The sequence below is a fragment of the Lactuca virosa genome, chromosome 9, assembly GCF_052849685.1.
Source record: "Lactuca virosa cultivar CGN04683 chromosome 9, Lactuca_virosa_CGN04683_v6, whole genome shotgun sequence".
Lineage (NCBI taxonomy): Eukaryota > Viridiplantae > Streptophyta > Magnoliopsida > Asterales > Asteraceae > Lactuca > Lactuca virosa.
The window spans coordinates 102,061,420-102,205,598 of record NC_136434.1 but is presented as its reverse complement, the minus strand read 5'-3'; positions in this window follow the sequence as shown (position 1 = coordinate 102,205,598).

The window sequence follows — 144,179 nt, the reverse complement described above, 5'->3', positions numbered from 1 at the left end:
GAATATCTCCTTCCAGAACTCGCAGCTGGTGGTACCCAGATCTTAAATTGATCTTTGAGAAATAGCTTCTCCTTGTAGTTGGTCGAATAGATCGTCTATGCGCGGTAAGGGATATCGGTTCTTGATCGTGAGTTTGTTCAGCTCTCCGTAATCGATGCACATGCGAAAAGATCCATCCTTCTTCTTTACGAACAGGACTGGCGCTCCCCAAGGTGAGAAGCTTGGTCTGATGAATCCCTTGCTTAGAAGTTCGTTTAGCTGGCTGGATAACTCCTGCATTTCTGCCGGTACTAGACGGTATGGCGATTTTGCTACTGGGGTAGCTCCGGGGATCAAGTCGATCCTGAACTCGACTTGATGTTCTGGTGGGACTCCTGGAAGATCTTCTGGGAAAACATCTGGGAAATTGCAGACTTTCGGAATGTCTTTAATGTCTTTCACTTCTCGTTTCTTGTCCACCACGTGGGCTAGGAAGGCATGATATTCTTTGCGAAGGTATTTTTGGGCTTTGACGCAAGAGATGGTTTGTAAATTTGTACCAGGTTTGTCACCATAAATGATAAGATTTTTGCCGCTTGGCAGATTGAGGCGAACGGCCCTTTCGTGACAGAGTATATCGGCATGGTGAAGGCTTAACCAGTCCATACCGATGATGACATCAAAACTTCTTATAGTAATTGACATAAGATCGATTTGGAACAAGTGTTCATTTAAATCTAACGTACAACCTATGTACATATCGTTTGCGCTTTCCGTTTTACCATTTGCCATTTCTACTGTGAATATTTTATTGAGTGCTTGGGGTTTTTGATTAAGTAAGTGTTTGAATTTATGACTCACGAAACTTCTCTCCACACCACAGTCAAAGAGTATGCATGCATAACTGTTATTGATGAGAAACGTACCCGTAACCACTGTGGGATCGGCTATTGCCTCGTTCTGCCCTATTGCCAGCACTCTTCCTATACCGCCAGCATTCTTTGCCTTAGGGCAATCCCTCTTGTACTGCCCAGTTTCCCCACACCCATAACATGCCTGGCTCACACCAGCACCAGGAACTTGGGTGATTGGTCGCGCCGGTGCCCTAGAGAAACGGGCAGTGTTCCCTTTCCTGTCGCAGTTTTTACAGTGCATCTCCTTGCAATTCCCGTTGTGATGGTAATTACATTTGTTGCACTTTGGTAGGTTCCCAGCATATTGTTTTACCGGCGTAGGGGTAACAGGGACAACAGTAGGGGTAGTAGCAGCATGAACCGCCACTATTTGTTTCTTTGAAGGTTCTTGCGAATTCTGACTTTTCCTTTTGTTCCAAAAGTTCTTCTTGTTGTTGTTGTTGGCATTGTTGTTATTGTTGTTGATTCCTTTGGTTGGTTCCGGAACGATGGTCGTGACATTTTGGCAGACCCCATGATCGACGAGGGACTGTGCCAGTTGTTTGGCACTGTCGAATGTCGTGGGATTGGAAGCTAGCACACTTCCTCGAAGCTGGGGCGATAGCCCCCAGATATATCTTTCCACCTTCTTGCTTTCTAGGGCCATCATCCCTGGGCAAAGTATTGTCAAATCACTGAACCTATTCGTATAGGTTGTGATGTCCGAGCCCACCATAGTCAATTCCCAAAGTTCCTGTTCAAGTTTCTGGATCTCGCCCCTTGGGCAGTACTCTCGCAGTAGCATTTGCTTCAGGTTCTCCCAACCCATGGAGTTTGCCACCACCAGGGTTAGTGACTTGACGTGGCCATTCCACCACGTGAGGGCTCGTTCGGAGAAAGTACAGGCGGCAAATTTTACTTTGCTCTCCTCGGAGCATGAGCATATCTCAAACACGGCTTCCGTTTTCTCTATCCATTGGGATAAAGCCATCACTCCCCCGGTTCCATTAAAGGGGATGAGTTTGCTGTTGGAGAAGTCTTTGTAAGTACATTCCCCGGAACGACTCTGGTTTTGGCCATTCGTAGAGCTGTTTATTCCTCCTCCTGATTCGTTGTTACTCATTTGCGCCATTGCTGCGGTTACGGCAGCTATTACAGCAGCCTGAAAGGTAGCAGCATCCATCGACGGAGGGGGTGGTGGAGGTGGTGTTGGTGTTCATGCATTATTGAAGCATCGAGGATTTCTTCTTGGTGGCATGATTCTGCCACAAGTTAAGAGACGAATCCTTGATAAGTCATTAGCAATGATTATGGAAGGTTTTAGTATTATAAGTTTTGGTTCTGAACATTTCTGGTTTTTGCATGTTAATGGAAACCTTCAAAATAAGTGTATGATTCTTTTAATAATTTAAATGGAATACTCAAGGAAATAATAAATGCGTGTCAATTTCATTGATATTAGGATATGATACAACGATCAGGAAAATTTGACCTTTTATAGGTCTAGGGTACATCAATGAAAATGGGAAAATTTGACAGCATTCCTGCCTCTGAATCATGTACTCACAATCCGTCGGGTTTACATTTATAGAAGAAAAGGTAACACCAACACTTAGCCGATAGGTATAGATACAGCACCAGAAGCACGCGCTCTACTCCGAGCGGGTAGCACGTTGCAGACCATGGTATGTGGTTGTGGATGCCTTAGCTCGGGCTACTTGATGTTCAGCCTCGATGACGCGCCTTTCCAATGCGGCTTGGCTCCTTCGGAACTCCCTTACCTCGGCTCTAGTAGCATTGATGTCCTTTTGTAGGGAAAAGGTGTGTTATATTGTCCGCTCATGTTCTTCGTCTAGACGACGAAGACGTACTGCAGTGACAGCAGCGGTGGCCCCAATGTCCAAGAGTTGGCTGGCATTCACCCTTGCTTGCTCGCCTTGGTTGGCAATGCGTCGAACCATGACACGGAGTGCCCTGTCAGCCGAACCCCCGTTGCTGAGGTTATAAAAGCCTCGTGCCATGCCGTAGGGCAGGTGTTGCCCTTGTTCCCTGCTCCATCGCTTCAGATCCACAGCCCAGAGGGGCGCCGGGCCCTGAAAGTTCCTTTGGGTATTTGCTGCTCCTCGGGGAGGATTGTAGATCTCGGGTTCCGAGTCAGTGCTCCCACCATCTCCTTCCTCTTCTGACTCTTCATTTGGGTCTTCCTCGGGATCCTCTTCGGAATCCTCTTCTGGCACCTCCTCAGAAATCTCTTCGGGATCTTCCTCTGGGTCCTCTTCAATCCATCCTCCATTACCCTGGTTAGGGTAGTAGGGATCCCCGGGAATGTGAAATCCTGTCATTTTGTCTAGTCGAGAAATAGAGGCAAGATAATTTTATAAAAACTCGGGAGTAAAAAAAAAGTAATTTTTGATAAATAAAATTTCTTATTTATTTGATGATTTCCTAAACTTAACTAAATATCGAGGTTCGTACGATTACTATAGCTCTCATGGTTTTAAAATACTCCTATAGTATTTCAAATTTGTAAGTTTGATTCTAGTATTTTCTTTGGTAAGTTTCTGACTTGTTGCTTACTACGACCATTCCTCGACATACGTTGGTTACATCCAGGATAAATATAGTTGATCATGCTATATTTATTCTCGATTTGATTACATACCCCGAGGCCTAGTCGTAGTGTCGCAACTTGTCTTAATACTTTTATAAAGTTTTTGCTATGATGCGAGACCGATGCATGCGTGTATTTATACTTTTATATAAAAAAATATATATCATTTTAATTTATTAAAAGTATCGTTTATGAAAAACGTTTTGTCAGAGGATTTTCGGTCCCTTTGCATTTATAGTTTGTATATCTTATGTGATTCGATATACTTAGTTCACTATAAACAATGCTCTGATACCAATCTGTCACACCCCCAAACCAGAATGGCGGAAACATTCGGGGGTGGGTGACTTCAGGTAGTGTCATAACAGTTGAATATTGTAAAGAAAGTAAACACAACCATCATAAATATAATAAAAACTTACATTGTTGCGTGTAATACATGTTTCAAAAGAATATTACAAATATGATGATTTAAAATGTTTTGATAATAGATGCCTTACCGTTCCTTCTCCAAAAGCTGATGGTTACCTGTATTACTGATTCCCTGAGAAATACAAGTAGTTTTGAAAAAGTGTCAACAATTAAGTTTGTGAGTTCATAAGCGTTTTTGTACTGAAATTTGTATGTCCTTTAGTAAAAATAACTGAACATGTTTTCCAGAAAATCCAATATTTTCTACATATAGTTTGAAAAAGTTCCAAAGGCTGGAGTGCAATAGTATCTTTCGTGCTTAAAATGGTGAAAGTGTATTTATACTCGAATAATGTATTTGCTGAGTGCAATAGTTTGAAAAAGTTCCAAAGGCTGGAGTGCACTACTGTCAGATCTCACCTCTCTCGGACTGGTCATAAGCCTACTTCTTCATCCAGACCGCTGACCAAACAAAGTGTCAGGGTAAATGACAAATCTTCTGTATGTCAGTGTAGTTGTCAAAGAAATTCATCTCATGTTAAATCTCGTTCTTTTCAAAAACCTCGTAACTTTTCTAGGCCAAATAGTTGACACGAAACCTGTCCCTGCAAAATCGGCTCATGAATCAATTAGAAATTCATCCTTTATCCCAGGCTCCAAACTCGTTTGGATGCCTAAACTAACCGTGTAATTCTCAGGCTATGTGCAAGGAGGAACAAGAAGAAGAATGGTTAATCGACAGTGCCTGCTCCTTGCACATGACCAGAAGGTTGGAGTACCTTCGGGATTTCAGGCCAATTTGCAACGGTGTAAACGTCACATTCAGCAACAATGCGAATGGGATAATCTGAGGTTATGGTGTACTTACTACAGGAAACTTTTCTATTCAAAAGGTTGCTTACATAGAAAGCCTCAAACACAATCTCATCAGTGTAGGCCAACTATGTAAAGCAGGCCACAAGGTTGAATTTGACAACGAATACTGCTATGTAATGACAAGCGATAGAAGCACTTGTTTAATCAAATCCAAGTACGAAGGAACCATGTATCCACTGGGTATTTCTCTGATCATTGGGAAACCGCAACTATGCTTCCTATCCAAAGCAGTATCTGAAGTCAGTTGGCTATGGCACCGAAAGCTTGCTCATTTTAACTTCAGATATATCAACAATTTGGTCACCGGAGAACTCGTCCGAGGTCTCCCAATTCTCAAATTCAGCAATGCTACACTCTGTCCTTCCTGTGAATGTGGCAAACAATCCAAAGCAAGTCACCCAATGGTGATTGATTCTTCAATTTTTGAACCACTGGAACTCCTACATATTGATCTCTGCGGTCCATCTTGTCACACCCCCAAACCAGAATGGCAGAAACATTCGGGGGTGGGTGACTTCACGTAGTATCATAACAGTTGAATATTGTAAAGAAAGTAAACACAACCATCATAAATATAATAAAAACTTACATTGTTGCGTGTAATACATGTTTCAAAAGAATATTACAAATATGATGATTTAAAATGTTTTGATAATAGATGCCTTAGCGTTCCTTCTCCAAAAGCTGATGGTTACCTGTATTACTGATTCCCTGAGAAATACAAGTAGTTTTGAAAAAGTGTCAACAATTAAGTTGGTGAGTTCATAAGCGTTTTTGTACTAAAATTTGTATCTCCTTTAGTAAAAATAACTGAATGTGTTTTCCAAAAAATCCAATATTTTCTACATATAGTTTGAAAAAGTTCCAAAGGCTGGAGTGCAATAGTATCTTTCGTGCTCAAAATGGTGAAAGTGTATTTATACTCGAATAATGTATTTGCTGAATGCATTCAAGAGTCTCGTAAATCAAACTTATTTTAATACTTCCGTGTGAGTTTTATAACCATGCTATTGACCCAGAGTGCCTGTAACAACGTTCTTCAGGCGTTGTAGTGTTATGATGTTTGTCACCCCAGACCTGCCGGTCTAATTGTAGCTAACAGTTTAGGTGCGGGATTGTCAATCCCGTATAGATCTATACACAAGTATCACGCTCTCTCTCCAAGAGATTATGGTTTATAATACAGGACTTGAAATGCGTACTTGTGAGTACGTTGAAGTTGAATGTCTCACAACACTTAGTATTAATAGATTTACGGAAAGAAAAGTCTATATTTCATGTAGATGAAAGTATTTCATTTTCACAGTGTATATGTAAAGATGTAATGAATAACCCGTGAACTATACCCCTTATAGTTTTTCCGAAAGTGTGTTCCATTTGATGATAAAAACTTGGTGTAATATCAACTTTGCATGCGAAGTGTAACAGTGGTATTAATGTTGTTTAACATCCATAAACAAAATCTAGATTAAGTATTTGAAAACATTTCTAATGATGTGTATTTTAAGTGCGAGTTTATCTCGTGTTTCACTTGTATTCCCCCCCCCCCTTAAAACATGAAAAAGACGTGAAAATGTAGGGGTATGAACTCACCTGGAAAGTGTGGTGATTTGAAGAAAACGAGTTTTTCTCGGGCAGCACTTCGACCGGGAAATGGTAAGTTTTCTCGGGATTCTCGGCGCTTCGGACCTTCATCGGGGCTTGGATATGTAACCGGGGTGTCGGGGTCGTCTCGGGGTGCTAAATGTGGAGTAGAACTGAGAGAGAAAAGGGAAATGAGCAATGAGAGTCGGAACCCTCGCATGCTATTTATAGGGTAAATTCTTAGGATTCACGTCGTGAGCATGGGATGGCTCACGTCGTGAGTTTGGCCCTTAGTCGCGACGACTGGTGGTATAGCCCTGGCACACATCAGTCATAGACTCACGTCGTGAGTCTCTCTTGCTCACGTCGTGAGTTTCGGATAAGGTTGGTGTGCGTGCCTCGAACTTCCGAAACTCATATCTCTCGCATACGAGCTCCGATTTCGACATTCTTTATATCCACGCGTAGGTGAGAATATACTCTACAACTTTCATTTAGACTCCGTCGGCTAATTTTGAATTTAATTTTTAATATTATATTTTAAGTAGGCCGGGACAGGATAATTCCGTTAAAAATCCATAACTTCTTCATCCGATGTCCGTTTTCGTCTGTCTTTTTACCGTTGTACTGCTATTGTCGAGACCTTCAATTTTCGTTTAGGTTGCTTCGGGTAAAAATCGTTCGATCTTTATTTCGAGTTTTTAGCTGTCTACTACTGTTCTGAAACTTTAGAAAAATCATAACTTCCTCATACGAAGTCAGATTTGGGCGTTCTTTTTATGTATGTTCATGGTTTAACATAATCTACGACTTTCGTTTAGATACCTAAGGCTAAAAAGTATTTTATTGAAGTTTCGTGTTTTACGCTTAACAGTGTTTTACCGGTTTTGACGCGGATCTTTGATTGGTCATAACATGGGTGTTCTTTATATATTTGGAAACCTTGACAATATATTTAACATTTTATGCAACCCAAATGAGACTTTAGAACACTTCATTTTTGACGCCATTTTATTACATCAAAAATAGTTTAATATTATCTGACTTTTTGAACATTACATGGACTTGAAATATCGGGTTGTCACACATCTACCGTAGCCAGTCTTCATCACAAGAAATACATACTGATTATAGTTGATGACTTCACTCATTTCACCTGGGTCTTCTTCCTAAGACTCAAATCCGAAACTCCACAGATACTGATCAATTTTATCAAATAAATTGAACTTCAGATCAAATTACCAGTACGCCGCATCCGAAGTGATAATGGAACCGAGTTTACCAATCATCTGTTAAACAGTTTCTTGGTTTCAAAAGGTATCAGTCACAACTTCTCAGCTCCCTACACACCGCAACAGAATGGAGTAGTAGAGCGAAGAAACCGGACTCTGGTAGAAGCAGCCAGATCGATGCTTAACTTCGCACACCTTCCTCTCTACTTCTGGGCCGAAGCAGTGGCCACAACATGCTTTGTTAAAAACCGAAGCATTGTTTGCAAGCGTCTCAGTAAAATTCCGTATGAGGGCCTTAACAACCGCAAACCAAATGTCCGATTCTTCCACATCTTTGGGTGTAGATGTTTTGTGATCAACAACAGAGATCATCTTAACAAGTTCGCATCGAAGTCTGACGAAGGCATCTTTCTTGGTTACTCAACAAACAAGGTAGCCTATAGAGTTCTCATTAGACGCAAAAGACTAATAGTCGAAAGCTTGGACGTCAAATTTGATGAGTATTACGTCCGCAACACCGCTCCATCAACCGAAACCAAAGCAATCTTGGAAAGTGATATTCCTGCCTCTTCGGGTCCATTAAACATAGTTGAAGTAAACTATGCTGATCTCTTTGACTCTATAGAGACCGCTAAGTTACCCGAAGTTCTTGTGTCCCCGGAAGCTCAACAGCAGCATGTCAATGTATCTGGTCCATCTCTATCCGATGAAGTATCACTCAATACTTCCACCTCTCCGGTTGAGGGGGAAAGCTCCACTCCGGATCAAGTGACAACCATCGAGGTTCCAGTACTTGATGATGTAGCTCCAGTTCCTATCAGCAGAGGATCTCTACCCTCAAATGTTTCTTCTGACTCAGATGATGAAGATATAGAGAACATTGACACAAGAATTGACTCAAGGATTATCACACTTCCAACATTCTAGGGGGAACCTCCATCATTTTCTCAAGAAAACTCTAATCCCACCTTCCCAATTCAAGACAATTCAGCGGGCTGCTCACAAGTCCAGGGGGAACTGCCGTCCCCAACCGCAAAGTCTTCAGATATTGAAGACATCCCTTCCACCGCAGCCTCTGACCACCTTCAACCCCGTCTGCATGTATGGACGAAGGATCACCCACCAGGTCAAATCATTGGAAACCCATCAGCAGGCATCCAAACTCGATCCTCACAAGACTTATCTGATCACTGTCACTATACAACATTCATGTCTTCGGTCGAACCCCGAACCATCAAAGAAGCATTAATGGAGCCTGATTGGATTACAGCAATGCAAGAAGAAATGTAAGAGTTTAAAAGAAACAAAGTGTGGCAACTTGTTCCGAAGCCAAAAGGTCACACTATTGTTGGTACCAGATGGGTGTACAAGAACAAATTGGATGAATCCGGTGCGGTAGTTCGAAACAAAGCAAGACTAGTCGCTAAGGGGTATAGTCAACTTGAAGGTGTTGATTATGATGAAACATACGCCCCAGTAGCCAGGATGGAAGCCATACGTATCTTCTTAGCGTATGCTTCTCACAAGAATATCAAGGTACATCAAATGGATGTAAAAAGTGCCTTACTGAATGGTGAATTGAAAGAGGAGGTTTATCTTCAGCAACCTCCGGGCTTCGAATGTCTCGAATTCCCAGATCACTGTTACAAGCTTGAAAAAGTAGTCTACGGTCTAAAGCAAGCACCAAGAGCATGGTACGAGACACTCTCTGAATTTCTTGTCTCGTCTGGATACAAAAAAGGGGTGATTGATCCCACCTTATTTAGAAAGGCTAATGGTGATCACCTTATGCTTGTACAAATATATGTGGATGATATCATCTTCAGATCAACTGATCAGGGGATGGTGGATGAATTTGCAAAGCTCATGACCAACAAGTTCCAAATGAGCATGAATAAGGAGATTAATTTCTTTCTAGGACTTCAAGTGAAGCAAGTCCCACAAGGGATATTCATCCATAAGGAGAAATACACCTCTGAACTGCTAAAGAAATACTCAATGGACAACTGTTCCTCGGCCAAGGTCCCCATGGCCTTCGGATATAAGATTTCTGCTGATCCTTCCGGAGAATCAGTAGATCACAAGACTTATAGAGGAATAATTGGCTCGTTGATGTACCTCACCACAAGCCGACCAGAAATTGTCTTTGCAACAGGAGTATGCGCAAGATACCAAGCCGATCCGAAAGTTTCTCATATGACCGCAACCAAGCAGATTCTCAAATACTTAAAGGGCAGCAAGTCTCTAGGCCTCTGGTATCCCGCAGGGAACGACTTCAGCCTACAAGCATTCACTGATGCGGATCATGCTGGATGTAGATTGGACAGAAAAAGCACTTCCGGTGGATGTCGATTTCTCGGTGGAAGACTCGTTAGCTGGTCATCAAGGAAACAAAGTTGTATCTCACTGTCTACCACAGAAGCTGAATATGTGGCAGCAACCAACTGTTGCTCACAAGTCTTGTGGATGAAAACGCAGCTTATGGACTACAGATACAGGATGCTGTGGATAGCGCTTTACTGTGACCCAGAGAGTGCCATAGCGTTTTCTCATAATCCTATTCATCACTCCAAACGAAGCATATTGAACTACGATACCACTTCATTAAAGACCACATCCTGAAAGGTAACATTGAACTAATTTTTGTCCATACTCATGAAGAGATTGCTGATCTATTCATAAAGGCACTTGACTCTACAAAACTCAACAGTTTCTTACAAATGTTAGGAATGATGAATCCGGACCCGCAATTCTTCTTGAATTGATAGGTACCGCAGACCACTCTTGGTCACCATTGCGGTCCTAACTAAATATATCTATCTTACATAGTTTCAGTATATCTTGTGTATTGTAGTACATCTTATGTACCGCAATATACCGTATATACCGTAACCATATATCATACCTATATTTCAAGGGTCCTTATTGATTGTTATTTCTGATTGTGTTCAAGTGTTCTTCTCAGTTTCTTCTACTGCAGTTGTCTAACCATTCATCCGCAATGAAGTCTTAATCCGCAATGAAGTTTCAAACCGCAATCTCAGTGATTGAACTTTCAACTACTTCATAAATTCTTGAAACATTGTGTGCTATTTAATGATCCTTCATTAAATAAGAAAAACATTCTCAAAAAACATTCGTTTTGTCGCATATGATCGTTTCAGCTTCTCCTTTCAAATAAACCTTTTGTCAGACCTATTTTAGGTGTGATGCCAAAATAAATTAGTTTCCAATAAAAAAAAATCTTTTTAGAAATCTTTTCCTTAAACTGTCTTTTCCTCTTACCCCCAAAACGTCAAATCCGATACAAATTCCACCTTTATTCAACAGATTATCGCCCTTCACCACACGTTCCTCAGACATGGGGTATTGGGCCTGACATTTCATTAAATGCCATCTTTTGAGAATTAACAAAAATACTTTTCGTTAAATGTTTTTGTGGCTGATAATGATTTCGTTAATTAAAAATAAACTCAAAGGTTTTTACCCTTAGCCGCTTTTCTTTAGGGTAAAAACAATAAATATTTGAAATCCGCCACTATAAAAACCTTTTTTCTTCCCCAAGAAAACTTTATGCTTTCTGATCTCACAAAGACGAATAACTTCACCTTCTTCCCTCTTGCACTTCAAGGTTTTCTACAAGTTCTTCAAGTTTTTCAAAATGGTGAAATCAGAAATCTCAAAGAAGCAATCAAAAGCATCAGCCTCTGTTCAACCGACTGGTTCCGATTCTGCTACATGGAACCAATCGCCTTCAATTGCATCTAGCAATTTTAGGGCAATTTTTGATGATCATCCTTCTTACAATGACTCGATTCATCTCATGATCAAGTTCATCCCAAATCATCCACTCTTTGGACCATTCGACGCATTCACTGATGTGGTTCCCATCTCCACATTGTTCAAATGTGCATTTTCAGCACATCACCCTCTCGATAACCTGCAAGAAGTTCATCTGAACTTGGTGGATGACTCTTTGGTCATCTTGACCAAAGATAAGTTTCTTACTGCGATCAATCTCCTGGTGCATCCCTCGACCAAGTTCTTTTCACCAAGTGTCACAAACATCATCTCCACTCTGTATTAAATGGGTTACCAGAAACAAATCAAGGGTATTGGAGAGTTCAAGAAGAACCAGATGCCTGCGGTATGGCAGTTTGTGTGCCATTTCGTGATCCGCAGTCTATCTGGACGACAACATGGGCCTCAAATTACTTGAGCTGGTATGGAGCATCTTCATGGGTCATGATGTAAACTATGGTCAAATCCTATGGGATGATTTTCTCCAGTACATCCCTAAGGAGACTCCGAAGGAAAATCCAACTGAGCTTACTTTTGAAAGGTTTTGGGCACTTTGCATCTCAGATCTTCATCAAGACGCCAACCTCGGTATGGGCAACGACATCCACTTCTTTATCAGACGCGATCTCAAAAGGTACGCTCCTTCTAAAGATCAGTTTATCTTTGGACGAACCAGACGCTTACCCATTCACATCTTGACTACGGTTGGACTTGAGACCCAAATAGTCACAAATCACATCGAGGCTACGGAAGGTATTGACCCATACATTTCTACCCCGCTTCTCCCAAGTCATAACATATTAGCCTCTACTACACCCAATCAACCAGAGCGATCCCCAGCTTCATCTTCCACTACTCTATCCCATATTCCCTTAGCCTCAAGGATCAAACAGTTGGTTTATCCCAATAAAGGCCCCCGCAGCAAAGGAGGAACACATACAACGGGTGAAACTCACAAGAAAAGTAAATCATCCAAGAAAGCCAAAGCTCCCAAGGAAGCAGAACCCTCAAAGAAGCGAAAACTCCAACATGTTGTATCATCAGACAATGACTTCGAATCCAATCAATCTTCTGATGATTCTGATCTCGACTCTGCTCCTATTGCTATCCTCAAGAAAAGGAAAACCAAACCCTCTAGCTAAATGTGTGACCAGACCGATACCGAAGTCTCTCAAAAGGCTCCGGTAGTCCTTGGGGTTGCCGCATACCCATTTGCTACTACCCTCTCCAGCTACTCGAACACAGCAAGTGTGCTCATTTCATCTCAACGTGGAGACTCACCCCCAACTAGATCCGAGGAGGATTTAATTGGCTCTTCTCGACCTATGGTCTCCAGGGCTTCCAGACTTCATTTCTTTCAAGAACCGGAGTTGCGCTCCATTCTAGATCTTGTAATCCAAAAACTCGATACACCCACCCAACCGCAGGGCGATTCATCAGCCCATGCCAGAACGGAGTTGAGGCCACACTTGACCATGGGTCAAGGAGACCAAGGACACTCCGGAAATCCTACTCTTCTTACATCTTTTTCAGGTGGTTTAGGCACAGTGAGCACAAACGTGTAAGGATCTGTGAACCCGAGGGACACCTCGGTGCGTTTTCAAGGATTTGACAGTGATGAATCTAATGATTCTTGGAGGCATTACAAACCAATCACAGATTCCGAAGCCAAGAAGTATGCCGCTTTCCGTAGGGCATTTCAAGAAAGAAAAGATCAACAAATAAAGCAACTTTAACAAAAGCAGCAAGACATTCAAACCGTAGCCAAATACTGGGCCGATGCCATAAACAATGCCAACACGGTAGCTACAATTCTAAAGGTCCATAACTGGATGGATGAAATGGCTGAGACCATCCGCAAAGCTCAGTCCAATCCAGTTGGTGCAGATTCATCCAGGCCCCCTCCAATAACTGCTGCTAATAACTCTCAGGATGGCGGAACCACAATTGAAGTCAGTTCCGCACCTACCTTTGGCTTCGATGACTTCGAGATGAATGAGGTCAATCAACCTGAACAGTCAGATGATGTCACGATGATATTCGATGAAGACGAAGAGTCGAGTGGATCCCAACATTCCACTTCTAAGCCCAAAGGGAAAAGAAGAAAAAGAAGTTGGCTGTCTCCAGAAAAGAATTTCTGTCTCTGCAAGACAAAGTGGATCAAATTCTTGCTGCTGTGAAATCTTCTCAACCGCAATCTGAGGACTTGCCTGGCCCGCAGTCTGTCATCGACCGCATAGAAAGACTTGAAGCCAGAGAGCGTCTTGCCGCAGAACACATTTCTCTCAAGGTGGAAATGGGCATCCGAGCCCTGGATAACAATCACAAGGCTGATCATCAACATTTCATCACCACCCCCGAAAAACGTATCTCTGAAGTATCCTCCATCAAATCTGATCTTCAATCCATCATTTCGGATCAATTTGCTCAGTCCCGGAAAGTTGTTGATGAAACGCACAATGCGTATGAATCTACAATTTTGGTCCTACAGTCAACCATCAACAGCCTCCGCAGATCATTATCCTCCAACTTTCATGGTCTAGAAATCTTGCGCCTCACCAAGGAGATTCACAGGTTTCTCTTTAACACCGCAATACCAAACAACCAACAGCTTGCTGATACACTAAAGGCTCAATTTGACGAAGTTTGTGGAAAGATCGATGGTCTTAAGCAATGGCTTGAGGAAGTACCAACTGCTCCTCCCTCAAGAGGGGGAAGTGAAGACAAAAACTCTTATCAAATCTCTCCTCAGCATTCTCATCAGCATCCCATCATCCAAGAAAAAGTTCCTACTCCTCAACCTTCACCGCAGCCATCTCCACAAAAGAAAACACCTGTTCCCTCTCCTCAAAAGAGTCCAAGTCATCAGTCACCACCGCAACAACCACCAATTCGAGAATCTCATCCTTCTCTTGAGCGACCCGATACTCCCCCTCATTTCAAGAACTTAGCTTCTTATATGTCATCCGAACACTCCGTCGACTCTCCCGCAACCAAACAGAAGAAAGCTGACTGGAGATCAGCTAAATTTGCTGAGTTGATCTGGAGGGAAAATGGCCTTGATATCACAATGGATGAATCCCTCATCAACTCATGTGTCAATCCGCACAGAAGATTACTTGATGATGATTACAAACCTTATCTCACATACGCAGAACCTCCTCAGGATGGTTATTGGGACATTCCCATCTCTCCCAATGCAAAATACTTCACAGTATTTGAACCCTTTGACCGCAGTCTTCCCGACAATAAAAGGTTTCCCTTAGAGTTTGAAAGACTCAACAGCTTTCATGCCAAGCATGGGTCTTCTATTGAGAAAATCTGGTCCAATGATAGACCCACCACAGTCAAAAACTACAAACCCCGAAAATTCATGAAGGCAGAATTCATCCAATACACCCTAACTAGAAGGAATTCAGACTACATCCGAACCCAAGCTGATTTCCCTTGCATGAACCCGGAAGAAATCTTCCTGATTGCAAAGGTATTTCAGAACAAGTCTGAAAAACATCCGAAGATGAAGACTGCATATGAAAGGGCCTCCACCTTTTTAACGGAGACTGAGTGTGATTTTGCAAGGATTGATGCGGAAATTCACCCAGTGCTTGCTCAAAAGTTTTACCTTCCTCCTCTTGAACCAGCTCCGCTCCTGACTGAAGGCTTTCAAGAAAGATCTCTTGGAGCAACTAACTTCCCAGATCTTGAAGTCATTTTCAAACGCTTAAATGATGAAACAAAATACTTCATCCCAATGACTGCCATGAACCGCATGACCAGGAAGCAATTGGAGATCAGTCAAACCGCAGTTAACAAATCAAAACACACAACTGCTGAAGTGAAGTTTGAAATCTCAAGGAGGATTGCGTGGCTTAAGGAAGTCAGGAAGTTCTGGAGGATTCTCATCAAGTTTCTCAAGCTCGACTCATGAAAGAAAAGTTGAAGAGGTCACTTAGTGGGAAATTATTGAAACATAGAAGTGACCCTCTTAAACTTGATCCAAACCGCAGCCATTATCTTATCCGCAACCACTCTCTCATCAGCAGTCAAGCACCGCAACCACATTTATCTTAGTCATCAGCACTTAGTCTTAGTCTTTTATCTGTTTTTCTTTAAGTACTTTCTTTTATCCAATGTGCCCTGCGTGGAAACTCTTAACAGATAGGACTTTTGTATTCTTCGAGACTCTATAAATAGAGTTCTCTCTTTCTGATTAAATACACAATCTCTCTACGTATCTTGAATCTAAAATCTCCATCTTACTATCTCACCATAAAGATACTCTGATTCTAATATCGTTATCTCTTCGGAGCAAGTCAATCTCGACTTAATCACTAAGTTTGATCTCACTTACTAACTTGGTCTGATTGCATTCCTCGTTAAGAATCAACTTAAGTGTATACTTGATATAACACTTGCTCTCTTTTATATTTCCTTATATTTCCGCAACTAATCACCTAACTATCTAACTCTAACTTATATTATTGTTGAGCTTTATGATCCTTTGAGATTAACTTTAATTTCCGCAATATAAACTTTTTCTAACGTTTGTTCAAGTGTGTTTCTCAAGTTTTTCTCTCAACAAGTTCTATATGATAAGTTGTTTTAAATCCCCATATAACCATTCTGATAAGTAGTTTTAAATCCCCATAAGGCAACTTATTAGTCCTAAGCCCTTTAAGTCTTATTTATATACCTATACATATATGAACATGATTTTGATAATTATAAGATAAAAGAGTTATAATTACATTTTAAAGAGTTTAATGGTATCTTTAAAAGAGTTTATGTGATTTTGAAAAGAGTTCAAATAACTTCAAGTCATTATGGAAGTATTGGGTAATCTTTTATTATAAGAATAAAGATTCAAAGCATAAGAAAATCTTTTATGTGATTGATATCACAAGTATTTACTAACACAATTAGACCATGTTCAACTTGTATTCCCCCCTAAAAAGAATTTAAAATCATTAAAAAGGTAGATTATAGGGGTATGAACTCACTTGATAAGTGGTGATTTGGGCAGCGTTTCGTTTCTATAAATGATATTTTTCGAAGAAATCGCGAGTTTTTGATGAAAACCGGGCTTTACGCGGGCAACACTTCGACTGGAAAGAGGTTATTTTCACGAGAACTTCGGGGCTCGGGCCTTCGTCTGAGCTTGGATATGATATCGGGGTGTCGGGGTAGTGTAGAGGGGCTTATAATTAAGTTTAGAATGAAAGAGAGTTGAATTTTGTAACACAAAGTCGGAGACCTCGTATCTTATTTATAGGGGTGGGATGGTCCTCGGTACGCAGGGCGTTCCTACGAGGAGCGCTGAGCGTTCCGTTACGCGGGGCGTATTTGGCACGCGTCAGGTTCTCGAATACGTGGCTCGGATGTGTCATGGTGCGAGAAAACATGTCCATCGTGCGAAGAAGAGGGTGACGTGGCCGGCTCCGAACCATATGTATACTAACGCGGGGCGTAACCCTCTACGCAGCGCGTTCCCCTTCGGACCAATCTCGATATTTGGGCCATAAATTTCTAAAATTCATAACTTTCGCCTACGAGCTCTGTTTTTTATAGTCTTTATATCCACACAAAAGTGAGATCAAGCTCTACAACTTTCGTTTAGACTTCGTTGGCTAATTTTGACTTTATTTTTAAAGTTATATTTTTAACAGGCCGGGACAGGAAAAGTCCGTTAAAAATTCATAACTTCTTCATCCGACGTCCGTTTTCGTCTGTCTTTTTACTGTTGGATTTCTTTTGATAAGATCTCCGATTCTCGTTTAGGTTGTTTTGGTCAAAAGTTGCTCGATCTAAATTTCGAGTTTTTAGCTATCTACTGCTAAACCGAAACGTAGAAAAATCATAACTTCCTCATACGAAGTCAGATTTGAACGTTCTTACACTCTCGGTTTAACATATTCTACGACTTTTATTTTGATTGTTAAGGCTAAAAAGCATTCTATTGTAAACTCACTTTTTACGTCGCTCAGCGTTGTGTCCGTTTTATCGCGGATCTTCGATTAGTCATAACTTCTTCGTTATAACTCGGATTTCGGTGTTCTTTATATGTACAGAAACATAGTTACGATCTCTATCACTTTATTTATCCCAATTAAGATTTTTAAACAATTTATTTTTTACCTAAATTTGACTGGTGTTACATTATCCCCCCGTTAGAGGGAATTTCATCCCGAAATTAAGTCTAAGGCATACACTGACGAAAGGAAAATAGGTAGACTCTTATGTTTCTGATGATCCTTACGCTCCCATGTGAATTCAGGCCCTCGTTATGCATCTTAGCGGACCTTCACCAATGGGGGTAAGGATCTGATTAGTCATAATGACATTGCTGTCTAGGATTTCCACAAATTCTTCCACAAAGTTGAGGTTCTCGTTTACCTCGATCTAATCGAGTGGGATAACAAGAGTCTCGTCGGGCAAACAGGTTGAAAGATAAGGACGTGGAAGGTAGGGTGTATGTTATTGAATTCTTGAGGCAATCAGCGTTTATACGTTACTGAATAAAATCTAGTAAGAATCTCGAATGGTCTTATGTACTTTGGATTTAGTATTCCACACTTTTTGAAGCGTATCTTGCCCTTCTGGGGTGAGACCTTCACATGGCGTGGTCAACAACCTAGAATTCCAAGGGTTTTCTCTTATCGAAAGCGTAGCTTTTGTGTCTGAGTCTGGGAGTTTCATGTCGCTCCTGGATTTGTACTCTCTTCTTAGTAGTCACTCAGAAGAATTCCAATCCAGCGAAGGTGTTGTCTGGAAATTGGACCTCTAGCTAGTTGCGTGTCGCCTAATTTAATCCAGCGCAGTGGGGGATGCACTTGTGACCACAGAAGGTTTCGAATGGAGCAAATTTAAATGCTAGCATGATAAATGACTCGACTAATTTGTAAATGGGTATCCCATACTTTACCAAAGTCGATTACATATGCTCTCAGCATGACTTCTAATGCTTGAATCGTTCTCTTATTCTGTCTGTCGGTTTAAGGATAGTAGACTATGCTCATGACTAGCCTAGTTCCCAGAGATTTCTGAAGTGACTGCCTGAACTGGAAGATGATTCTGTTATCTCAAACAGAGATAACAGATATTGGAACACCGTGCAGTCTGACTAATCTCTCTAACATACGTTCTAGTTATCTTCTCTATTTGTCTATTTCTTAAAATTGTAGGAAGTGCACGGACTTGGCTAATCTGTCGATGATCACCCAAAATGGCATCAAGTCCACCTGTTGTCTCGGATAACTTGGTAATGAAGCCCATTGTAATCCGCTACCACTTCCACTCAGGCATCTCCGTTTGTTGTAGTAAGCCTACAGGCTTTTGCTCTGAAGTTCACGATAAAACTCATACTTGGCTCATCTATCATCACCTCGTGTATACGAGTCATATATAATTTAGATCGACAAAACGTTCGGTTGGGTGGCACTGCCCCAAGTCCACAACCAGACAAGGAACATGAAATAGGGCGGAATCACACATCCTAAATCTTGTTGAGTCTAAATTATATGCCACTCTTGCGTATACATTTAGCAGCGATAGATTAGTCTAATGAGTTCTTATACTCTATTCTTGAACTTTGGTTTTCTTTGGAGGTATATTGGGTATACTACAGGTGGTTACTGACTTCTGAAACTTCTTTGGTGCTTTTCGCTTCAAGTTATCTATCTACTGAGCAGCCTAGAAGGTGTGGTACCCCTCGCATGGGTACTTCTGAGGTCTTGAAGTGAGAGATGATATAAATGTTTGCGTTATGGATTAGAATTGTTGGGTTTTGAGCATTCTAACACTCCTAAGGTGTACATGCAACCCTAATAACCTTGGATCTATGTTTTCTCTAAAATACATGCAAATAAGAATTTCCAAGGTTTTCATCCTAACTAGCATAACATGCAAAGTAGAATCATAATATACTAGAAGAATGACATACCTTTTGATAGTGATTGATTGCTTGGAGTTTGAGAGCCTAGCAGCAATAGTGTGAATGCCTCAAGTGGAATCACAAATCACCACAAACCTTGGAACCTTGAGAGAATAATATATGTGCTCTAGAAATTAGGCCACCACTCTTGTTCACACACAACTAGTGTCATTTCAAGCATCATATGCTCCTTTATATAGTGTGGAGGATTAGGGTTACATCCATGTAAACCCTAATACCCATGACTCTTCCTTTCCAAGGATCCATGGGTTAAAAGCTCCATGGACTATCCATGGATTCCCATGCATGCCAAGCCCATTCCAAATGAGTATTAGCCCACACTACATAAAATACAAGAGCCCATATTTAATTAGTCACCTTTTTGATCACCAAATTAATTTTAAATTAATTTATGACCAATACTAATTAAATAATATGATTTAATATTAATATATTATAACTTATAATATATTAATAAAGCATGAACATACTATTCTCAAAAGATTATCCAAACAAATTGTTCGGGTGAAGTGCATCCCAAATGGACCATGCCGGGTCGGGTCAAGTACATCTCAAATATTGTTATGGACTTAGACACCTTATCCAACAGTCTCCCACTTGGATGAGTATAATAACATATTTGCAGATATGACTTCAGGAACCAACCGACAATCGTAGCTCTCAAAACCCTGTTGAACTATGAAGCGCCATTTTAGATAAGTGATCATATAATCCTCTGCTCTCATGATATCAGCCGGATAAATACATGGAACAATGTCTTACTTATTGTCCAACAGTTTGTTTCCTGATTTCCGATTTGCTTGACAAAGAACTTAATCGAACATCAATTTAGTTCTGACCGGGCCCGGTACATAGGTCAAAACAAAATCATCGAGAGGCCCAGATATTGCTTCTATTTCTAGAAGGAACAGATAAACTTCGACTCATATGCTTGTTCTACTACTTATTGAATTGCACACAAAGGCACGTTTTATAACATCAAGTTACTGATGCGTTTTCGTGCAATCAATGTACAACCAACTCATAGGTAACAACTCATATCTCTAGGTTTGAAGACTTATATGATATTACCGTCTCACGATCACTCGGGATAAATTCCATGAAGTGATGCAAGTGAGCATGGGTTGAATCCAATACTCATAACTTATGAGCACTCATGAGTGTTGTAGCCATGTCCAACATCTTAGACCTCTACAACCAACTCATGACAGTCTTGATTCATATCTACTTCCAACATATGACCGACTGTGGATGGTTTGAATAACTTAATCATTCGGAAAGAATAACCTAGTTATTATGGAAGTCAAAACATGCAAAGTGAAACACAAGAATAATTGAATCCAATATGGTCTCAGCACTTATGAATATAAATAAAACACCTTTTATTCATCACCATATTGATTCCACATTATTCTGTTTTGATTTATCAACTTAACACTTGAATTAAAACAATAGTTGTCCCATGCTCCAAGCATGTACACTATGTTTTCTAAACAATAGTCATGCCATACACCAAGTATGCACACTATGTTTGTCTATGATCTTTACTTTGTGAAGTAGATCAATTGAACATGATTCCAATGATGCTCATTTCACAGTCCCAAATCCTTACCGTAAATGTAAGAATACCAAATTCTTGTCATTTACTGTAATCTGTTAGATTCCAAACTTATATGCATTGATCCTCTTGCAATGTCTATGCACAAAAGTCACAAAACTTGTCAACAGTCATTACAGAGTATTCCAAAGGAGATTAATTCCATGGAAACGAAGTCTCATATTCAAAGTACATTGCTTTGAACATCCTTCTTGCATAAAAGTTTCTAACTTTCTCATAGATTCTTAATATCCAACTCCCAATATGGAAAATTTCCATATTCCCATTTTGATTATCATATCTGAACAAGGGCTACCTCTTTTCAGAATATATCTATATGGTCCTTCCAAAATTTAACACTATACTTCCAACTGTCCCTTAGCAACCAATCTTTGGTGAACCATAGATTGTCCTCGACAATTGCTTAATCATTTTAGTCATATCCGGTTCTATTCCTTTTTCCCTCTTAATGCTCTAAGCATTTTGAAAAATTTAGAACGGATAAATATTATAGCACATGTGACCGATCCTATACCCGAAGCATATGGGACACGATTCATGATGTCTCACATAAAGACCTGATACTAGATCAGTCGTTTGCTATAATATTTTTATTTGCCATGTTTTCAAAAATCGACTATGAAGAGGGATGCCGTAATCATAATCGAATTTGAGAACATAATATATATAGAATTTCCTTATGTTGAACCATTCCAACATAAAACTCATATATATGTCCTTGACTAATGATGATTAAAATCTCAATCTAAAATTTTTAGGATTGAAATGAAGTATAATCTCCTCTCCCTTAATTATAGCAAAACAACCTTTTCCAAGTGAAACTCTTGTTTTCTATAATTAACAATACTCATCATAATTGATTATGCTCCCACTACCATAATAATTATTTAGCACAACAATTATGCTCCCACTAGCTTTGACATGTACTCAGAAATCTACTTCTAGAAATCAATACTTAATTGACTTTCATCACCAAAGTTCAGACTTCTGATACGAGATGCTTCGACAAAACTTTATCTAAGCTTTTCAGACTCATACATCTTTCCTTAGATAGCTCACATGTGTGTCTAAACAATTATGAAGAGGGATGCCGTAATCATAATGTTTAGACCTGTTTGCCATTTCTCACAAGTCCATGTTAGTGTGCCGGTTAATCACACAAGCTCCACTAACGACTTTGAGAATGCAAACAACACAATTGCTATCTACTTAAAATCTACTTAGTGAAAGCGTTTCCTCATCATCATTTTCATGAATCAGAAAGAAACCTTATGACACTTAGATTTTATGGTGTATGTGTTCCTATCCATGTGAATTTGTCAAAACCTTAATCACAAGACAAGGTTAGTGACAAACTCAAAATCATATGGATTGAACTTGTTCAACCTTGATTTCTTGCCTCTTGGTAGACCAAGGGCCCACCATTGCTTCCAAGTTGTTATGCCCACAATTGAGAACTCACAGAACTCACATACATAGTGAACTTTACCGAAATAGGCACAGAAACAAGAATTATGTCAACACGATAGGTTACAAACCTCAAGTCGTGTGCTAGTGATAAACTATAGGTTTTTATCCTTGAATAGCTCTTGAAACTTTGAAGACCTTTAAGACCCCCACTGTCCTCTTGACATGCAAGTTTCTCTTTGTCAAGAACCTTTCCTTGACAACCAAACAAACATTCAAGAGTCCGTGTGGATTCTTATCAAGATAAACACTTCACACAATTGATGTCAGGTGGTCTTTGTTTTATCCAAAACATCACAACTTACCAATCTCAAATGTACAAGAGTAGAAAACATTTTACTCTTACATTTGACAAGTGTTATAAACCTTATTTAAGATGTGTCACTCAAGTTACAATCTTGGAGTATCACTCTAAGACTTGTTATTGGAACGAAGTATGATTCATCTTCTTGATTTTAACCATTCCAACAATTCATGAATCCTCTTCTTAGCTATAAAAATGCACTAAGATGTCCTTAGAGAATCAAATTGTGATATGGTTCCATAATCATTAAGATGATCATAAAACATGATACTAAAGTACTCTCCCATCTTTTCAGATTTGAGAAACTTTCATCTTTCTGCCTAATTTGATTCTTCCCATTCGCCCTGCCATACATTGAAACTTTTCCAATTTTCAGAATTGTACTTAAACTTGTAGGTACAACCATATTCACTAAACTTTAGTAAATCATGACGAATAGTCTTATCGATCTTTGTGGTGGACTTTGACCTGCACACACCCAGTGTACCCGATCCTTTAGTCTTTCACCTGTCTCACATATACATGTGGTCAGGGAATTAGTCTAAACTTTCCAAAAATGAAAATTCTCATTCATCACGCAATACAACCTGCATGATTCCAAGTTTCTGTCCAATTGAAACCTTGGGTGATGAGAATCTTTCCTTATTTGATAAATTTAGACACTACCACAGATGAAAGAATCAAATTCATTATTGCTAGAAACATACAAACATTAACTTTCCATGAATGCCATTGCAAGGAGATATAAAATAAAGTAAAACAAAATTTTATTTATTTATAAAATGCGGAAAAACTTTTCCTTACAATGCAACTTTAAATGGAAACTATGCTATTACATATTTCCTAGCAATCTATCATAACTTCTAAGTAGTAGCTCAAGAATCCGATCTTCGAACCATGCAATTGAAATCCATCTTTGCTATCAGATTCAACATACTCCTTTTATTAAGTGTCGTTCCCTTTGCTTGATCCTGCCAAACACCAAAATGTAACCGAGTCACATTTTGTATTAAGAATCACCAATAAGGGACTTAACAGAGTTAGATAGTGGACTTGCCTGAAGCAGAGTCAAACATTTTGTTTCTACTTGCTTTCAAATCTTTCAGGTATTCAGGGCAGCTTCACTTCCAATGTCCCTTCTCATGACAATAAAAACATATAGACTCTTTGGGAATGGTACACGAGATTATCACAGACTTAGCCTTTCCCTTTGCCTTTTGGTCAACCGGGTTGACCAAGGCCGATCCCTTTCCATTGGGAAGAGAGAGCTTTTCTGGACTTCCAATGTTGCCATTGTCAATGTCCATGGAAGTTTGAGAAATAGACCTTCCACCCATATTTGCTTGACCATTGCGCCACATCATTTCTGACTCAGCTGCAACAAGCAAATAAGATAGATCTATTAGGTTCATGTCGTGATCTGTCACATAGTAGTTCTTAATGAACTCAGTATATGACTCTGGAAGTGACTGAAGAACCCAGTCAATAGCCAACTTCCTTGGAACAATCACACCCAACATTCTCAACCTGTCAAAGTGTGACTTCATTCCTAAGACATGAGTGCACACATGTCTTCCATATTTATGTTTCATTGCTAGTAGGGCTTGAGTGACCATGAATTTTTCAAGTCTTCGAGCTTGTGGGTCAGGGAGAATAAATGGAGGAGGTGGAGGTAGAGAAGTATGATTTCCATGAGATTTAGGAAGATCACAGTTGTCTAAACCAGACATCTACAATGGTAGATATTCAAGTTAGTTGATTTTAAGTCCTTAATATAACACCCAATATGAAATATTAAGGCTAGGACCCAACACAATATTTTATAACTTGGAAGAGGGATGCCGTAATCTAAGCTATAAAATATTTGAAGGTAGGTGAATGACGATTCACCAATTTCCACCATGAAAAACGAAATAAATTATTAAGTTTTAATTGGATTTGAAACTCCTAGATCTTTTGATATTCATTGAACTTTCAATGGCATGTTTCAATCTCGATTGTGCCCTTCAGATTTTGTGACTGGGATGCCGAGGATCACAAAACAAGGTGTGAATAACCATGCAAATTCACTTGGTACCCTTAATATTATCACCTAATCAATGTGCCGGTTAACCACACACGCTCCACCGATCTATGATAAACATTAACTCACCCTTCGTGATCCTTACTAGTCCAAGTTAGTGTGCCGGTTAACCACACACGCTCCACCAACGACTTGGTAAGGTACAAAGTGTGAATTTCATGTGTTAGCACCATACTCACATTTTCCTAAAGTAACTAAGATTGGGAATCATAAAAATATTTAGTTACTTTATAATAATCCTTATACTTTTAATGAGAATTAAAGTCATTGTCCTACCCGTTCGGCTAACGACCCTCCACCGATCAAGGAAGCGGTGGGTGAGAGTGGACACCCATTAAGTTGCCATTTTATAGGCAACAACCTTATACCCCCCCTTATAGACCGACTTCGTGAATGAGGCCTACTAACAGTAAAACGACTTAATATTATACATATATATAATAATTAACCATTAATGTTATAAATAGTATAAGGGTTGAATTTTAACTTTTAAAACTCTAGGGTATGGAATTAAAGTTTGTGTGCGACTTTACAAATTCCAAAACTTGCGGGCAAGTTTTGAACAATTCAAAAACTTTTGGATATTCATAACTTATGAGTTTTAATTAAGGCTTAAAGAAACTTTTAATGAAGAGACTCTTGGACATCCATAACTTGAGGACAAGTTACGGAGTCTATAAAACCATTTATGTGAAAAACTCTTCAAAAGTGTAACTTACAACTTCTTTTTAAAAAAAACTTTTGGAATTCCATAACTTGAGGACAAGTTATGGAGTCCATTCAATGTCATAAAGATCAAGAATTATACTATCAAACAATTTGCACATAATTTCTATGATCTACCAAAACTCATAAGTTCATGAACATTCATAATCAACAACTTTCAAGAATCATATAAACATATATAAACTTGAAACTTTGATTATAACTTTGAAATTGGTTCACCACAATCATTACCACATCAAAACAGGTTTTACAAGTCCAAAACAGTTTAAGGTAATGATTCTAGACCAATTCCAACACAAAATCACGAAAATCTGCACTCAGGCCTGCCAACTCGTCGAGTGCATGAACTGACTCGGCGAGTTGGTTGAATATATGCATGAACTCGGCGAGTTCCATGAGGTACTCGGCGAGTCAACTGTGCAGAATGAAGTTTTTCGACATTTTTCAGCTATTTGCATCAAGTATTCAAGAAAACAAACCTGGCTTTGATACCACTGTTGGGTTTTGAGCATTCTAACACTCCTAAGGTGTACATGCAACCCTAATAACCTTGGATCTATGTTTTCTCTAAAATACATGCAAATAAGAATTTCCAAGGTTTTCATCCTAACTAGCATAACATGCAAAGTAGAATCATAATATACTAGAAGAATGACATACCTTTTGATAGTAATTGATTGCTTGGAGTTTGAGAGCCTAGCACCAATAGTGTGAATGCCTCAAGTGGAATCACAAATCACCACAAACCTTGGAACCTTGAGAGAATAATATATGTGCTCTAGAAATTAGTCCACCACTCTTGTTTACACACAACTAGTGTCATTTCAAGCATCATAAGCTCCTTTATATAGTGTGGAGGATTAGGGTTACATCCATGTAAACCCTAATACCCATGACTCTTCCTTTCCAAGGATCCATGGGTTAAAAGCTCCATGGACTATCCATGGATTCCCATGCATGCCAAGCCCATTCCAATTGAGTATTAGCCCACACTACATAAAATACAAGAGCCCATATTTAATTAGTCACCTTTTTGATCACCAAATTAATTCTAAATTAATTTATGACCAATACTAATTAAATAATATGATTTAATATTAATATATTATAACTTATAATATATTAATAAAGCATGAACATACTATTCTCAAAAGATTATCCAAACAAATTGTTCGGGTGAAGTGCAACCCAAATGGACCATGTCGGGTCGGGTCAAGTACATCTCAAATATTGTTATGGACTTAGACACCTTATCCAACAAGAATAATTTCATCTGACGGCTGATTAAGGAAAAAGTTCTTTTTGCACAGCATAAGAATTTTGCATGGTAAGGACCAGGCCAAACCATATCGGATGAGGATGTCGGAACTTCTCGACGAACTTGATATTAAGTCATTCTGGAATTCAACGTCTTCAGTTTTATTCTGTTATTTTGCTACGAACCCCTTTTTTATTTGAACATTGCGAGTACTAATAATACGAGGGTTCTGGCAATTTGAAAATTTTGAACTTTCATGAAATGATCCCTGCTAGGTCTCTCTATAACCGCTTGGTGTACACAAGTCATGTATAATTAAGATTGGTAAGACAGTTGACTGAGAAATCATGCCCTAAATCCACAACCAAACAAGGAACAAGAAATGAGGCGGGATCACTCACTCTAAGTCTACATATCTTAATTATAAATGACCCTAATGTATACACTAAGCCATCATAGCTTACCTGTTAGGGTTCTGAGTTTTATATGAGTGCTGTGATTTGATTCGAGCGAGAGAGTAATTATAATTATAATTAATTATTGGGGTTTAGAAGCATACCAAAATATAGCAGGGTTCTTTGATGCGTCCCCATACATTAGGATCAAACTCCTCCTGCTCCCCCGTTACACTTTTCTGTTGGACAGTCCCTCTTGAAGTGTCCTATTTCGCCACATAAATGGCGTATCAGACTGATTCCAACATTGGTAGTTGAAGTGATGAACTTGACCGGAGTCTTACAGATGCGGGTGGTGTGCCCCTTCATGTTGCATCTATTGCAATGCAACACTTGGCAAACTCCATGATGATGGTAGTTTCACTTGCTGTAGTATGGGAGGTTTCCTAAGTATGGTGTGGTCGGTGCTGGAATAACAGGGCTGATGGGGGTATTGACTGCCCCAGTTCGTTGCCCTCTGCTAGGTTCTTGATTTGAACAAATCCCTTTCTCGTTCTTGAACTTTCGTTTCAGGATATTAGGTTTGAGGTTCGGAGTGTCCTTACAAGTAGGCACTCGTTGCTGAAATTGGTTACCACCACGATCGGGATTACCGATAACATTTTCGCTAACATTTGCGTTATTAGCATTAAGATGGGCCATGACAGCTGTTACGGCTGCTATGACTGCAGCTTGAAACGTAGATGCATCTATCTGAAGGATTGGTGTTTTGCCAGTGGGTTGGTTACGTTTCTTCGGAGGCATGATTCTGTTATAAGATGAGAACACGAGCTCGTGAGTAACAATGGTTGGCTCTAGATGTATTCTAATCATTTATATGAATATAAAATTTTTGTTTCGTTATACTGATCTCAAAGGTTCGACCTACATCCCTATGATGCAGTCCTAGCAGTAGTAAGTTTCTAGAGTGGTTATTAGAAGAGTGTCATCCGAACTGAGTTATCTTTGGTTGGTGGATATCATGTTCCAACATTCGAAAAGATCTGAAATTAATTCATAATAGAGTCTACATAAAATAGACTTATGAATTTGAGAAGTAATCACTCTCGATTGAGATTTCGTGATCCGTTTTATTGTTATTAGCCGTGACAGAGAAAGACGATAATCTCAAAACCTAATGTGAGTAATGTAAATACTAACTCACTAGGTTGGCTTGATTTACTAGTTATTAAAGTGACGAAAAGACACTCAAACACTTCGCATGTAACACGCATGGTTTTCCTCTGTTCTCAGTTCTATTTCTGGCGGTAAAGATTTGCTCTATCCTGATATCTATATGGTGTACTTCTCCTCTGTAGATATATTGAATTCCTATGTTGTCTTACTTCCGATTCTGATACTGGTCCCCATTACTTCATAACGGAGAGTTTGAATCCCGGAAGTTCATGCGAACCTTCCATCGGTGTCCTTAATAAGGCAAAGGCACTTGGTGGTTTTTATAGTTTCTTTACTTCTCATTTGTTTCTTTCTCGGAATTCTCCTAATGAAACTCTAGTGGATCCTCATTGATTCCTCTGTTGATTGTTGGAGTGGTTACATTTATCTAAGTGGTTAACACGAGAATGGGAATGTCTGAAGAATCTATGAGATTAATAAAAATTAAATTTTTATGAAGATGATTCTTTCCGGTCTTTCTATAATCACATAGTGTATACCGGTTATATATAATCCAAATCAAATAGACCTTCAAATAAGTGATCCTACTATAAAACCACATCCAAACAAGGAAAAGGGAGTAAAGTGAAAATCACCTATTCTAAGTCTATAAAATCTCAACTATATATAACCTTAACGTATCCACTTAGTAATTATAGACTTACCAGAAAAAATCTTTTAAAATTTCCCAAAAGTTTATTTATGGTATCTAAAATACTTCTATAGTATTTTAATTATATGTTTGATTCTTGAACTTCTAGATATAAGAAGTTGATTAATTTTCAGTTTGGTTATTATAGCATCCTAAAATACTCCTATAGTATTTTAACCTTTATGTTTGGTTCTAGAATTCTTTTGGTACCTAGGTAAGTTTTAGACTTTTTGCAACACTAAAATCACTCCCAAACACATGTTGGTCATATCTCAAATGAATATAGTTGATCAGGCTATATTGATCCCAGATATGATTACATAACCGTCCAGGTTTAACTGCAATGTCCAATATCCAAATACTTTTGTTTTGTTATTCTTGTGATACTCGTTCTAGTATATATATTCTGCATGTACTTATACTTTTATAAAATATTATTATTATATTTTTAAAGTATAATTCTTGGTCAGAGTGTTTTTATCCCAATGTGTTTATAGTTGTATATCTTTTATGACTGATATACTGAGTTCACTATAAACAATGCTCTGATACCAATTTGTCACACCCCCAAACCAGAACGGCGGAAACGTTCGGGGGTGGAGGACGTCATGTAAGTATCACAACACATGTATTATAGTAATCAAAGTAAAACAACCATTGCATTAATAAGTATAAGTTTTACATAAGTGTTTAAACATTACATATTCAAACATCAAAGTAGATACAGTAGAAGACAAGAGTCGCAGTACGGTACTAGGCAGTCTTCTCAAAAGCTTCGGGAGTGTACCTGTCTACTGGATTCCTAAGAATACAAGTTATTTTGAAAGAGTAGACCAACATTTAAGCTGGTGAGTTCATAAGTATTTTAGTTATATGAAGTATACTCTAAGTTCTTGGAAAAGTTAACTGGTTCCTCCAGAAAATCCTATATTTTCTAACATGACAAATGATAACCATAATAGTTCCCTCTACAATTACTTAGTTTATTCTAGTTATATATAACCTAATATCGAATGGACAGTTAAATGGGTGAATCTGCCCTAAGCTCACAACCAAACAAGGAACAAGAAGTAAAGTGGAAGTCACACATTTCACTGTCAATCGGATATTACTTATATATAACTCTGATGTATAAACTAAGGAATTATAGAATTAACCACTAAAGGTCCTTTATGTTATACTAGTTTAAAGAGAGTGAATGACTAAGTTCTATCTGATAAGTAGTTTTAAATCCCCATAAAACCGTTCTGATAAGTAGTTTTAAATCCCCATAAAACCGTTTCTGAATAGTAGTTATAAATCCCATAAAACGGTTCTGATAAGTAGTTTTAAATCCCCATAATACCGTTTCTGAATAGTAGTTTTAAATCCCATAAAACTGTTCTGATAAGTAGTTGATGGGTTTTGAGCATTCTAACACTTCCTAAGTGTACATGCAACCCTAATAACCTTGAATCTATGTTTTCTCTATATACAGGCAAATTTCTTTTTCAAGGTTATTTCCTAACTAGCATGGCATGGGGATTACATAAAACATAAAAACTAGTAGAAATACATACCTTGTTGTTGCTTGGATTCCTTCAAGACTTTGTGAGCCTAGCACCCCAAATATTGTGCCTCAAATGCTTCACACAACACCACAAGACTTGGAATACCTTGAGAGAATACTTCTAGCACTCAAAATCGGTTATGCCCTCTCTAGTAACCCTAGGTCACCATTTTGCTAGCCATAGGGTTCCTTTTATAGTGTTGTCACAATTAGGGTTTACACATGAATGCCCTTAATTGTCATGACTCTTGATTTCTCATGACTCATGGGTTTGTAACTCCCATGGACTATCCATGGAGCTCCATATGGTTATAACCAAACCCATAAACCATGGATCATTAATCCACCATAAAAGAATTGATGATTGTCATAATCAACCCTATATATTTAATTAGTCTCACTTTGATCACCAAATTAATACTAGATTAATACTTGATCAATACTAATTAAATAATACTATTATTAATATATTAGAAGTTATAATATATTAATAATCATAAGTGCCTTATTCTCTCATCTAGTCTATCCAAGTATTGCAGTGCCATGCAACCCAAATGGACCATGCCGGGTCGGGTCAAGTACATACCAAATAAAGTTATGGACTTAGACACTATATCCAACAGTCTCCCACTTGGATAAGTCTAATAACTATATTTGCAAATATGACTTCAAAATCCGACTAGCAATCGTAGCTCTTTCAAAGTCTCTCGGAACTGAGATGATGATGATACGCCATTTAAGATAAGTGATCATATAATCCTCTGTTCTCATGATATCAGCCGGACAAACACATGGAACATGGTCTTACTTATTGTCCAGCATTTGTTTCTCGATCTCTGATTTGTTTCGACATAGAACTAAATTGAACGCATCAATTAGGTTCTGACCGGGCCCGGTACATAGGTCAAAACCAAATCATCGAGGGGCCCAAATATCGCTTCTATTTCTAGAAGGAACAGATAAACTTCGACTGATATGCTTGTACTAACTACTTGTTGAATTATTCACAAAGGCACGTTTTATAACATCGAGTTACCAATGCGTTTTCGTACAATCAATGAATAACCAACTCATAGTCAACAACTCATATCTCTAGGTTTGAAGATTTATATGATATTACCGTCTCACGATCACTCGAGATAAATTCCATGAAGTGATGCAAGTGAGCGTGGGTTGAATCCAATACTCAGCCCTTATGAGTACTCATGAATGTTGTAGCAACCATTGCATTGTCTAAAGCACTTTAGACAAATCATACAAGACAAATTCATGACAGTCTTGATTCATATCTACTTCCAACATATGACTGACTGTGGATGGTTTAAATAATATGATATATACCATAACATAATTATTCTGGAAGTCAAAACATGCAAAGTGAAACATAAGAATAATACTAATCTTATATGGCCCCAACACTTTGAGTGTAAATAAAAACACCTTTTATTTAAGCACCATATTGATTACTCATTATTTATGTTTCGATTAATCAACTTTAGGCTTGAATTAAAACATTAGTTGTCCCATGCTCCAAGCATGTACACTATGTTTTTCCAAACAACAATTATGCCATACTCCAAGTATGCATACTATGTTTACATATGGTCCTCTCTTTGTGAAATAGATCAATTGACAATATTCCAATGATGCTAATTTCACAATTCCAATCCTCGTTGTAAATGAAAGAATACCAAACTCTTGCCATCTACTGTAATCTGTTAGATTCTAAACTTATATGCAATGATCCCCTTGTAATGACTATGCACAGAAGTCACAAAGACTTGGCAACAGAAATTACATAGTATTCCAATGGAAAACAATTCCATGGAAATGAAGTCTCAAATTCAAAGTACATTCCTTTGAACATCCTTCTTAGCATTAAGTTCTTTAATCTTACACAGATTCAAAGAATAACTTCCACCTATGGAGACAATTCCATATTACCATTTTGACCATCACTTCTGAACAAGAGTTGCCTCTTTTCAAAATATGTCAATATGGTCCTTACTCTATACTTCTAATTGTCCATGAGCAACCAATCTTTGGTAAACCTCAGATTGTCCTCGACAACTTTGCTTAATCATTTTAGTCATTTCCAGTTCTATTCCTTTTTCCATCTTAATGCCCTAGGCATTTGGAAAATTTAGAATGGATGAATATTATAGCACATGTAATCAAACCTATACCCAAAGCATATGGGACATGATTTATGCTATAAAATTTTTTATTTGCCATGTTTTCATAATTCGAACTATGAAGAGGGATGCCGTAATCATAATCGAATTTTGAGAACGCAACATATATAGAATTTCCTTATGTTAAACAATTCCAACATAACATTCATATATATTCTTGACTAAAGTAGATTAAATTCTCAATCTAAGCTTGTAGAATTGGAGTGAAGTATAAAATCTTCTCCCTTAATTATAGCAAAATAACTTTTTCAAGGCGAATTGAAACTTTTGTTTTCTATAATTAACATTGCTAACCTGCAATATTTAACATAATCGTCATGCTCCCACTAGCATAATGATTACCAGCATAACACTTTATGCTCCCACTAGCTTTGACATGTACTCAGAAATCTACTGGACTTCTAGAAATCAATACTTTATTGACTTTCTTACCAAAGTTCATATTTCTGATACTAGATTGCTTTGATAAGACTTTATCAAAAATATACACCTTTCCTTAGATAGCTCACATGTTTGTTTAGACCTTTTGCAATTCTCACTAGTTAGTGTGCCGGTTAACCACACACGCTCCACTAACTATATGAGAATGCAAATATCACAACCGCTATCTACTTAAAATCTTCTTAGTGGAAGCGTTTCCTCACCATCATTTTCATGAATCGAAGAGAAACCTTATGACACTTAGATTTTATGGTGTATGTGTTCCTATCCATGTGAATTTGTCATAACCATAATCACAGGACTAGGTTAGTGACACTTCCAAATTCATAGGGACTGAACTTGTGCAATCTTAATTTCTTGCCACCTGGTAGCACAATGCCCACCATTGCTTCCGGGTTGTTATGCAAACAATTAAGAACTCATAGAACTCACAAGCATAATCAACTTTCAACTGGAACAGACACAGAAATAAGAATATGTCAACACGATAGGTTACAAACCTGAAGTCGTGGGCTAGTGATTAACAAAACTCTTGATTTAGTTCTTGAAACTATTTCAGAATCATTTAGACTCCCACTATCCTCTTGACATATAAGACTTCTCTTTGTCAAGAACCATTCCCTGACAAAACAAATATTCAAGATCTAGTGCGGATTCTTATCAAGTTAAACACTTCTCACTATTAGTCTTAGCTGGTCTTTGTTTTATCCAAAACATCACAACTTACTAATCTCAAATGTACAAGAATAGGAAACATCTTACTCTACATTTGACAAGTGTTATGAACTTTCTAAAGACTATGTCACTCAAGTTACAATCTTGGAGTATAACTCCAGGATTTGTTTTTTGGCACGAAGTATGAATTATCTTTTGATTTAACCATTTAAACAATTCACGATTCCTCTCCTCAGGAAACAAACACACTAAGGTGTCCTTAGAGGATCAATTGTGATATGGTTCCATAATCACTAAGATAATCATAAAACAAAATACACAAGTACTCTCCCATCTCTTCAGATTGGAGAAAATTTTATCTTTCTGCCTTATTTGATTCTTCTTATTCATTCTGCCATACATTGAAACTTTTCCAATGTTTCAGAATTACACTTAAACTCGTAAGCATAACCATATTTACTAAACTTTAGTAAATCATAACGAATAATCTTATCTATCTTTGTGGTGGACCTGACCAACACACCTCCAAGTGTACCCAATCTTTTAGTCCTTCACTTGACTCACATGTACATGTGAACAAGGAATTAGTCTTAATTTCCCAAAGACGAAAACTTCTCATTCATCATACAATACAAGTTGCATGATTCCAAGTTTCTATCTAACTGAAACTTGGGCGATGAGAATCTTTCCTTATTTGGTAAATTATGATACTACCACAAACGAAAGAATCAAATCCATTTTCAAATATTGCTATTAATGGAAACATATAATCAACAATTTTTCACAAATGCCATTGTAAGGATACTTAAAATAAATAAAATCAAAACTTTTCTTTATTTTAAAACTTTGCGGAAAACTTATCCTTACAACCCAAATGAAAACCTTGTTGTTATATATTCCTAAGCAATATGTCTCAACTCTTAAGTAATAGCTCAAAATTCTGATCACCGAACCATGCTATCAAAATCCCTCTTCGCGATCAGAATCAGCATATACTTCCTTTAAGTTTCTTCACTTTTCTTTGATTCTTAAAACATCAACATGTGACCCAGTCACATCATGCAATAAGAATCTCATAATAGAAACTTAATAGAGTTAGACAATGGACTTTACCTGAAGTAGAGTCAAACATTTGACTTTACTATCCTTATGGACTTTTAGGTAAATTTGGCAGCTTCGCAACCAATGCCCTTCCTTTGGCAACAGAAACATATGGACTCTTTGGAAACGGTACACGAGACTATCACAGACTTAGCCTTTCTCTTTACCATTTGGTCAACCGAGTTGACTATAGCCAATCCCTTTCAATTGGGAAGAGAAAGTTTTCCTGGACTTCCAATGTTACCATTGTCAATGTCTATGGAAGTTTGGGAAGTTGATCTTCCAATCAAATTTTGCTTTACCAATGCTCCAAATCATTGCTGATTCAGCATCATCAAGCAAATAGGTAAGATCATTAAGGGTCATGTCGTGATCTGTTATCAGGGAGTGACCAAGTCAACAGCCAGCTACCTTGAGACTTCGACACCCTACTCTCCCGGCTTGTCAATATGTGACTTAATCTCCAAGACCTAAGCACATATAGACTTTGTTCGCCAATAGGGATTGAGTGACTTAGAACTTATCATGTCTTGAAACTTGTGGGATAAGGAGATTTATTGGAGGAGGTGGAGGAAGTGAAGTATGATTTCCAGTCCCACTAATGCACAACAAAGGGATTGATCTTTCACCTTGGTTGCCATTTGGGATATCATCTTCATTAGGAAGCTTGTTCCTAAAGATTTAGGAAGACCATAGCTGTCTAAACTAGACATCTATAATGGGAGAAATTCAAGTTAGCTTATTTAAAGTCCTTAATATAACACCCAATATGAAATATTAAGGCTAGGACCCAACAACCTATTTATAACTGGAAGAGGGATGCCGTAATCCAAATTATAAAATAGTTGAAGGTAGGTAAATGACGATTTACCAATTTCCTACCATAAAAACGAAATATAATTAAGTTTTTAATTGGATTTGAAACTCCTAGATCTTTTGAGATACATTGAACTTTCAATGGCATGTTTGAATCTCGATTGTGCCCTCTCAAGTTTGTGACTGGGATGCCGAGGATCACAAACAAGGTGTGAATAACCATACAAATTGACTTGGTACCCTCAACAATATTACATAATCGATGTGCCGTTTAACCACACACGCTCCACCGATCTATAATAAAGTCAAGTTACCCTTTGCCACTCTTACTAGTCCATGTTAGTGTGCCGGTTAACCACACACGCTCCACTAACGACTTGGTAAGGTACAAAGTGTAATTTTATGGGCTAGCACCAATTTCACATTTTCCTAAAGTAACTAAGATTGGGAATTTATAATGTATAGTTACTTTATAATTCATTATACTTTTAACGAGTATTTAAAGTCGTATCCTACCCGTTCGGCTAACGACCCTCCACCGATCAAGGAAGCGGTGGGTGAGAGTGGACACCCATTAAGTCACTATTTTATAGGCAACAACCTTATACCCCCCTTATAGACCGGCTTCGTGAATGAGGCCTACTAACGGTAAGAATGACATATTCTTATACATATCTATATAATTAAAATTATAATAATAGTATAAGGGTGTATTTTAAACATTTAAAATAGTTGGTGGTTTAATCTATTAATTAAACTATACTTAATTTAATTAAACTTAAACCATGTCTTTATGGAATTATTAACTCTTTTAATTAAACACTTTAATTAATTTAATGAAGTCCATAAAGCTTGAATTTTACCTTTAAAAAATTCTAAGAGTTCAATTTGGAATTAAAGTGTAAGGCTTTTCAAATTCCAAAACTTGAGGGCAAGAATTGAAACTATTCCAAGTCTCTTCAATTTGTAACTTATGAGTTTTAATGGTTCATAAAATGAAGACTCTTCATTTTATGAAACCTCTTTAGTTCTTTAATCATAATTAAAAGAAGTGACTTTTGGTTATCCATAACTTGAGGACAAGTTATGGACACCATCATTGCCATTAAGATCATGAATTAAACACACATGGAGGTTGCATATAATTCCTATGATCTTCTAAAAACTCATATGAACACAAATTCATGTCAAGCAATTTCAAGAAAATCATATAAACATATACAATACTTGAAAATTGATAAAAGTCATGTAAAATGGGTTAACATAATCATTATCATTTTGAAAAACAGATTTTACAAGTCCAAAACATATTGGGATAGTGATCTTAATCCATTTCCAGCAACAAAACTCGAAAAAACTGCCCAGCACGCTCCTACTCGCCGAGTGCATTATTCTACTCGCCGAGTAGGATGAATTTGTTCATGGACTCGGCGAGTCCTCCCCATGGACTCGGCGAGTCCAGTCGTCAGAATGCAGAATTTTCGATTTTTAAGCAGTTTTGCATCAAGTATACAGAAAACAATCCTAGGCTCTGATACCACTGATGGGTTTTGAGCATTCTAACACTTCCTAAGTGTACATGCAACCCTAATAACCTTGAATCTATGTTTTCTCTATATACATGCAAATTTCTTTTTCAAGGTTATTTCCTAACTAGCATGGCATGGGGATTACATAAAACATAAAAACTAGTAGAAATACATACCTTGTTGTTGCTTGGATTCCTTCAAGACTTTGTGAGCCTAGCACCCCAAATGTTGTGCCTCAAATGCTTCACACAACACCACAAGACTTGGAATAACTTGAGAGAATACTTCTAGCACTCAAAATCGGTTATGCCCTCTCTAGTAACCCTAGGTCACCATTTTGCTAGCCATAGGGTTCCTTTTATAGTGTTGTCACAATTAGGGTTTACACATGAATGCCCTTAATTGTCATGACTCTTGATTTCTCATGACCCATGGGTTTGTAACTCCCATGGACTATCCATGGAGCTCCATATGGTTATAACCAAACCCATAAACCATGGATCATTAATCCACCATAAAAGAATTGATGATTGTCATAATCAACCCTATATATTTAATTAGTCTCACTTTGATCACCAAATTAATACTAGATTAATACTTGATCAATACTAATTAAATAATACTATTATTAATATATTAGAAGTTATAATATATTAATAATCATAAGTGCCTTATTCTCTCATCTAGTCTATCCAAGTATTGCAGTGCCATGCAACCCAAATGGACCATGCCGGGTCGGGTCAAGTACATACCAAATAAAGTTATGGACTTAGACACTATATCCAACAGTAGTTTTAAATCCCCATAAAACCATTTCTGAATAGTAGTTTTAAATCCCATAAAACCGTTCCGTTTTGATTATGGAAAGTGATTACTACAGTAGTATTTCTTAAAAAGAATAAACTAATGGTGAATAACTACCCTAATATTAACCTGGTTAATTAGGGTTTAAAGTGTGATAAAGTTGTAACCATGCTGGACTAGAATGAACACGACGACCTACTGGTGTCAAACTGAATATGTGACATTTGTCACCCCATGGCTAGTCTGCCGGACTGTAGCTTGCAGTTGGGATGTGGGATTGTCGGTCCCGTATAGATCTATACACACAAATCCCGCTCTCCCTCTAGGAGACTCTGGTTATAAGAATGTAACATAGCAAGTATTGCTATGTCCTGAAGACGTACCATCACATTTTAGTTTGAGTAAAGATTGAATTATACCCTTTTCTTGACAAAGTAGTTTAGACCTCGTATACTTATCTAGAAAATAGATTTCTCGTTGGTTTCATAAACTATACCTATTATAATTTATACGTTCTATCTGATTAGCATGATCTATCCTGAAAGTACCCCTTTGCTCAGCATGATACAAAGGTAATGATACCGACTGAAGTCACATTTTATTTTCCCATATGTATTATATATATATATATATATATATATATATATATATATATATATATATATATATATATATATATATAAGAAAGAAACAACTTTCGGACAAATAACCCCACCTTAAGCCCACATTCAAACAAGGAAAATGAAATAAGGCAACTCATTAGTCCTAAGCCCTTTAAGTGTTATTTATATACCTATACATATATGAACATGATTTTGATAATTATAAGATAAAAGAGTTATAATTACATTTTAAAGAGTTTAACGGTATCTTTAAAAGAGTTTATGTGATTTTGAAAAGAGTTCACATTACTTCAAGTCATTATGGAAGTATTGGGTAATCTTTTATTATAAAAATAAAGATTCAAAGCATAAGAAAATCTTTTATATGATTGATATCACAAGTATTTACTAACACAATTAGATTGTGTTCAACTTGTATTCCCCCCCAAAAAAGCATTTAAAATCATTAAAAAGGTAGATTATAGGGGTATGAAGTCACTTGATAAGTGGTGATTTGGGCAGCGTTTCGTTTCTATAAATGATCTTTTTCGAAGAAATCACGAGTTTTTGATGAAAACCGGGCTTTACGCGGGCAACACTTCGACTGGAAAGAGGTTATTTTCACGAGAACTTCGGGGCTCGGGCCTTCGTCTGAGCTTGGATATGATACCAGGGTGTCGGGGTAGTGTAGAGGGGCTTATAGATAAGTTTAGAATGAAAGAGAGTTGAATTTTGTAACATAAAGCCGGAGACATCGTATCTTATTTATAGGGGTGGGCTGGTCCTCGGTACGCAGGGCGTTCCTACGAGGAGCGCTGAGCGTTCCGTTACGCGGGGCGTTCCCTGCGTACGCGGGGCGTATTTGGCACGCGTCAGGTTCTCGGATACGTGGTTCGGACATGTCGTGGTGCGAGAAAACGTGTCAATCGTGCGAAGAAGAGGGTGACGTGGCCGGCTCCGAACCATGTGTATACGAACGCGGGGAGTAACCCTCTACGCAACGCGTTCCCCTTCGGACCAATCTCGATATTTGGGCCATAAATTTCTAAAATTCATAACTTTCGCCTACGAGCTCCGTTTTTTACGGTCTTTATATACAAGCGTAGGTGAGATCAAGCTCTACAACTTTCGTTTAGACTTCGTTGGCTAATTTTGAATTTATTTTTAAACTTATATTTTTAACAGGTCGGGACAGGAAAAGTCCGTTAAAAATTCATAACTTCTTCATCCGACGTCTGTTTTCGTCTGTCTTTTTACCGTTGGATTTCTTTTGATAAGATCTCCGATTCTCGTTTAGGTTGTTTTGGTCAAAAGTTGCTCGATCTAAATTTCAAGTTTTTAGGTGTCTACTGCTAAATCGAAACTTAGAAAAATCATAACTTCCTCATACGAATTCAGATTTGGACGTTCTTTTTATGTAAACTCTCGGTTTAATATATTCTACGACTTTAATTTTGATTGTGAAGGCTAAAAAGCATTCGATTGTAAACTCACTTTTTACGTCGCTCAACGTTGTGCCGGTTTTATCGCGGATCTTCGATTGGTCATAACTTCTTCGTTATAACTCGGATTTCGGCGTTCTTTATATGTACGGAAACCTAGTTACGATCTCTACCACTTTATTTATCCCAATTAAGATTTTTGAACAATTTATTTTTGACCTAAATTTGACTGGTGTTTCATGTACAAATCAAATTTATATGGGGTCCGAGTTCCTTTCGAAGAAGTTGAAAAATATGCTTTGGTGGTTGGTTGAAAAGCTCCCAAACTCCTATTTACTTATCTGGGTCTTCTTGTTGGGCAGAATATTTCTAGAGTCATGGGATGGAGTTCAATCCAAGGAAAGCTTCAGAAAAAACTTTCCTCTTGGAAAGTTGTCACTATTTCCATTGCAGGCTGAGTCATGCTTCTTAAATCGGTTTTGGGTTCTCTTGGGACATATTACATGTCTTTATTTCTAATGCCGATTACAGTTGCTAAAAAGTTGGAATCCTTGCATAGTAAATTCTTTGGGGTGGAAATAAGGATAATCGTAAGTTGGCTTGGATAAATTGGGACCAAGTGTTAGCGAATAGAAAATCAAGTGGTTTGTTTATTGGTAGTTTGATTGAATTGAACTTTTCTTTGCTCCAAAAATGGCGTTGGTTCTTTTATAAAGATGAAAATATGCTTTGGTGTCAAGTTATTAAACAATTATATGGATAAATTGATGGTTTTGATTAGATAAGGGGTAATCGTCTAGGTGGTAGTCCTTGGTCGAGAATTATAACTTCAAATTTACAACTTCACAATAAAGTTGTGGTGGTAGATTCGATTATGCAAAGGAAAGTTGGTAATGGTTCAGGTACTTTATTTTGGAAACAAGTTTAGTTGGGCAATAAAAGTTTAGCTTCTTGTTTTCCAAAATTGTTTCAATTAGAGCTTGGAATAGATTGTACCATTGCAAGTAGGAGAAGGAATGGAGATTGGTTTTTGAAATTGCAGACATCCAATTTGAGGGTGCCTTGAAACGATTTAATTCTTGGGTTTACTTGATTGTTTGAGAGAAGTTACTTTTTATAATCTTAATGATCGATGGGTGTGGAATATTAGAGATGATGGAATATTTATGGTAAGTGCTACGAGAAGATGGATTGATGATGTGTAACACCCATAAAATCATGAAAAAATTAAACTTTTAAAATCAATCGACAAATCATTATTGTTTACAATATAGTTTTCAAAACATGTTTAATATCATAGTTTTTCTCTAACACTAGTCAAAATAGGTCAATAGACAATCACATGTGATTATGCCAATCATGTAATGTGATTTTGTTAAACTAGTAATATGATAAGAGTGCTATATAGTTCATGATAAACTCTAATACAAATATGAACTATCTTTATGATACAACTCAAAATATACGTCCATACGATTCCAAAAATATAGAGAATGTCTGAATCTGACTTCGCACGAAGAAGTTATGATAAACCGAACACTATAAATCTCTATAATAAAATGAATTTAAAATAGACTTAGAATTATCCATTAGAGTCTAAAAGAGAGTTGTAGTACTTGTAAATACCTACGCGTGCATATAAAGAACGTCAAAAACGGAGTTCGTATGTGAAAGTTACGACCTTCCGAAGATTCAGCTGTCAGAAACCCTAATCTGACTAAGCTCACGACGTGAGCACATAAACTCACGACGTGAGGAGTCATTTTGCCACATCTCGGAATCTAAAAGGTGTGTGACGAGGCTGTGAGGGGATAAGATCCAAACTCACGACGTGAGCAACGATATCTCACGACGTGAGGAGTCACATCGCCACCTTCCGAGGCTAGGGACGCAAAAGGCAAGTCTACGGGATGAGCATGCATGACTCACGACCTGAGCCTTATAAAACTGACGACGTGAGGTTCTAAAATCCTTACTATAAATAGCAGGTCCAACTTTAGCCATTCTTACACCTAAACTTGTTCCCTTTCTCTCATTTGCTGAAGCCATCTTGCACCCCGAGCCCCGACGACCTTGTACGCTGACCGTTTCTGCTTAGATTACATAAAATCACGCTACTAGGGTGAGTTTCACGGCCCCACTTTCTAATATTTCGGGGGAAAGCACATGCTAAATATTATATATACGTTATTATTATGTCTATATGATAATATATAGTTATAATAGCCGGGGTATAGTTGTTCTAAATATAATATTTTGAATATATACAACTATTATCAACTTGTCAGCATGTTAATTTACTAATGTAGATCTTGAGTTATACTTAGGATTCTATATATATGTTGTGTGCGATATAGTTCCGAAGTTATATTCGGAAGTTCTATATGTTAAGTTATAAAGTATGTTGATATTATTGGTTTTATGTCAAGATAAAACTTGGTATGTTATATGTTGTTATTGTTAGTTTTATGTCAAGATAAAACTTAGTATATTATATATTTTTATTGATAGTTTTATGTCAAGATAAAACTAGGAACGTTATATGTTGTTATTATTGGTTTTATGTCAAGATAAAACCTAGTTTTACTTCAAACTATAGCTGTTATACTGCCTAAATGTTATAAAGTTAGGAGTAATGTTTAAAAGCATAGTCTAGTAACTTAGGGTTTTAGACATGAAAATGCTTTTGTTGTTAGAGCTATAGGAAGTCGTCGAAGTCTACATGGGTAATTGTATTCATCAACTAAGATTGGGGATCTTAGCGGAAATCCTCTTAACTGTAACCATTAATCCCGTGTGAGCGAGGAAGTCATGTATAATTACTATACGGGTTGACCACCCCACTTGTGACTGTTAGCTACAGTCAACCAAAAGCGAGTGATGAACTATCCTTTCATTTGTTATTGTTCCGGCGTCGATGAAGCGTACGGTGTTGTTTCTCATGGTAAATCATGAGTGTATTGTTTCTCATGGTAAATCATGAGTGTGTTTTATCAGAGGTATTATGTCATAGCAGCGGTTACAGGCTCATGGTAGCAAATTGTTAGAAACATTATACTTCGTCGTATACAAGTATTAATGTTTAGTATAAGTTTCCCCTACTTATACCTTAGGTTTAAGGCATGTTTCGATATAACACTTAATTGATAAGTAAACTATTATACCTAATATACATACTAAATGTTGGAGAGTGAAAATGATACTTTCAAAACTATACTTTTGAACGTGGAAAATGTATTATTTTATGGAGTCAAAACCTATGGACTCACCAACTTTATGTTGACGTATTTTAAAATGCATGTGTTTTCAGGAACTTGAAAAGCTGGTATGTATTCGAACAGAAGAAGTTTTACTATTACCTTTCTGTTCATTAAGAAGTATGCCATAGTCGGATATTATGTAATAGGTCTTAGAAAAACAGTTATGTAACTTTCAGTTATCAATAAAGGTATGTATTTTCTTTAGTACTGTTCAATGTATGTTATATAACTGTGATACGAAGAATGACGTTACATCACCCGGTGTTTCCGCCGATGGCTGGGGGTGTGACAGAAATTGGTATCAGAGCTATTAACTATAGTGAACTAGTACTTTCTTAGGAAAGCACGTCTATAGTTTAGGGCTTACTCTATTAGGTTTAGGTATATCCCTTAGCCTATAAATAAAAAGTATTATTAATTATTCTACTGAAGGACTACTTACGGGAGCGGTGACAAGAATAGACATGTCGATTTGGGTTGCTAGATTTCAGAACGGCTATACGCTAAAATGATCCTGCCCTTTCAACTATCCTGACTGGTCGGAGCCTTATCAGATAGACCTGAAGTAACAAACAATAGTTAAAGCATGAATATAATCAATAAGAATATAAAGTCATATATAAAGACTCAGACCCGCGATGAGAATACACCTTAATACCCGGAATGTTTTTGATCTCAAGTATTTAGATCAAATATTCCAACTAAAGTTTATATGTGCATATATCCTATCACAACTAGGTGTAGGTGCGCAACTACATTTTATTATGATCAGATCATATGAACTATTTAATTTGGGAGTAATATTTGATAGACTAAAACTCTTGATGATTCAAAACGTATAGGAATTCGACATGGCACATTCACGAGAATGGATAATCATCGAGGATACGGATGAAGAAGATGAAGTTTCATTCCCCATGATGGTAGGCGATCCTTACTACCCTATAAATCCAACCACCTTTCATCAAATACCTTCTGATGATGGAGCACCTTTACCCTTCAACGAATGGGAAGAGAGGGAACCAATGGAAGAAAGCGAATCAATGGAGAAGACAGAATCGGTGGCATCATCTTTACCACCACTGAACACACTTTACCGTAAAGTTCCAGGAGGAGTAAAAATGAAACGCACGGCACGTAAATCCATACCGATATGGCAAAAGATTAAGAAGAATCAGAAGGCGACATCTTCAGGAAGTCATAGAGTTGAAGATGAACCTGCACGGATCGCACAAACCGTTGATAGGTGGGTGGCGGAATAAAGAGCTGCTAAGATGTATGAGACTGGTCAATCATCTCGACCACATCTCCCACATTCCTCCGAAGTTAACACTTTATCTCAATTGTTTGAGAAAAGTGTGAAAATTGAAGATAAGATGGAAATTGTCAAAGGGAGGGCTACTCATGTCTCTGGAAGAGTACGAAGGCTAGATGGACAAAGGACGTGAGATCAGGAATCGGTGATGGATGTCCATCATCGTATAAATTTCGCTTATAATGACATGATTACTCACGATGCAAGGATTGCAGAGTTAGAGATCTACAATCAAACCTCAAGAAATGAAGAACGCAAGGGAAGTCTTGAGCAGAGAACTCAAGCACTTGAAGAGCAAGTGGTTAATGGCACTGACGTGCTAGGTCATCACTTAGGTTTTTGGTAGATAAGCTACAACAAGTGGTTGTGTAAATAGAGAAATCAGACTAGTTAAGGCGAAAAGAGGAAAGTTTATAGCAAAGATGTAGAAAACCTTGCAAATTTTGCAATGTTTATAAAAACTTTTCTCTTATAAACCTAAATAAACTGATGTAACCGCTGGTAGTAATATGAAGCATATATTACAGTAATCATTGTGTTGTCCATTATGTTTTACACTTTGAAGAATAATTGGAGTATTTAGTACTCGTGTATTAAATGATTAACAAATCACCTAACTATCTAACTCTAACTTATATTATTGTTGAGCTTTATGATCCTTTGAGATTAACTTTAATTTCCGCAATATAAACTTGTTGTAACGTTTGTTCAAGTGTGTTTCTCAAGTTTTTCTCTCAACAATTTGTATCAGAGCCAAAGTGGTTGCTTTTTGAAGCAAAACTCTGATTTTCAAAAGGCCTTCTATATCACTGAAGCTCACTTCTTAAAAAAAATACAACAAAAAAATATTTTCAAAACAATGAAATATGGCACAAGCATTATCTTTCAATGTTTCCAGCAGTGTTGGTGGTTCTAATAGAGCTCCAATATTGGTGGCAAACGAATATCATCACTGGTCTCAGAGGATGGAAAGATACTTAAGGAGACTTGGAAGAAATGTATGGCGATCTGTAGAAGAAGGGCCACATGTCCTTGTTCTTACACCAATTCAAACCGACGGCGCCACAGCCAGACTAGGAGGAGGTCAACCAGCCCTAAATCGTCCCACCAAAGACGATCTCGATAAAATGGAAAATGATGTTGTTGCCTTTTATGAGATTTCTTGTGGAGTTGCTCCTGAAAACTTCGACATTATCATAAATTGCAAATCATCAAAAGAGATCTGGAATGTTCTCAAAAACTTATATGATGGTTTAGAACAAGCTCAAGATAAGAAGCTCACAACCGCACTCAATGAGTTCAACAATTTCAAAGCTCATACTGGCGAAAGTTTGGAAGACTCCTTCAAAAGGTTCAACCTGATTGTCACTAAGTTATCTAATGTTGGCACGGTTCGAAGCAACCATGAGACAAATCTTCAGTTTCTCAATGGTTTGGGAAGACACTGGACTACTGCTAAGATGATAGTCCAAGGAGATAGAAAGATTCATTATTTATCTCTCTACAAGCTCTACGGTGAACTGCAAGCACAAGAATCCACTGTACTCAAAGATTGTGATGATTTTGGAGGACCACTTGCTCTTATAGCACAAGCTCTACATACTCAATCTTACACTCCCTCGTATGACAACCCTCCACAGTCATACGAAGCTGACTCAGATTATGATGATGAAGAAGAATTTCAGAATGCAATTGCTCTTATTAGCCAACAGTTCAACAGGCTACCACCTCCTTCTTTTCTTAAAAATCAGCAGTTCAACAAACCTCCATTCAACCGCAACTTTAACCTTCAAAATAATCACTCTCGATATCCCAAAAATTCTCACCCACCACCGCAACCTTAGTCCACTCAACCCAAGGAGGCACCGAAGCCCATCAATCCAACTGACTTCGGTACCTCTTCAGAAGATAAAAGTGATATTGTAATCTGTCACAAGTTCAACAAGGAGAATCAATTTGCAAAAGACTGCAAAGCTAATATAGTGAAAGATAGAGCATTCTACCTTAGAATGGCTCAAGAATTGGAGGAAAAGGAAAAAGCAAGGGCATACGTAGCCCATGTAAAAAGAGACCATCAAGTTTGGTCATCCGGAGATGAAGATGAAGACATCAACAACATCAAATGAAAAGGCAAGATTTGCATGCTGGCAACTACGGATGACGATGGGTCTACAAAGTTGGAAAAGAACTACTGCTATATGGCAAAGGATGAAACTCTAAGCATCGTCGAACAGGTAAAACTCATGATTCAAACTCTAAATTATAGCATGCATGACTGTCAACCCTTCATAGACAATCTTAATGACACATGTGTTGCCGTCCTTACATACTATAACAAAGCTCTTGATGAGAAGAACATAGCGTCCCAAGAGATATTTCACATAAGAGGACGACTGGATAACAAAAGACTCAAAGTAGCTATGTTAGAAAAGACTTAGAGTTAGAGAAAGATGCAAGAATGTTGAGTGAAACACAATTAGAAATAGCTTTGAACCAAAGAGATTTAGCTCAGAGTGAGATTGTACGTTTAAATCTTTTAATATAAAAACTGTTCAATGAAAGTGAAGCTATTGAAAATTTTGTGAACAATGGAACCGTAGATAACACCTATAATTGGGGTTGGTCGAATGGATATCCTACCGCAAAGGATTCCTCACCCCGGTTTAACAAAGATCCACTTTATGTCCCTCGTGGCCGAGAGTTCCATTTCCCAGTCAATGACAAAACCTTTCCCGAAGACATCAGAACTCACTTCGGTAGACTTCATAACCTAAGTAAAAATTATGTCATTGAGGAAATTATGCCTGAATTTTCGGGTCACTCAAGTGATCAAATTCCTATCTGTGGCACAATCTATCCCAATTCTCAGACTTCATCAGTTGTTGATGACGGAATTATCATAGAAGGTCCCGAAGTCTCAATGGACTTTCCATCTCTGCTCTCAGACTGCAGTGTCTCTCACTGCAGTCATGGACCACATTATGCTCATTTGCCTATTATCAAATGTCCCACAAAAGTCTCAACTCAGACTTACTCTGCGGTAGTCAAATCTTCCTTACCGCAGACTATCGTCAAAAGCACTGTGACTCTTCAGCCAATTCATCATGAAATTCCCATAGAAAACTTTGAAGTGGGTCAATGCTCTCAAAATCCTGAATCTTCTAGTTCGGATGAATCTAGCCCTCATTTTCAAGAATTATCAAAGGTTTCCAGGAAACCGCAGCTGAACATCAATGACTGCGGTTCTCCAAAACCGAGGCTAAAAAGGCTTTCAAAGAGGAAATTCGATCCCGTGGCAAAAATCGGGAAACTTTTTCAAACAATAAAAAACGTGTCAGAATTCCAAAATCTAAGAGTCCAGAAAAGTTTGTTTTCTCAAATTATCTTTCAAAAAACTCTTCAACCAAGAAAACAAACAAAAGGGAATGTATAGTCTCGAAATCCTTTTCAAAAACATTTGACACAACCCAAAAGAAAGTAAAGTCTTTTCGAAGCAATGGTTTTCAAATCTATTCCTCAGATGACCCAAAATGGAAAGGGATTTTACCAACTGCAATACCTTCAAAATCACATCAAAGTTTTAAGAAATCACTTTCAAAAAGATCTACACGTACTCCCACTCCTGCAAAACGTACTTTTTCAAATTCCAACAGCACTACTGTCAGATCTCACCTCTCTCGGACTGGTCATAAGCCTACTTCTTCATCCAGACCGCTGACCAAACAAAGTGTCAGGGTAAATGACAAATCTTCTGTATGTCAGTGTAGTTGTCAAAGAAATTCATCTCATGTTAAATCTCGTTCTTTTCAAAAACCTCGTAACTTTTCTAGGCCAAATAGTTGACACGAAACCTGTCCCTGCAAAATCGGCTCATGAATTAATTAGAAATTCATCCTTTATCCCAGGCTCCAAACTCGTTTGGATGCCTAAACTAACCGTGTAATTCTCAGGCTATGTGCAAGGAGGAACAAGAAGAAGAATGGTTAATCGACAGTGCCTGCTCCTTGCACATGACCAGAAGGTTGGAGTACCTTCGGGATTTCAGGCCAATTTGCAACGGTGTAAACGTCACATTCAGCAACAATGCGAATGGGATAATCTGAGGTTATGGTGTACTTACTACAGGAAACTTTTCTATTCAAAAGGTTGCTTACATAGAAAGCCTCAAACACAATCTCATCAGTGTAGGCCAACTATGTAAAGCAGGCCACAAGGTTGAATTTGACAACGAATACTGCTATGTAATGACAAGCGATAGAAGCACTTGTTTAATCAAATCCAAGTACGAAGGAACCATGTATCCACTGGGTATTTCTCTGATCATTGGGAAACCGCAACTATGCTTCCTATCCAAAGCAGTATCTGAAGTCAGTTGGCTATGGCACCGAAAGCTTGCTCATTTTAACTTCAGATATATCAACAATTTGGTCACCGGAGAACTCGTCCGAGGTCTCCCAATTCTCAAATTCAGCAATGCTACACTCTGTCCTTCCTGTGAATGTGGCAAACAATCCAAAGCAAGTCACCCAATGGTGATTGATTCTTCAATTTTTGAACCACTGGAACTCCTACATATTGATCTCTGCGGTCCATCTTGTCACACCCCCAAACCAGAATGGCAGAAACATTCGGGGGTGGGTGACTTCACGTAGTATCATAACAGTTGAATATTGTAAAGAAAGTAAACACAACCATCATAAATATAATAAAAACTTACATTGTTGCGTGTAATACATGTTTCAAAAGAATATTACAAATATGATGATTTAAAATGTTTTGATAATAGATGCCTTAGCGTTCCTTCTCCAAAAGCTGATGGTTACCTGTATTACTGATTCCCTGAGAAATACAAGTAGTTTTGAAAAAGTGTCAACAATTAAGTTGGTGAGTTCATAAGCGTTTTTGTACTAAAATTTGTATCTCCTTTAGTAAAAATAACTGAATGTGTTTTCCAAAAAATCCAATATTTTCTACATATAGTTTGAAAAAGTTCCAAAGGCTGGAGTGCAATAGTATCTTTCGTGCTCAAAATGGTGAAAGTGTATTTATACTCGAATAATGTATTTGCTGAATGCATTCAAGAGTCTCGTAAATCAAACTTATTTTAATACTTCCGTGTGAGTTTTATAACCATGCTATTGACCCAGACTGCCTGTAACAACGTTCTTCAGGCGTTGTAGTGTTATGATGTTTGTCACCCCAGACCTGCCGGTCTAATTGTAGCTAACAGTTTAGGTGCGGGATTGTCAATCCCGTATAGATCTATACACAAGTATCACGCTCTCTCTCCAAGAGATTATGGTTTATAATACAGGACTTGAAATGCGTACTTGTGAGTACGTTGAAGTTGAATGTCTCACAACACTTAGTATTAATAGATTTACGGAAAGAAAAGTCTATATTTCATGTAGATGAAAGTATTTCATTTTCACAGTGTATATGTAAAGATGTAATGAATAACCCGTGAACTATACCCCTTATAGTTTTTCCGAAAGTGTGTTCCATTTGATGATAAAAACTTGGTGTAATATCAACTTTGCATGCGAAGTGTAACAGTGGTATTAATGTTGTTTAACATCCATAAACAAAATCTAGATTAAGTATTTGAAAACATTTCTAATGATGTGTATTTTAAGTGCGAGTTTATCTCGTGTTTCACTTGTATTCCCCCCCCCCCTTAAAACATGAAAAAGACGTGAAAATGTAGGGGTATGAACTCACCTGGAAAGTGTGGTGATTTGAAGAAAACGAGTTTTTCTCGGGCAGCACTTCGACCGGGAAATGGTAAGTTTTCTCAGGATTCTCGGCGCTTCAGACCTTCGTCGGGGCTTGGATATGTAACCGGGGTGTCGGGGTCGTCTCGGGGTGCTAAATGTGGAGTAGAACTGAGAGAGAAAAGGGAAATGAGCAATGAGAGTCGGAACCCTCGCATGCTATTTATAGGGTGAATTCTCAGGATTCACGTCGTGAGCATGGGATGGCTCACGTCGTGAGTTTGGCCCATAGACGCGACGACTGGTGGTCTAGCCCTGGCACACATCAGTCATAGACTCACGTCGTGAGTCTCTCTTGCTCACGTCGTGAGTTTCAGATAAGGTTGGTGTGCGTGCCTCGAACTTCCGAAATTCATATCTCTCGCATACAAGCTCTGATTTCAACGTTCTTTATATCCACGCGTAGGTGAGAATATACTCTACAACTTTCATTTAGACTCCGTCGGCTAATTTTGACTTTAATTTTTAATATTATATTTTAAGTAGGCCGGGACAGGATAATTCCGTTAAAAATCCATAACTTCTTCATCCGATGTCCGTTTTCGTCTGTCTTTTTACCGTTGTACTGCTATTGTCGAGACCATCAACTTTCGTTTAGGTTGCGTCGGCTAAAAATCGCTCGATCTTTATTTCGAGTTTTTAGCTGTCTACTATTGTTCTGAAACTTTAGAAAAACATAACTTCCTCATACGAAGTCAGATTTGGGTGTTCTTTTTATGTATGTTCATGGTTTAACATAATCTACAACTTTCGTTTAGATACCTAAGGCTAAAAAGTATTTCATTGAAGTTTCGTGTTTTACGCTTAACAGTGTTTTACCGGTTTTGACGCGGATCTTTGATTGGTCATAAATTCTTCGTTATAACTCGGATTTGGGTGTTCTTTATATATTTGGAAACCTTGACAATATGTTTAACATTTTATGCAACCCAACTGAGACTTTAGAACACTTCATTTTTGACGCCATTTTATTACATCAAAAATAGTTTAATATTATCTGACTTTTTGAACATTACATTGACTTGAAATATCGGGTTGTCACATCATCCCCCCGTTAGAGAGAATTTCGTCCCAAAATTTAATTTAAGACAGAGTTTATGGAGCAGGAAAAAGATGTGGGTACTTTTGTTTCATCTGATCCTCGCGCTCCCAGGTGTATTCAGGTCCTCGCTTGGCATTCCAACGAACCTTCACAATGGGTATGCGACTTTGTTTTGTTCTTTTAACTTCACGATCCATGATTTCTACAGGTTCTTCCGCGAAGTGGAGACTCTCGTTGATTTCAATTTCGTCCAGAGGGATGACGAGGGTCTCATCAGACAAGCACTTCTTGAGGTTCGACACGTGAAAGGTAGGGTGTACGTTATTGAGTTCCTGCGGTAATCGAAGTTTGTATGCCACCGGGCCGATCCTGGCAAGGATCTCGAATGGTCCGATATACCTAGGGTTGAGTTTCCCACGTTTTCCAAAACGTATCAAACCCTTCCAGGGGGAGACTTTTAATAGTACCCAGTCCCCAACCTGGAATTCCAAGGGTTTCCGTCTTTTATCTGCATAACTCTTTTGTCTGTCTCTTGAAGCTTTTAATCGTTCTCGGATTTGGACAATCTTCTCAGTAGTTTCTCTTATGATCTCCGGGCCAGTGAGAGTGCTGTCTGGTACTTGACTTCTTGCTTGTTGTGTGTCGCCCACTTCAGCCCAACACAGAGGTGATCTGCACTTACGGCCGTAGAGGGCTTCGAATGGAGCAACTTTGTTGCTAGTGTGATAGCTATTGTTGTACGAGAACTCGATCAACGGTAGATGGGTATCCCAAGCCTTATCAAAGTCTATCACACAAGCTCTTAGCATGTCCTCTAACGTTTGAATGGTCCTTTCACTTTGCCCGTCTGTCTGTGGGTGGTAGGCTGTACTCATGTCCAGCTTAGTTCCCATGGCTTTATGCAGCGATTGCCAGAATCGTGATGTGAATCGGCTATCTCTATCGGAGATAATAGATATCGGTACTTCGTGAAGGCGCACTATCTCTTTAATGTAGATCCTTGTCAGCTTCTCCAGTTTGTCTGTCTCTTTTATTGGTAGGAAGTGTGCAGATTTGGTTAATCTGTCAACGATAACCCAAATGGTGTCGAGTCCACCCGTAGTCTTAGGCAACTTGGTTATGAAATCCATGGTTATCCGCTCCCACTTCCACTCGGGTATCTCTGGCTGTTGAAGTAGTCCTGAGGGCTTTTGATATTCTATCTTAACCTTCGCGCAAGTCAGGCACTTGCCCACAAAGGTAGCTATATCGGCTTTCATGTTCGGCCACCAATACAACCTCTTGAGGTCTAAGTACATCTTGTCTGAGACGGGATGTACGGAGTAGCGAGTTTTATGAGCTTCGTTCATGACAACATCCCTGAATTCATCAAATTTTGGTGTCCAGATCCGGTTCATGAGACAACGAACTCCGTCATCCCTGACTTCAAGGTTTTTGTCCATTCCTCTCAATGCTTCACCTGCCATGTTCTCTGGTCTCAAGGCTTCTTCCTGTGCTTCTTTGATTTGTGCGGACAGGTGTGAGTGGATGGTCGTGGTTAATGCTCTTACTCGGCTGCCCGAGTACTCCTTTCTGCTCAAAGCGTCTGCAACCACGTTGGCTTTTCCGGGGTGATAACGAATTTCACATTCGTAATCATTTAGTAATTCCACCCACCGTCTTTGTCTCATGTTGAGTTCTTTCTGGTTGAGGATATGTTGGAGGCTTTTGTGATCGGTGAAGATGGTGCACTTGGTACCGTAAAGGTAATGCCTCCAGATTTTTAGGGCGAACACTACTGCTCCCAATTCGAGGTCGTGCGTCGTGAAGTTTACCTCGTGCGTCTTCAGTTGTCTTGAGGCGTAGGCGATGACCTTCCCTCACTGCATTAGGACACATCCCAGTCCCTGGTTTGACGCATCACAGTAGACCACAAAGTCTTTTGTTCCTTCTGGCAAGGATAATATAGGTGCGCTGCACAGAGCTCGCTTCAGCGTTTGGAACGCAGTGTCTTGTTTTTCTCCCCAATTGAAGGTTACACCCTTCTGAGTCAGGGTGGTAAGTGGTTTGGCAATCTTCGAAAAGTTTTGTATGAACCTTCGGTAATACCCAACAAGGCCCAAGAATTGCCGGATTTCTGTTGGAGTCCTTGGAGTTGTCCAGTTTTCGATTGCCTTGATTTTGGAAGGGTCCACGTGTATCCCCTCCTCGCTGACCATGTGACCTAGGAAATCTACTTTCTGAATCCAAAATTCGCACTTTGAGAATTTTGCGTAAAGCTTTTCTGTCCTTAATGTTTCCAAGACCTGTCGGAGGTGTTGGCTATGTTGCTCCTTGCTCCTTGAATAGATGAGTATATCATCTATGAATACAATCACAAATTTGTCCAGGAAAGGACGACATACTCGGTTCATCAAGTCCATGAACACTGTCGGTGCATTTGTTAACCCAAAGGGCATCACTACAAACTCGTAGTGACCATAGCGAGTCCGGAATGCCGTTTTGGGAATATCTCCTTCCAGAACTCGCAGCTGGTGGTACCCAGATCTTAAATCGATCTTTGAGAAATAGCTTCTCCTTGTAGTTGGTCGAATAGATCGTCTATGCGCGGTAAGGGATATCGGTTCTTGATCGTGAGTTTGTTCAGCTCTCCGTAATCGATGCACATGCGAAAAGATCCATCCTTCTTCTTTACGAACAGGACTGGCGCTCCCCAAGGTGAGAAGCTTGGTCTGATGAATCCCTTGCTTAGAAGTTCGTTTAGCTGGCTGGATAACTCCTGCATTTCAGCCGGTACTAGATGGTATGGCGATTTTGCTACTGGGGTAGCTCCGGGGATCAAGTCGATCCTGAACTCGACTTGATGTTCTGGTGGGACTCCTGGAAGATCTTCTGGGAAAACATCTGGGAAATTGCAGACTTTCGGAATGTCTTTAATGTCTTTCACTTCTCGTTTCTTGTCCACCACGTGGGCTAGGAAGGCATGATATTCTTTGCGAAGGTATTTTTGGGCTTTGACGCAAGAGATGATTTGTAAATTTGTACCAGGTTTGTCACCATAAATGATAAGATTTTTGCCGCTTGGCAGATTGAGGCGAACGGCCCTTTCGTGACAGAGTATATCGGCATGGTGAAGGCTTAACCAGTCCATACCGATGATGACATCAAAACTTCTTATAGTAATTGACATAAGATCGATTTGGAACAAGTGTTCATTTAAATCTAACGTACAACCTATGTACATATCGTTTGCGCTTTCCGTTTTACCATTTGCCATTTCTACTGTGAATATTTTATTGAGTGCTTGGGGTTTTTGATTAAGTAAGTGTTTGAATTTATGACTCACGAAACTTCTCTCCGCACCACAGTCAAAGAGTATGCATGCATAACTGTTATTGATGAGAAACGTACCCGTAACCACTGTGGGATCGGCTATTGCCTCGTTCTGCCCTATTGCCAGCACTCTTCCTATACCGCCAGCATTCTTTGCCTTAGGGCAATCCCTCTTGTACTGCCCAGTTTCCCCACACCCATAACATGCCTGGCTCACACCAGCACCAGGAACTTGGGTGATTGGTCGCGCCGGTGCCCTACAGAAACGGGCAGTGTTCCCTTTCCTGTCGCAGTTTTTACAGTGCATCTCCTTGCAATTCCCGTTGTGATGGTAATTACATTTGTTGCACTTTGGTAGGTTCCCAGCATATTGTTTTCCAAAAAATAACTGAATGTACTAAAATTTGTATCTCCTTTAGTAAAAATAACTGAATGTGTTTTCCAAAAAATCCAATATTTTCTACATATAGTTTGAAAAAGTTCCAAAGGCTGGAGTGCAATAGTATCTTTCGTGCTCAAAATGGTGAAAGTGTATTTATACTCGAATAATGTATTTGCTGAATGCATTCAAGAGTCTCGTAAATCAAACTTATTTTAATACTTCCGTGTGAGTTTTATAACCATGCTATTGACCCAGAGTGCCTGTAACAACGTTCTTCAGGCGTTGTAGTGTTATGATGTTTGTCACCCCAGACCTGCCGGTCTAATTGTAGCTAACAGTTTAGGTGCGGGATTGTCAATCCCGTATAGATCTATACACAAGTATCACGCTCTCTCTCCAAGAGATTATGGTTTATAATACAGGACTTGAAATGCGTACTTGTGAGTACGTTGAAGTTGAATGTCTCACAACACTTAGTATTAATAGATTTACGGAAAGAAAAGTCTATATTTCATGTAGATGAAAGTATTTCATTTTCACAGTGTATATGTAAAGATGTAATGAATAACCCGTGAACTATACCCCTTATAGTTTTTCCGAAAGTGTGTTCCATTTGATGATAAAAACTTGGTGTAATATCAACTTTGCATGCGAAGTGTAACAGTGGTATTAATGTTGTTTAACATCCATAAACAAAATCTAGATTAAGTATTTGAAAACATTTCTAATGATGTGTATTTTAAGTGCGAGTTTATCTCGTGTTTCACTTTGGTAGGTTCCCAGCATATTGTTTTACCGGCGTAGGGGTAACAGGGACAACAGTAGGGGTAGTAGCAGCATGAACCGCCACTATTTGTTTCTTTGAAGGTTCTTGCGAATTCTGACTTTTCCTTTTGTTCCAAAAGTTCTTCTTGTTGTTGTTGTTGGCATTGTTGTTATTGTTGTTGATTCCTTTGGTTGGTTCCGGAACGATGGTCGTGACATTTTGGCAGACCCCATGATCGACGAGGGACTGTGCCAGTTGTTTGGCACTGTCGAATGTCGTGGGATTGGAAGCTAGCACACTTCCTCGAAGCTGGGGCGATAGCCCCCAGATATATCTTTCCACCTTCTTGCTTTCTAGGGCCATCATCCCTGGGCAAAGTATTGTCAAATCACTGAACCTATTCGTATAGGTTGTGATGTCCGAGCCCACCATAGTCAATTCCCAAAGTTCCTGTTCAAGTTTCTGGATCTCGCCCCTTGGGCAGTACTCTCGCAGTAGCATTTGCTTTAGGTTCTCCCAACCCATGGAGTTTGCCACCACCAGGGTTAGTGACTTGACGTGGCCATTCCACCACGTGAGGGCTCGTTCGGAGAAAGTACAGGCGGCAAATTTTACTTTGCTCTCCTTGGAGCATGAGCATATCTCGAACACGGCTTCCGTTTTCTCTATCCATTGGGATAAAGCCATCACTCCCCCGGTTCCATTAAAGGGGATGAGTTTGCTGTTGGAGAAGTCTTTGTAAGTACATTCCCCGGAACGACTCTGGTTTTGGCCATTTGTAGAGCTGTTTATTCCTCCTCCTGATTCGTTGTTACTCATTTGCGCCATTGCTGCGGTTACGGCAGCTATTACAGCAGCCTGAAAGGTAGCAGCATCCATCGACGGAGGGGGTGGTGGAGGTGGTGTTGGTGTTCATGCATTATTGAAGCATCGAGGATTTCTTCTTGGTGGCATGATTCTGCCACAAGTTAAGAGACGAATCCTTGATAAGTCATTAGCAATGATTATGGAAGGTTTTAGTATTATAAGTTTTGGTTCTGAACATTTCTGGTTTTTGCATGTTAATGGAAACCTTCAAAATAAGTGTATGATTCTTTTAATAATTTAAATGGAATACTCAAGGAAATAATAAATGCGTGTCAATTTCATTGATATTAGGATATGATACAACGATCAGGAAAATTTGACCTTTTATAGGTCTAGGGTACATCAATGAAAATGGGAAAATTTGACAGCATTCCTGCCTCTGAATCATGTACTCACAATCCGTCGGGTTTACATTTACACAAGAAAAGGTAACACCAACACTTAGCCGATAGGTATAGATATAGCACCAGAAGCACGCGCTCTACTCCGAGCGGGTAGCACGTTGCAGACCATGGTATGTGGTTGTGGATGCCTTAGCTCGGGCTACTTGATGTTCAGCCTCGATGACGCGCCTTTCCAATGCGGCTTGGCTCCTTCGGAACTCCCTTACCTCGGCTCTAGTAGCATTGATGTCCTTTTGTAGGGAAAAGGTGTGTTATATTGTCCTCTCATGTTCTTCGTCTAGACGACGAAGACGTACTGCAGTGACAGCAGCGGTGGCCCCAATGTCGAAGAGTTGGCTGGCATTCACCCTTGCTTGCTCGCCTTGGTTGGCAATGCGTCGAACCATGACACGGAGTGCCCTGTCAGCCGAACCCCCGTTGCTGAGGTTATAAAAGCCTCGTGCCATGCCGTAGGGCAGGTGTTGCCCTTGTTCCCTGCTCCATCGCTTCAGATCCACAGCCCAGAGGGGCGCCGGGCCCTGAAAGTTCCTTTGGGTATTTGCTGCTTCTCGGGGAGGATTGTAGATCTCGGGTTCCGAGTCAGTGCTCCCACCATCTCCTTCCTCTTCTGACTCTTCATTTGGGTCTTCCTCGGGATCCTCTTCGGAATCCTCTTCTGGCACCTCCTCGGAAATCTCTTCGGGATCTTCCTCTGGGTCCTCTTCAATCCATCCTCCATTACCCTGGTTAGGGTAGTAGGGATCCCCGGGAATGTGAAATCCTGTCATTTTGTCTAGTCGAGAAATAGAGGCAAGATAATTTTATAAAAACTCGGGAGTAAAAAAAAAGTAATTTTTGATAAATAAAATTTCTTATTTATTTGATGATTTCCTAAACTTAACTAAATATCGAGGTTCGTACGATTACTATAGCTCTCATGGTTTTAAAATACTCCTATAGTATTTCAAATTTGTAAGTTTGATTCTAGTATTTTCTTTGGTAAGTTTCTGACTTGTTGCTTACTACGACCATTCCTCGACATACGTTGGTTACATCCAGGATAAATATAGTTGATCATGCTATATTTATTCTCGATTTGATTACATACCCCGAGGCCTAGTCGTAGTGTCGCAACTTGTCTTAATACTTTTATAAAGTTTTTGCTATGATGCGAGACCGATGCATGCGTGTATTTATACTTTTATATAAAAAAATATATATCATTTTAATTTATTAAAAGTATCGTTTATGAAAAACGTTTTGTCAGAGGATTTTCGGTCCCTTTGCATTTATAGTTTGTATATCTTATGTGATTCGATATACTTAGTTCACTATAAACAATGCTCTGATACCAATCTGTCACACCCCCAAACCAGAATGGCGGAAACATTCGGGGGTGGGTGACTTCAGGTAGTGTCATAACAGTTGAATATTGTAAAGAAAGTAAACACAACCATCATAAATATAATAAAAACTTACATTGTTGCGTGTAATACATGTTTCAAAAGAATATTACAAATATGATGATTTAAAATGTTTTGATAATAGATGCCTTACCGTTCCTTCTCCAAAAGCTGATGGTTACTTGTATTACTGATTCCCTGAGAAATACAAGTAGTTTTGAAAAAGTGTCAACAATTAAGTTTGTGAGTTCATAAGCGTTTTTGTACTGAAATTTGTATGTCCTTTAGTAAAAATAACTGAATATGTTTTCCAGAAAATCCAATATTTTCTACATATAGTTTGAAAAAGTTCCAAAGGCTGGAGTGCAATAGTATCTTTCGTGCTTAAAATGGTGAAAGTGTATTTATACTCGAATAATGTATTTGCTGAATGCATTCAAGAGTCTCGTAAATCAAACTTATTTTAATACTTCCGTGTGAGTTTTATAACCATGCTATTGACCCAGACTGCCTGTAACGACGTTCTTCAGGCGTTGTAGTGTTATGATGTTTGTCACCCCAGACCTGCCGGTCTAATTGTAGCTAACAGTTTAGGTGCGGGATTGTCAATCCCGTATAGATCTATACACAAGTATCACGCTCTCTCTCCAAGAGATTATGGTTTATAATACAGGACTTGAAATGCGTACTTGTGAGTACGTTGAAGTTGAATGTCTCACAACACTTAGTATTAATAGATTTACGGAAAGAAAAGTCTATATTTCATGTAGATGAAAGTATTTCATTTTCACAGTATATATGTAAAGATGTAATGAATAACCCGTGAACTATACCCCTTATAGTTTTTCCGAAAGTGTGTTCCATTTGATGATAAAAACTTGGTGTAATATCAACTTTGCATGCGAAGTGTAACAGTGGTATTAATGTTGTTTAACATCCATAAACAAAATCTAGATTAAGTATTTGAAAACATTTCTAATGATGTGTATTTTAAGTGCGAGTTTATCTCGTGTTTCACTTGTATTCCCCCCCCCCCCCTTAAAACATGAAAAAGACGTGAAAATGTAGGGGTATGAACTCACCTGGAAAGTGTGGTGATTTGAAGAAAACGAGTTTTTCTCGGGCAGCACTTCGACCGGGAAATGGTAAGTTTTCTCGGGATTCTCGGCGCTTCGGACCTTCGTCGGGGCTTGGATATGTAACCGGGGTGTCGGGGTCGTCTCGGGGTGCTAAATGTGGAGTAGAACTGAGAGAGAAAAGGGAAATGAGCAATGAGAGTCGGAACCCTCGCATGCTATTTATAGGGTAAATTCTTAGGATTCACGTCGTGAGCATGGGATGGCTCACGTCGTGAGTTTGGCCCTTAGTCGCGACGACTGGTGGTATAGCCCTGGCACACATCAGTCATAGACTCACGTCGTGAGTCTCTCTTGCTCACGTCGTGAGTTTCGGATAAGGTTGGTGTGCGTGCCTCGAACTTCCGAAATTCATATCTCTCGCATACGAGCTCCGATTTCGACATTCTTTATATCCACGCGTAGGTGAGAATATACTCTACAACTTTCATTTAGACTCCGTCGGCTAATTTTGAATTTAATTTTTAATATTATATTTTAAGTAGGCCGGGACAGGATAATTCCGTTAAAAATCCATAACTTCTTCATCCGATGTCCGTTTTTGTCTGTCTTTTTACCGTTGTACTGCTATTGTCGAGACCTTCAATTTTCGTTTAGGTTGCGTCGGGTAAAAATCGTTCGATCTTTATTTCGAGTTTTTAGCTGTCTACTGCTGTTCTGAAACTTTAGAAAAATCATAACTTCCTCATACGAAGTCAGATTTGGGCGTTCTTTTTATGTATGTTCATGGTTTAACATAATCTACGACTTTCGTTTAGATACCTAAGGCTTAAAAGTATTTTATTGAAGTTTCGTGTTTTACGCTTAATAGTGTTTTACCGGTTTTGACGCGGATCTTTGATTGGTCATAACATGGGTGTTCTTTATATATTTGGAAACCTTGACAATATATTTAACATTTTATGCAACCCAAATGAGACTTTAGAACACTTCATTTTTGACGCCATTTTATTACATCAAAAATAGTTTAATATTATCTGACTTTTTGAACATTACATGGACTTGAAATATCGGGTTGTCACACATCTACCGTAGCCAGTCTTCATCACAAGAAATACATACTGATTATAGTTGATGACTTCACTCATTTCACCTGGGTCTTCTTCCTAAGACTCAAATCCGAAACTCCACAGATACTGATCAATTTTATCAAATAAATTGAACTTCAGATCAAATTACCAGTACGCCGCATCCGAAGTGATAATGGAACCGAGTTTACCAATCATCTGTTAAACAGTTTCTTGGTTTCAAAAGGTATCAGTCACAACTTCTCAGCTCCCTACACACCGCAACAGAATGGAGTAGTAGAGCGAAGAAACCGGACTCTGGTAGAAGCAGCCAGATCGATGCTTAACTTCGCACACCTTCCTCTCTACTTCTGGGCCGAAGCAGTGGCCACAACATGCTTTGTTAAAAACCGAAGCATTGTTTGCAAGCGTCTCAGTAAAATTCCGTATGAGGGCCTTAACAACCGCAAACCAAATGTCCGATTCTTCCACATCTTTGGGTGTAGATGTTTTGTGATCAACAACAGAGATCATCTTAACAAGTTCGCATCGAAGTCTGACGAAGGCATCTTTCTTGGTTACTCAACAAACAAGGTAGCCTATAGAGTTCTCATTAGACGCACAAGACTAATAGTCGAAAGCTTGGACGTCAAATTTGATGAGTATTACGTCCGCAACACCGCTCCATCAACCGAAACCAAAGCAATCTTGGAAAGTGATATTCCTGCCTCTTCGGGTCCATTAAACATAGTTGAAGTAAACTATGCTGATCTCTTTGACTCTATAGAGACCGCTAAGTTACCCGAAGTTCTTGTGTCCCCGGAAGCTCAACAGCAGCATGTCAATGTATCTGGTCCATCTCTATCCGATGAAGTATCACTCAATACTTCCACCTCTCCGGTTGAGGGGGAAAGCTCCACTCCGGATCAAGTGACAACCATCGAGGTTCCAGTACTTGATGATGTAGCTCCAGTTCCTATCAGCAGAGGATCTTTACCCTCAAATGTTTCTTCTGACTCAGATGATGAAGATATAGAGAACATTGACACAAGAATTGACTCAAGGATTATCACACTTCCAACATTCTAGGGGGAACCTCCATCATTTTCTCAAGAAAACTCTAATCCCACCTTCCCAATTCAAGACAATTCAGCGGGCTGCTCACAAGTCCAGGGGGAACTGCCGTCCCCAACCGCAAAGTCTTCAGATATTGAAGACATCCCTTCCACCGCAGCCTCTGACCACCTTCAACCCCGTCTGCATGTATGGACGAAGGATCACCCACCAGGTCAAATCATTGGAAACCCATCAGCAGGCATCCAAACTCGATCCTCGCAAGACTTATCTGATCACTGGCACTATGCAACATTCATGTCTTCGGTCGAACCCCGAACCATCAAAGAAGCATTAATGGAGCCTGATTGGATTACAGCAATGCAAGAAGAAATGTAAGAGTTTAAAAGAAACAAAGTGTGGCAACTCGTTCCGAAGCCAAAAGGTCACACTATTGTTGGTACCAGATGGGTGTACAAGAACAAATTGGATGAATCCGGTGCGGTAGTTCGAAACAAAGCAAGACTAGTCGCTAAGGGGTATAGTCAACTTGAAGGTGTTGATTATGATGAAACATACGCCCCAGTAGCCAAGATGGAAGCCATACGTATCTTCTTAGCGTATGCATCTCACAAGAATATCAAGGTACATCAAATGGATGTAAAAAGTGCCTTACTGAATGGTGAATTGAAAGAGGAGGTTTATCTTCAGCAACCTCCGGGCTTCGAATGTCTCGAATTCCCAGATCACTGTTACAAGCTTGAAAAAGTAGTCTACGGTCTAAAGCAAGCACCAAGAGCATGGTACGAGACACTCTCTGAATTTCTTGTCTCGTCTGGATACAAAAAAGGGGTGATTGATCCCACCTTATTTAGAAAGGCTAATGGTGATCACCTTATGCTTGTACAAATATATGTGGATGATATCATCTTCAGATCAACTGATCAGGGGATGGTGGATGAATTTGCAAAGCTCATGACCAACAAGTTCCAAATGAGCATGAATAAGGAGATTAATTTCTTTCTAGGACTTCAAGTGAAGCAAGTCCCACAAGGGATATTCATCCATAAGGAGAAATACACCTCTGAACTGCTAAAGAAATACTCAATGGACAACTGTTCCTCGGCCAAGGTCCCCATGGCCTTCGGATATAAGATTTCTGCTGATCCTTCCGGAGAATCAGTAGATCACAAGACTTATAGAGGAATAATTGGCTCGTTGATGTACCTCACCACAAGCCGACCAGAAATTGTCTTTGCAACAGGAGTATGCGCAAGATACCAAGCCGATCCGAAAGTTTCTCATATGACCGCAACCAAGCAGATTCTCAAATACTTAAAGGGCAGCAAGTCTCTAGGCCTCTGGTATCCCGCAGGGAACGACTTCAGCCTACAAGCATTCACTGATGCGGATCATGCTGGATGTAGATTGGACAGAAAAAGCACTTCCGGTGGATGTCGATTTCTCGGTGGAAGACTCGTTAGCTGGTCATCAAGGAAACAAAGTTGTATCTCACTGTCTACCACAGAAGCTGAATATGTGGCAGCAACCAACTGTTGCTCACAAGTCTTGTGGATGAAAACGCAGCTTATGGACTACAGATACAGGATGCTGTGGATAGCGCTTTACTGTGACCCAGAGAGTGCCATAGCGTTTTCTCATAATCCTATTCATCACTCCAAACGAAGCATATTGAACTACGATACCACTTCATTAAAGACCACATCCTGAAAGGTAACATTGAACTAATTTTTGTCCATACTCATGAAGAGATTGCTGATCTATTCATAAAGGCACTTGACTCTACAAAACTCAACAGTTTCTTACAAATGTTAGGAATGATGAATCCGGACCCGCAATTCTTCTTGAATTGATAGGTACCGCAGACCACTCTTGGTCACCATTGCGGTCCTAACTAAATATATCTATCTTACATAGTTTCAGTATATCTTGTGTATTGTAGTACATCTTATGTACCGCAATATACCGTATATACCGTAACCATATATCATACCTATATTTCAAGGGTCCTTATTGATTGTTATTTCTGATTGTGTTCAAGTGTTCTTCTCAGTTTCTTCTACTGCAGTTGTCTAACCATTCATCCGCAATGAAGTCTTAATCCGCAATGAAGTTTCAAACCGCAATATCAGTGATTGAACTTTCAACTACTTCATAAATTCTTGAAACATTGTGTGCTATTTAATGATCCTTCATTAAATAAGAAAAACATTCTCAAAAAACATTCGTTTTGTCGCATATGATCGTTTCAGCTTCTCCTTTCAAATAAACCTTTTGTCAGACCTATTTTAGGTGTGATGCCAAAATAAATTAGTTTCCAATAAAAAAAAATCTTTTTAGAAATCTTTTCCTTAAACTGTCTTTTCCTCTTACCCCCAAAACGTCAAATCCGATACAAATTCCACCTTTATTCAACAGATTATCGCCCTTCACCACACGTTCCTCAGACATGGGGTATTGGGCCTGACATTTCATTAAATGCCATCTTTTGAGAATTAACAAAAATACTTTTCGTTAAATGTTTTTGTGGCTGATAATGATTTCGTTAATTAAAAATAAACTCAAAGGTTTTTACCCTTAGCCGCTTTTCTTTAGGGTAAAAACAATAAATATTTGAAATCCGCCACTATAAAAACCTTTTTTCTTCCCCAAGAAAACTTTATGCTTTCTGATCTCACAAAGACGAACAACTTCACCTTCTTCCCTCTTGCACTTCAAGGTTTTCTACAAGTTCTTCAAGTTTTTCAAAATGGTGAAATCAGAAATCTCAAAGAAGCAATCAAAAGCATCAGCCTCTGTTCAACCGACTGGTTCCGATTCTGCTACATGGAACCAATCGCCTTCAATTGCATCTAGCAATTTTAGGGCAATTTTTGATGATCATCCTTCTTACAATGACTCGATTCATCTCATGATCAAGTTCATCCCAAATCATCCACTCTTTGGACCATTCGACGCATTCACTGATGTGGTTCCCATCTCCACATTGTTCAAATGTGCATTTTCAGCACATCACCCTCTCGATAACCTGCAAGAAGTTCATCTGAACTTGGTGGATGACTCTTTGGTCATCTTGACCAAAGATAAGTTTCTTACTGCGATCAATCTCCTGGTGCATCCCTCGACCAAGTTCTTTTCACCAAGTGTCACAAACATCATCTCCACTCTGTATTAAATGGGTTACCAGAAACAAATCAAGGGTATTGGAGAGTTCAAGAAGAACCAGATGCCTGCGGTATGGCAGTTTGTGTGCCATTTCGTGATCCGCAGTCTATCTGGACGACAACATGGGCCTCAAATTACTTGAGCTGGTATGGAGCATCTTCATGGGTCATGATGTAAACTATGGTCCAATCCTATGGGATGATTTTCTCCAGTACATCCCTAAGGAGACTCCGAAGGAAAATCCAACTGAGCTTACTTTTGCAAGGTTTTGGGCACTTTGCATCTCAGATCTTCATCAAGACGCCAACCTCGGTATGGGCAACGACATCCACTTCTTTATCAGACGCGATCTCAAAAGGTACGCTCCTTCTAAAGATCAGTCTATCTTTGGACGAACCAGACGCTTACCCATTCACATCTTGACTACGGTTGGACTTGAGACCCAAATAGTCACAAATCACATCGAGGCTACGGAAGGTATTGACCCATACATTTCTACCCCGCTTCTCCCAAGTCATAACATATTAGCCTCTACTACACCCAATCAACCAGAGCGATCCCCAGCTTCATCTTCCACTACTCTATCCCATATTCCCTTAGCCTCAAGGATCAAACAGTTGGTTTATCCCAATAAAGGCCCCCGCAGCAAAGGAGGAACACATACAACGGGTGAAACTCACAAGAAAAGTAAATCATCCAAGAAAGCCAAAGCTCCCAAGGAAGCAGAACCCTCAAAGAAGCGAAAACTCCAACATGTTGTATCATCAGACAATGACTTCGAATCCAATCAATCTTCTGATGATTCTGATCTCGACTCTGCTCCTATTGCTATCCTCAAGAAAAGGAAAACCAAACCCTCTAGCTAAATGTGTGACCAGACCGATACCGAAGTCTCTCAAAAGGCTCCGGTAGTCCTTGGGGTTGCCGCATACCCATTTGCTACTACCCTCTCCAGCTACTCGAACACAGCAAGTGTGCTCATTTCATCTCAACGTGGAGACTCACCCCCAACTAGATCCGAGGAGGATTTAATTGGCTCTTCTCGACCTATGGTCTCCAGGGCTTCCAGACTTCATTTCTTTCAAGAACCGGAGTTGCGCTCCATTCTAGATCTTGTAATCCAAAAACTCGATACACCCACCCAACCGCAGGGCGATTCATCAGCCCATGCCAGAACGGAGTTGAGGCCACACTTGACCATGGGTCAAGGAGACCAAGGACACTCCGGAAATCCTACTCTGCTTACATCTTTTTCAGGTGGTTTAGGCACAGTGAGCACAAACGTGTAAGGATCTGTGAACCCGAGGGACACCTCGGTGCGTTTTCAAGGATTTGACAGTGATGAATCTAATGATTCCTGGAGGCATTACAAACCAATCACAGATTCCGAAGCCAAGAAGTATGCCGCTTTCCGTAGGGCATTTCAAGAAAGAAAAGATCAACAAATAAAGCAACTTTAACAAAAGCAGCAAGACATTCAAACCGTAGCCAAATACTGGGCCGATGCCATAAACAATGCCAACACGGTAGCTACAATTCTAAAGGTCCATAACTGGATGGATGAAATGGCTGAGACCATCCGCAAAGCTCAGTCCAATCCAGTTGGTGCAGATTCATCCAGGCCCCCTCCAATAACTGCTGCTAATAACTCTCAGGATGGCGGAACCACAATTGAAGTCAGTTCCGCACCTACCTTTGGCTTCGATGACTTCGAGATGAATGAGGTCAATCAACCTGAACAGTCAGATGATGTCACGATGATACTCGATGAAGACGAAGAGTCGAGTGGATCCCAACATTCCACTTCTAAGCCCAAAGGGAAAAGAAGAAAAAGAAGTTGGCTGTCTCCAGAAAAGAATTTCTGTCTCTGCAAGACAAAGTGGATCAAATTCTTGCTGCTGTGAAATCTTCTCAACCGCAATCTGAGGTCTTGCCTGGCCCGCAGTCTGTCATCGACCGCATAGAAAGACTTGAAGCCAGAGAGCGTCTTGCCGCAGAACACATTTCTCTCAAGGTGGAAATGGGCATCCGAGCCCTGGATAACAATCACAAGGCTGATCATCAACATTTCATCACCACCCCCGAAAAACGTATCTCTGAAGTATCCTCCATCAAATCTGATCTTCAATCCATCATTTCGGATCAACTTGCTCAGTCCCGGAAAGTTGTTGATGAAACGCACAATGCGTATGAATCTACAATTTTGGTCCTACAGTCAACCATCAACAGCCTCCGCAGATCATTATCCTCCAACTTTCATGGTCTAGAAATCTTGCGCCTCACCAAGGAGATTCACAGGTTTCTCTTTAACACCGCAATACCAAACAACCAACAGCTTGCTGATACACTAAAGGCTCAATTTGACGAAGTTTGTGGAAAGATCGATGGTCTTAAGCAATGGCTTGAGGAAGTACCAACTGCTCCTCCCTCAAGAGGGGGAAGTGAAGACAAAAACTCTTATCAAATCTCTCCTCAGCATTCTCATCAGCATCCCATCATCCAAGAAAAAGTTCCTACTCCTCAACCTTCACCGCAGCCATCTCCACAAAAGAAAACACCTGTTCCCTCTCCTCAAAAGAGTCCAAGTCATCAGTCACCACCGCAACAACCACCAATTCGAGAATCTCATCCTTCTCCTGAGCGACCCGATACTCCCCCTCATTTCAAGAACTTAGCTTCTTATATGTCATCCGAACACTCCGTCGACTCTCCCGCAACCAAACAGAAGAAAGCTGACTGGAGATCGGCTAAATTTGCTGAGTTGATCTGGAGGGAAAATGGCCTTGATATCACAATGGATGAATCCCTCATTAACTCATGTGTCAATCCGCACAGAAGATTACTTGATGATGATTACAAACCTTATCTCACATACGCAGAACCTCCTCAGGATGGTTATTGGGACATTCCCATCTCTCCCAATGCAAAATACTTCACAGTATTTGAACCCTTTGACCGCAGTCTTCCCGACAATAAAAGGTTTCCCTTAGAGTTTGAAAGACTCAACAGCTTTCATGCCAAGCATGGGTCTTCTATTGAGAAAATCTGGTCCAATGATAGACCCACCACAGTCAAAAACTACAAACCCCGAAAATTCATGAAGGCAGAATTCATCCAATACACCCTAACTAGAAGGAATTCAGACTACATCCGAACCCAAGCTGATTTCCCTTGCATGAACCCGGAAGAAATCTTCCTGATTGCAAAGGTATTTCAGAACAAGTCTGAAAAACATCCGAAGATGAAGACTGCATATGAAAGGGCCTCCACCTTTTTAACGGAGACTGAGTGTGATTTTGCAAGGATTGATGCGGAAATCCACCCAGTGCTTGCTCAAAAGTTTTACCTTCCTCCTCTTGAACCAGCTCCGCTCCTGACTGAAGGCTTTCAAGAAAGATCTCTTGGAGCAACTAACTTCCCAGATCTTGGAGTCATTTTCAAACGCTTAAATGATGAAACAAAATACTTCATCCCAATGACTGCCATGAACCGCATGACCAGGAAGCAATTGGAGATCAGTCAAACCGCAGTTAACAAATCAAAACACACAACTGCTGAAGTGAAGTTTGAAATCTCAAGGAGGATTGCGTGGCTTAAGGAAGTCAGGAAGTTCTGGAGGATTCTCATCAAGTTTCTCAAGCTCGACTCATGAAAGAAAAGTTGAAGAGGTCACTTAGTGGGAAATTATTGAAACATAGAAGTGACCCTCTTAAACTTGATCCAAACCGCAGCCATTATCTTATCCGCAACCACTCTCTCATCAGCAGTCAAGCACCGCAACCACATTCATCTTAGTCATCAGCACTTAGTCTTAGTCTTTTATCTGTTTTTCTTTAAGTACTTTCTTTTATCCAATGTGCCCTGCGTGGAAACTCTTAACAGATAGGACTTTTGTATTCTTCGAGACTCTATAAATAGAGTTCTCTCTTTCTGATTAAATACACAATCTCTCTACGTATCTTGAATCTAAAATCTCCATCTTACTATCTCACCATAAAGATACTCTGATTCTAATATCGTTATCTCTTCGGAGCAAGTCAATCTCGACTTAATCACTAAGTTTGATCTCACTTACTAACTTGGTCTGATTGCATTCCTCGTTAAGAATCAACTTAAGTGTATACTTGATATAACACTTGCTCTCTTTTATATTTCCTTATATTTCCGCAACTAATCACCTAACTATCTAACTCTAACTTATATTATTGTTGAGCTTTATGATCCTTTGAGATTAACTTTAATTTCCGCAATATAAACTTTTTCTAACGTTTGTTCAAGTGTGTTTCTCAAGTTTTTCTCTCAACAAGTTCTATATGATAAGTTGTTTTAAATCCCCATATAACCATTCTGATAAGTAGTTTTAAATCCCCATAAGGCAACTTATTAGTCCTAAGCCCTTTAAGTCTTATTTATATACCTATACATATATGAACATGATTTTGATAATTATAAGATAAAAGAGTTATAATTACATTTTAAAGAGTTTAATGGTCTCTTTAAAAGAGTTTATGTGATTTTGAAAAGAGTTCAAATAACTTCAAGTCATTATGGAAGTATTGGGTAATCTTTTATTATAAGAATAAAGATTCAAAGCATAAGAAAATCTTTTATGTGATTGATATCACAAGTATTTACTAACACAATTAGACCATGTTCAACTTGTATTCCCCCCTAAAAAGAATTTAAAATCATTAAAAAGGTAGATTATAGGGGTATGAACTCACTTGATAAGTGGTGATTTGGGCAGCGTTTCGTTTCTATAAATGATATTTTTCGAAGAAATCGCGAGTTTTTGATGAAAACCGGGCTTTACGCGGGCAACACTTCGACTGGAAAGAGGTTATTTTCACGAGAACTTCGGGGCTCGGGCCTTCGTCTGAGCTTGGATATGATATCGGGGTGTCGGGGTAGTGTAGAGGGGCTTATAATTAAGTTTAGAATGAAAGAGAGTTGAATTTTGTAACACAAAGCCGGAGACCTCGTATCTTATTTATAGGGGTGGGATGGTCCTCGGTACGCAGGGCGTTCCTACGAGGAGCGCTGAGCGTTCCGTTACGCGGGGCGTATTTGGCACGCGTCAGGTTCTCGAATACGTGGCTCGGATGTGTCGTGGTGCGAGAAAACATGTCCATCGTGCGAAGAAGAGGGTGACGTGGCCGGCTCCGAACCATGTGTATACTAACGCGGGGGGTAACCCTCTACGCAGCGCGTTCCCCTTCGGACCAATCTCGATATTTGGGCCATAAATTTCTAAAATTCATAACTTTCGCCTACGAGCTCTGTTTTTATAGTCTTTATATCCACACAAAAGTGAGATCAAGCTCTACAACTTTCGTTTAGACTTCGTTGGCTAATTTTGACTTTATTTTTAAAGTTATATTTTTAACAGGCCGGGACAGGAAAAGTCCGTTAAAAATTCATAACTTCTTCATCCGACGTCCATTTTCGTCTGTCTTTTTACTGTTGGATTTCTTTTGATAAGATCTCCGATTCTCGTTTAGGTTGTTTTGGTCAAAAGTTGCTCGATCTAAATTTCGAGTTTTTAGCTATCTACTGCTAAACCGAAACGTAGAAAAATCATAACTTCCTCATACGAAGTCAGATTTGAACGTTCTTACACTCTCGGTTTAACATATTCTACGACTTTTATTTTGATTGTTAAGGCTAAAAAGCATTCTATTGTAAACTCACTTTTTACGTCGCTCAGCGTTGTGTCCGTTTTATCGCGGATCTTCGATTAGTCATAACTTCTTCGTTATAACTCGGATTTCGGCGTTCTTTATATGTACAGAAACATAGTTACGATCTCTATCACTTTATTTATCCCAATTAAGATTTTTAAACAATTTATTTTTTACCTAAATTTGACTGGTGTTACATTATCCCCCCGTTAGAGGGAATTTCATCCCGAAATTAAGTCTAAGGCATACACTGACGAAAGGAAAATAGGTAGACTCTTATGTTTCGGATGATCCTTACGCTCCCATGTGAATTCAGGCCCTCGTTATGCATCTTAGCGGACCTTCACCAATGGGGGTAAGGATCTGATTAGTCATAATGACATTGCTGTCTAGGATTTCCACAAATTCTTCCACAAAGTTGAGGTTCTCGTTTACCTCGATCTAATCGAGTGGGATAACAAGAGTCTCGTCGGGCAAACAGGTTGAAAGATAAGGACGTGGAAGGTAGGGTGTATGTTATTGAATTCTTGAGGCAATCAGCGTTTATACGTTACTGAATAAAATCTAGTAAGAATCTCGAATGGTCTTATGTACTTTGGATTTAGTATTCCACACTTTCTGAAGCGTATCTTGCCCTTCTGGGGTGAGACCTTCACATGGCGTGGTCAACAACCTAGAATTCCAAGGGTTTTCTCTTATCGAAAGCGTAGCTTTTGTGTCTGAGTCTGGGAGTTTCATGTCGCTCCTGGATTTGTACTCTCTTCTTAGTAGTCACTCAGAAGAATTCCAATCCAGCGAAGGTGTTGTCTGGAAATTGGACCTCTAGCTAGTTGCGTGTCGCCTAATTTAATCCAGCGTAGTGGGGGATGCACTTGTGACCACAGAAGGTTTCGAATGGAGCAAATTTAAATGCTAGCATGATAAATGACTCGACTAATTTGTAAATGGGTATCCCATACTTTACCAAAGTCGATTACATATGCTCTCAGCATGACTTCTAATGCTTGAATCGTTCTCTTATTCTGTCTGTCGGTTTAAGGATAGTAGACTATGCTCATGACTAGCCTAGTTCCCAGAGATTTCTGAAGTGACTGCCTGAACTGGAAGATGATTCTGTTATCTCAAACAGAGATAACAGATATTGGAACACCGTGCAGTCTGACTAATCTCTCTAACATACGTTCTAGTTATCTTCTCTATTTGTCTATTTCTTAAAATTGTAGGAAGTGCACGGACTTGGCTAATCTGTCGATGATCACCCAAAATGGCATCAAGTCCACCTGTTGTCTCGGATAACTTGGTAATGAAGCCCATTGTAATCCGCTACCACTTCCACTCAGGCATCTCCGTTTGTTGTAGTAAGCCTACAGGCTTTTGCTCTGAAGTTCACGATAAAACTCATACTTGGCTCATCTATCATCACCTCGTGTATACGAGTCATATATAATTTAGATCGACAAAACGTTCGGTTGGGTGGCACTGCCCCAAGTCCACAACCAGACAAGGAACATGAAATAGGGCGGAATCACACATCCTAAATCTTGTTGAGTCTAAATTATATGCCACTCTTGCGTATACATTTAGCAGCGATAGATTAGTCTAATGAGTTCTTATACTCTATTCTTGAACTTTGGTTTTCTTTGGAGGTATATTGGGTATACTACAGGTGGTTACTGACTTCTGAAACTTCTTTGGTGCTTTTCGCTTCAAGTTATCTATCTACTGAGCAGCCTAGAAGGTGTGGTACCCCTCGCATCGGTACTTCTGAGGTCTTGAAGTGAGAGATGATATAAATGTTTGCGTTATGGATTAGAATTGTTGGGTTTTGAGCATTCTAACACTCCTAAGGTGTACATGCAACCCTAATAACCTTGGATCTATGTTTTCTCTAAAATACATGCAAATAAGAATTTCCAAGGTTTTCATCCTAACTAGCATAACATGCAAAGTAGAATCATAATATACTAGAAGAATGACATACCTTTTGATAGTGATTGATTGCTTGGAGTTTGAGAGCCTAGCAGCAATAGTGTGAATGCCTCAAGTGGAATCACAAATCACCACAAACCTTGGAACCTTGAGAGAATAATATATGTGCTCTAGAAATTAGGCCACCACTCTTGTTCACACACAACTAGTGTCATTTCAAGCATCATATGCTCCTTTATATAATGTGGAGGATTAGGGTTACATCCATGTAAACCCTAATACCCATGACTCTTCCTTTCCAAGGATCCATGGGTTAAAAGCTCCATGGACTATCCATGGATTCCCATGCATGCCAAGCCCATTCCAAATGAGTATTAGCCCACACTACATAAAATACAAGAGCCCATATTTAATTAGTCACCTTTTTGATCACCAAATTAATTTTAAATTAATTTATGACCAATACTAATTAAATAATATGATTTAATATTAATATATTATAACTTATAATATATTAATAAAGCATGAACATACTATTCTCAAAAGATTATCCAAACAAATTGTTCGGGTGAAGTGCATCCCAAATGGACCATGTCGGGTCGGGTCAAGTACATCTCAAATATTGTTATGGACTTAGACACCTTATCCAACAGTCTCCCACTTGGATGAGTATAATAACATATTTGCAGATATGACTTCAGGAACCAACCGACAATCGTAGCTCTCAAAACCCTGTTGAACTATGAAGCGCCATTTTAGATAAGTGATCATATAATCCTCTGCTCTCATGATATCAGCCGGATAAATACATGGAACAATGTCTTACTTATTGTCCAACAGTTTGTTTCCTGATTTCCGATTTGCTTGACAAAGAACTTAATCGAACATCAATTTAGTTCTGACCGGGCCCGGTACATAGGTCAAAACAAAATCATCGAGAGGCCCAGATATTGCTTCTATTTCTAGAAGGAACAGATAAACTTCGACTCATATGCTTGTTCTACTACTTATTGAATTGCACACAAAGGCACGTTTTATAACATCAAGTTACTGATGCGTTTTCGTGCAATCAATGTACAACCAACTCATAGGTAACAACTCATATCTCTAGGTTTGAAGACTTATATGATATTACCATCTCACGATCACTCGGGATAAATTCCATGAAGTGATGCAAGTGAGCATGGGTTGAATCCAATACTCATAACTTATGAGCACTCATGAGTGTTGTAGCCATGTCCAACATCTTAGACCTCTACAACCAACTCATGACAGTCTTGATTCATATCTACTTCCAACATATGACCGACTGTGGATGGTTTGAATAACTTAATCATTCGGAAAGAATAACCTAGTTATTATGGAAGTCAAAACATGCAAAGTGAAACACAAGAATAATTGAATCCAATATGGTCTCAGCACTTATGAATATAAATAAAACACCTTTTATTCATCACCATATTGATTCCACATTATTCTGTTTTGATTTATCAACTTAACACTTTAATTAAAACAATAGTTGTCCCATGCTCCAAGCATGTACACTATGTTTTCTAAACAATAGTCATGCCATACACCAAGTATGCACACTATGTTTGTCTATGATCTTTACTTTGTGAAGTAGATCAATTGAACATGATTCCAATGATGCTCATTTCACAGTCCCAAATCCTTACCGTAAATGTAAGAATACCAAATTCTTGTCATTTACTGTAATCTGTTAGATTCCAAACTTATATGCATTGATCCTCTTGCAATGTCTATGCACAAAAGTCACAAAACTTGTCAACAGTCATTACAGAGTATTCCAAAGGAGATTAATTCCATGGAAACGAAGTCTCATATTCAAAGTACATTGCTTTGAACATCCTTCTTGCATAAAAGTTTCTAACTTTCTCATAGATTCTTAATATCCAACTCCCAATATGGAAAATTTCCATATTCCCATTTTGATTATCATATCTGAACAAGGGCTACCTCTTTTCAGAATATATCTATATGGTCCTTCCAAAATTTAACACTATACTTCCAACTGTCCCTTAGCAACCAATCTTTGGTGAACCATAGATTGTCCTCGACAATTGCTTAATCATTTTAGTCATATCCGGTTCTATTCCTTTTTCCCTCTTAATGCTCTAAGCATTTTGAAAAATTTAGAACGGATAAATATTATAGCACATGTGACCGATCCTATACCCGAAGCATATGGGACACGATTCATGATGTCTCACATAAAGACCTGATACTAGATCAGTCGTTTGCTATAATATTTTTATTTGCCATGTTTTCAAAAATCGACTATGAAGAGGGATGTCGTAATCATAATCGAATTTGAGAACATAATATATATAGAATTTCCTTATGTTGAACCATTCCAACATAAAACTCATATATATGTCCTTGACTAATGATGATTAAAATCTCAATCTAAAATTTTTAGGATTGAAATGAAGTATAATCTCCTCTCCCTTAATTATAGCAAAACAACCTTTTCCAAGTGAAACTCTTGTTTTCTATAATTAACAATACTCATCATAATTGATTATGCTCCCACTACCATAATAATTATTTAGCACAACAATTATGCTCCCACTAGCTTTGACATGTACTCAGAAATCTACTTCTAGAAATCAATACTTAATTGACTTTCATCACCAAAGTTCAGACTTCTGATACGAGATGCTTCGACAAAACTTTATCTAAGCTTTTCAGACTCATACATCTTTCCTTAGATAGCTCACATGTGTGTCTAAACAATTATGAAGAGGGATGCCGTAATCATAATGTTTAGACCTGTTTGCCATTTCTCACAAGTCCATGTTAGTGTGCCGGTTAATCACACAAGCTCCACTAACGACTTTGAGAATGCAAACAACACAATTGCTATCTACTTAAAATCTACTTAGTGAAAGCGTTTCCTCATCATCATTTTCATGAATCAGAAAGAAACCTTATGACACTTAGATTTTATGGTGTATGTGTTCCTATCCATGTGAATTTGTCAAAACCTTAATCACAAGACAAGGTTAGTGACAAACTCAAAATCATATGGATTGAACTTGTTCAACCTTGATTTCTTGCCTCTTGGTAGACCAAGGGCCCACCATTGCTTCCAAGTTGTTATGCCCACAATTGAGAACTCACAGAACTCACATACATAGTGAACTTTACCGAAATAGGCACAGAAACAAGAATTATGTCAACACGATAGGTTACAAACCTCAAGTCGTGTGCTAGTGATAAACTATAGGTTTTTATCCTTGAATAGCTCTTGAAACTTTGAAGACCTTTAAGACCCCCACTGTCCTCTTGACATGCAAGTTTCTCTTTGTCAAGAACCTTTCCTTGACAACCAAACAAACATTCAAGAGTCCGTGTGGATTCTTATCAAGATAAACACTTCACACAATTGATGTCAGGTGGTCTTTGTTTTATCCAAAACATCACAACTTACCAATCTCAAATGTACAAGAGTAGAAAACATTTTACTCTTACATTTGACAAGTGTTATAAACCTTATTTAAGATGTGTCACTCAAGTTACAATCTTGGAGTATCACTCTAAGACTTGTTATTGGAACGAAGTATGATTCATCTTCTTGATTTTAACCATTCCAACAATTCATGAATCCTCTTCTTAGCTATAAAAATGCACTAAGATGTCCTTAGAGAATCAAATTGTGATATGGTTCCATAATCATTAAGATGATCATAAAACATGATACTAAAGTACTCTCCCATCTTTTCAGATTTGAGAAACTTTCATCTTTCTGCCTAATTTGATTCTTCCCATTCGCCCTGCCATACATTGAAACTTTTCCAATTTTCAGAATTGTACTTAAACTTGTAGGTACAACCATATTCACTAAACTTTAGTAAATCATGACGAATAGTCTTATCGATCTTTGTGGTGGACTTTGACCTGCACACACCCAGTGTACCCGATCCTTTAGTCTTTCACCTGTCTCACATATACATGTGGTCAGGGAATTAGTCTAAACTTTCCAAAAATGAAAATTCTCATTCATCACGCAATACAACCTGCATGATTCCAAGTTTCTGTCCAATTGAAACCTTGGGTGATGAGAATCTTTCCTTATTTGATAAATTTAGACACTACCACAGATGAAAGAATCAAATTCATTATTGCTAGAAACATACAAACATTAACTTTCCATGAATGCCATTGCAAGGAGATATAAAATAAAGTAAAACAAAATTTTATTTATTTATAAAATGCGGAAAAACTTTTCCTTACAATGCAACTTTAAATGGAAACTATGCTATTACATATTTCCTAGCAATCTATCATAACTTCTAAGTAGTAGCTCAAGAATCCGATCTTCGAACCATGCAATTGAAATCCATCTTTGCTATCAGATTCAACATACTCCTTTTATTAAGTGTCGTTCCCTTTGCTTGATCCTGCCAAACACCAAAATGTAACCGAGTCACATTTTGTATTAAGAATCACCAATAAGGGACTTAACAGAGTTAGATAGTGGACTTGCCTGAAGCAGAGTCAAACATTTTGTTTCTACTTGCTTTCAAATCTTTCAGGTATTCAGGGCAGCTTCACTTCCAATGTCCCTTCTCATGACAATAAAAACATATAGACTCTTTGGGAATGGTACACGAGATTATCACAGACTTAGCCTTTCCCTTTGCCTTTTGGTCAACCGGGTTGACCAAGGCCGATCCCTTTCCATTGGGAAGAGAGAGCTTTTCTGGACTTCCAATGTTGCCATTGTCAATGTCCATGGAAGTTTGAGAAATAGACCTTCCACCCATATTTGCTTGACCATTGCGCCACATCATTTCTGACTCAGCTGCAACAAGCAAATAAGATAGATCTATTAGGTTCATGTCGTGATCTGTCACATAGTAGTTCTTAATGAACTCAGTATATGACTCTGGAAGTGACTGAAGAACCCAGTCAATAGCCAACTTCCTTGGAACAATCACACCCAACATTCTCAACCTGTCAAAGTGTGACTTCATTCCTAAGACATGAGTGCACACATGTCTTCCATATTTATGTTTCATTGCTAGTAGGGCTTGAGTGACCATGAATTTTTCAAGTCTTCGAGCTTGTGGGTCAGGGAGAATAAATGGAGGAGGTGGAGGTAGAGAAGTATGATTTCCATGAGATTTAGGAAGATCACAGTTGTCTAAACCAGACATCTACAATGGTAGATATTCAAGTTAGTTGATTTTAAGTCCTTAATATAACACCCAATATGAAATATTAAGGCTAGGACCCAACACAATATTTTATAACTTGGAAGAGGGATGCCGTAATCTAAGCTATAAAATATTTGAAGGTAGGTGAATGACGATTCACCAATTTCCACCATGAAAAACGAAATAAATTATTAAGTTTTAATTGGATTTGAAACTCCTAGATCTTTTGATATTCATTGAACTTTCAATGGCATGTTTCAATCTCGATTGTGCCCTTCAGATTTTGTGACTGGGATGCCGAGGATCACAAAACAAGGTGTGAATAACCATGCAAATTCACTTGGTACCCTTAATATTATCACCTAATCAATGTGCCGGTTAACCACACACGCTCCACCGATCTATGATAAACATTAACTCACCCTTCGTGATCCTTACTAGTCCAAGTTAGTGTGCCGGTTAACCACACACGCTCCACCAACGACTTGGTAAGGTACAAAGTGTGAATTTCATGGGTTAGCACCATACTCACATTTTCCTAAAGTAACTAAGATTGGGAATCATAAAAATATTTAGTTACTTTATAATAATCCTTATACTTTTAATGAGAATTAAAGTCATTGTCCTACCCGTTCGGCTAACGACCCTCCACCGATCAAGGAAGCGGTGGGTGAGAGTGGACACCCATTAAGTTGCCATTTTATAGGCAACAACCTTATACCCCCCTTATAGACCGACTTCGTGAATGAGGCCTACTAACGGTAAAACGACTTAATATTATACATATATATAATAATTAACCATTAATGTTATAAATAGTATAAGGGTTGAATTTTAACTTTTAAAACTCTAGGGTATGGAATTAAAGTTTGTGTGCGACTTTACAAATTCCAAAACTTGCGGGCAAGTTTTGAACAATTCAAAAACTTTTGGATATTCATAACTTATGAGTTTTAATTAAGGCTTAAAGAAACTTTTAATGAAGAGACTCTTGGACATCCATAACTTGAGGACAAGTTACGGAGTCTATAAAACCATTTATGTGAAAAACTCTTCAAAAGTGTAACTTACAACTTCTTTTTAAAAAAAACTTTTGGAATTCCATAACTTGAGGACAAGTTATGGAGTCCATTCAATGTCATAAAGATCAAGAATTATACTATCAAACAATTTGCACATAATTTCTATGATCTACCAAAACTCATAAGTTCATGAACATTCATAATCAACAACTTTCAAGAATCATATCAACATATATAAACTTGAAACTTTGATTATAACTTTGAAATTGGTTCACCACAATCATTACCACATCAAAACAGGTTTTACAAGTCCAAAACAGTTTAAGGTAATGATTCTAGACCAATTCCAACACAAAATCACGAAAATCTGCACTCAGGCCTGCCAACTCGTCGAGTGCATGAACTGACTCGGCGAGTTGGTTGAATATATGCATGAACTCGGCGAGTTCCATGAGGTACTCGGCGAGTCAACTGTGCAGACTGCAGTTTTTCGACATTTTTCAGCTATTTGCATCAAGTATTCAAGAAAACAAACCTGGCTTTGATACCACTGTTGGGTTTTGAGCATTCTAACACTCCTAAGGTGTACATGCAACCCTAATAACCTTGGATCTATGTTTTCTCTAAAATACATGCAAATAAGAATTTCCAAGGTTTTCATCCTAACTAGCATAACATGCAAAGTAGAATCATAATATACTAGAAGAATGACATACCTTTTGATAGTAATTGATTGCTTGGAGTTTGAGAGCCTAGCACCAATAGTGTGAATGCCTCAAGTGGAATCGCAAATCACCACAAACCTTGGAACCTTGAGAGAATAATATATGTGCTCTAGAAATTAGTCCACCACTCTTGTTTACACACAACTAGTGTCATTTCAAGCATCATAAGCTCCTTTATATAGTGTGGAGGATTAGGGTTACATCCATGTAAACCCTAATACCCATGACTCTTCCTTTCCAAGGATCCATGGGTTAAAAGCTCCATGGACTATCCATGGATTCCCATGCATGCCAAGCCCATTCCAATTGAGTATTAGCCCACACTACATAAAATACAAGAGCCCATATTTAATTAGTCACCTTTTTGATCACCAAATTAATTCTAAATTAATTTATGACCAATACTAATTAAATAATATGATTTAATATTAATATATTATAACTTATAATATATTAATAAAGCATGAACATACTATTCTCAAAAGATTATCCAAACAAATTGTTCGGGTGAAGTGCATCCCAAATGGACCATGTCGGGTCGGGTCAAGTATATCTCAAATATTGTTATGGACTTAGACACCTTATCCAACAAGAATAATTTCATCTGACGGCTGATTAAGGAAAAAGTTCTTTTTGCACAGCATAAGAATTTTGCATGGTAAGGACCAGGCCAAACCATATCGGATGAGGATGTCGGAACTTCTCGACGAACTTGATATTAAGTCATTCTGGAATTCAACGTCTTCAGTTTTATTCTGTTATTTTGCTACGAACCCCTTTTTTATTTGAACATTGCGAGTACTAATAATACGAGGGTTCTGACAATTTGAAAATTTTGAACTTTCATGAAATGATCCCTGCTAGGTCTCTCTATAACCGCTTGGTGTACACAAGTCATGTATAATTAAGATTGGTAAGACAGTTGACTGAGAAATCATGCCCTAAATCCACAACCAAACAAGGAACAAGAAATGAGGCGGGATCACTCACTCTAAGTCTACATATCTTAATTATAAATGACCCTAATGTATACACTAAGCCATCATAGCTTACCTGTTAGGGTTCTGAGTTTTATATGAGTGCTGTGATTTGATTCGAGCGAGAGAGTAATTATAATTATAATTAATTATTGGGGTTTAGAAGCATACCAAAATATAGCAGGGTTCTTTGATGCGTCCCCATACATTAGGATCAAACTCCTCCTGCTCCCCCGTTACACTTTTCTGTTGGACAGTCCCTCTTGAAGTGTCCTATTTCGCCACATAAATGGCGTATCAGACTGATTCCAACATTGGTAGTTGAAGTGATGAACTTGACCGGAGTCTTACAGATGCGGGTGGTGTGCCCCTTCATGTTGCATCTATTGCAATGCAACACTTGGCAAACTCCATGATGATGGTAGTTTCACTTGCTGTAGTATGGGAGGTTTCCTAAGTATGGTGTGGTCGGTGCTGGAATAACAGGGCTGATGGGGGTATTGACTGCCCCAGTTCGTTGCCCTCTGCTAGGTTCTTGATTTGAACAAATCCCTTTCTCGTTCTTGAACTTTCGTTTCAGGATATTAGGTTTGAGGTTCGGAGTGTCCTTACAAGTAGGCACTCGTTGCTGAAATTGGTTACCACCACGATCGGGATTACCGATAACATTTTCGCTAACATTTGCGTTATTAGCATTAAGATGGGCCATGACAGCTGTTACGGCTGCTATGACTGCAGCTTGAAACATAGATGCATCTATCTGAAGGATTGGTGTTTTGCCAGTGGGTTGGTTACGTTTCTTCGGAGGCATGATTCTGTTATAAGATGAGAACACGAGCTCGTGAGTAACAATGGTTGGCTCTAGATGTATTCTAATCATTTATATGAATATAAAATTTTTGTTTCGTTATACTGATCTCAAAGGTTCGACCTACATCCCTATGATGCAGTCCTAGCAGTAGTAAGTTTCTAGAGTGGTTATTAGAAGAGTGTCATCCGAACTGAGTTATCTTTGGTTGGTGGATATCATGTTCCAACATTCGAAAAGATCTGAAATTAATTCATAATAGAGTCTACATAAAATAGACTTATGAATTTGAGAAGTAATCACTCTCGATTGAGATTTCGTGATCCGTTTTATTGTTATTAGCCGTGACAGAGAAAGACGATAATCTCAAAACCTAATGTGAGTAATGTAAATACTAACTCACTAGGTTGGCTTGATTTACTAGTTATTAAAGTGACGAAAAGACACTCAAACACTTCGCATGTAACACGCATGGTTTTCCTCTGTTCTCAGTTCTATTTCTGGCGGTAAAGATTTGCTCTATCCTGATATCTATATGGTGTACTTCTCCTCTGTAGATATATTGAATTCCTATGTTGTCTTACTTCCGATTCTGATACTGGTCCCCATTACTTCATAACGGAGAGTTTGAATCCCGGAAGTTCATGCGAACCTTCCATCGGTGTCCTTAATAAGGCAAAGGCACTTGGTGGTTTTTATAGTTTCTTTACTTCTCATTTGTTTCTTTCTCGGAATTCTCCTAATGAAACTCTAGTGGATCCTCATTGATTCCTCTGTTGATTGTTGGAGTGGTTACATTTATCTAAGTGGTTAACACGAGAATGGGAATGTCTGAAGAATCTATGAGATTAATAAAAATTAAATTTTTATGAAGATGATTCTTTCCGGTCTTTCTATAATCACATAGTGTATACCGGTTATATATAATCCAAATCAAATAGACCTTCAAATAAGTGATCCTACTATAAAACCACATCCAAACAAGGAAAAGGGAGTAAAGTGAAAATCACCTATTCTAAGTCTATAAAATCTCAACTATATATAACCTTAACGTATCCACTTAGTAATTATAGACTTACCAGAAAAAATCTTTTAAAATTTCCCAAAAGTTTATTTATGGTATCTAAAATACTTCTATAGTATTTTAATTATATGTTTGATTCTTGAACTTCTAGATATAAGAAGTTGATTAATTTTCAGTTTGGTTATTATAGCATCCTAAAATACTCCTATAGTATTTTAACCTTTATGTTTGGTTCTAGAATTCTTTTGGTACCTAGGTAAGTTTTAGACTTTTTGCAACACTACAATCACTCCCAAACACATGTTGGTCATATCTCAAATGAATATAGTTGATCAGGCTATATTGATCCCAGATATGATTACATAACCGTCCAGGTTTAACTGCAATGTCCAATATCCAAATACTTTTGTTTTGTTATTCTTGTGATACTCGTTCTAGTATATATATTCTGCATGTACTTATACTTTTATAAAATATTATTATTATATTTTTAAAGTATAATTCTTGGTCAGAGTGTTTTTATCCCAATGTGTTTATAGCTGTATATCTTTTATGACTGATATACTGAGTTCACTATAAACAATGCTCTGATACCAATTTGTCACACCCCCAAACCAGAACGGCGGAAACGTTCGGGGGTGGAGGACGTCATGTAAGTATCACAACACATGTATTATAGTAATCAAAGTAAAACAACCATTGCATTAATAAGTATAAGTTTTACATAAGTGTTTAAACATTACATATTCAAACATCAAAGTAGATACAGTAGAAGACAAGAGTCGCAGTACGGTACTAGGCAGTCTTCTCAAAAGCTTCGGGAGTGTACCTGTCTACTGGATTCCTAAGAATACAAGTTATTTTGAAAGAGTAGACCAACATTTAAGCTGGTGAGTTCATAAGTATTTTAGTTATATGAAGTATACTCTAAGTTCTTGGAAAAGTTAACTGGTTCCTCCAGAAAATCCTATATTTTCTAACATGACAAATGATAACCATAATAGTTCCCTCTACAATTACTTAGTTTATTCTAGTTATATATAACCTAATATCGAATGGACAGTTAAATGGGTGAATCTGCCCTAAGCTCACAACCAAACAAGGAACAAGAAGTAAAGTGGAAGTCACACATTTCACTGTCAATCGGATATTACTTATATATAACTCTGATGTATAAACTAAGGAATTATAGAATTAACCACTAAAGGTCCTTTATGTTATACTAGTTTAAAGAGAGTGAATGACTAAGTTCTATCTGATAAGTAGTTTTAAATCCCCATAAAACCGTTCTGATAAGTAGTTTTAAATCCCCATAAAACCGTTTCTGAATAGTAGTTATAAATCCCATAAAACGGTTCTGATAAGTAGTTTTAAATCCCCATAATACCGTTTCTGAATAGTAGTTTTAAATCCCATAAAACTGTTCTGATAAGTAGTTGATGGGTTTTGAGCATTCTAACACTTCCTAAGTGTACATGCAACCCTAATAACCTTGAATCTATGTTTTCTCTATATACAGGCAAATTTCTTTTTCAAGGTTATTTCCTAACTAGCATGGCATGGGGATTACATAAAACATAAAAACTAGTAGAAATACATACCTTGTTGTTGCTTGGATTCCTTCAAGACTTTGTGAGCCTAGCACCCCAAATATTGTGCCTCAAATGCTTCACACAACACCACAAGACTTGGAATAACTTAGAGAATACTTCTAGCACTCAAAATCGGTTATGCCCTCTCTAGTAACCCTAGGTCACCATTTTGCTAGCCATAGGGTTCCTTTTATAGTGTTGTCACAATTAGGGTTTACACATGAATGCCCTTAATTGTCATGACTCTTGATTTCTCATGACTCATGGGTTTGTAACTCCCATGGACTATCCATGGAGCTCCATATGGTTATAACCAAACCCATAAACCATGGATCATTAATCCACCATAAAAGAATTGATGATTGTCATAATCAACCCTATATATTTAATTAGTCTCACTTTGATCACCAAATTAATACTAGATTAATACTTGATCAATACTAATTAAATAATACTATTATTAATATATTAGAAGTTATAATATATTAATAATCATAAGTGCCTTATTCTCTCATCTAGTCTATCCAAGTATTGCAGTGCCATGCAACCCAAATGGACCATGCCGGGTCGGGTCAAGTACATACCAAATAAAGTTATGGACTTAGACACTATATCCAACAGTCTCCCACTTGGATAAGTCTAATAACTATATTTGCAAATATGACTTCAAAATCCGACTAGCAATCGTAGCTCTTTCAAAGTCTCTCGGAACTGAGATGATGATGATACGCCATTTAAGATAAGTGATCATATAATCCTCTGTTCTCATGATATCAGCCGGACAAACACATGGAACATGGTCTTACTTATTGTCCAGCATTTGTTTCTCGATCTCTGATTTGTTTCGACATAGAACTAAATTGAACGCATCAATTAGGTTCTGACCGGGCCCGGTACATAGGTCAAAACCAAATCATCGAGGGGCCCAGATATCGCTTCTATTTCTAGAAGGAACAGATAAACTTCGACTGATATGCTTGTACTAACTACTTGTTGAATTATTCACAAAGGCACGTTTTATAACATCGAGTTACCAATGCGTTTTCGTACAATCAATGAATAACCAACTCATAGTCAACAACTCATATCTCTAGGTTTGAAGATTTATATGATATTACCGTCTCACGATCACTCGAGATAAATTCCATGAAGTGATGCAAGTGAGCGTGGGTTGAATCCAATACTCAGCCCTTATGAGTACTCATGAATGTTGTAGCAACCATTGCATTGTCTAAAGCACTTTAGACAAATCATACAAGACAAATTCATGACAGTCTTGATTCATATCTACTTCCAACATATGACTGACTGTGGATGGTTTAAATAATATGATATATACCATAACATAATTATTCTGGAAGTCAAAACATGCAAAGTGAAACATAAGAATAATACTAATCTTATATGGCCCCAACACTTTGAGTGTAAATAAAAACACCTTTTATTTAAGCACCATATTGATTACTCATTATTTATGTTTCGATTAATCAACTTTATGCTTGAATTAAAACATTAGTTGTCCCATGCTCCAAGCATGTACACTATGTTTTTCCAAACAACAATTATGCCATACTCCAAGTATGCATACTATGTTTACATATGGTCCTCTCTTTGTGAAATAGATCAATTGACAATATTCCAATGATGCTAATTTCACAATTCCAATCCTCGTTGTAAATGAAAGAATACCAAACTCTTGCCATCTACTGTAATCTGTTAGATTCTAAACTTATATGCAATGATCCCCTTGTAATGACTATGCACAGAAGTCACAAAGACTTGGCAACAGAAATTACAAAGTATTCCAATGGAAAACAATTCCATGGAAATGAAGTCTCAAATTCAAAGTACATTCCTTTGAACATCCTTCTTAGCATTAAGTTCTTTAATCTTACACAGATTCAAAGAATAACTTCCACCTATGGAGACAATTCCATATTACCATTTTGACCATCACTTCTGAACAAGAGTTGCCTCTTTTCAAAATATGTCAATATGGTCCTTACTCTATACTTCTAATTGTCCATGAGCAACCAATCTTTGGTAAACCTCAGATTGTCCTCGACAACTTTGCTTAATCATTTTAGTCATTTCCAGTTCTATTCCTTTTTCCATCTTAATGCCCTAGGCATTTGGAAAATTTAGAATGGATGAATATTATAGCACATGTAATCAAACCTATACCCAAAGCATATGGGACATGATTTATGCTATAAAATTTTTTATTTGCCATGTTTTCATAATTCGAACTATGAAGAGGGATGCCGTAATCATAATCGAATTTTGAGAACGCAACATATATAGAATTTCCTTATGTTAAACAATTCCAACATAACATTCATATATATTCTTGACTAAAGTAGATTAAATTCTCAATCTAAGCTTGTAGAATTGGAGTGAAGTATAAAATCCTCTCCCTTAATTATAGCAAAATAACTTTTTCAAGGCGAATTGAAACTTTTGTTTTCTATAATTAACATTGCTAACCTGCAATATTTAACATAATCGTCATGCTCCCACTAGCATAATGATTACCAGCATAACACTTTATGCTCCCACTAGCTTTGACATGTACTCAGAAATCTACTGGACTTCTAGAAATCAATACTTTATTGACTTTCTTACCAAAGTTCATATTTCTGATACTAGATTGCTTTGATAAGACTTTATCAAAAATATACACCTTTCCTTAGATAGCTCACATGATTGTCTAGACCTTTTGCAATTCTCACTAGTTAGTGTGCCGGTTAACCACACACGCTCCACTAACTATATGAGAATGCAAATATCACAACCGCTATCTACTTAAAATCTTCTTAGTGGAAGCGTTTCCTCACCATCATTTTCATGAATCGAAGAGAAACCTTATGACACTTAGATTTTATGGTGTATGTGTTCCTATCCATGTGAATTTGTCATAACCATAATCACAGGACTAGGTTAGTGACACTTCCAAATTCATAGGGACTGAACTTGTGCAATCTTAATTTCTTGCCACCTGGTAGCACAATGCCCACCATTGCTTCCGGGTTGTTATGCAAACAATTAAGAACTCATAGAATTCACAAGCATAATCAACTTTCAACTGGAACAGACACAGAAATAAGAATATGTCAACACGATAGGTTACAAACCTCAAGTCGTGGGCTAGTGATTAACAAAACTCTTGATTTAGTTCTTGAAACTATTTCAGAATCATTTAGACTCCCACTATCCTCTTGACATATAAGACTTCTCTTTGTCAAGAACCATTCCCTGACAAAACAAATATTCAAGATCTAGTGCGGATTCTTATCAAGTTAAACACTTCTCACTATTAGTCTTAGCTGGTCTTTGTTTTATCCAAAACATCACAACTTACTAATCTCAAATGTACAAGAATAGGAAACATCTTACTCTACATTTGACAAGTGTTATGAACTTTCTAAAGACTATGTCACTCAAGTTACAATCTTGGAGTATAACTCCAGGATTTGTTTTTTGGCACGAAGTATGAATTATCTTTTGATTTAACCATTTAAACAATTCACGATTCCTCTCCTCAGGAAACAAACACACTAAGGTGTCCTTAGAGGATCAATTGTGATATGGTTCCATAATCACTAAGATAATCATAAAACAAAATACACAAGTACTCTCCCATCTCTTCAGATTGGAGAAAATTTTATCTTTCTGCCTTATTTGATTCTTCTTATTCATTCTGCCATACATTGAAACTTTTCCAATGTTTCAGAATTACACTTAAACTCGTAAGCATAACCATATTTACTAAACTTTAGTAAATCATAACGAATAATCTTATCTATCTTTGTGGTGGACCTGACCAACACACCTCCAAGTGTACCCAATCTTTTAGTCCTTCACTTGACTCACATGTACATGTGAACAAGGAATTAGTCTTAATTTCCCAAAGACGAAAACTTCTCATTCATCATACAATACAAGTTGCATGATTCCAAGTTTCTATCTAACTGAAACTTGGGCGATGAGAATCTTTCCTTATTTGGTAAATTATGATACTACCACAAACGAAAGAATCAAATCCATTTTCAAATATTGCTATTAATGGAAACATATAATCAACAATTTTTCACAAATGCCATTGTAAGGATACTTAAAATAAATAAAATCAAAACTTTTCTTTATTTTAAAACTTTGCGGAAAACTTATCCTTACAACCCAAATGAAAACCTTGTTGTTATATATTCCTAAGCAATATGTCTCAACTCTTAAGTAATAGCTCAAAATTCTGATCACCGAACCATGCGATCAAAATCCCTCTTCGCGATCAGAATCAGCATATACTTCCTTTAAGTTTCTTCACTTTTCTTTGATTCTTAAAACATCAACATGTGACCCAGTCACATCATGCAATAAGAATCTCATAATAGAAACTTAATAGAGTTAGACAATGGACTTTACCTGAAGTAGAGTCAAACATTTGACTTTACTATCCTTATGGACTTTTAGGTAAATTTGGCAGCTTCGCAACCAATGCCCTTCCTTTGGCAACAGAAACATATGGACTCTTTGGAAACGGTACACGAGACTATCACAGACTTAGCCTTTCTCTTTACCATTTGGTCAACCGAGTTGACTATAGCCAATCCCTTTCAATTGGGAAGAGAAAGTTTTTCTGGACTTCCAATGTTACCATTGTCAATGTCTATGGAAGTTTGGGAAGTTGATCTTCCAATCAAATTTTGCTTTACCAATGCTCCAAATCATTGCTGATTCAGCATCATCAAGCAAATAGGTAAGATCATTAAGGGTCATGTCGTGATCTGTTATCAGGGAGTGACCAAGTCAACAGCCAGCTACCTTGAGACTTCGACACCCTACTCTCCCGGCTTGTCAATATGTGACTTAATCTCCAAGACCTAAGCACATATAGACTTTGTTCGCCAATAGGGATTGAGTGACTTAGAACTTATCATGTCTTGAAACTTGTGGGATAAGGAGATTTATTGGAGGAGGTGGAGGAAGTGAAGTATGATTTCCAGTCCCACTAATGCACAACAAAGGGATTGATCTTTCACCTTGGTTGCCATTTGGGATATCATCTTCATTAGGAAGCTTGTTCCTAAAGATTTAGGAAGACCATAGCTGTCTAAACTAGACATCTATAATGGGAGAAATTCAAGTTAGCTTATTTAAAGTCCTTAATATAACACCCAATATGAAATATTAAGGCTAGGACCCAACAACCTATTTATAACTGGAAGAGGGATGCCGTAATCCAAATTATAAAATAGTTGAAGGTAGGTAAATGACGATTTACCAATTTCCTACCATAAAAACGAAATATAATTAAGTTTTTAATTGGATTTGAAACTCCTAGATCTTTTGAGATACATTGAACTTTCAATGGCATGTTTGAATCTCGATTGTGCCCTCTCAAGTTTGTGACTGGGATGCCGAGGATCACAAACAAGGTGTGAATAACCATACAAATTGACTTGGTACCCTCAACAATATTACATAATCGATGTGCCGTTTAACCACACACGCTCCACCGATCTATAATAAAGTCAAGTTACCCTTTGCCACTCTTACTAGTCCATGTTAGTGTGCCGGTTAACCACACACGCTCCACTAACGACTTGGTAAGGTACAAAGTGTAATTTTATGGGCTAGCACCAATTTCACATTTTCCTAAAGTAACTAAGATTGAGAATTTATAATGTATAGTTACTTTATAATTCATTATACTTTTAACGAGTATTTAAAGTCGTATCCTACCCGTTCGGCTAACGACCCTCCACCGATCAAGGAAACGGTGGGTGAGAGTGGACACCCATTAAGTCACCATTTTATAGGCAACAACCTTATACCCCCCTTATAGACCGGCTTCGTGAATGAGGCCTACTAACGGTAAGAATGACATATTCTTATACATATCTATATAATTAAAATTATAATAATAGTATAAGGGTGTATTTTAAACATTTAAAATACTTGGTGGTTTAATCTATTAATTAAACTATACTTAATTTAATTAAACTTAAACCATGTCTTTATGGAATTATTAACTCTTTTAATTAAACACTTTAATTAATTTAATGAAGTCCATAAAGCTTGAATTTTACCTTTAAAAAATTCTAAGAGTTCAATTTGGAATTAAAGTGTAAGGCTTTTCAAATTCCAAAACTTGAGGACAAGAATTGAAACTATTCCAAGTCTCTTCAATTTGTAACTTATGAGTTTTAATGGTTCATAAAATGAAGACTCTTCATTTTATGAAACCTCTTTAGTTCTTTAATCATAATTAAAAGAAGTGACTTTTGGTTATCCATAACTTGAGGACAAGTTATGGACACCATCATTGCCATTAAGATCATGAATTAAACACACATGGAGGTTGCATATAATTCCTATGATCTTCTAAAAACTCATATGAACACAAATTCATGTCAAGCAATTTCAAGAAAATCATATAAACATATACAATACTTGAAAATTGATAAAAGTCATGTAAAATGGGTTAACATAATCATTATCATTTTGAAAAACAGATTTTACAAGTCCAAAACATATTGGGATAGTGATCTTAATCCATTTCCAGCAACAAAACTCGAAAAAACTGCCCAGCACGCTCCTACTCGCCGAGTGCATTATTCTACTCGCCGAGTAGGATGAATTTGTTTATGGACTCGGCGAGTCCTCCCCATGGACTCGGCGAGTCCAGTCGTCAGAATGCAGAATTTTCGATTTTTAAGCAGTTTTGCATCAAGTATACAGAAAACAATCCTAGGCTCTGATACCACTGATGGGTTTTGAGCATTCTAACACTTCCTAAGTGTACATGCAACCCTAATAACCTTGAATCTATGTTTTCTCTATATACATGCAAATTTCTTTTTCAAGGTTATTTCCTACTAGCATGGCATGGGGATTACATAAAACATAAAAACTAGTAGAAATACATACCTTGTTGTTGCTTGGATTCCTTCAAGACTTTGTGAGCCTAGCACCCCAAATGTTGTGCCTCAAATGCTTCACACAACACCACAAGACTTGGAATAACTTGAGAGAATACTTCTAGCACTCAAAATCGGTTATGCCCTCTCTAGTAACCCTAGGTCACCATTTTGCTAGCCATAGGGTTCCTTTTATAGTGTTGTCACAATTAGGGTTTACACATGAATGCCCTTAATTGTCATGACTCTTGATTTCTCATGACCCATGGGTTTGTAACTCCCATGGACTATCCATGGAGCTCCATATGGTTATAACCAAACCCATAAACCATGGATCATTAATCCACCATAAAAGAATTGATGATTGTCATAATCAACCCTATATATTTAATTAGTCTCACTTTGATCACCAAATTAATACTAGATTAATACTTGATCAATACTAATTAAATAATACTATTATTAATATATTAGAAGTTATAATATATTAATAATCATAAGTGCCTTATTCTCTCATCTAGTCTATCCAAGTATTGCAGTGCCATGCAACCCAAATGGACCATGCCGGGTCGGGTCAAGTACATACCAAATAAAGTTATGGACTTAGACACTATATCCAACAGTAGTTTTAAATCCCCATAAAACCATTTCTGAATAGTAGTTTTAAATCCCATAAAACCGTTCCGTTTTGATTATGGAAAGTGATTACTACAGTAGTATTTCTTAAAAAGAATAAACTAATGGTGAATAACTACCCTAATATTAACCTGGTTAATTAGGGTTTAAAGTGTGATAAAGTTGTAACCATGCTGGACTAGAATGAACACGACGACCTACTGGTGTCGAAACTGAATATGTGACATTTGTCACCCCATGGCTAGTCTGCCGGACTGTAGCTTGCAGTTGGGATGTGGGATTGTCGGTCCCGTATAGATCTATACACACAAATCCCGCTCTCCCTCTAGGAGACTCTGGTTATAAGAATGTAACATAGCAAGTATTGCTATGTCCTGAAGACGTACCATCACATTTTAGTTTGAGTAAAGATTGAATTATACCCTTTTCTTGACAAAGTAGTTTAGACCTCGTATACTTATCTAGAAAATAGATTTCTCGTTGGTTTCATAAACTATACCTATTATAATTTATACGTTCTATCTGATTAGCATGATCTATCCTGAAAGTACCCCTTTGCTCAGCATGATACAAAGGTAATGATACCGACTGAAGTCACATTTTATTTTCCCATATGTATTATGTATATATATATATATATATATATATATATATATATATATATATATATATATATATATATATAAGAAAGAAACAACTTTCGGACAAATAACCCCACCTTAAGCCCACATTCAAACAAGGAAAATGAAATAAGGCAACTCATTAGTCCTAAGCCCTTTAAGTGTTATTTATATACCTATACATATATGAACATGATTTTGATAATTATAAGATAAAAGAGTTATAATTACATTTTAAAGAGTTTAATGGTATCTTTAAAAGAGTTTATGTGATTTTGAAAAGAGTTCAAATAACTTCAAGTCATTATGGAAGTATTGGGTAATCTTTTATTATAAGAATAAAGATTCAAAGCATAAGAAAATCTTTTATGTGATTGATATCACAAGTATTTACTAACACAATTAGATTGTGTTCAACTTGTATTCCCCCCCAAAAAAGCATTTAAAATCATTAAAAAGGTAGATTATAGGGGTATGAAGTCACTTGATAAGTGGTGATTTGGGCAGCGTTTCGTTTCTATAAATGATCTTTTTCGAAGAAATCACGAGTTTTTGATGAAAACCGGGCTTTACGCGGGCAACACTTCGACTGGAAAGAGGTTATTTTCACGAGAACTTCGGGGCTCGGGCCTTCGTCTGAGCTTGGATATGATACCAGGGTGTCGGGGTAGTGTAGAGGGGCTTATAGATAAGTTTAGAATGAAAGAGAGTTGAATTTTGTAACATAAAGCCGGAGACATCGTATCTTATTTATAGGGGTGGGCTGGTCCTCGGTACGCAGGGCGTTCCTACGAGGAGCGCTGAGCGTTCCGTTACGCGGGGCGTTCCCTGCGTACGCGGGGCGTATTTGGCACGCGTCAGGTTCTCGGATACGTGGCTCGGACATGTCGTGGTGCGAGAAAACGTGTCAATCGTGCGAAGAAGAGGGTGACGTGGCCGGCTCCGAACCATGTGTATACGAACGCGGGGAGTAACCCTCTACGCAACGCGTTCCCCTTCGGACCAATCTCGATATTTGGGCCATAAATTTCTAAAATTCATAACTTTCGCCTACGAGCTCCGTTTTTTACGGTCTTTATATACACGCGTAGGTGAGATCAAGCTCTACAACTTTCGTTTAGACTTCGTTGGCTAATTTTGAATTTATTTTTAAACTTATATTTTTAACAGGTCGGGACAGGAAAAGTCCGTTAAAAATTCATAACTTCTTCATCCGACGTCTGTTTTCGTCTGTCTAATTTTGAATTTATTGATAAGATCTCCGTTTCTTGTTTAGGTTGTTTTGGTCAAAAGTTGCTCGATCTAAATTTCGAGTTTTTAGGTGTCTACTGCTAAATCGAAACTTAGAAAAATCATAACTTCCTCATACGAATTCAGATTTGGACGTTCTTTTTATGTAAACTCTCGGTTTAATATATTCTACGACTTTAATTTTGATTGTGAAGGCTAAAAAGCATTCGATTGTAAACTCACTTTTTACGTCGCTCAACGTTGTGCCGGTTTTATCGCGAATCTTCGATTGGTCATAACTTCTTCGTTATAACTCGGATTTCGGCGTTCTTTATATGTACGGAAACCTAGTTACGATCTCTACCACTTTATTTATCCCAATTAAGATTTTTGAACAATTTATTTTTGACCTAAATTTGACTGGTGTTTCATGTACAAATCAAATTTATATGGGGTCCGAGTTCCTTTCGAAGAAGTTGAAAAATATGCTTTGGTGGTTGGTTGAAAAGCTCCCAAACTCCTATTTACTTATCTGGGTCTTCTTGTTGGGCAGAATATTTCTAGAGTCATGGGATGGAGTTCAATCCAAGGAAAGCTTCAGAAAAAACTTTCCTCTTGGAAAGTTGTCACTATTTCCATTGCAGGCTGAGTCATGCTTCTTAAATCGGTTTTGGGTTCTCTTGGGACATATTACATGTCTTTGTTTCTAATGCCGATTACAGTTGCTAAAAAGTTGGAATCCTTGCATAGTAAATTCTTTGGGGTGGAAATAAGGATAATCGTAAGTTGGCTTGGATAAATTGGGACCAAGTGTTAGCGAATAGAAAATCAAGTGGTTTGTTTATTGGTAGTTTGATTGAATTGAACTTTTCTTTGCTCCAAAAATGGCGTTGGTTCTTTTATAAAGATGAAAATATGCTTTGGTGTCAAGTTATTAAACAATTATATGGATAAATTGATGGTTTTGATTAGATAAGGGGTAATCGTCTAGGTGGTAGTCCTTGGTCGAGAATTATAACTTCAAATTTACAACTTCACAATAAAGTTGTGGTGGTAGATTCGATTATGCAAAGGAAAGTTGGTAATGGTTCAGGTACTTTATTTTGGAAACAAGTTTAGTTGGGCAATAAAAGTTTAGCTTCTTGTTTTCCAAAATTGTTTCAATTAGAGCTTGGAATAGATTGTACCATTGCAAGTAGGAGAAGGAATGGAGATTGGTTTTTGAAATTGCAGACATCCAATTTGAGGGTGCCTTGAAACGATTTAATTCTTGGGTTTACTTGATTGTTTGAGAGAAGTTACTTTTTATAATCTTAATGATCGATGGGTGTGGAATATTGGAGATGATGGAATATTTATGGTAAGTGCTACGAGAAGATGGATTGATGATGTGTAACACCCATAAAATCATGAAAAAATTAAACTTTTAAAATCAATCGACAAATCATTATTGTTTACAATATAGTTTTCAAAACATGTTTAATATCATAGTTTTTCTCTAACACTAGTCAAAATAGGTCAATAGACAATCACATGTGATTATGCCAATCATGTAATGTGATTTTGTTAAACTAGTAATATGATAAGAGTGCTATATAGTTCATGATAAACTCTAATACAAATATGAACTATCTTTATGATACAACTCAAAATATACGTCCATACGATTCCAAAAATATGGAGAATGTCTGAATCTGACTTCGCACGAAGAAGTTATGATAAACCGAACACTATAAATCTCTATAATAAAATGAATTTAAAATAGACTTAGAATTATCCATTAGAGTCTAAAAGAGAGTTGTAGTACTTGTAAATACCTACGCGTGCATATAAAGAACGTCAAAAACGGAGTTCGTATGTGAAAGTTACGACCTTCCGAAGATTCAGCTGTCAGAAACCCTAATCTGACTAAGCTCACGACGTGAGCACATAAACTCACGACGTGAGGAGTCATTTTGCCACATCTCGGAATCTAAAAGGTGTGTGACGAGGCTGTGAGGGGATAAGATCCAAACTCACGACGTGAGCAACGATATCTCACGACGTGAGGAGTCACATCGCCACCTTCCGAGGCTAGGGACGCAAAAGGCAAGTCTACGGGATGAGCATGCATGACTCACGGCCTGAGCCTTATAAAACTGACGACGTGAGGTTCTAAAATCCTTACTATAAATAGCAGGTCCAACTTCAGCCATTCTTACACCTAAACTTGTTCCCTTTCTCTCATTTGCTGAAGCCATCTTGCACCCCGAGCCCCGACGACCTTGTACGCTGACCGTTTCTGCTTAGATTACATAAAATCACGCTACTAGGGTGAGTTTCACGGCCCCACTTTCTAATATTTCGGGGGAAAGCACATGCTAAATATTATATATACGTTATTATTATGTCTATATGATAATATATAGTTATAATAGCCGGGGTATAGTTGTTCTAAATATAATATTTTGAATATATACAACTATTATCAACTTGTCAGCATGTTAATTTACTAATGTAGATCTTGAGTTATACTTAGGATTCTATATATATGTTGTGTGCGATATAGTTCCGAAGTTATATTCGGAAGTTCTATATGTTAAGTTATAAAGTATGTTGATATTATTGGTTTTATGTCAAGATAAAACTTGGTATGTTATATGTTGTTATTGTTAGTTTTATGTCAAGATAAAACTTAGTATATTATATATTTTTATTGATAGTTTTATGTCAAGATAAAACTAGGAACGTTATATGTTGTTATTATTGGTTTTATGTCAAGATAAAACCTAGTTTTACTTCAAACTATAGCTGTTATACTGCCTAAATGTTATAAAGTTAGGAGTAATGTTTAAAAGCATAGTCTAGTAACTTAGGGTTTTAGACATGAAAATGCTTTTGTTGTTAGAGCTATAGGAAGTCGTCGAAGTCTACATGGGTAATTGTATTCATCAACTAAGATTGGGGAACTTAGCGGAAATCCTCTTAACTGTAACCATTAATCCCGTGTGAGCGAGGAAGTCATGTATAATTACTATACGGGTTGACCACCCCACTTGTGACTGTTAGCTACAGTCAACCAAAAGCGAGTGATGAACTATCCTTTCATTTGTTATTGTTCCGGCGTCGATGAAGCGTACGGTGTTGTTTCTCATGGTAAATCATGAGTGTATTGTTTCTCATGGTAAATCATGAGTGTGTTTTATCAGAGGTATTATGTCATAGCAGCGGTTACAGGCTCATGGTAGCAAATTGTTAGAAACATTATACTTCGTCGTATACAAGTATTAATGTTTAGTATAAGTTTCCCCTACTTATACCTTAGGTTTAAGGCATGTTTCGATATAACACTTAATTGATAAGTAAACTATTATACCTAATATACATACTAAATGTTGGAGAGTGAAAATGATACTTTCAAAACTATACTTTTGAACGTGGAAAATGTATTATTTTATGGAGTCAAAACCTATGGACTCACCAACTTTATGTTGACGTATTTTAAAATGCATGTGTTTTCAGGAACTTGAAAAGCTGGTATGTATTCGAACAGAAGAAGTTTTACTATTACCTTTCTGTTCATTAAGAAGTATGCCATAGTCGGATATTATGTAATAGGTCTTAGAAAAACAGTTATGTAACTTTCAGTTATCAATAAAGGTATGTATTTTCTTTAGTACTGTTCAATGTATGTTATCTAACTGTGATACGAAGAATGACGTTACATCACCCGGTGTTTCCGCCGATGGCTGGGGGTGTGACAGAAATTGGTATCAGAGCTATTAACTATAGTGAACTAGTACTTTCTTAGGAAAGCACGTCTATAGTTTAGGGCTTACTCTATTAGGTTTAGGTATATCCCTTAGCCTATAAATAAAAAGTATTATTAATTATTCTACTGAAGGACTACTTACGGGAGCGGTGACAAGAATAGACATGTCGATTTGGGTTGCTAGATTTCAGAACGGCTATACGCTAAAATGATCCTGCCCTTTCAACTATCCTGACTGGTCGGAGCCTTATCAGATAGACCTGAAGTAACAAACAATAGTTAAAGCATGAATATAATCAATAAGAATATAAAGTCATATATAAAGACTCAGACCCGCGATGAGAATACACCTTAATACCCGGAATGTTTTTGATCTCAAGTATTTAGATCAAATATTCCAACTAAAGTTTATATGTGCATATATCCTATCACAACTAGGTGTAGGTGCGCAACTACATTTTATTATGATCAGATCATATGAACTATTTAATTTGGGAGTAATATTTGATAGACTAAAACTCTTGATGATTCAAAACGTATAGGAATTCGACATGGCACATTCACGAGAATGGATAATCATCGAGGATACGGATGAAGAAGATGAAGTTTCATTCCCCATGATGGTAGGCGATCCTTACTACCCTATAAATCCAACCACCTTTCATCAAATACCTTCTGATGATGGAGCACCTTTACCCTTCAACGAATGGGAAGAGAGGGAACCAATGGAAGAAAGCGAATCAATGGAGAAGACAGAATCGGTGGCATCATCTTTACCACCACTGAACACACTTTACCGTAAAGTTCCAGGAGGAGTAAAAATGAAACGCACGGCACGTAAATCCATACCGATATGGCAAAAGATTAAGAAGAATCAGAAGGCGACATCTTCAGTAAGTCATAGAGTTGAAGATGAACCTGCACGGATCGCACAAACCGTTGATAGGTGGGTGGCGGAAGAAAGAGCTGCTAAGATGTATGAGACTGGTCAATCATCTCGACCACATCTCCCACATTCCTCCGAAGTTAACACTTTATCTCAATTGTTTGAGAAAAGTGTGAAAATTGAAGATAAGATGGAAATTGTCAAAGGGAGGGCTACTCATGTCTCTGGAAGAGTACGAAGGCTAGATGGACAAAGGACGTGAGATCAGGAATCGGTGATGGATGTCCATCATCGTATAAATTTCGCTTATAATGACATGATTACTCACGATGCAAGGATTGCAGAGTTAGAGATCTACAATCAAACCTCAAGAAATGAAGAACGCAAGGGAAGTCTTGAGCAGAGAACTCAAGCACTTGAAGAGCAAGTGGTTAATGGCACTGACGTGCTAGGTCATCACTTAGGTTTTTGGTAGATAAGCTACAACTAGTGGTTGTGTAAATAGAGAAATCAGACTAGTTAAGGCGAAAAGAGGAAAGTTTATAGCAAAGATGTAGAAAACCTTGCAAATTTTGCAATGTTTATAAAAACTTTTCTCTTATAAACCTAAATAAACTGATGTAACCGCTGGTAGTAATATGAAGCATATATTACAGTAATCATTGTGTTGTCCATTATGTTTTACACTTTGAAGAATAATTGGAGTATTTAGTACTCGTGTATTAAATGATTAACAAAACTCATAAAATTCTAATTATTTATAATAGGAACTAAAACAAAATGCCTAGAAGGAGTAATCGGCTAAACCCTAACCGACCATCAGCACCACAACAGCCACCAGAACCAAACCCCCTAATAAGTACGGCACAACTGGAAGAAATCATAACTCAAAGAATTGTTGTGGCTCTATCTAATGTCACAAGAGATGGAGTTAGAAACGAAGGCCATGTACGGACCGCTAGAACGTGTACCTACAAATATTTTATGAATTGCAGGCCAAAAAGCTTTCATGGAAATGAAGGGGTAGTTAATTTGACGAGGTGGATGGAAAAGACAGAGTCCGTATTTCAAATAAGCTTCTGTCCAGACGATTGTAAAGTACGATTTGCAACATGTACTTTTGCTGATGCAGCACTCACATGGTGGAACAACCATGTGAATACAATGGGAATTGATACTGCAAATTCTATGAAATGGCAGGAGCTAAAAATGATGCTAGTCTAGGAGTATTGTCCTAGGGAGGAGATACATAAACTGGAACAAGAATTATGGAACCTAACCATGAAGGGTTCAGAGATAAAAGTTTATACCGCTAGATTTAATGATCTTGTTGTAATGTGTCCAGCACTTGTAACCCCCGAATATAAGAAAATTGACCGATATATCTGGGGTTTATCATCACAAATTAAAGGCATGGTGATCGCATCAAAGCCTACGACCTATGACAGCACCAAGAGAATAGCTCATCAGCTAACCCTCACAGAGATCCAAGGAACAAAAGTGGTCTCAAAGGCTGAACCTCCCAAATCTGGAACAAACAAACGCAAGTTTAATAGGAAGAATCCCAAACAATCATCTGAAAAAAGACAAGAAGTGGCAACCAACTATGCAGCCACGACAACAGTACCCACACAACCAAAATCTTCATGGTGCAATCAGTGCAACCGTCATCATCCAGGTGACTTTTTGTCTACACGAAGTGCAAGAAAAAGGGGCATACTGCTAGTTACTGCAGGAGCGCAACACCTGCAACAGTGAATCAGGGAAACAAACACTGGAGCGGGCCATGGTGAAGGAAGAAAGTGTTATGAATGTGGAGAGGTTGGACATATCAAGAAAGAATGACCAAAGTTAAGGAGTCAAGGAGGCATAGGGTGTGGCAGGGCTTTTGTGATTGGAAGCAGAGAGGCTATCCAGGACCCTTCGGTCGTATCTGGTACGTTTCTCATAGATAAATTATATGCTACTATACTCTTCGACTCTGGAGCAGATAGAAGTCTTATAACTCCGACGTTTAGAAAATTATTAAGTCATGAGTCTAGTAAATTAAAAGAAATCTATGAAGTAGAAATCGCTAATGGTCAAACCGAGAGAACACATGAAATCCTAGAAAACTGTCTGTTAACTCTTAATAACTACCTTTTTCACGTCAACATCATGCCAATGCATATCGGTAGTTATGATGTCATAATTGGCATGGATTGGTTATCTTCACACCACGCCGAAATTCTATGTCATGAGAAAGCCATACGACTACCCTTACCAAACGGCGAAGCCCTGATTATCTATGGTGATAAATCTGGGAAGAACCTCAAAGTCATCTCTTGTACTAAGACCCAGAAATATCTACATAAGAAATGTAGCGCATTCTTAGCCCACATTGTAGATAGGAAGAGAAATATAAAAGAAATCAAGGACATACCTCAAGTATGTAATTTCCCTGACGTGTTTCCTGAAGATCTACCTGGAATACCTCCCGTCCGACAAGTCGAGTTTCGAATCGACTTAATTCCAGGGGCAGCACAGTAGCGAAATCTCCTTATCGGTTGGCTCCATTTGAAATGCAAGAATTGTCTAGCCAACTACAAGAACTTCTTCACAAAGGCTTTATCCGACCAAGTTTTTCACCTTGGGGAGCACCAATCTTGTTTGTCAAGAAGAAGGACAGATCCTTTCGAATGTGTATTGATTATCGGGAGCTGAACAAGCTAACGATCAAGAATCGTTATCCGCTTCCGAGAATTGATGATCTATTCGATCAACTGCAAGGATCCAACTACTACTCAAAGATAGATCTCAGATCAGGATACCATCAACTCAGAGTACAAGAAGACAACATTCCAAAAACAGCATGTAGAACTCGTTATGGTCATTATGAGTTCTTAGTTATGTCTTTTGGATTGACCAATGCCCCAGCAGTGTTTATGGATCTCATGAATCGTGTTTGCAAACCATACTTGGATAAATTCGTGATCGTATTTATCGATGATATATTGATATATTCACGAACCAAGGAAGAACATGGCCAACAGCTGCAAATAATCTTGGAACTACTAAGAAAAGAAAAGTTGTACGCTAAATTCTCCAAATGTGAGTTTTGGATTAGAGAAGTACAATTTTTAGGTCATGTAGTTAGCAATGAAGGAATTCATGTTGACCCATCCAAAGTCGAGGCAATTAGGAATTGGGAAGCACCAAAGACGCCAACAGAAGTGCGTCAATTCCTAGGACTTGCTGGCTATTACCACAGATTCATAGAGAATTTCTCCAAAATAGTCAAGCCACTTACAACACTAACCCAGAAGGATACAAAGTTCAACTGGGAAGACAAACAAGAAGCTGCTTTTCAGAAACTGAAGCAAATGTTGTGTAGTGCACCAATCCTATCCCTTCCAGATGGGACAGAAGATTTCATTGTATACTGCGACACATCAAATCAAGGATTGGGATATGTGTTGATGCAAAGAGGAAAATTTATCGCCTATGCATCACGAAAACTTAAGGTGCATGAGAATAATTACACTACCCATGATTTTGAATTGGGAGCTGTAGTTTTTGCACTAAAAATTTGGAGACATTACTTATACGGTACTAAGTGTACTATTTTTACCGACCATAAGAGTCTCCAGCACATCTTCAACCAAAAAGATCTTAATATGAGACAACGAAGATGGGTCGAATTGTTGAATGATTATGAATATGAGATTCGTTATCATCCCGGAAAGGCAAACGTGGTAGTAGATGCCTTGAGCCGGAAAGAATATATTAAACCCCGACGGGTACGAGCATTAACTATAACTATCCATTCTAACTTTACCGCACAAATTAGAGAAGTTCAACTTGAGGCTCTAAAAGAAGAAAACATCAAGAATGAAGCTTTGCAAGGAATGGAAAAGAAACTTATACAAAAAGATGACGAAACACGACACTTTATGAACCGAATTTGGACGCCTAAGTTCGGTGGAGTCAGGGACATGGTCTTAGAAGAAGCCCACAAGTCCAGATATTCCGTGCATCCAGGTTCTGACAAAATGTACTTAGATTTAAAAGTACATTATTGGTGGCCAAACATGAAGGCAGAAATTGCTACTTATGTGAGCAAATGTTTGACTTGTTCTAGAGTAAAGGCAGAACATCAAAAGCCTTCAGGTTTACTTCAACAACCGGAAATACCTGAATGGAAATGGGAGCAGATATCAACGGACTTCATCACTAAGTTACCTAAAACTCCTAGTGGGTTCGATACTATTTGGGTAATAGTCGATAGATTGACTAAGTCCGCCCATTTCTTACCAATTAAGGAGAACGACAAGATGGAGAAGCTAACTAGAATTTATCTTAAGGAAATTTTCAGATTGCATGGAGTTCCAAATTCTATTATTTCTGGCCGAGATAGTAGATTCACTTCACGGTTTCGGCAATCTCTACAAAAATCCTTAGGAACACGTCTAGATATGAGTACAGCTTACCATCCACAGACTGATGGCCAGAGTGAGAGAACCATTTAGACTTTAGAAGATATGCTCCGAGCTTGTGTAATAGACTTTGGAAATGTGTGGGATACTCATTTACCGTTAATTGACTTTTCCTACAACAATAGTCATCACACCAGCATCAAGGCTGCACCGTTTGAGGCTCTTTATGGACGAAAATGCCGTTCCCTAGTGTGTTGGGTAGAAGTTGGAGATACACATATGGACATAGAACGTACAGGCGATACCTTACGTACTGGACCAGAAATAATCCACGAGACAACTAAAAAGATCGTTCAAATTAAGGATCGATTAAAGGCTGCACGTGATCGTCAAAAGAGTTATGCTGACGTAAGACGTAAGCCTTTAGAATTCCAAGTTGGAGATAAAGTAATGTTGAAGGTCTCTCCTTGGAAAAGCGTAATTCGATTCGGGAAACGAGGAAAACTAAACCCACGGTATATAGGACCTTTTAAAATTCTAGCAAGAATTGGCTATGTCGCATACCAACTCAAGTTGCCATAAGATCTAAGTAATGTGCACGATGTTTTTCACTTATCAAATCTCAAAAGATGTATTTCCGATGACATTCTTGTTATACCTCTCGAAGAGATACAAGTCAATACAAAACTCAACTTTGTAGAAGAACCTGTTGAGATCATGGATCGAGAAGTCAAACGATTAAAGCAAAGTCGTATTCCCATAGTGAAAGTTCGATGGAACTCTTTACGAGGACCTGAATTTACTTGGGAACGTGAAGATCAGATGAAAGAAAAATACCCCCAACTATTTGGCAAAACCCCATCCATAAGAACAATTTCGGGACGAAATTATTCTAACGGGAGGAGAATGTAACAATAGTCAAAATAGGTCAATAGACAATCACATGTGATTATGCCAGTCATGTAATGTGATTTTGTTAAACAAGTAATGTGATAAGAGTGCTACGTATTTCATGATAAATTCTAATACAAATATGAACTATCTTTATGATACAACTCAAAATATACGTCCATACGATTCCAAAAATATAGAGAATGTCTGAATCGGACTTCGCATGAAGAAGTTGTGATAAACCGAACACTATAAATCTCTATAATAAAAGGAATTTAAAATAGACTTAGAATTAGCTATTAGAGTCTAAAAGAGAGTTTTAGTACTTGTAAATACCTACGCGTGCATATAAAGAACGTCAAAAACGAAGTTCGTATGTGAAAGTTACGACCTTCCGAAGATTCAGCTGTCAGAAACCCTAATCTGACTGAGCTCATGACGTGAGCACAGAAACTCACAACGTGAGGAGTCATTTAGCCATATCTCGGAATCTTAAAGGTGTGTGACGAGGCTGCGAGGGGATAAGATCCAAACTCACGACGTGAGCAAGGATATCTCACGACGTGAGGAGTCACATGGCCACGTTCCGAAGCTAGGGACGCAAATGGCAAGTCTACGGGATGAGCATGCATGACTCACGACGTGAGTCTTATAAAACTCACGACGTGAGGTTCTAAAATCCTTACTATAAATAGCAGTTCCGACTTCAGCCATTCTTACACCTAAACTTCTTCCCTTTCTCTCCTTTGCTAAAGCCATCTTGCACCCCGAGCCCCGATGACCTTGTACGCTGACCGTTTCTGCTTAGATTACATAAAATCACGCTACTAGGGTGAGTTTCACGGCCCCACTTTCTAATATTTCAGGGGAAAACGCATCCTAAATATTATATATACGTTATTATTATGTCTATATGATAATATATAGTTATAATAGCCGGGGTATAGTTGTTCTAAATATAATATTTTGAATATATACAACTATTATCAACTTGTCAGCATGTTAATTTACTAATGTAGATCTTGAGTTATACTTAGGATTCTATATATATGTTGTGTGCGATATAGTTCCGAAGTTATATTCGGAAGTTCTATATGTTAAGTTATAAAGTATGTTGCTATTATTGGTTTTATGTCAAGATAAAACTTGGTATGTTATATGTTGTTATTGTTAGTTTTATGTCAAGATAAAACTTAGTATATTATATATTGTTATTGATAGTTTTATGTCAAGATAAAACTAGGAACGTTATACGTTGTTATTATTGGTTTTATGTCAAGATAAAACCTGGTTTTACTTCAAACTATAGCTGTTATACTGCCTAAATGTTATAAAGTTACGAGTAATGTTTAAAAGCATAGTCTAGTAACTTAGGGTTTTAGACATGAAAATGCTTTTGTTGTTAGAGCTATAGGAAGCCGTCGAAGTCTACATGGGTAATTGTATTCATCAACTAAGATTGGGGATCTTAGAATAAATCCTCTGAACTGTAACCGTTAATCCCGTGTGAGCGAGGAAGTCTTGTATAATTAGTATACGGGTTGACCACCCCACTTGTGACTGTTAGCTACAGTCAACCAAAAGCGAGTGATGAACTATCCTTTTATTTGTTATTGTTCCGGCGTCGATGAAGCGTACGATGTTGTTTCTCATGGTAAATCATGAGTGTATTGTTTCTCATGGTAAATCATGATTGTGTTTTATCAGAGGTATTATGTCATAGCAGCGGTTACAGGCTCATGGTAGCAAATTGTTAGAAACATTATACTTCGTCGTATACAAGTATTAATGTTAAGTATAAGTTTCCCCCTACTTATACCTTACGTTTAAGGAATGTTTAGGTATAACACTTAATTGATAAGTAAACTATTATACCTAATATACATACTAAATGTTGGAGAGTCAAAATGATACTTTCAAAACAATACTTTTGAACGTGGAAAATGTATTATTTTATGGAGTCAAAACCTGTGGACTCACCAACTTTATGTTGACGTATTTTAAAATGCATGTGTTTTCAGGAACTTGAAAAGCTGGTATGTATTCGAAGAGAAGAAGTTTTACTATTACCTTTCTGTTCATTAAGAAGTATGCCATAGTCGGATATTATGTAATAGGTGTTAGAAAAACAGTTATGTAACTTTCAGTTATCAATAAAGGTATGTATTTTCTTTAGTACTGTTCAATGTATGTTATATAACTGTGATACGAATAATGACGTTACATCACCCGGTGTTTCCGCCGATGGCTGGGGTGTGACATTTTCCAAAATAATAAACCAAAAAACGAGGTGTACGATCACGCCTTCGCCTTGCCGCGAACATCTGAGGTACCTGAAACATAACCTAAAACTGTAAGCCCAAAGCTTATTGCATTCCCCAAAGTACCAACACAACACATAATCACAATAGTAACATCAAACAACATACTATGGGTCCAATCAACCATCGGGTTGGAATACACCATTCCCCTCAACCAACGGGTTGGAATACCGACATACTATGGGCCCAATTAACCATCGGGTTGGAATACCCTAGGCCCTCAACCATCTGGTTGGAATGCCAACATACTATGGGTCCAATCATCCACAGGATGAAATATCCTCAGGATGAAATATCCTCAGGCCCATTCAACCATCGGGTTGGTATGCCTCGGCCTGTTGGCTTACGCACAAAGCAGTGAAGCTTCAGCCATCAATCAAACATCTTCACATATAATAGATAATCATATAACAGTCTACAGCTAGTCAAACAGATCTAGAGATCACTATGCATAGCATCATCCTATATACCAGGATACCGATCTAACAGATCACTACAATACAAAAAGCATTCATAACAGGATATCAATCCAGTGGGTCGGCATTGGTGCCTTCGACCTGCAAGTACAGTGAAGAAAACTCACCTCGCAAACTAAACAGAACTGATGAGGTCCGACTCCGAATATCAGCTCTCTATCTGATACCTATTTCCTCCAAGTGGCAAATTCCATCAAAATTCCAAAATAGCCAAAATACCCTCAAGGTCAAACTTATTCAAAGTCAACTGGTCAACCCAATAAGTCAACTGAGTCAACCTGACCAAGTCAACTCAACAAGGCTGACCCATGCAAGTATGCGGGGCGTAATTCGGAGGTATGCATAGCATACGCGAAGCCTTGCAGAAGACTGCTCATCGGGGTGATTGACCGAACATAGGGCGTATTCCCAAGTACGCAGGACGTACCCTCGCATCCTTCAAACTCCATTTAGTGCTAAATGGCTTAAGCACTTAAGCCCATATTTCAGATCCAAGATCAAAACACACCGTAAAGTCATAAAGTTTCCAAATTTATGACTTTACATGCCTAGTAAGAGCTTAACACAAGGTCTTAACCCATTAAGACCTCCTACAAGATGCATGGAGCAAATCTAACCAAAGGGACTTCATTTTTATGGATAAGGACCCCTCCTAGGGTCTGAAAGGACAACTCAAAACATCCAGAACACGCCATGCTCAAGATGAGACTTTTGGGACCATAAAGGTGACATAAATCCCCCATTTCTAGATCTACAAGATTACAAGACAAAGGTGCAAGCTTTATACCTTGAAAGGATTGCAAATGAAAGATGAATCCTAGATCTAAGATGCTTCTTCCTCCAAGGCTCCTCAATGTATTTTCTTTCCTTCTTCCACACACCAAGAACACACACTTATGCTCAAAACACATACTCAAAGGGCTAAGGTTTGCAAAAATGTCCAGAGGTAAATGGAGGCTGAAGTGGTGAGGGAAGATGAGACATAATGTTGCTTAATTACCACCCACACCCTAAAAATTAGGGTTTTCCACCTGAAGCTAGTACGCCCAACGTACACACATTTACGCATAGCATACTCCTCCTACTTAATTACGAAATTGCCACTACGACTTCAAAGTACAATTTCTTGGACTTAGGGTCCAAAATGACATATAATAAAATTAAAGCGATGAATTTAGAAATACCAAAACAATAGGACGTTACTGTTGGATTAGATGTCTAAGCCCATAACTATAGTTGGTATGTACTTGACCCGATAGTAACATGGTCCATTTGGGTTACCTTCACCATAGCAATTTGATAGGATGGATATTTGATAAATAGGTTATTTGTGATTTATTAATATATTATAAGTATAATATATTAATTGAGAAATCATATTATTTAACTGGTATTGATCAAGAATTAATTTAGTGATCAAAACAGACTGATTAAAATTTATAGGGACTGATTAAGTAAATCAGTGATACTTATAGTTTGGGCTAATGATCCATGATTAGGGATGGACTAAATCTATATGAGAGTCCATAAAGATTTAGTCCAAAGGGCTTTTCATATGGATCATTGGAATACTTAAAGGTTTAAGTGAATTAGGGTTTTATGTAAGAAACCCTTAGGATTCCATACTATAAAAGTAATCCCTAGCCTTCTAAAAATCGGCCAACAATTCCTAGAAGCAAACCCTAGCCGATTTTTGGTGATTCCTAACCTCTCTCATAAGCCTCCATTTGCATTTGGTGTTTGTAACTTATTTGAGGTATTTCATTTGAGGTACTAAGCTCTTGAAAGATCAAGAACTACAAGCTAGTACAAGAGGTAATCATCTAACTAGCTTTTATGTTGTATATCTCCAATTGTATGCTAGTTAGGGTTCATGCTTTGGACAAAAATGAAAATGAATGTATAACTTGAGAAAACTTAGATCCAAAGCATTTAGGGTTTTATGTGCACCATAGGATTGTTATAGTGCTCAAAACCCTTCAGTGGTATCAGATCCTAGAGTGTTTTTTGTTATATTGATGCAATTGTTTGATTTTCAAACCTGAAAAAATGTCATTTTTGGTCACTGAATGCTGGACTCGTCGAGTCCCATATGAGAACTCGACGAGTTGGATCATATGTGATGAACTCGTCGAGTCCATTCCATGAACTCGACGAGTAGGATCCTCTATTTGCAGATTTTCGAGTTTTTTGGCCAGTTTTGGATTAGGATCATTACCACAAACTGTTTTGAATGATAAAATTTGATTTTTATGATAAGGTAATGATTATCCTCATCCAATTGACTGATGATTGTCAAATTTTAAGATAATTATTTGATTTTGTGAAAAAAACTAATTATTTGTAGAATTTGATTTGAATCATCTTGATATATGAAATTAGATTAGGTCAATTTTGTGATATAATTAATCATATGATTAAGTTAATTGCTTTCAAATTGACCCAAGAGTTTTAAAAAGTTTCAAAACTTTCCCTCAAGTTTTGGAATTTAAAAGGTTGATTAAAAGGTTTTAATTTTTGAAATATTTAAATTCTAAACCCTAGAGTTTTAAAAGTGTAAAATTCAACCCTTATACTATTATAATGTTAAAAGCTTAATACTTATATATATATATATATATATATATATATATATATATATATATATATATATATATATATATATATATATATATATATATATATATATGTATAAGATAGTCAGTCTTACTGTTAGTAAGCATCATTTACGAAGCTGGTCTATAAGGGGGTATAAGGAAATTCCCAATAAAATGGCGATTGAATGGGTGTCCACTCTCACCCACCGCTCCCTTGACTAGTGGAGGGTCGTAGCCGAACGGGTAGGATAGGACATTAATTATCATTAAAAAGTATAATGATAATTATAAAAGTAACTAAATGTTATTCATAAAATTCCCAATCTTAGTTACTTTAGGAAATATGTGAAAATGATGTTATTCCATGAAATTGCACTTTCCACCTTGCGAAGTCGTTAGTGGAGCATGTGTGGTTTACCGACACACTAATTTGGACTAACAAGGGTGGAAAAGGGTAGGTCGGTGTTTGTCATAGATCAATGGAGCGTGTGTGGTTAACTGGCACATTGATTAGGTGATATATGACATCAAGAGTACCAAGCACATTTGCATGGTTATTCACACCTTGTTTGTGATCCTCGGTATCCCAGTCACAAACTTGAAGGGCATAATCGAGATTAAACATGCCATTGAAAAGGTTCAATGAATCTCAAAGATCTAGGATTTTCATAAAACTTAATTCTTTTAAATTTTGGTTTTGGGTGGTGAAAATTGGTAAATCGTCATTTACCTCGCTTCATATAATTTACAATTAGATTACGACATCCCTTTTCTAAGTTATGAAATATTGTGTTTGGGTCCTAGCCTTAATATTTCATTTGGGTGTTATATTAAGGAATTTCTATATAATAAAACGTATTCTTCTTTTTCAATTGTCTACTTCAAACAACTCTTCTGGCTCTTTTTCCCTCATGAACTTATGTGGGAGGGTAATCTTCGATGGCTCTAACTTTAACGATTGGATTCGTAACATTCGTATGGCTATTCGATACGAGGAAAAGGAGCGTGTCCTCGATAAAGAGCTAAAGGAGATTGATGAAGAAACTACTGCTCCTGAGCAATTGGCTGAGTATAGGGCTCATGAGAAGGACGCGACAAAAGTGTTGTGCATCATGTTAGCCACTATGACTTCTGAGCTTCAGAAGTCCTACGAGGACTTCTGGCCTTTTGAGATGCACCAAGACTTGATGGAAAGGAACCATCAGAGTACTCGACAGGAAAGGTATGAAATCATTGCCTTCATGATAACAACAAAGATGAATGATGGAGAGTCCATCATGGCCCATTTGCAAAAGATGAAAATATATGTGGACCGCTTGCTAAAGTTGAATGTCAATTTCGATGAATAGTTGGCTTTTGACATCATCCTACACTCTTTACCTTCTTGTTATGATCAGTTTCGAATGACTTATCATATGAACAAGGAGGAAGTCACTCTAAGCAAGCTTCAAGGCCTTCTCAGAACTGCTGAAAGCAGTTTGAAAGGTGTAATGCCGGTGTTTCTAAGCTAGCCATTAATGTTGAAATGATAAAAAAAAGGTTAACCTTTGTGACTCATTTTGAAGAAATGAAAAGGAATTATGTGAATATTATGTGTTTTATGTGTTTTATGCTTAATTATTAGGGTTTAATTAATTAAGACTAAAAATGAGCGTCAAAAATAAAAATTAGATAAAGCCGATATTTGATAAGAAAGTTGTAGTGGTTGTGACAAGGATTACGGATATATAACGAATGCCGAAATCCGAGTTATAACGAAGAAGTTATGACCTGTCGGAGTTTCGCGACAAACCGGCACGGTGTCGAATGTCGTAAAAAGTGAGTTTTTGATAAACCACTTTTTAGCCTTAGTAATCTAAACAAAACTCGTAGTGTTCGTTAAACCGAGAGTAGGCATAAAAAGAACGCTCAAATCTGACTTCGTATGAGGAAGTTATGATTTTTCGAAGTTTCAGCTTAGCAGTAGACAGCTAAAAACTCGAATTTTAGATTGAGTGATTTTTAGCCGACACGACCTAAACGAGAATCGAAGGTCTCATCAATAGCAGTACAACGGTAAAAAGTCTGCCAAAAACGGACATGAAGAAGTTATGAATTTTTAACGGATTTCCTGTCCTGATCTGCTAAAAATAATAATATAAAAATTAATGTCAAAATTAGCCGACGAAGTCTAAACGAAAGTTGTAGAGCGTAATTTTACCTACGCGTGCATATAAAGAACGTCAAAAACGGAGCTCGTATGCGAAATTTATGGATTTTAGAAGTTTTTTGAACAAAAACCGAGAAATTTCGCATAGGTGGCTTCGGCCACGTCACCCTCGCCCAAAATGTGCCACGTGTCCGAAATGGTTGAGTCATCCGAGCAGCTGGCAGTCGCGTGTCGCTTCCGGATTCGACCGAAGTCTCGGGCCTCGCACATCCGGCGCGTGTCGCACAGGTGTCTGAGCCGGAGACCCAGCCGATGACACATCCGAAGCCGGTGAATCCTCGCGTCCGAAGCGTGCCAGCTGCCGCGTCCTAGCCTCCCTGCTGCTGCCACGTGCTCGCTTCCTAGCCTCCAGAGTCCGAACCTCGGCCCTATAAATAGAAGGGCTGCGAGATCTTCCGGGTAGAATTCCAAATTTGTCATTTTTCACCCATTTTTCAATATTTTAGCTATTTTCAACTACCCCGAAGCCCCGGTATCGGTTATAGCACCCGAAACACGTCCCGAAGTGCCCAAAAGCCCGGAAAATTTATTTTTTCGGTTTCGAAGCCCGACCCCTCGCAGAGCCCGGCTTCTCAATAAAACTCCCGGTTTTATTAGAAACGATCTTTTAGGAAACGAATTGCTGCCCGATTTTCATTAAATCAGGTGAGTGTGTAGTAACTTTCACCTTACACATAGATATGAAGTATTTTATATAAAATACATGTTGTGTGAATATATATTGTTTGTTTATTTGAGATGGATGCGGAAGGAATGATTTATACATGTTTTTAAATATTTTAAACTGTATATGTATTTTATCTACAAAAATATTGGGTAAAACATGGGTAGATGAAATAGTGGGTGTGTGATGAAAGGTGAGTTGGATAGATGAGATGATCAGTGATAGAGATCATGAGTTGAGAGTGTGTGGTGAAATATGAGAAAATCCCTTACCCAAACGTTGGCCCCCGTCATTCAGCAGAGTGTGGATGACAACCATGGACTATTCTAGACGGTCTGTGGAACACTAGAAAGCCCGCAACTTGTAGGTGTGTTCCTGTAAATAATACTGTCGATAAATGAGAGCTATGGACTTAGCACATGTTGAATAAACATTGGCAGCTATAGACTTAGTGCCCGTTGTATAAACCCTGGTGACGATGTGACTTCGTGCCTATTCCTTAGGATGAATCCTTAGGAAGGAGTGATAGTTGATTCTTAGGGTAAACCCTTAAGAAATAAATAAGATAATGGGGTTGGGGTAATTCGGTTGATTGATTGATGTTTTAGCATAATAAATTTATGTATTGTGGGTTGAAAACCCTATATGCTCACCAGGCTTCCAAGCCTGACCCACTCAGCTTTTTATATTACAGGTAGTGGACCCCGAGCATAGTCGGATGATGATGATGAGTGATTTTTGGATTATAGGCCAGTAATTATAAATAACTGTTGTAAGGCTTATAATGTCTTGTTTATGCTTTTGATTTGTATCGGAACATGACATCCCGAGGTTTTGATATAAAAGGAAATTATATATTTCTTAAAGAAAGGTTTTGACAAACTTTTATCATGTTTTGTTTTGGGGACCAATTCCGCAACATCTTTTAAAAATATTTCTCTGATTTTATTTTAAAAAGCATAAATTAAATCGGTCTTTTCTGGCCGAGAAATTAGGGGATGTCACAGTTGGTATCAGAGCATTAGTTTAAGCGAACTAAGAAATTGTAGGATTTCTAGACTTAAACTTAGAATGCTAAGTGATGATTGTGAGATGAGTGTCTACCATAATTTAGACACGAGCACTAGTTTATTTTAGGAAAGATGCCTAAAATGCTTTTATGTGCTAAATGCTATATGTTTGCCATATATGTCATTATTTGTTCGGATCTATGGTCTGTTGCCGACCGGATCTGGAAACCTTATGTGTGTAGGATTCTAAACGTATGATTACGATATTAGAACTAACATATAAACGTTTCGGAGTAATAATGAAGATTTAACGTCTATCAAAAATAAAGATCTAAATTCACCTACTATTGGTGTATAGATTGAAATGGCAAGTACACAAAGTGAATTTGGAAACGATAATCCTCAGCCTGAGCCAATCACGATGACTGGGGTGCAGACAATGGTGCGTATGATGTTGGATCAACAGATGGAAGAAACAAAACGCTTACTTCAACAAAGTAAGGATGAACTTACTGTGCCAGTATGTCATGCATCTGTTCTCGAGGAACTATCAGGGTTGCTAAGTATATTCAAGAAATGATCAATGACAGGACCGCCAACAAGGTTGAAGTTGACAAAAAGAGGAAATTTGAGGGGTCTTCAAGGCCCAACAAGAGCAACATATCCTCAAAGTCTGTCAAAAGAAGAGATAAAGGAAAATGGTGCGGGAAGTGCAAAAATAAACACTCTGGGAATTATGACGGGAAGGTGAAGTGCTTTAGGTGTGGAGAAATGGGGCATTACGCCAATCAGTGTATGATTCTTAAGGGGGTGTGTTATATATGTAAGGAAGAAGGCCATATTTCTAACAACTGTCCGAAGAACAATGAAGTAACAAGGCCAAGTGCACCGCCAACGCCAAAGGAATTTCAGAATATCCTTGACGAAGCAATTAATAACACTAGGAAGTAGAAGTAAAGACTTGATACCCGAAGATCAAGTTATGAAGTAGTAACGTGAATAGTAACAACTGGTTTAGCCTATTAGAGGCATAGTATAGGGTAAAATTGAACCTTTGTGTAATCGTTTCAAGGAGATAATATAAACCCTGGTTTTGTCATCTGATGAATGGAATGGTTGGTGTAATTCTTGAAGTTGTCCCATCGTCTGGAATTTCCATCACCAACCAAGTTGAAGTAGAATTGATGATTGAAGATACGCATGGGAGAAGTCCTAGTAGAGTCTAGGAAAATTTTATGATTAATTGGACACTTTCGAATGTGTTAAATTGTTTTGTGATCTTAGCACTTGGGGACTGCGAGACAGTATTTGGGACGAGTATGAGTAGGTGTGAATAGTAGTAGAGATCTATACTACTGGAAGCACAGGACTCACACTTGGATCAGGGAAAGTCACAAGGTTACCAAGGAACTAGTAATTGATTCCGTCTTATTCTAGTCTGTCGTTACCATCGTTTCGGTAATGACTAAGAAGATGATTGTTATTCCGACCTTAGAGGTCATATCGAATCGAGTCCGACTAAGATGAGTGTGTCACGTGGTTCCGAGAACCAAGTTCGATGTAGCATTTAACTTAAGCCAAATGATTGAAGTGAAAGATGATCAAAGCGATCAATAGAAGTATCGCACTCATTGTTGAAGAAGTTGGTAGTTAGAAATGATACATGTTGAACTGTGATTGTATCACATTAGAACATGAAGGTAGGTATAGTTTGTTCTGAAATTTGTCCCTAGGAGATCTGAGTCTAAGTAGTGCATTATACAATGAGAGATCATTAGAACATGACCCATCGGTCTGTTACAATAAACGAAGGAAAATACTTATTCTAAGAAGAAGAAGGAGTCCTCAATAAGGATTTACTTTGTAACTCGAAGGTTACAGTTGAAAGTCCTACGGAGATCTGAAGCTTTTTAGGATTCGTCGGATATTACCGAAGGTTTATCCAAGGCTTTTCTTCAATCGCAACTCCATTGACAGCTTTGACCCAAAAAGGAGCTGTTTATACTTGGAACGAGAAGCATAAGGAAGTTTTGAGAAGTTAAAGAAGACGTTGTGCGAAGCACCGATTCTTTCGTTACCTGAAGGAGTTGATGACTTCACATTTTATAGTGATGTCTCTGGAGTTGGGTTAGGTTCTGTTCTGACCCAAAGGGATAAAATGATAGTGAATGCATCGAGGCAATTGAAGGAGCATGAAAAGAACTACCCCACTCATGGTCTGGAGTTGGCAGCGGTAGTATTTGCCTTAAAGATATGGAAACATTATCTTTACGGTACTAAGTGCAAACTTCTCACTGATCATAAGAGTCTTCAATATCTCTTTAATCAGAAGGATTGAACATGAGGCAACGGCGCTAGCTAGAATTACTCAAGGACTACGACTGTGACATACTTTACCACCCTGGTAAAGCAAATGTTGTTGCTGATGCTCTCAGTCAGAAGGTAAATCTTGAAAAGAAAAGGCCAAGAGCGTTGAGAATTGAAGTTGTCTCGACAATTATGGAAAGTATAAAGAAAGCTCAGGAGGAAGCTTTAGAGAAAAATGACCGAAAGGAGGAACGTTTGGGAAAAACGTTGGTGTTTGAGACAAACGGTCAAGGATTGAAGGTATTAAAAGATAGGATTTGGGTATCTTAGACGGGAGGAGTAAGAGGTCTTCTGATGGAAGAAGCTCATAAAACCATGTACTCGATTCATCCCGACAGTACGAAAATGTATAGGGATCTAAAAACCCTATTACTGGTGGTCGACGATGAAGCTCGATGTTGCTAAGTATGTGGCCGAGTGTGTAACTTGTGCTAGGGTTAAGGCACAACATCAGAAACCGTATGGGGGTTTAGAACCTTTACCTATACCCATGGGTAAATGGGAGGACATTACCATGTATTTTGTGACTAAACTGCCCAAAACAATGAACGGTCACGACATGATTTAGGTGGTCGTTGATCGCTTCACTAAGAGTGCGCAGTTCATAGCCGCCAACGCGAAATGGTCTATGGATAAACTTGCGAATTCTTACATGAAGAAAATTGTGAGGCTTCACGGTGTTCCGGTAACGATTGTATCTGATCGTGATAGCCGTTTTACCTCAAGGTTTTGGAGGAGTTTATAAGAGGAATTGGGTACCAAGTTGTGTTTGAATACAGCTTACCATCCGCAAACCGATGGTCAGAGCAAACGAACAATTCAAACCTGGGAGGATATGCTGAGAACATGTACCCTGGAATTCCAAGGTAACTGGGATGAACATTTACCTTTAGTAGAATTTTCCTATAATAATAGTTTCCACTCAAGCATCAAGATGGCACCTTATCACGCTTTGTATGGAGAAAAGTGTCGAACGCCGTCATGTTGACTGGAAGCTGGGGAAAAGCAGTGTATGGGACTGAAATAGTCCATCAGGCTGCTGAAAAGTTGAAAGTGATTAGGGAAAGGATGTTAGCTGCTCAAGAGAGCTGTGCTGACAAGAAAAGATAACCGATATCATTCAAAGTTGGAGATTCGGTTTTACTTAAAGTCTCGCCGTGGAAGGGACTTATAAAATTTAGTAGAAGGGGAAAGTTGAGTCCAAGGTTTATTGGACCATTTAAAGTTCTTCAGAGGATCGGGAATCAAGCTTACAAGCTAGAATTACCAGAAGAACTGGAGGGTATTCATAATACCTTTCATGTGTGTTAATTGAGAAAGTTCACGGGAGATGTGCCCGACATAATTCCCATTTCTAAATTAAGGTTGGATGAAAACAAGAGGTTAATGGAAGAACATGAGGCAATCATTGACCGTAAGACTAAAAAGTTGTGACGCAAGATGGTCGATTTAGTGCTTGTGCGTTGGAAACATACGAATGGGCCAAATCTCACCTGGGGAAAACGGAGAATAACATGATGAGTCACTACCCGTATTTGTTTGCCGATGTGTGATTCTGGGGACGGAATCATTCTAAGGGGGAGAGAATTGTAATGCCCGTGTTTCTAGGCTAGGCATTAATGTTGACATGATAGTCTAGGTTAACCTTTGTGACTCATTTTGAAGAAATGAAAAGGAATTATGTGAATATTATGTGTTTTATGTGTTTTATGCTTAATTATTAGGGTTTAATTAATTAAGACTAAAAATGAGCGTCGAAAATAAATATTAGATAAAGCCGATATTTATTAAGAAAGTTGTAGTGGTCGTGACAAGGATTACGTATATATAAAGAATGCCGAAATCCGAGTTATAACGAAGAAGTTATGACCTGTCGGAGTTTCGCGACAAACCGGCACGGTGCCGAATGTCGTAAAAAGTGAGTTTTTGGATAAACCACTTTTTAGCCTTACTAATCTAAACAAAACTCGTAGTGTTCGTTAAATCGAGAGTAGGTATAAAAAGAACGCTCAAATCTGACTTCGTATGAGGAAGTTATGATTTTTCGAAGTTTCAGCTTAGCAGTAGACAGCTAAAAACTCGAATTTTAGATCGAGTGATTTTTAGCCGACACGACCTAAACGAGAATCGAAGGTCTCATCAATAGCAGTACAACGGTAAAAAGTCTTCCAAAAACGGACGTCGGATGAAGAAGTTATGAATTTTTAACGGATTTCCTGTCCGGGTCTGTTAAAAATGATAATATACAAATTAAATTCAAAATTAGCCGACAAAGTCTAAACAAAAGTTGTAGAGCGTAATTTTACCTACGTGTGCATATAAAGAACGTCAAAAACGGTGCTCGTATGCGAAAGTTATGGATTTTAGAAGTTTTTTGCACAAAAACCGAGAAATTTCGCATAGGTGGCTTCGGCCACGTCACCCTCGCCCAAAATGTGCCACGTGTCCAAAATGGTTGAGTCATCCGAGCAGCTGGCAGTCGCGTGTCGCTTCCGGATTCGACCGAAGTCTCGGGCCTCGCACATCCGACGCGTGTCGCACAGGTGTCCGAGCCGGAGACCCAGCCGATGAGACATCCGAAGCCGGTGACTCCTCGCGTCCGAAGCGTGCCAGCTGCCGCGTCCGAGCCTCCCTGCTGCTGCCACGTGCTCGCTTCCTAGCCTCCAGAGTCCGAACCTCGGCCCTATAAATAGAAGGGTTGCGAGATCTTCCGGGTAGAATTCCAAATTTGTCATTTTTCACCCATTTTTCAATATTTTAGCTATTTTCAACTTCCCCGAAGCCCCGGTATCGGTTATAGCACCCGAAACACGTCCCGAAGTGCCCAAAAGCCCGAAAAATTTATTTTTTTCGGTTTCGAAGCCCGACCCCTCGCAGAGCCCGGTTTTTCAATAAAACTCCCGGTTTTATTAGAAACGATCGTTTTAGGAAACGAATTGCTGCCCGATTTTCATTAAATCAGGTGAGTGTGTAGTTACTTTCACCTTACACATAGATATGAAGTGTTTTATATAAAATACGTGCTGTGTGAATATATATTGTTTGTTTATTTGAGATGGATGCTGAAGGAATGATTTATACATGTTTTTAAATAATTTAAACTGTATATGTATTTTATCTACAAAAATGTTGGTAAAACATGGGTAGATGAAATAGTGGGTGTGTGATGAAAGGTGAGTTGGATAGATGAGATGATCAGTGATAGAGATCATGAGTTGAGAGTGAGTGGTGAAATGAGATCATGAGTTGAGATTGAGTGGTGAAATATGAGAAAAGCCCTTACCCAAACGTTGGCGTGAGTGGTGCAATATGAGAAAAGCCCTTACCCAAACGTTGGCCCCTGTCATTTAGCAGAGTATGGATGATAACCATGGACTATTCTAGACGGTCTGTGGAACACTAGCAGGCCCGCAACCTGTAGGTGTGTGAACTATATGTTCATCTGCTGTACTCTAAAAACCCATTGACATGTATTGCAGGGGCGTTCCTGTAAATAATATTGTCGATAAATGAGAGCTATGGACTTAGCACATGTTGAATAAACCTTGGCAACTATGGACTTAGTGCCCGTTGTATAAACCCTGGTGACGATGTGACTTCGTGCCTATTCCTTAGGATTAATCCTTAGGAAGGAGTGATAGTTGATTCTTAGGGTAAACCCTTAAGAAATAAATAAGATAATGGGGTTGGGGTAATTCGGTTGATTGATTGATGTTTAAGCATAATAAATTTATGTATTGTGGGTTGAAAACCCTATATGCTCACCAGGCTTCCAAGCCTGACCCACTCAGCTTTTTATATTACAGGTAGTGGACCCCGAGCATAGTCAGATGATGATGATGAGTGATTTTTGGATTATAGGCCAGTAGTTATCAATAACTGTTGTAAGGCTTATAATGTCTTGTTTATGCTTTTGATCTGTATCGGAACATGACATCCCGAGGTTTTGATATAAAAGGAAATTATATATTTCTTAAAGAAAGGTTTTGACAAACTTTTATCATGTTTTGTTTTGGGGACCAATTCCGCAACATCTTTTAAAAAGATTTCTCAGATTTTATTTTAAAAAGCATAAATTAAATCGGTCTTTTCTGGCCGAGAAATTAGGGGATGTCACAAAAGGCAAGTCTGTTGTACCCACTCTTACTACTGTTGCCCCAGTCCTGGCAATTGGACATGGTAAAGGGAAGAAAAGGAAAGCTCCTACAAAGAATCACAAGGGAAAGTATCATGATGGATCCTCTTCTAGTGGGTCCAAAGGTGGTTCTGCAACTCCCTCATCCAACACAAAGGAAGCAGAGTGCTTCCATTTTCATGAAAATGGGCATTGGAAACGAAGCTCCCTAAATAATTGAAGGACATCAAGGACGGGAAGATAAACCCCACCTTCGCAGGTATTTACACAATTCAATGTAACAACTCATCACATGCTAATTCTTGGGTCCTTGATACAAGATGTGGTTTTCACATTTGTTCTGATTTGTAGGGTTTAAAAAGAAGTAGGGATGTGGAGCACGAGAAGATGAAGTTGATCATGGGGAATAGGAAAGGGTCTCCTGTCACCAAGATTGGAGTTTATTCTTTATTTCTTAGTAATGGGTTAGGGCTAGATTTGAACAATTGTTGGCACTCGTCAGATATGGCGAGAAACATTATTTCTTTTCATGGTTTGTATAAACAAGGTTTTAGATTTTCATTTAACAATGAAATTGGTTCTATTAATGCTTTTTATAATGATAAATTTTATTTTGAAGCATTGCCTTGTAATGGTATATATTAAACTGTGATGGTTATAGACAACTTAGGAAATAATGTATTGCATATTGATTCATCCAATGGTTTGGAAAAAGCATGCTTGTGGCATTGTCGTAGTGGACATGTCATCAAGAAGCACATAGCCCAACTCCAAAAGGATGGAGTGTTGGAGTCATTTGACTTGAAGTCGGATGACACGTGCAAATCTTGTTTGCTTGGAAAGATGATCAAGTCACCTTTCACTGGTACTTGTGAAAGAGGTGAGGGTTTGTTGGATCTCATACACACTGATATGTGTGGGCCCTTCAGATCCGCCACAAGGGATGCTAACTGCTTCTATGTAACCTTTACCGACGATTACAACAGATATGGATATGTCTACTTAATCAAGCACAAGTCGGAAACCTTTGAAAAGTTCAAAGAGTTTAAGCAAGAAGTGGATAATCATTTGGGCAGGAAGATAAAGATGCTCCGATTCGATCAAGGTGGTGAGTATCTTAGTATTGAGTTCCATGACTATCTTAAGGAATATGGAATTGTTTCACAATTGACGCCACCTAGGACACCGCAGTTTAATGGTGTGGCTGAGAGGCGCAATCGAACCTTGTTGGATATGGTTCATTCTATGATGAGTCGAGCTTCGTTACCTATCTCATTTCTGGGGGGTATGCCTTAGAGACTGCCGCCCACATCCTTAATCTAGTCCCAACTAAGAAGGTTGAAGGTTCCCTCGTTAGCACATATCAAGGTTTGGGGTTGAGAGGCTTTCGTAAGACGAGAGACTCACGACATGCTCGAACCTCGTAGTGAGCGTTGTATTTTCATCGGCTAGCCACAGAAATCCTTCAGATATTGTTCTATAGACCTAGTGAGAACATGGTATTCATAGCATGAAGGGGTGTCTTTCGTGAAAGAGAACTCATATGTCAAGAGGATAGTGGGAGGAAAATTGACCTTGAAGAGCTTCAAGAGTTAGGCGATGAAGCAACCTCTAACACTAGCATTCAACCTGAGGATGAGACTCATGTTGACCCAGTTGACCAGTCCATACCTTTGAGACGTTCTAGTAGAGTTAGTGTTCCACCTGTGTTATATGCTTTTCATATAACAAGTGAAGGTGATACGTTTATCAGTGATATCACACTGGTAATTTTGGATGAACCTAACAGCTACAAGGAAGCCATGGTGGGCCAAGAGTCTGCGAAGTGGAAAGAGGCGATGGACAGCGAGATTCAGTCTATGTATGATAATCAAGGTTGGAACTTGGTTGACAATGTACCAGGTCGTAACTGCTGGGTTTTAAGCATTCTAACACTACTAAGTGTACATACAACCCTAAATACCTTGGATCTATGTTTTCTCTATTATACATGCAAATATGAATATTCCAAGGTATTACCCTATCTAGCATACAATCTTTGATACTTGGGTAATAAAAACAAGTTAGAAGGCATACCTTTTTATGTAGCTTGATTCCTTGATGCTCAAGAGCCGAGTGCCCCAAGTGTGACACCTCAAATGGTTCACACAACATCAAAATACACTTGGAATAACTTGAGAGAAATGATACACTTCTACAAATCGGCTAGCCCTCACCGTACATACATGGTGGCCGATTTTGTCAAGAATAAGATGCTTATATAGTGTGTCACAATTAGGGTTACACCATGTAAACCCTAATTGTCATGGCCTTTCATTTCCATGATCCATGGGTACAAAAACACCATGGAGCATCCTATGGGTTTTAGCCCAACTTGATAATCCATGGAGCATTAGCCCGCTATACAAGTATGGATGATTTACACAATCAACCCATATATTTAATTAGTCTCCTTTTGATCACTTAATTAATTTCAAATTAATTCTTGATCAATACTAATTAAATAATCTTATTAATATATTAGAACTTATAATATATTACGAAACCTTAAGTGTTATTTCTCTCATTTTAGTCTATCCAAATGCATGATGCCATGCAACCCAAATGGACCATGCCAATCGGATCAAGTACATACAAAATATAGTTATGGACTTAGAGACTAATCCAACAGTCTCCCACTTGGATAAGTCTAAAACTATTATTGAGTATGACTTCAAGAACCGACTGGCAATCGTAGCTCTTTAAGCCGCTGTCGAACTCTGACGTTGTAACTTAACTCTGATCTCGTCAATGACTTGTCCATTAGATAAGGGATCATATATTCCTCCATTCTAGATATCATATGGACTGAGACATGGATTATAAATTATTCTCTCTGTCCATTTGTTGTTTCCCGATTTTCGATTTATGACGACTGACTAATTGAACAAATCAAATCAGTCCAGGCCCGGCCGAACACTTACATTTGTCATCATTAAATCATCGAGGGGCCCACAGATATCGCTTTTATCCCGAAGGTAAAAGGAATGGATAAACTTCGACTCATATGGCTTGTTCTACTACTTTTTGAATCATACACAAAAGCACGTTTTATAACATCGAGTTACCAATGCGTTTTCGCGCAATCAATGTACAACCAACTCATAGTAACAACTCATATCTCTAGGTTTGAAGAATATAAGATATTATCGTCTCATGATCACTCGTGATAAAATCCATGAAGTGATTCAAATGAGTGCGGGTTGAATCCAATACTCAGAACTTATGAGCACTCATGAGTGTTGTAGCACCTCTTTGCTATGTCCAACATCTTAGAAATCTACAAGCCAACTCATGACAGTATTGATTTATATTTACTTCCAACATATGACCGACTGTGGATGGTTTGAATAACTTAGTCATTCGGGAAGAGTGACCTAGTTTATTCTGGAAGTCAAAACATGCAAAATGAAACACAAGAATAATTGAATCTAGTATGGTATCAAAACCTATGAATATAAATAGAACACTTTTTATTTATCACCATACTGATTACTCATTATTCATTATTTCGGTTTTATCAACTTTATACTTGAATTAAAAAAAAACTAGTTGTCCCATGCTCCAAACATGTACACTATGTTTTTTCTAAACAATAGCTTTGGCATACACCAAGTAAGCACTCTATGTTTGTCTATGATCTTTACTTTGTGAACTAGATCGGTTAAACATAACTTCAATGATTCTCTTTTCACACTCCCAAAATCCTTATCGGAAATGTAAGAATTCCAAATTCCTATCATTTACCGAAATCTGTTAGATTTTAAACTTATATGCCTTGATCCTCTTGTAATGATTATGCCCAAAGTCACAAAGACTTGTCCACAGACATTACAGAGTATTCCAACGGAGATCAACTCCATGGAAACATCCTTCTTGCATTTATTTTTTCTAATCTTACACAAATTGAATAACTTCCACCTATGGATACATTTCCATATTCCCATTTTGACTATCACTTCTGAACAAGAGTTGCCTCTTTTCAGAATATGTCAATATGGTCCTTCCAAAATTAACACTATACTTCCAACTGTCCCTGAGCAACTAATCTTTGGTAAACCTTAGATTGTTCTCGACAATTGCTTAATCATTTTAGTCATATCCAATTCTAGATTTTCCCCCTTAATGCCCAGAGCATTTTGAAACATTTAGAAAGGATGAATATTATAGCACATGCAATCGATCCTATATCCGAAGCATATGGGACACGATTCATGATGTATCACATAAAGACATGATACTAGACCAGTCTTTTTGCTATAATATTTCTATGTCTATTTGCCAAGTTCTCATAATTTAGATTATGAAAAGGGATGCCGTAATCATAATCGAATTTTAGAAAGCAAATAATGGACCCATATATAGAATTTCCTTATGTTGAGCCATTCCAACACAAAATTCATATATATCCTTGACTAAAGATGATTAAAACCTCAATCTAAGCTTTTAGAATTGAAATGAGGTATAATTTCCTCTCCCTTAATTATAGCAAAACAACTTTTTCAACCCCAGCAACTTCATGAATTGAAACTTTTGTTTTTTATAATTAACATTGCTCACTTGCAATACTTGTCATAATTATCATGCTCCCACTAACATGATGATTATTACCATAATACTTATGCTCCCACTAGCTTTGATATGTATCCAGAAATTAGATGGACTTCTAGAAATCAATACTTTATTGACTTTCTTACCAAAGTTAAGATTTCTGATACGAGATTGCTTTGATAAGACATTATCAAAATCATACACCTTATCTTAGATAGCTCACAGGTGTATCTAAACAATTTTAGAACTATGAAAAGGGATGTCGTAATCATAGTCTCGATTGTTTAGACTTTTTCCATTTCTCATAGGTCCATGTTAGTGTGCCGGTTAACCACGCATGCTCCACCAACGACTTTGAGATTGCAAAGATCACAATTGCTATCTTACTTAAAAAAACTACTTGGTGGAAGTGTTTCCTCACCATCATTTTCATGAGTCGGAGAGAAACCTTATGACCCTTAGTTTTTATGGTGTATGTGTTCTTATCCACGTGAATTTGTCAAAACCATAATCACAAGACTAGGTTAGTGACAAATCCAAACTCATATGGATTGAACTTGTGCAATCTTAATTTCTCGCCACCTGGCAGTACAGGGCCTGCCATTGCTTCCATGTAGTTATGCAAACAATTGTAGAACTCAAATGTATAGCCAACTTTAATGGAATGGGCACAAAAATGCCAATATGTCAACATGATAGGTTATAAACCTCACGTCGTGTGCTAGTGTCAAACTACAGGTTTTTTTTACTCTTGATTAGATCTTGAAATCCTTTCAGGATCTTTAAGACTCCCACTGTCCTCTTGACATATAAGACTATCTTGCCAAACATTCAAGAGATAGTGCAGATTCTTTATCAAGACAAACACTTAACACAATTGGCCTTAGTTGGTCTTTGTTTTATCCAAAACATCACAACTTACCAATATCAAATGTACAAGAGTAGGACACTTTTACTCTTACATTTGACAAGTGTTTTAAACCTTCTTTAAGATGTGTCACTTAACTTACAGTCTTGGAGTATGACTCTAAGACTTGTTTTGGAACGAAGTATGACTCATCTTCTTGATTTAACCATTCCAATAATTCAAGATTCCTCTTCTTATCCATAAGAATGCACTAAGAATTCCTTAGAGGACTAATTGTGATATGATTTCTAAATCATTAAGATGATCACAAAACCTGATACTAAAGTACTCTCCCATCTTTTCAGATTTGAGAAACTTTTATCTTTCTGCCTAATTTGATTCTTCTCATTCGTTCTGCTATACATCGAAACTTTTCCAATGTTTCAGAATTATACTTAAACTTATAAGTATAATCATATTTACTAAACTTTAGTAAATCATGACGAATAGTCTTAACGATCTTTTGCGGTGGACTTGATCAGTGCACCAGAATGTGTACTCGATCCCTTAGTCCTTCACTTGACTCACATATACATGTGAACAAGGAGTTAGTCTTAATTTTCCAAATATGAAAATTCTCATTCATCATACTATACAACTTGCATGATTTCCAAGTTTCTATCCAACTGAAACCTTGGGTGATGAGAACCTTTCCTTATTTGGTAAATTATGACACTACCACAAACGACAGAATCAAATTCATTTTCCAATGTTGCTATTAATGGAATCATATAAACAACAATTTTACACAAGTGCCATTGTAAGGATACTTAAAATAAATAAAATCAAACTTTTCTTTTATTTAAAACTTGCGGAAAAACTTATCCTTACAATGCAGATGCATATGAAAACTATGTTGTTACTTATTCCTAAGCAATTTATCACAACTCTTAAGCAGTAGCTCAAAAAGTCTGATCACCGAACCATGCGATCGAGATCCATCTTCGCGATCAGAATCGGCATATACTTCTTCTAAGTTTCTTCACTTTTCTTTGATCCTTAAATATCAACATGTGACCCAGTCACGTCATGTAATAAGAATCTCAGAATAGAAACTTAATAGAGTTAGATAGTGGACTTTACTTGAAATAGAGTCAAACTTCTTATGGGTTTGAGCCATAATAACTTTCCTATGTGCACATGCAAACCCTAATTCTTGGATCTAGGTTTCTCTAATTGAACATGAAATGTATCCAAGGCTTACAATCCTAGATCTAGTGAATACAATTGAAACATAACATATGAAATCAGATCTAGATGAATACCTTTAGTTGCTTGCTTGAATCTTCTTGTTCTTGGAGCTTAGAGTCACAATTGTCACTCCTCTAATGGCTTACAAACACCAACTAGCAAGAGGATGATTTGGAGAGAGAGGAGAGATGTAGAAATCGGCTCTAGGGTTCCCAAGGAAGCAAGGTGGCCGATTTCTCCAACCCTAGGGGTTTATTTATATTGTGAGCTTCTAGGGTTACATCCTTAACCCTAATTGAATAACTTAGGCCCTAAGCAATCCAAGGATCCTTCTAAAGTAAGGCTTGGACGAATTCAAGGAGCCCATACTCCTTAATTTCGGCCACCCTATAACCCATAAGGATCTATAGCCTAAAAACTCAACTATCACATATTTGACAGTTTAAGCCCCCTTATTCACTTAACCTCTTTTAGTCACCTAATTAATTCTTAATTAATTATGACTAATATTAATCAAATAATATTATTATTCCTTTCATATATTATTCTCATAATATATTAATATAATAATATCTCTTCTCTCTTCATAAATCACCCTGTCAAGTTGCTATGGTGAAGGCAACCCAAAAGGACCATGCACAACCGGGTCAAGTACTTACCAAATATAGTTACGGGCTTAGACACTAATCCAACAACTTCTTGTCTTGATCAACCTTATGATCTTTCAGGTAAATAGGAAGCTTCGCAATCAATGCCCCTTTCTTTGGCAATAGACACATATGGACCCTTTGGTAGGACTCTCTCAGACTTAGTCATTCTCTTTACCATTTGGCCAACTGAGTTAACTATGGCCGATCCCTTTCCATTGGGAAGAGAAAGCTTTTACTGGGTATCCATTGTTACCATTGTCAATGTCCATTGAAGGTTTAGGAAGTTGATCTTCTTATCAAATTTTCTTTACTAGTCCTTAAATCATTTCTGATTCAGCAGCACCTAGCAAATAGATAAGATCATTAAGGGTCTTGTCATAGTCTATCTCATACTAGTCCCAAAGGAACTCACTATGTGACTTAGAAAGTGATGGAACACCCAACTTTCTTAAGACTTTGACACCCAACTCTCCCGGCTTGTCAATATGTGACTTTATCTCCAAGAAGTGGTCACACATAGACTTTGCTTACCAATAGGGATTGAGTGACCTTAAACTTTTCAAGAACTTGTGGGTTAGGGAGATTAATTGGAGGAGGTGGAGGAAGTAAAGTTCCAAGAGATTTGGGAAGATCATAGATGTCTGAGCTAGACATCTTTTGGGAGATATTCAAGATAGTTGATTTAAAGTCCTTAATATAACACCCAATATGAAATATTAAGGCTATGACCCAACACAATATTATATAACTTGGAAGAGGGATGTCGTAATCCAAGCTATAGAATATTTGAAGGTAGGTGAATGACGATTCACCAATTTCCACCATGAAAACGAAATAATTTAATTAGGTTTTACTTGGATTTGAAACTCCTAGATATTTTGAGATTCATTGAACTGTTCAATGGCATGTTTCAATCTCGATTATGCCCTTCAGGTTTTGTGACTGGGATACCGAGGATCACAAAACAAGGTGTGAAGTAACCATGCAAATTACTTGGTACTCTTAAATGTTTATCACTCAACCAATGTGCTGGTTAACCACACACGCTCCACCGGCCTATGATAGACTTTAAGAAACCCTTTGCCTACTTTGTTAAAACCAGTTAGTGTGTCGGTTAACCACACACGCTCCACTAACAGCTCAAACAAAATGCAAAGTGTAATTTCATGGATTAGCACCTTATTCACATTTTCCTAAGTAACTAGGATTGGGAATTTATAAGTGTTTAGTTACTTAGTATTTATCATTAATACTTTTAATGAAGGGAGAATTATAGTCCTTGTCCTACCCGTTCGGCTAACGACCCTCCACCAGTCAAGGAAGCGGTGGGTGAGAGTGGACACCCACTCAACTGTCATTTTATAGGCAGTAACCTTATACCCCCCTTATAGACCGGCTTCGTGAATGAGGCCTACCAATGGTAAGAAGACTTGCTCTTATATATATATATATATATATATATATATATATATATATATATATATATATATATATATATATATATATATATATATATATATATATATATATAACTTATAATACTATAAAGTATAAGGGTTGAATTTTAACTTTTAAAATTCTAAGGGCTTAATTTGGAATTAAAGTAGTCATAAGGCAAAAACTTTACAAATTCCAAAACTTGAGGGCAAGTTTTGAAACTATTCAAAACTCTTCAATTCCATAACTTATGAGTTTAAAGTAGTTTTAATTAAAAAACTCTTCAAGTTCCATAACTTGAGGACAAGTTATGGAAGACATTAAACCATTAAAAGATTGTGACTCTTCCTTATTCATAACTTATGGAAAACTTTATGAGTTTTATGAATCTTAAATGTGACCTTTCATGTAACTTGAGGACAAGTTACAAAAACACATTTTAGAATCAACTCTTAGATTAAAATGGATTGAAAACAACAATTTTACATAACTTTCCCTATTAATCTAAGCAACTCATAAGAACAAGATAATACAAATCAAACTTTTCATGTAATTAGCCTAATCCTTAAACTAATACAAAACATGAATCTATTGACAATTATCTTTGAAATTGGATAAGCATGAACTTTACCACTTCAAAAACAGGTTTATAAGTTGAAAACCAGCTTAGGGTAATGTTCCTAGTCCAATTCCAGCCAAACCAGTCGAAAATATGCTGTCAGGGGGTCCAACTCGTCGAGTGCATGAACCAACTCGGCGAGTTGGATGATTTTTGCCTTGGACTCGTCGAGTCCCTTCATGGACTCGGCGATTCTGCTGTTCAGACAACAACAAATTTCGATTTTTCAGCCATTTTTGCAAGTATAACAAGAAAACAAGCCTTGGCTCTTATACCACTGTTGGGTTTTGAGCATTCTAACACTCCTAAGTGTACATGCAACCCTAAATACCTTGGATCTATGTTTTCTCTATTATACATGCAAATATGAATATTCCAAGGTATTACCCTATCTAGCATACAATCTTTGATACTTGGGTAATAAAAACAAGTTAGAAGACATACCTTTTTATGTAGCTTGATTCCTTGATGCTCAAGAGCCGAGTGCCCCAAGTGTGACACCTCAAATGGTTCACACAACATCAAAGTACACTTGGAATAACTTGAGAGAAATGATACACTTCTACAAATCGGCTAGCCCTCACCATACATACATGGTGGCCGATTTTGTCAAGAATAAGATGCTTATATAGTGTGTCACAATTAGGGTTACACCATGTAAACCCTAAATGTCATGGCCTTTCATTTCCATGATCCATGGGTACAAAAACACCATGGAGCATCCTATGGGTTTTAGCCCAACTTGATAATCCATGGAGCATTAGCCCACTATACAAGTATGGATGATTTACACAATCAACCCACATATTTAATTAGTCTCCTTTTGATCACTTAATTAATTTCAAATTAATTCTTGATCAATACTAATTAAATAATCTTATTAATATATTAGAACTTATAATATATTACCAAACCTTAAGTGTTATTTCTCTCATTTTAGTCTATCCAAATGCATGATGCCATGCAACCTAAATGGACCATGCCAATCGGGTCAAGTACATACCAAATATAGTTATGGACTTAGACACTAATCCAATAGTAAGACGGTCGGTTGTAAGTGGATCTTCAAGAAGAAGACCGACATGGATGGGAAAGTACACACATATAAGGCGCGATTGGTTGCGAAGGGCTTTACTCAAACTCCTGGAGTTGACTATGACGAGACTTTCTCACCAGTAACGAAGATCAAATCTATAAGGGTTATGCTAGCCATGGCTGTGTTTCATGATTATTAAATATGGCAAATGGATGTCAAAACCGCTTTCCTTAATGGTAAGTTGGCTGAGGATGTTTACATGTGTCAGCCAGAGGGTTTTGTAGATGTGAAGTACCCTAATAGAGTGTGTAAGCTTGAGAAATCCATTTATGGATTAAAGCAAGCATCTCGCAGATGGAATCTTTGTTTCGATGAGAAAGTCAAAGATTTTGGTTTTTCGAGAAGCGAGGATGAGTCCTGCGTATATGTCAAGGCTAGTGGGAGTATAGTTAGCTTTGTTTTATTGTATGTGGATGACATACTACTCATAGGAAACGACGTTCCAACCTTGCATGAAGTTAAGTCCTGGCTTTGGAAGTGTTTCGCTATGAAGGACCTCGGGGAAGCTGCTTACATTCTAGGGATAAGGATATTGAGAAATAGGAGTAAAAGACTAATAGGACTTAGTCAAAGTTCCTACTTGGACAACGTGTTGAAACGTTTCAATATGGAGAATTCCAAGAAAGGAGAATTGCCTATCCAGAGCAATACCAAACTAAGTAAGACTCAGAGTCTGAGTACCGATGCCGAAATAGCATAAATGAGTCGAGTACCATATGCTTCCGCCGTTGGCTCGATCATGTATGTTATGACATGTACTCGCCCTGATGTGGCTTTTGCTTTAAGCATGGTTAGTCGATATCAAGTGAATACTGGTAGAACTCACTAGATAGCAGTAAAGAACATTCTTAAGTGCCTGTGAAGGATTAAGGATTGGGTCCTTACCCTCGGTGGGAGTGATGACTTGAGAGTGACAGGGTATAGTGACGCCATCTTTCAGACCGACAGAGATAATTTACGCTCTCAGTCAGGCTGGGTATTTACCTTAATGGAGGAGCAGTAACATGGAAAAGTTCCAAACAGGAGACTATAGCTGATTCAACGTGTGAATCAGAGTACATAGCAGCAAGCGAAGCGTCGAAGCAGGCAATATGGCTAAAGAACTTCATCGGAGACCTTGGAGTTGTACCGGCTGTAAAGGAGCCTATGGAGATTTTCTGTGACAACGAGGGTGTGGTCACCTTAACCAAGGAACCGAGGGATCATGGCAGATCCAGGAACATCGACAGAAAATATCAATTCATAAGACATCGAGTAGAAGAGGGATTAAAAGTATAATATATTAATTGAGAAATCATATTGTTTAATTGGTATTGATCAAGAATTAATTTGGAATTAATTTAGTGATAAAAAGAGATTGATTAAAATTTGCAGGGACTGATTAAGTAAATCAATGATACTTATAGTTTGGGCTAATGATCCATGATTAGGGATGGACTAAATCTATATGAGAGTCCATAAAGATTTAGTCCAAAGGGCTTTCATATGGATCATTGGAATACTTAAAGGTTTAAGTGAATTAGGGTTTTTTGTAAGAAACCCTAAGGATTCCACACTATAAGAGTAACCCCTAGCCTTCTAAAAATCGGCCAACACTTCCTAAAAGCAAACCCTAGCCGATTTTTGGTGATTCCTAACCTCTCTCATAAGCCTCCATTTGCATTTGGTGTTTGTAACTTATTTGAGGTATTTCATTTAAGGTACTAAGCTCTTGAAAGATCAAGAACTACAAGCTACTACAACAGGTAATCATTTACCTTGCTTTTATGTTGTTTATCTCCAATTGTATGCTAGTTAGGGTTCATGCTTTGGAAAAAAATGAAAATGCATGTATAACTTGAGAAAACTTATATCCAAAGTATTTAGGGTTGTATGTGCACCATAGGATTGTTATAGTGCTCAAAACCCTTCAGTTACATGATGGTATCCTTCCAAATTTGGGTTTGGTTACTAGATGGAATTCGTATATTCCTAGAAAGGTAAATATCTTAATTTGGCAAGTTTTGAGGAATAGACTTACTGTTTCTTTAACCTGTTGAAATTAGGTATAGATATTATGTCAAATATATGTCCTTTATGTGAGTTGGATGTAGCAATTAGAGCATCTTTCTGTCAAATGTGAGGTTGCGGCTCGGACTGGGAATGTAATTTTCAAATGGTTGGATATGCCTCAACATCAATTTGATTCGATTAATGGGTTGTTTAGTATAATTGATCAAATTCCCATGTTGTTGGATTAGGTGTCTAAGTCTATAACTATAATTGGTATATATTTAAATTGATAGTAGCACAGTCCTTTTGGGTTGCCCTCAAAACTAGCAACTAGACAGGATGATTTTGGAGAAAGATGTTGGTTTATTATTTGATTAATAAATTAAGATAAATGATTTATTAATATATTATGAAAATAATATATTAAATAGAAATTGTAATATTTAATTAATATTTAATCAGAAATTAATTAGAATTAATTTTGGGATTAAATGAATTAATTCAAAGTGTAGGGACTGAAGTGCAATTGTTCAATAGTTGAACAAGAGACAATCTAGAACCCTCCATAGGCTTTGGATGGTTTCTTAAGGGTTAAAGGATTTTAGAATGATCCATAATGGATAATCACGAAAGTTGTTGGGTCAAAATATTGGTTTATACTTTGCTTTTCTAGGCAACTGTATTTTTCTGTAATGTTTTATGAGTTTACGGTCAGGTTTACGGTCAGGTGGGTGTTTACGGCCGTAAACAGGTTTACGGCTGTAAAACCATTTACGGCCCATGTTTCTCATGTATATATATAGGGTGAGGGGTGTGAGGACGAAATAATAGAGAGAGAGAGAGAGGGGAGCTTAAGTATGTGTATTTTAAGGTGTGTTCTAGAGAGAGAAAGTGAATCTTGTGTAAGGAACTTCAATCATATCATCAATACATTCAAGATTCAAGTTATTATTCTCCTCCTTCTCTTCTATTTTGATCTGGCATCATTCGTTTGATTGGGATTCCGCACCATCAAACGGATCTGATTGATACACAAGCATTTTGGGGACTTACAATTGGTATCAGAGCTTGGTTTGTATCAGTCAATTTTGTCAGATCTGGAGCTTATTTGATCTTATTTTTGAAGGATTTCTGCGTTTTTGTATAGATCTCTGAAAACTAGGTGGGGTTTGTTCTTCGCGTTTTTGATAAAAACGAGTTTTTAATCGAGTTTTGGAGCAAAAGGGGTGAAAAACGTTGTTTTTCACGTAATCTGCGAAGAGCTTACGGCCGGAAACAGTTTACGGCCCGAGTTTACGGCCCGAGTTTACGGTTGCCGGAGTTTACGGCCGGTGGTTTGCGGGCGGCGGTTGCGGCTCGGCTTGGTGGATTGCGGCTCGGTGGACGGCTTGGTGGATAGCTTGGTGGCTTTCAGCTCAGTAGCAGCGCACATCTAAAAAAATCGCAAACACATTGGGGGTGCCGAGGATCGAACTCGGGTCTCCTCCAAACTCAACCAGCGCCCCTTCCAACTCATCTAGGCTGCGAGATGATATCCTCCTTTCGTTTTTAATTCTTAAAGATTCGTTTTCTCGGTTCCTGTTTCGCAAATTTAACACTTTTAACCCCAAAATTCAATTTCTTTCAATTTTAAATTCTATTTTCTTCCAAAAATTTTAGCTTTTAATTTTTTAAATTTCTAAATTGAATTTTGACTTAAAATTTTGACTTTGACTTTCAAGTTTGACCTTTGACTTTAGACTTTGACTTTCTCGTTCGACCTTCAAATTTTCAAATTTAGCCTTTCGGTTTGACTTTTTAAGTTTGACTTTTAAGTTTGATTTTGGCTTCTAGTTGTGCTTTTAATGGCTTTTGAGGTCTACGAGGGAAATGAAGACATGAAAGAGAGTCAAGATATGTTAAGACAAAAATTCAACATGTTCAACTATATCCCTGGAGAAACCCTGGAAGCTCAGTTCCAGCGATTTACTACACTTACTACTGAGATAAATATAGCTGGGATCTTCTTAACTAAATCTGAGATAAACAAAAAACTGTTGAATTCACTTCCGAAATCGTGGGATATGAACGTGGCTGTCATCAAGAAGACAAAAGATCTCAATCGTCTTAGTCTTGCTGCTGTAACTGATAAACTTGACGCTTTGAAGTGTGAAAAAACAATGAGTTCAGCAAACATCCCGGTTAATGAAGCTTCATGTACTCCATCTTGTGAAGATACGATTAAAATTCTTCGTGAACATAATGATTTGCTAAAAAGGGAAGTCGAGGACCTAAAATACAAAGGATATCAACTTAGGAAAGGATAGAAACCCCTGAAGGCTGAATTAGAAGCAAAAACCAAAGACTTTAGGAGGCTTCAGGAAGACTATAGTAATAAATGTGAAAATTATGACTATGTTAAGAGACAAGTTGCTGAATTAACTTCTGAGCTTGACACATTAAAAAGCAAATTTGAAAATGCAGATTTTGATTTTAGAAAATTTGATGTGTCAAGCGAAGTAGTTGCGAACATGATAGACCATTGCATGCATTTTAAACATAACCAGCAAAAGGGTTTAGGATACGATAAAGTTCCTCCTCCTTTCAATCACACGTATCAGTATCACCCTTTGACTAAAGAGGAGATTGCCAACGAACCATTCATGGTTTATGGCAAACCAGCTGGTTTTGTATCAGGAGGCATTATTAATGTTGAAAATACTAATGTTTCTACTTCCTATGCAGATCAATCCTTAAGCCAATCCAAGCAAGCAGCTGAAGAGAGTGTGTCTGATAGTAAAGTAGCAGAAGATGAGAACAAGGAGAAAACCATTGAACAAACCAACATCTCCTTGAGCTCTGAATCTGTTGCTTTGAACTCAGCTGCTTCTGATCAACCTGCTGTTGAGAAATACAGGCCACCAATTCCAGTAAAACAGAGTGCCTGTTGTAATTGTGCTTGTGGGAAAAATAAGAGACAAGTCAAGGATACGCCACCAGGGGCAGGAAGAAACAACTTCACAGTGAAGAAAAGGACATGTTTTCACTGTGGAACACCTGGACACATTGCCAGAAATTGTTCTAATCGCGCATACGTTCCCTACTATGCACAAGGGTGGCAGAACGCACCAAGAGGGAGATACTCCAAAAGAAACCCTTCAAGGTCACGTTCAGACAATGGTGACCGGAATGCGCAGAAGGCCAAGAATCAAACCCACAAGGCCAAGAATCCGAATCCCAAGGGGAAGAAGGGAATGTCGGCCAAGAAGCCCAATCCAAGAGATGCTCCAGTGAAACAAAGACCGGTTAGGTCAAAGTCATCTCAACGGCCAACATCAAGATCAAAAGCAAGTACTGAGCCACCCATCAGATCGAAAAAGAAATGGGTTAAACCCAACTACAAATGGGTTCCAAAGGCTCACTCTCCCAAATCTTCTAACGATTCTAATATTTCTTCATCTTCTATTTGTGATAAACAGGATATGTCATGGGAGAGAGTACCGTGCAAGGATGAAAAAGGTCAACCCAGTTTCAAAATGGACTAGGTTCCAAAGACCAACTAATCCCGATCTGTGTCGGAGCAGCTATAGAGGCATATCATCAGACTTCGGTTTGTTGGTAGTGGCTGTTCCATGCACATGATAGGGGACATCTATCAACTGTACAACATTCAGATCTTTGTTTGAGAGTATGTGTCCTTTTGCGAGAAAGGAAGAAAGAAAGGGATCACAAATGGGGTTAGTGCTTAATGACATGAAGAATTTTCGGATCTGATCTGAGATTATGTGTGTTGTTCTCAGACCTTCTGGATGCAAATTCAATCGCTGAATTACGGTTTGCTTTTTCTTCTCTATACTCTTGAGTTTATCTTAAACTGATTCTTTTCAAAGACAATTTTTCATTTTCTTAATAGTTTTTCGTTAGTAGGTATTGTTTGGGAAGTGATATGAAGTCTAGTGCTAAAGGGCAATATGCAATTCGTGTATTGCACTAAAGCCGAATTGTCTAGACTTTATATTCAATGTGCTGGTAGGCACAAAGGATTCAAATGGACTAGACATTGATTGATCACGAAAGGACTAGACAATATAGACTTAGATAGATTATTTGGACTGACCATACGATGCTCGGGTAGATTGAGCAGTGAGATAAACACGGGAACCCACGGGATACACTAAATTAATACGCATCTAGAACTGTGGCTTAACTTTTCCTTGATGTACGGACTTATGTCCTTAATTCTGGTTCTGGTAGGGCGACTGGGGGTTCTGATAAAGTAGGTCTGTAGGAAATTATTTTCTTGCTTTCTATCTGTCAGTCATATGTTGCTTCCTCTGTGTGATTGGAAGAGATCCGACCTGGAATGCAGCATATGCAACTCTATTTCTACACACCTCCCTATCTATGAAACTATTTCTATCTGTTAGCCATATGCTGTCCCCTCTGCGTGATCAGAAGATCCGACTTGGGACACAGCATATGCAACATTTTACCTCTCAATCCCTCTATCTCTGTTAGTCATATGTTGTTCCCTCTGTGTGATTGGAAGACATCCGACGTGGGATACAACATATGCACTTCTATATCTGTTAGTCATATGTTGTTCCCTCTGTTAGTCATATGTTGTTCCCTCTGTGTAATTGAACCATTTAATAGGTTGTCTGTAGATCTTGCTGCTTAATTTAAGTGGACAACAATATCCTTGGTCGTCGTCAGCTAAATGTCCATTTAGGAATATATATCACAATGACTTATCACCTATAATATGTCCAAATTGTCAACATCCTTTGTGTTTAAGTGGACCACAATATCGGTGATCGACCAGATCTAAACATGCAGGCGTGTGCTGATAAACGATATTGGATTGCTTGACAACTTTGATACCAAATATTTTTGTTTTTGTTAAATCTGTTCATAGTTTTCCTGTATGCACAAATTTAGGGGGAGAATAAAAAATTCAAAAATCAAACAAAAATCAGAAAATTCAAAAATCAAACAAAAATCAAAAAATTAAAAATCCAAAAATAGTGTTATTTATGTTTTTATTTTTCTGTTCAAAAAAAATCCAGAAATATTTTTTGTTTCTGTTTTATTTTTTTAGAAAATATGAAAAACCCAAAAATATTGTGTGCTAAATTTTCTTTTAGTTTTGTTTTGTCTTGAAAAGTGAATTCAGGTGAAGATGAAACTCATGAAGTTTGTGTCGAAGATTTCTGACCCAAGGCTTCATCCGTGATCATCGAAGAATTTTCATTCGAAGGAGCAAGAAATGAAGATTATTCTTTCGACATTCAATCTTTCAACCCCAGAAGCAAGGTGAAGCTGCACTTGAAGATTAGGTGACGGATTGCATTGAAGCCTCCTCAATCAGTCTGCTGCTATCTTGAACCTGTTGAAGTGATCCAGAAGATTTGTTCTCTCTGATGTTCTCTCTGAATATTCTCAAGCTGAAAGCACTATCTTTCAAGAATCAGTACATCAAGCCTCCTCACCCAATGTGCGTTCAGAGTCAAATCTTGAAGAAATGCCCAACTGCTCAAGATGAAGTTAATTATTGAAGATTCATCATGTTCATCTTGAAGCTGTGAAGAATTTGAAGATTAATGCTGAAGCCAAGCTCCCAATGAAGATTAACAAGAAAAGCCAGCTACTTTTTAGGGGGAGCTTGTTGGGTCAATTAAGAAAAGAAAGCTATAAACCAAGGGGGAGATTGTTGGGTCAAAATATTGGTTTATACTTTGCTTTTCTAGGCAACTGTATTTTTCTATAATGTTTTATGAGTTTACGGTCAGGTTTACGGTCAGGTGGGTGTTTATGGCCGTAAACAGGTTTACGGCCGTAAACCCATTTACGGCCCATGTTTCTCATGTATATATATAAGGTGAGGGGTGTGAGGACGGAATAATAGAGAGAGAGAGAGAGAGGAGCTTAAGTGTGTGTATTTTAAGGTGTGTTCTAGAGAGAGAAAGTGAATCTTGTGTAAGGAACTTCAATCATATCGTCAATACATTCAAGATTCAAGTTATTCTTCTCCTCCTTCTCTTCTATTTTGATCTGGCATCATCCGTTTGATTGGGATTCCGCACCATCAAACGGATCTGATTGATACACAAGCATTTTGGGGAGTTACAAAAGTGAATAACTATCCGGTTTAAGATAATCTTGGATTTGGACTTATCTAGGGTTTCCCATCTGCACTATAAATAGGGTCATAACCCTACAATTTCGGCCACTAGTTTTCCAAGAGATCCAACTGAAAATTTGAAGCCTCCCTCCTCCTTCTCAATCATCTTCCATTGCTAGTGTTGGGTGTGAACCACTAGAGGCGTGACAATTGTGACGCTTCCTCTCAAAGCTTCAACAACACTAATGATTTCCATTGTTATTGATATATAACTATTAAGGTATGTTTCAATAGCCTTAATTGTGTATTTTGATTATATACTAGTGTTCTAGGATTTCTACATTGTTGTTCATGTTGTATGTTTAATTAGAGAAAACATAGATCAAAATTATTTAGAGTTGTATGCACACATAGGATTATATTTTTTTGCATAATACATATTAGTGGTATCAGAGCATATGTTTAGTTTTCTATTGAATTAATACAATGGTTGAACTTGAACAAGAAGGAGCAAATAGAATCGTCATTCTGTACTGCAAAACAAGTCGTGGTGTTCTTCCAACACGGCGTGTTGGCCTGTGAAATCATCCTAGCACGGCGTGGTGATTGTTCACCTTGACGTGTTGGACTATCAGATACATAAATTTTGGTTTTAAGATATATCATGAATTGATTAGGATAATTACCTTTAATAATGTTTTTAATTGTATAAAACTAAATATTTATAAAATGTAATTTGATATCCTTATCTTAAATTCATGATTGGTTTTATTTTTTAATTTAATTAATTGAATATTAATTTTGAAATTTTAAAATATAACCTTAGTGTTTTTGAAAAGTTTTAAAAATAAACCCTTACATTATATGTAACATTATAGGTCTAATATATATATATATATATATATATATATATATATATATATATATATTCGCTCGACGGTAGCTCGGCGATGGACTGGGGACAGTGGATTAATCGGCTAGGTGGGGATTAATTGAGGACCATTAATTATTAAAAAATTAATAAATATAACAATAATCCTAATCCTAAGAATATAAGTAAACAAATTAACAAGTTAATAAAATATAACATTAATCCTAAGAATTAAAAAAATCACACAATTATATAAACACCATACAAAATTCAAATTAAACAAAAAAACAAATTAATAAAAATACATTGCTAATTCTTGCATTTAAGCCTTACAAAGATCAAAGCAATTGATAAATGAAAACAAATAAAACTTTAAAAAAGATCAAGGTGGAAGATAAACTACCAACATATATCTTTTTGTTTTTGTTGTTAAATGTTTTTAAAGGTCCACAATCACAAAGTGTACTGCAAAGAAGGAATCTCCTCAAAAAATATTCAAGCCTCAATGATAGACCCACGTTTTGGGTACATGTCTGTCAAATTACTACCCACAAAAAGCTTGTAACCAAACCCAACCTTAAGAGCAACACAATGGATTTGCTTCCCAACTTGGATAGATTTGAGAGACGAGCAAGCTTGTATCACAATGATATACCCACTTGATGTGTTGTACAATAAAAATATGATACAAAAGTTTCATATAAGCATTTACTCAAACACTTGGCATACATATATACACGTCTCAACAACACCGATCACCTTCTCAAGAAATCAATAGACCAAACTCCAAAGACCACTCAAATCCTTTTGGACCACAATATAATCATCCAAGAACACGAATTTACTAAGAACATGGCTATAACTCTCGATCAAATTCTCCTCCCAAAGATAACAGGTTGCAGGTCCGAGGTCGTTTCCGATGATCCACGTCGTTTGTATGATCCACGTCGTTTCCGAACTCTGATGGGTAGAATTTCTTTGTAATAAATGAACAATGGAAGAAGTTAGAAATCGTTGTTCTAATGGATTTGAATCCCCAAATTTTCAAACGAAGACATATATGTCTTTTAATGGTGTGAATGGCTTTTGATAGTTAACTTATCCATAATAATTCGAACATAGAGAAATCCAACAGGGCTCAGATTAAGATGAATAACGTACACAATACCATCACGTATCGGATTTCAACATTCAAAAAGCATAAGAAATCTAACCTGAACCAGTGAACGAACTAGAGGGAATTAGGGCTCGAATTAAGATAAAATCGATTGGAAGCTTTTGAAATCGATCAGATCTTTCCCATCTTAAAGATGATGCCTTTCTACCGTTCTCCATGTGCTTGGAAGCTTCTGATTAATATGAAAACAAAATCGAAGAAGAAAAGAAGAAAAGATGAGTTAAACCAACTGTCGGAGTCGAGCAGGGGAGGAGTCAGACCATCAATTCCGATGATACATGAAGCGATGGCTGAGGCTCAGTCAATTTCGAGCAGCTCTCAATTCTGACTATTTTGAGTTTGAGCAGGTCTCAATTCCGATGCTTGTTCTTGAGCCCTGTGTTTGATCCCGGATTAAAGAAAAAAAAACAATCCAATATCTTAATAAGAGCATATGAAATCGTTGGAGTAGGCTTTTCCGATCAAACCGAGAATCCCAAACATCCTCTGAACATACGAATAAGAAAATAGAAGAAGAAGAATGAATGAATGAATTTTTGATTTTGAGTTTGAGCAGCTCTCAACTCTATTAAACTGTGTTTTTTCAATTGAGTATCCCAAATCGTTGGTGGGATATAAAACCAAAGGCAAACATTCCTATAAAAAAGGTAGAAGGCCTCACTGAAATTCAGATGCAACTATGCTTTGGGGCAGCAGTTTCTTTTCAGCCCAATTTTGGGTCCGATTTGGACCGAATTGTGACCAAGGCCGATTATTTTACCCTCTAACCCTTATTCGTAGGCGGTTGGAGGCCGCCAAGCGCCTAGGCGCCGATTAATCGGCCGCCTAGACCGATTTTTACAACCATGATATATATATATATATATATATATATATATATATATATATATATATATATATATATATATATATATATATATATATATATATATATATATATATATATATATATATATATATATATATATATATATAAGACAAGTCAGTCGAACTGCTAGTACGCCTTATTCACGAAGCCGATCTATAAGGGGGTATAAGGAAATTTCCTATAAAATGGCGATGGAATGGGTGTCCACTCTCACCCAGCGCTCTTGATTGGTGGAGGTTCGTTAGCCGAACGGGTTCGATAGGACAACCTAATCCCCATTAATAAGTATAATGAATGATAAAGTAACTAAAAATATTTTTAAAATTCCCAATGTTCGTTACTTTAGGCAAAAATGTGAAATTGTATGCTAACCCACGAAATTACAAATTGCACTTTATGATCCGTTAGTGGAGCATGTCTGGTTAACCGACACACTAATAGGGACAAATAAAGAGTGGCAATGGGTGTCTCGAAAATTATCACTGATTAATTGAGCGTGTGTGGCTAACCAGCACATTAAAATGAGATGATAAATGACATCAAGAGTACCAAGTTAATTTTCATGGTTATTCACATCTTGTTTGTGATCATCGGTATCCTTGTCACAAATGGAAGAACATAATCGAGATTAAACATGCTATAGAACAGTTCAATGATTCTCAAAAGATATAGGAATTTCATTAAAATTCATTAAAATTTCATTTTCGATGGTGAAATTGGTAAATCGTCATTTACCTACCTTTATATAATATTCAATTAGATTACGGTGTCCCTTTTCTAAGTTGTGAATTATTTAGTTGGATCCTAGCCTTGATCTTTCATTTGAGTGTTATATTGAGGATTATTCTTATCTAACTAAAACTATATTTCTTCTTTTTATAGATGTGTACTCCTAACGATGCTTCTGGTTCCTCCTCCTTATCCAACAACAACAACTTCTCTCTGTTGAACATCTACTCGTAGGTGCAATTGGATGGCACCAACTACAACGACTGGATGTGCAACATCAAAATGGTGCTTCGTTTTGAGGATAAGGAGTATGTCCTCGAGAAACTACTTGATGATATCGATGAAACGAAGGACACTCCTGAAGAGATGGCTGGCTACGAGAAACATTTCAAGGATGCAAAAAAAGTTGATTGCATCATGGTGGCCATGATGACTCCAGAATTGCAGAGACACTATGAGTATTACTGGTCATACGAGATGAACAAGGACCTTATGGAAAAGTACCATAAGAGAGCTCATCAAGAAAAGTACGAGGTGGTAAAGTCCTCCATTGCAAGCAAAATGAAGGATGGTAAGTCTGTAAGCAATCACGTTTCTAGATTGAAACGATACGTAGATAGGCTCATCAAGCTGAATGTGAATTTTGATGAAGAGTTGGCAATCGAAATAGTGTTGAACTCTCTGACATGTTGTTATGATCAGTTCATATTGACCTACCATTTGAACAATAATAAAACTACTTTGTCACAATTACACAACTTCCTGCGAACAGCTAAAGTAGGAATGAAGGGAAAGGGTGTTACCTCCACTCCTGTTGCTCATGTTTTGGCTATTGGTAAAGGGAAAGGGAAAAACAGGAATGGTCCTCCCAAGCTGAACTGGAAGGGAAAGTCCCAAGTTGGGTCATCTAGTAGTGGACCCAAAGGAAAATCCAATTCCGATGCTCCCCCTGTTTCCGACCCAAAGGAAGCCACTTGCTTTTACTGCAACGACAAGTGGCATTGGAAACGGAGCTGCCCGAAATACTTACAAGATATCAAGAATGGCAAGGTGAAGCCAACCTCGGCAGATATTTACACTATCTTATCTAATAACTCACCATATTCTCATTCATGGGTCCTTGATACAGGATGTGGGTTTCACATTTGTTCTGATTTGCAGGGGCTAAGAAGAAGTGAGGATATGGAGCACGGAAAGATGAACTTGATCATGGGTAATAGGTGGTCTTCACCTGTTACTAGGATTGGAGTTTATAGCTTAGTGCTTAATAGTGTGTTATGGTTAGATTTATTGAATTGTTGCTACTCGTCAGAGATGACACAAAACATCATTTCATTTCATGCTTTATTTAAGCAAGATTTTAGATATTATTTTGATGATAAGAATGGTTCTATTTCTGCTTATAAAAATGGTTTGTTTTATTTTGGAGCTTTACCTTGTGATGGTGTGTATGAAACTGTGATGATTGTAGACAATTTAGGAAATAGTGTTTTTCATCTTGATTCGTCTAATGGTATAGACAAAGCGTGCTTGTGGCATTGTCGAATTAGACATGTTAAAAAGAAACGCATGGCCCAACTTCAAAGGGATGGAGTGTTGGAATCATTTGACTTAAGGTCAGATGGTACATGTGAGTCTTGTTTGCTTGGTAAGATAACAAAATCACCTTTCACTGGTTCTTGTGAAAGAGGTGAAGGATTGTTGGATCTCGTACACACAGATGTGTGTGGGCCCTTTAGATCCACCACAAGGGATGCAAATCGATACTATGTGACTTTTTACTGATGATTATAGCAGATATGGGTATATCTATCTAATCAAGCACAAGTCAGAAACCTTTGAAAATTTCAAAGAGTTTAAAGAAGAAGTCAAGAATCAATTGGGCAGGAAGATAAAGATGCTTAGATCTGATAGATGCAGTGAGTATCTTAGTATCTAGTTCCACGACTACCTCAAGGAATGTGGAATATTTCCACAACTGACTCCTCCTAGGACACCACAACTTAATGGTATGGCTGAGAGGTGTAATCGGACCTTGTTGGACATGGTTCGTTCCATGATGAGTCGAGCTTCTCTTCCAATCTCGTTCGGGGGGTATGCTTTAGAGACTGCCGCCCACATTCTTAATCTTGTCCCAACTAAGAAGGTTGCCATAACACCTCACAAAATGTGGACAAGGAAGGTTCCCTCGTTAGCACATATCAAGGTTTGGGGATATGAAGATTTCGTTAGAAGAGAGACTCACGACAAGCTCGAACCTCGAAGTGAGAGATGTATTTTCATTGGCTATCCATAGAAGTCCTTTGGATATTTGTTCTACAGACCTAGTAAGAACGTGGTGTTTGTAGCATGAAGGGGAGTCTTTCGTGAGAGAGAGCTCATATGCAAAGAGGACAGTGGGAATACTATTGATCTTGAAGAAATTCAAGAGTCAAATAATGATGAAACTTCTGAAAATTCTAGGGCTCAACCTGAGGAAGAAATTCCAGTTGAACCAATTGACGAGTCATTACCTCTTAGACGTTCCAGTAGAGTTAGAATGCCACCTGATTTCTATGGTTTTCATATTACTACAGATGGTGATACGTTTATCAGTGATAGTACACTAGTAAATTTGGATGAACAAGCTAACTACAAGGAATTCATAGCAGGCCCTGAATCAGTCAAGTGGAAAGAGGCAATGGACAACGAGATCAAGTCCATGTATGACAACCAAGTTTGGAATTTGGCTGACAATGTACCTGGTTGTAAGACAGTTGGGTGCAAATGGATCTTCAAGAAGAA